At 40.5% G+C, this 144,179-nt stretch overlaps 2 protein-coding genes across 2 annotated transcripts; both read right to left on the minus strand.

The window, feature by feature from the left end:
* Positions 1-3,704: 3,704 nt before the first annotated feature.
* LOC136885576 (protein takeout) lies at positions 3,705-51,294 on the minus strand. Its single transcript, XM_067158227.2, has 6 exons — positions 51,191-51,294; positions 29,032-29,127; positions 19,998-20,145; positions 10,364-10,506; positions 7,874-8,023; positions 3,705-4,041 (listed from the first exon to the last, which is right to left on the minus strand). Exons 1-6 carry the CDS (start codon positions 51,264-51,266, stop codon positions 3,887-3,889), a joined length of 768 nt encoding a protein of 255 aa, XP_067014328.1. The 5' UTR covers positions 51,267-51,294; the 3' UTR covers positions 3,705-3,886.
* Positions 51,295-73,883: 22,589 nt separating this feature from the next.
* On the minus strand, positions 73,884-114,947 carry LOC136885297 (circadian clock-controlled protein daywake). Its single transcript, XM_067157807.2, has 7 exons — positions 114,844-114,947; positions 96,850-96,945; positions 96,196-96,343; positions 87,813-87,952; positions 84,205-84,354; positions 79,927-80,090; positions 73,884-74,115 (listed from the first exon to the last, which is right to left on the minus strand). Exons 1-6 carry the CDS (start codon positions 114,917-114,919, stop codon positions 79,936-79,938), a joined length of 765 nt encoding a protein of 254 aa, XP_067013908.2. The 5' UTR covers positions 114,920-114,947; the 3' UTR covers positions 73,884-74,115; positions 79,927-79,935.
* Between the last annotated feature and the right edge of the window lie 29,232 nt (positions 114,948-144,179).

The raw sequence follows: 144,179 nt of genomic DNA on the forward strand, positions 1-144,179 counted from the left end.
AAATACAACGTCATAAACCACACTAAAGTGACACGCCACCGTACGAGGAAGTGTAGCTTTGATTATAGTGTTGTTATGGTGAGCGTAACTGAAATAGCTTCTGGGAATGGAAGATAAAACTATATTACTGTGTAACCGAATGAGTTGAACGGCCCTTATATATGTAGCTTGCATTCTAGAGATCATACGTTCGAAACGCACCATCGGTAGCCGTGGAGATTGTTTTCTGTAGTTTCCGCTTTTTTACAACAGGCAAAAACTGGGGCTGTTTGTTATTATGGCCACAGCCCTTTCTTACCAGTCCTTGTCTTTCCCTATCTCATAATTTCCGAAAACTTACCTGAATTAGTGCTACGATTATCCGGAAAAAAGAAAAACACACACAAATTACTTTTTAGTGCCACTATTATGTGTGCTTACTTGGCAGTAAATGTAATAACTGAATCCCTCCCGGTTGATGTATGTGACAGCTCTCTGACGATCGGGACAAGTTATTCTGATATGGATGTAGTGGAAGTGAGCTATAATTCCGGGGAAATTATCCCAAATATAATAAAATATATCGATTGCCAAGAACTGTAGTCAAGTTGACAGTTACCGAATTGGCCCTTGCGTCATATTTCATGCTACATAGCATCTAATTGTGATTCACTCCTAAAATTTGAAGTTAAACAGTGTTTCAACATGGCCGGTTGAACATCGGTTTTGGACAGTGTCTAAGTAATAATTAAGTTTTAGCAATGCGGCGGGCATACTTGAACGTTGTTTAACCGTAAACATCGTCTAAATATTGTTTCTGCAATCGGCTCTTTGCTTTCGTAGGAATCGCTGCTTCAAGTAGCCTACCGGTACGTGTTGGGCAGACTACTGTTATTTATGTCTTGACGTATTTTGCTGGTTACTTTTCATAAAACACGTGTTACTGATTAAAAGTTTCATTAATTAGCTAACCTTAGACTACGTTCGCATATTGATGCTATACAAATAGTAGTTACCAAACTATTAATTACATCAGAACCGCAAAAACATGAAATTAAAATCCCTTCAAAACACATGGCAAACTTTTACCGCGCGCTCTGAGAAAATGCTTCGGCTAATTTCGGGGATTCTCGTGTCTATCGCTGATCCACTCGCCAGCGATACCTGAGCTATGTTCTCTTTGATCCTTATAACCCCTCGCCTTGTACACCCTCCTTATGTCCAAAAGCCCCGCGCCAAAAGTCATGAAATTAAATCAATTCGCTGGTTCTGGACAGTAACCGGGTGTTAAAGTCAAACTTATCGCTACGTACGCGAATATACAGAGCTAATTAAAGGAACAGCCTCTTGATAAACCATTTTACTAATGCGTCAACCTCGGTTAAGACTTAACCGTGGTAAAATGGATAGCTTACCAAGGTTAAGTTGAATTTCTGTTGCCTCAAGCCTGGTTCTGAAATTCGTGACGTTTTACCGTGGTTAAGAGTTAACCGGTCATGAGCGAGCTGTTAAGCAGCTAACCAAGGCTTTAAGGCCTACGTAAGCTACATAACCTCACGAGTAAGTTGTATATTACGTACAGCAAAACCCAAAAGTGTCGTGATCCTATTTAAAAGTTTACCGGTCGTGCGTGAGTGATAAAACCTCACATTGCATGCATCCAAAGTGTCATGATGTTATCGTTAAAATGGATTTGGCAGCACATATCGTGTGTCTACAATATCTTGAGGATGAAGAATAGAGAGAAAGTGATTGTGGCGTCCTTGTTACAGGTGACTTCGCCAAGAAGTAATCTAAGTAGGTGAGCATTTTAGTTTCAACTGCACTAAAATGTGGCGTTTTTGTTCGCCCTTCCTTCTCCATACCGGTTGCTGGTGATGGTGGTGGTGGTGGCGGTGATTATTGTTTTAAGAGGAAGTACAACTAGGCAACCAATTTCTATATAACACTAATCAAGGAGAAAAAATGGAAGGGATCAAAAACTTCGAGAAATGAAGCTATCGGCCAAAGGAAGACAAAAGCCACGAAGGGCGTGAAAATAAAAGACTCCCTAGGCCTCGATACCTACTAGCGTCGGGGTCAGAAAAGAACAAGAGCTGACGAAGAGAGGTCGGATAGGATAGATGAAAGTGAGGAGCCTGGCACAAGTAAGTGGAAACAATACCAGGACTCAGCTAAGAGCCACGTGGTCTCCAACCCACGCTCCCAGGTTCAGAGCCCCTGGGGCTTATGACAGTCAGGGGATACCACGAGTGTTATTCTACCGCCCCTACCCACAGGAGAACATATCGGAGAACTAACCTAACGAAACAAAATTAATTCATCTTAGAAATAAAGGGTTGTAATAGAAGATATGATAAAAATGACTACAATGATGCTGACAAGGAGACAAATGATTGTATGTATGTTCAGTCTTCATCCCTAAGGCTGGTTGGATCCTCAACAGCTCCGCCATCAGCTGTCATAGGTGGCCTAGGCATAACTGAAGAGGCATACTAGGGAAATGAGGAGTGAGGTAGTTTCCCGTTGCTTTCCTCACTGAGCCAGAAGTTGCTGTTACATATCAGTCTGCCAAGCCCACTTGAAATGCACGCACCAACCGACCCTATGAGCAACATTTTCACACCATTCATAGCAGGGACTGGCTGCAGAAGGAATGGCATTACTAGCATCGCTCATACCTAAGTCACTTTCATATTGTCACAGCCAAGGATAAGACAGAGACAGATCTATGAAAGTAACAAAATTGCTCTAGCCCATACCGGAAGACATAGTGCATTGTAAACACTAGGTCCCGCCAGTAAAGGCATGACAAATGATTATAAAACTTTTATATACAAGTGTAAAATAACATTTCGTCCTAGGATTAAAGAGACACCTGACGATTCCAGACAAAACATAAACAACTGGAAACTGGATAAATTAGAGACACATGGCTGTCGAAAATATCACTACCTGCTGAATACTCTTAGAATTGACTCTCCATACATGGGTTTCCCCATAAGATATGCGCAAACCAGAAGTTCCACGGGTTTTCCGTGGTTTCCCATTTTCACACCAAGCAAATGCTGGGGCTGTACTTTAATAAAAAGCCACGGCCGCTTCCTTCCCATTCCTAGGCCTTTCCTGTCCCATTCGTCGCCATAAGACCTATCTGTGTCGGTGCGACGTATTGCAACTAGAAGGTCCATGAGCCAGACGAAGATTGTAAGTGCACTTTGTGTGGACAGAAGTGTAGTAGATATCACATCATAACATGCACGAAAAGAAATAGGACAGTTACAGACTATAGCAAAGACTGAAATGTGAAATTTAATTAATGCTCAAACTTGAGTGTACAATTCTCTATTAATTAATTAATTAATTAATTAATTAATTAATTAATTAATTAATAACTTCTGAGGTGAATAATAGCGATAAAAATGAGCGTCAAGAAACCGCAGTTTCAAAACCAATGATTAGTAATGGTGCAATAAGTTAATGCCAATACTACGGTAAGAATTTTACCACGGTGCACCCGGGCATAAGACTTATCTCTTTCTAGGGGATTTACTGAACCACGGAACGTTTAAAATGCGCCGCGTCTGATATTATTCGAGTGGTTTCTCTTTGGGATATGGTATGGAATTCAGTACCAAAGAATGTGGGGAGAAATGAAGACACTCATCTTTAGAGAAGTGGATTCCTGTTGTGGACAGGTTCACTGCTGTATTCTGCGTTACAAATACAAAATATTCAACTTATAATACTTTTAAAAACTGCCTTCTTGCTGAAGAAGATATCATCCGTGTGCTTGTTTTCCAACGCACACACCATTGTCCTTCTTTTGATTGAGATCACTACCGATCTGAAGAGAAGAGAATTGCTACTGCTGTGGATATTTTCCCAACAGTTCTATGGGAAAGAATCAAGCTTCAGGAAAGAGTTCCTTGAAGGGTACCCTGAGGAAGATGAGGTTAAGAGCGTCCTTCATGAAGTTCCCCCACGTGTCGTTGGAGACGGGTAGAAGTTCTTGGTACACAAACCTCCAGTAGCGGTTGAAGAAAGCCACTGCTGCTTGACCTGGAATAAGGAGAATTCAGTGTTAGCTTGATGCAAGTGTAATGGATTAGTATAACTTGGGAACAATTCTCTAACCCATGAGTAAATAATGGAAATATCGAGCTCGATGATTATTATTATTATTATTATTATTATTATTATTATTATTATTATTATTATTATTATTATTATTATTATTATTATTATTATTATGACTTGTGAGGTGTGGCTATGAAGTTGTTTATGTCTATTAGTATTATTTTCGTAGTTATGTGTGGACTTTATTTGGTATAAATCGTGATCGTATTATTTGTGAGGTTATGTCATGATACATATGCTGTATGTACATTAATATGAGTTTACTTAATGTACGAATACGTAATTAATAGTATATAATTTATTATTACCTGTATGTTGTATAAATCCAGCGCAATGTTGTGCAACATACGGTAATAGTCCACAGCAACGTATCTTACCACTGGAATTGTGTAGAAAATTCCTTTCATTGTAAATAGGTTATTGGAGACTTTCGAAATTACGAGAAAACATGTTGTGTCATACTCTTCTAGAAGCCCGACCAGGCAATGTATATAAACAGGCAGTCTTGGGAGTTGAGTTGAGTTGTTTAACGAGACTTGTAGTGGAAGTCGTTAGTCAAGTATGTGAATTTTGTTAGGTTGGTAGTTGGTTGACATGCAATTGTTGTAGTCTTCTTCTTCTTCCTGGTAGCAGTGTTTTGTTCAAGAGGGCAATTATTAGAGAGAGAGAGAGAGAGAGAGGGTATGTGTGTGTGTGTGTGTGTGTGTGTGTAAAATTTGTAAATAAAAGTGTACACAATTGACAGCAATTCGTGTGTGCGTCTTTGTAGTTACAACAAGCTTCAAGATTCAATTACTCTAAAACTAGTTAGTAAAAGTAAAGAAAACTCGAGTCCTCGTACGATTCAAGCAAGTGTGACTCCTTTTAGGCACCCCATCTTTCCCATCCCAATTGAAGAAAGCTGCAAACTTCTTTTAGCATGGATATATTTTTGCGAGCAACATGAAGAGGCTAGCAGAAGATCGTCAGATGTGGCTACAGCGACTAGGCATTGCCTTTAGTAGATGATGATGATGATGATGATGATGTTTGGCGCTGGGGTCTATCTGGAATTTTCATCATCTGTTTCCCAACACCGTTGTAACCATGACAACCAGTTGTCTTTCAAATTTTTCATTCGATTCAATACTTCACAAGAAAAATTGTCAAATATTGTCAAAGATTGTTCAATATTGTTGAATGTTTGACAAGATTTGAAAAGAGTTGGCAAGGTGTGATAGCATTTTGTTTTAACATGGAGGAAAGGCAGGCAGCAATTGTGGTTCTTTGCATAGCAGGGCGATATAGGCTACTGTATTCTTTAAAAAAAGAGAAACGTGCAATAAACCATAATTCATATGGGGAAAATTTAAAGTGAATGAAACTTGTAAACTGGTGAATCAATAAAAATAAGTTGGTGGTTGTACAAGTGTTTGCTTTTGTACACAACACTTGTAAAGTCTTGAATTTGACAAAAAATAATTGGTCGTGTCTGCTTACTAGATGGCAGAGTAAATCTCTCTTGGGAGTCTATGGCTGAGTGTTAATGAACTTCGTCAGGTAAACAACAAATGTGTCACCAGAGATATTTTACATGCCGACATCGTACGACATGGAGTGTCAAATGGACTTTTTCCCCTCCTTAAAAAATCCGGCTACTTCTGCCGGGTTTGATCCCGGATCTTGGGATCTGGAGGCCATCACTTCACCTAGTTAAAAGATGACATGCCATCAAAATCCACGCCCAGGTTATCTTACTATAGCTCATTCCATGTTAAGTAAACAGTATTGCTCCTATGACAACAGGGTTACCATATCGAACGGCTCTGCTTAACACCATCACGGGTAAATTTAGTATTCAAGTATAAAAGACGAAAGAAACTAAGCTGCAAATTATTTTTATGAGTTAAAGAGGACGAGAGGTTTACAGGGGCTATTTTTGGTTAGTACAGAATCAGAGGTAAACTACGGCACATAAAAAATATCAGCATTGAAGTGTAAGGCAAATTGAGGAGAAAATATAAAAATAATATTTTTATGGTCTCGAGGAGTGAGGGATTACATTTAATAAATTTTTCTAGGCAACGCGGGGTACTACTGCGCTGTCGTATTGCTCACAAAAACAATAGTAAAAATTAAATGTGGTCGAAAAAAAATAGTAAAATCAAAATGCGCTTAAGAAAGAACAGCTAAATAACAAAACGAAGGACAAGTAAAACACACGGCAAACATTTGTATCAGTATAAGTTATGCCATGACGTATCGCTGCACACACCAACACCAAAATCTTCAGTAACAACTTCTGTAAAGTAATAGAACACACACAAATACTATGCAATATACAACCAACTCTCACTCAACACAAGGCAAGTACGCACTGATTTAAAGCCTAAAAACACACACGCAACAAATAAATACTGGCTGTTCCTGCCATTGTGCTTCCACCTTTCCAATATATTTATGAAAAAGAAAATGTTATGTAGTTATTTTAATAACTCACGTGCAAAAATGCCTCATCACTTTTACCCGTCTTTCATAATACATTGCAAAGTACAGTATAATATCCATTAATCACGAGGAATTATGAGTGTTTCAGAGGTGGGGGCGGGGGTGTTCACTCCTTGTAGGTCCATAAGAGCAATACTGTTTTCTTAACGTGGAATGAGCTATAGGTCTGAGAACATTCCACAACCAGTCTTGGAAACTTATACCATCAGATAAGTGAGCTTTGACTTTTTCAAAGTGCGCTGATGTTACGAACTCTCTGTAGGAATACTGATTACTGGTTACAATGTTTAGAACAGGCGGCAAAGGAAATCAAAGAGGAGTGTGGAAAGGGAATCATAATCCAAGGAAAGGAAGTCAAAACCCTGAGATTTGTCGATGATATTGTTATTTTATCTGAGACTGCAGAGGATCTGGAGAAACTACTGAATGGTATAGAGAGTCTTGACGAAAATGTATAAGGTGAAAATAAGTCCAAACCAAAAACAATGGAGTGCGGTCGAACGAAGTCAGGTGATGCAGGAAATATTAGATTAGGAAATGAAGTCTTCGAATATTGTTACTTGGGCAGTAAAATAACTAACGATGCCAGAAGTAAGGAGGACATAAAATGCAGACTAGCACAAGTAAGGAAGAGCTTTCTTAAGAAAAGAAATTTGTTCACTTCAAACATTGATATAGGAATTAGAAAGATGCTTTTGAAGACCTTCGTCTGAAGCGTGGAATTGTATGGAACTGAAGCATGGACGAATAGAAGCTTTTGAAATGTGGTGATACAGAAGAATGCTGAAGGTGAGATGGATAGATCGAATCATGAATGAAGAGATACTGAATTGAATTTGGCTAAATTTGACGAGAAGAAGAGACAGAATGTTAGAACACATCTTAAGACACCCAGGACTTGTTCACTTGGTTTTTGAGTGAAATGTAAGTGGTAAGAACGGTACGGGAAGACCAAGGTATGAACATGACATGCAGATAAGAGCGGATGTGGAATGCATTAGTTACATAGAAATGAAAATATTAGCACAGAATAGGGTGGCATGGAGGGCTGCATCAAACCGGCCTATGGACTGATGATTCAGATAACAAAAAACAACAACTTAATGGTTTGTATGTTGCGTCGGTCCTCCTGTTTACTCCTTGACTCAGAAAAGAAATGTAAGCATGAATGAAAACAAAGCTGCCATATTACTGGACGTATACCACGGGAGCAACATCGTGCGATTCTGCCACAAGTTCTTCTGGAATAAGAAAGACGAATACTTACTGAGTTCCTCATTGCCAGGGATGAGATTCGATCCGTACACCTTGAGGTCTCCAACCTCCGGCAGCATGCTGAAGCGAGTCACTCGAACAAAGTCTTCACCTCCCTTGTTGATGTGGACGCCAGTAATGTCCCAGGTTGCGCTTACGTTCGCTTTAAAACAAAAAAAAAATCCATTTTAGATCCAACATCATAACAAAACTGTTTATTTTTCAAAAGGCTTTCAGAGAAATTGAGAAAGAACACATTTGACTTTAAAGGGAGTTGACAAAATGTCAGTCACTAACAAAATATTAATACTAAGTAAATTCATAGTTCCGCCTCTGTGGTGTAGCGGTTAGTGTGATTAGCTGCCACCCCCGGAGGCCCGGGTTCGATTCCCGGCTCTGCCACGAAAATTTGAAAAGTGGTACGAGGGCTGGAACGGGGTCCACTCAGCCTCGGGAGGTCAACTGAGTAGAGGTGGGTTCGATTCCCACCTCACCCATCCTGGAAGTGGTTTTCCGTGGTTTCCCACTTCTCCTCCAGGCAAATACCGGGATGGTACCTAACTTAAGGCCACGGCCGCTTCCTCTTCCTTGTCTATCCCTTCCGATCTCCCCATCCCCCACCAAGGCCCCTGTTCCCCTGTTCAGCGTAGCAGGTGAGGCCGCCTGGGCGAGGTACTGATCATTAACTTAGAAGACAAAATACTGTGTAGTCGACATACTTTGTCCTTGTGGCAGCCTCCGCATGGGGGAAGTAATAATAAATAATAATAATAATAATAACAATAAACTCCCCAGTTGTATCCCCCGATCCGATGTCTGAAGCTCCAGGACACTGCCCTTGAGGCGGTAGAGGTGGGATCCCTCGCTAAGTCGAACCTACTATCTCCCGGATGCAAGCCCACAGAGGCGCGCGGCTGTGGGCTTGCATCCGGGAGATAGTAGGTTCGAATCCCACTACCGGCAGCCCTGAAGATGGTTTTCCGTGGTTTCCCATTTTCACACCAGGCAAATGCTGGGGCTGTACCTTAATTAAGGCCACGGCCGCTTCCTTCCAACTCCTAGACCTTTCCTATCCCATCGTCGCCATAAGACCTATCTGTGTCGGTGCGACGTAAAGCTCCTAGCAAAAAAACCTCGCTAAGTCCGAGGGAAAAAAAGCCAACCCTGGACAATAAACAGATTAAGAAAGAAAGAAAGAAAGAAAGAAATTCATAGTTCATAGTTCAAACTCAAAAAAAATAGTATTGTAAATTTCAGGTAGCCACATGCGAAATTGCTCAATATTAGTACCGGTGAGTTTATAATTAGTGGTAATTGTTATCTAATTTAAAGTTAATCTCGTGTTACTTATAATTAATATCAAATAACAACTGTGGGCAATTACCTATTCAATCAGTCAATCAAACAATCCCACTGATCTGCGTTTAGGGCAGTTGCACAGGGGGCAGATTCCCTATCTGTTGTTTTCCTAGTCTTTTCTTAAATAATTGCAGAGAATATGGAAATGTATTGAACAACTTCCTTTGTAAATTATTGTAATCACTAATTCACCTTCCTGTAAACGAATATTCGCCCCGATCTTTCCTCTCTAGTTTTAAAAACACCACTCAGATTTCTTCGCCTACTGATGTCCTCCCACGCCATCTCTCCACTGACAGCTCGGAACATACCACTTAGTCGAGCAGCTCGTCTTCTTTCACCCAAGTCTTCCCAGGCCAAACTTTGCAACATTTTCGCAACGCTACTCTTTTGTCGGAAATCACCCAGAACAAATCCAGCTGATTTTCTTTGGATTTTTCCAGTTCTCGAGTCAAGTAATCCTGGTGAGGGTCCCATACACTGGAACCATACTCCAGAGACTTACATGCCCTCTCCTTTACATCCTTACTACAACCCCTAAATACCCTCATAACCATGTGCAGAGATATACCCTTAATTAACAATCATATTTGTGTTATTACCCCAATGAATATATTTCCTTATATTTACACCTGGGTACTTACATTGATCCCCAAAAGGAACGTTCACCCCAACAACGCAGTAATTAAAACTGAGAAAACTTTTCCTATTAGTGAAACTCACAACCTGACTTTTAACCCCGTTCATGATCATATCATTGCCTGCTGTCCATCTCTCAACGTTATCGAGGTCTTTTCTAAATTGTTCACAATCTTGTAACTTATTTATTACTCTATACAATATAACATCATCCGTAAATAGCCTTATTCCAGTTCCTTACTAATATCATTTATGATTGTAAGAAAAAATAAATGTCCGATAACACTGCCTTGAGGATTTCCCCTCTTAATGATTACAGGATCAGATAATGTTTCACCTATACTCTAATTCTCTGAGTTATTTTCTAGATATAAAATCACCCATTCAGTCAGTAGTTCATGGATAATCGATTGTTAATACCGTTGGAATAAAAGAAGGGTAAATATATAATTTAAAAGTAATCTGACATTGGAGTGTCGGTTACCAGCTTGATGTGAATACTTACTCATACTGATGTTGAAGAAGCCTTTAGTATTGAGTGGTATTCCGAAGAGCTTGGCGTCCACCTTGTAGTCTCCTTCCACAAGTATGGCTGGCATCGTGAAATCAATCTCTGCATGGAAGTTCTTAGGGTCATCCAACTGAGTCCTGGAAATATTTATTTCCATTAAAACTAAAACACACAATTATCGGCCAAGCAGTGACATTTCAAGACTAATGGTAAAACTAGATTATTATTATTATTATTATTATTATTATTATTATTATTATTATTATTATTATTATTATTATTATTATTATTATTATTATTATTATTATTCGTTTAACTTCCATGGTTGGATTTTTCCCCCGGACTCCGAGGGATCCCACCTCTACCGGCCTCAAGGGCAGTGTCCTGGAGCGTGAGACATTCGGTCGGGGATACAACTTGGGTGGAGGACCAATACCTCGCAATGCTGAACAGGGACCTTGTGGCGGATGGGAAGATTGGAAGAGATAGAAAAGGAAGAAAGAAGGAAGCGGCAGTGGCAGTAAGTTAGGTACCATCCCGGCATGTGTCCTTGCATTTGCCCGGAGGAGAAGCAGGAAACCACGAAAAAATGTTGCTGTTGGTAGTCCTGGATTCATGTTAACCAATTTTTTACATTCTTGGTCAGTAAATACAAATGAAATATTCCTAGAAGTCTGTTTTAGTTGACTCTGAATTTCGAGGGTAGGATCCTTACTAATTAGAGAAAATGTACTGTCCGTGAAGAAGTGTTTAATTTTATTGATATATTCCCCTCTATCCACGATTCTGTGGAATTACCCTTATCTGCTTTTATTATAATACCTCCTTCCCCATGGCGCTACAGCCCCAGACGAACTTGGCCTCCCAAGCGGCCGCTGCTCAACGCGAAGGCCTGCAGATTACGAGGTGTCGTGTGGTCGGCACAAAGAATCCTCTCGGCCGTTATTCTTGGCTTTCTAGATTATCTGCACTACCGGTCAAAAGTTTTCGATCACCTATCACAACTATGGATTTGTGGTTAAAACAGAGATGTAGTTTTAAATAAGCTATCATAGCCCTGTTCTGATAATAAAACAAACATAAACATGTAAAGAGGGAACGACTCTGTTGTGCATTTGACCGGTTCTCCGCATGGAGGGTCGCTGATGAGTAACCACAACAACACTGATGTGTCTTTAACCAAGACGTGTCCACTCGAATAGGCCTCATTCCTTCAGCTGTCTGTGTAGCAAGCAGTACACTGTGTGCAGCTAGCAGTGTGTTTGTGTATCGAATCAGGGGTGCATACCATATTACCTCCAAATGGGACGGAAGCAGGAGATTAGAACTGAAAAACGTGCTATAATTGTAGCTCCGCATCACGAAGGGTATTCTAGTAGGACAGTGTTCTGTTGGAAAGGATCTAAGCTACAGGTCTGGTACTACTACCATAGCTCAATTGGTAGAGCAAACGACGCGAAATCGGGAGGTTGTGGGTTCGGATTCCACTGGTGTCTGGTTGGCCATTTTTGTTCTGTACTTAACATCCCTTCAACACGTACTAAATGAACGTAACACGACCTAATAGGTTAAAAGTCGGTTTCGATTTCAAGTATTATAAACCAAATAGGCAAAACAAGACTGCGACAGACATATCAAGACTAGTTATCTGACGCTGCTCCACAACATTCCTTATAAGTACACTCAACTCTCGATTAACCGGGTTAAGGCTTCCCGGATAAGTAAAATTGCGGTTAACCCGCAAAAAGTTACAACAGGTGTACTGAAAGTACAGTTAAAATGATAATAAATGATACTACTGTATTGTTTTTTATTAACTTACCCAATACGTTCCAGTAAAAGTAGCACTTAGGACAATTAATAAATGAAAAAATAAACAGCACTTTTCGTTGAAACTAATAAGGCAAAGAAAATTATTCAGACTACCTGACTATACTGTTTTCTCTTAGTAGCATGTAAGTTGTCAGGAACGTTCTGCCATCTGTTGGTATATTCAGAAGCTGGGGAAGGTCAGAGAAACAAAAAGTATTTAGCAGAGGATAGTATTCCTCCATCATCAGAGGAAGTATATAATCTCTGTCTTCACAGGTAGTAATCAAACATGGCGGCCTGCAATGCCATCACTAACGATGAAAATGACATGTCAGAATATTAACGAAAGTGTTACTTTTCTGCTTTTGTACCGAGAAACACTTTTTCTTTATTTTGCTTCTCAAATTTCTCAAAACAAGTTTTCGGTGATGAGAGCATCATCCTGGCAATATTATCCCGACCTTTTGTAATTCTATATTACTGTAACTCCTAACACTCGTGCATTTTTAGTGTTCTTGATATCGCGGTTAAGCCGCACCGCGGTTAATTCGATTACGGTAAATCGAGAGTTGAGTGTAGGTCAAATAACGTGTTTTGATATAAAATAGCTCCATGCGCTGCCCAGGTACTATTTTGAACGTTAAATTTTAGGATTTGGTTAACCTGTTAATTATGTGTAAAGGGACCTTTTGTAGATTTCTTCATTGTGATGACTGATATTTTACGATACTTTTTTTTACAATTTGTTTTACGTCGTACCGATACAGATGGGTCTTATGGCGACGATAGGATAGAAAAGGGCTAGGCGTGGAAAGGAAGCGACTGTGACCTTAATTAAGGTACAACGCAAGCATTTGCCTGGTGTGAAAATAGAAAACAATAGAAAACTGAAAAAAACACCTTCAGAGCTGCAAATGAGGTTCAAACCCACTCTCTCCCGAATGCAAGCTGAGAGCTACATGACCTAAACCATGCAGCCACTCGCTTGGTTTTTACGAAATATTTTGTAGCTTTAGAGTTATTGGGCCGATTGCAGAAACGGTGTTCAGATAATGTCTAGGGTTAAACAATGCTTAAGTATGCTGCCGCATTGCAGAGACATTGGGCCGATTGCAGAAACGGTGTTTAGACAATGTCTAGGGTTAAACAATGCCTAAGCATGGCTGCCGCATTGCATAGACATTGGGCCGATTGCAGAAACTGCAGAGACATTATTTATCACTTAGGCACTGTCTAAAACCGATGTTCAAGCGACCATGTTTTAACACTGCTGAGAACACCGTTTAACCTCAAATGAGAGGAGTGAATCACCATCAGAGGTTATGTACCATGAAACATGTAATTTGTATTATCATGGTCAGACGGTTCCGGAAAGAAAGGTTAGTCCGAAGGCCTCTCTGCGGGTCGCACGCTGAGAAACTACAGCCAGCAATTCCTTTGGAATAGTACGGCGAGGTAGAGCTTAAAATAAAATTTCGCTTTTCAAGAGACTTGTTTCTTGAGACTGACAAAGGGACAGTCCGGTAACTGTCAACTTGAATACAATTCTTAACAACCGATATTTTTTATTATACATGGGGTAGTTACATATAAATTATAAACAGAAAAGTTTACCACCTATTCAATACATAGTTATATTTACAATGCGTGTATTTAGATTACTATTTACATTACTAAATATAACTATGTATTGAATAGATGGAAAACTTTTCTATTTATAATTTATATGTAATCTCAGTTCAATACGGACCAACAACATGAAGTTCATAACCCTTGAACATGGGGTAGTTTCCATGAAATTATATGTCACTTCGACTATATATATGTCAGAATTACTTGTCCCAATCGTCGGGGGCTGTCACATACATCAACCGGGAGGTATTCACTTATATTTACTGCCATGTAAGCACACATAATAGCGAAAACTAAAAAGTAGGTTGTATGTGGTTTTTATGTATATAATCGTCGCGCTAATTCAGATAAGTTTTCGGCAACTATGAGATAGGAAAAGGCATGGACTGGGGAAGAAGAGCCGTAGCCATAATAACAGCCCTAGTATTTGCCTGGTGTAAAAATAGGGAAACTACGGAAAGTAGTCTTCAGGGCCGCCGATTGTGTGTTTCGAACTTATGATCTCCTATATTTATGATTTAACCCCCTGTGGGTGGGGGCGGTAGAATAACACCCACGGTATCCCCTGCCTGTCGTAAGAGGTGACTAAAAGGGGCCACAGGGGCTCTGAAATTTGGAGCGTGTGGTGGCGACTACGGGACCCTAAGCTGAGTCCTGGCATTGCTTCCACTTACTTGTTCCAGGCTCCTCACTTTCATCTATCCTATCCGACCTTCCTTGGTCAACTCTTGTTCTTTTCCGACCACGACGGTATTACGTATGGAGGCCTAGGGAGTCTTTCATTTTCATGCCCTTCGTGGCCCTTGTCTTCCTTCAGCCGATATCTTCATTTTTCGAAGATCGGATCCCTTCCATTTTCCCTCTGATTAGTGTTATATAGAGGATGGTTGCCTAGTTGTACTTCCTCTTAAAACAATAAACATCACCACAATCACCATTTATGATCTATATGGCCCGTACAACTCATTCGGTTAAGGCCGGTCTCCACTGATTAACATTTAACATGTTAAATGTTAAAAGTGTTAAATGTTAACTGGTGACACCATCAACATGTTAAATGTTAAATGTTGAATACTGTTTCATTTAACATTGTGTCCACACTTGATAAACATGTTAAACTTGACTTTCTGTGTTTATATATAGGTAGTTCATCATATCAGTTTGTGGTAATACATTTAGGTGGTGTCTGGTATTTTCAAACAAGGACAATGGACTCAGATGAATAGGATTTGGCCTCTGTTATTGCCATTGTTGCTTCTTGTTATGATTTAGAAATGCAGTTCTATTAGACATATTTCCGCCCCTCATCCTGCGCATTGCTTCAAAAGCAAACCACTTTGAAGTATAAATTTTGTCCGCTCCCGCCCCCGACTTTTTCTGATTTTTTGCAATACTCGACTGTAATGGGAGCGGAGGGACGCTAGTTTTTTTCGATTCACTCGCGGGAACAATAGGGAACATGCATGATCCGGGGTTTTAATTAAAAATATGCTAATCTGATACAAAATTACATGCAGAATTCAAAAATGTGATCAGAATGTACAAATAATAACTCCAAACATGATAAAAATCTACGAAAATGTCATGTCACGCAAGTACGCGATCTCATTGGCCTGACGTCATCGTACAGGTTGACTGAATTAGCAGACGAAATAACACGTAGTGTGCTGTGAGAAGCAGGATACACTTCGCGTATTTCTACTTTACGTTAGTGTCTAGTATGGTTAAATTCGAGGTCTATACATTGGATAATAATCTGGTGGTATATTTTAGACTTAAAATGAATCCTGCGCAGACAGTGAGGCAGAAAACTTATAAATGGTGTAGAGTTCCGATGTGCAATAACACATCGCATACCATCCCAAACAAATTGTTTATAAACGTTCCAAAGACGCTAAAACTAGGGAGAAATGGATTTTGGCGAGCTGGAGAAATGCTGGTGATATATCGGAAAAGTCTACAGTTTATTTTTTTGAAGATTTTAACGTAAGATGAATTTGTTTGAATTTTCAAATAACTTTTCCATGTCAGCTGTTCTAGTGGTAAAACTTTAAATTTTAATGTATGATGCTTTATTTAAATGCTTCAATTACATCTTGGAATATGAAAGTAATAAATGGTGCATTAAATAATGCTGATTATTAAAGTATTCTCCAAACCTAACCTATGTTTTGGGTGATCCATGTCAAGATAATAAATCAAAGGGGTTATGAACCATTTTGACAGCTCTAATTCTACCAATATATCTTGGCATGGGACAGTTATGTATGTCTTTATTGAAGAGCTTAATTGGTAAAAACAAAGGGTAAAAATACCGCGCGAGTTGGCCGTGCGGTTAGGAGCGCGCAGCTGCGAGCTCGCATCCGGGAGATAGTGGGTTTTGAACCCCACTGCCGGCAGCCCTGAAGATGGTTTTCCGTGGTTTCCCCATTTTCACACCAGGCAAATGCTGAGGCTGTACCTAAGGCCACGGCCGCTTTGTTCCCATTCCTAGGCCTTTCCTGTCCCATCGTCGCCATTATGTGACGGTGTGACGTAAAGCAAACAGAAAAAAATTAAAGTCACAGCACCCAAAGACATTCCTGTATTGAGCGCCTAAAATGTCACCAGGACACTTTTCTTTCCTGATACGCTCAGCTTGTTAAAAGCCAAATGTAATTAATGTTACTGGCTTCACGCCCCGCTAACTACTTCTACGATTTTCGGAGACGCCGATGTGCAGGAATTTAGTCCTGCAGGAGTTATTTTTACGTGCCAGTAAATCTACCGACACGAGGCTGACGTATTTGAGCACCTTCAACTACCACCGGACTGAACCAGGATCGAACCTGCCAACTTGGGGTCAGAAGGCCAGCACCTCAACAGTCTGAACCACTCAGCCCGACTTGTGAAAACTAGATGAAGTCATATTTACCTTTATCATGTTTAACTTTTTCCCTCCACAAAGATATTTAATTCTCTTTCATGGGCCCCGGTAGTGGGTAGGCCAGTTGTCCCAACCATAAATATATATTTTTTGGGGAATGATAGATTATAGCCCTATAGTACTATGATCTTTCTTTCTTAATCAGTTTATCCTTCAGGGTTGGTTTTCTCTCGGACTCAGCGAGGGATTTCACCTCTACCACTTCAAGGGCAGTGTCCTGGAACGTGAGACTTTGAGTATGGTGATGAAACTGGTGAGGAGGGCCATTACCTCGCCCAGGAGGCCTCACCTGTTATGCTCAACAGGGGCCTTGTTGGAGGATGGGAGGATCGGAAGGGATAGACAAGGAAGAGGGAAGGAAACGGCCGTGGCCTTAGGTGCCTGGAGGAGAAGTAGGAAAATACGAAAAACCACTTCGAGGATGGCTGAGGTGGGATTTGAAACCCTTCTACTCAGTTGACCTCCCGAGGCTGAGTAGACCCCGTTCCAGCCCTCGTACTATTTGTTTTCAACTTTCATGGCAGAGCCGGGAATCGAAACCGGGCCTTCCGGGAGTGGCACACATTAACCACTACACCACAGAAGCGGACTAGTACTACAATGCTACCTATATGTTTATGTTAGTGCTGAAATCCGATTTCTTACTTTACTAATGCTGAAAGCCCGAAAATGTAATGTTATTCTTTAATAGGGGAATCAGTCTAGAAGGAAATGTTGAAAGTGATGTGATATCTATCCAGGTTCAGTTGTTATCCTAATACTATGGGTTACAGTACATTGCACGTATATAAAAGATGCCACTTACAAACTTGTTTTTTATCCGCGAAATTCTGCGGCCACAAAAGTCACTATTTTTCAAGAATGACGACGTCTACACATGATAGATTGTCTGATTGTGCTGTTTTGAACCTTCTTTCTGTCATTTTGAAGTTATTCGCGATCATGAATAATAAACAATCGGCTTTTAGCAACGGCTGATGCATAACGGCTGGTTGAGCTCCATGCGGTACTGGATCGTGACGTCACAGCGCGCCGCTTACGTCAGAGGCCGTTTCACTCGCCTTGCGGAAAGGCACTATTAAATATTTTTTTAATGGTAGAAAACAAGGCAACATACCACAATGTAATACGTTTACATACTATTTCATTGGTGTACTTTTCAAAAAAAATATTTTTGAAAATGATGCATGTTCCCAATTATAGATAATTTAGAGTTCCTGGAAAATGTCGGCTTTCTTCGCTTTATCCCGGCATTCCTTTAATGAGACATCCCACAAACAAGGCCTTTCTATTATATCATTAATTAAGTTCAAAGTAATCTTGCTCCACTCCATTTCTGACTATAAATTTTAGTATAGTGCAGAGAGAACGACACACGTGCGCGCACTGTATTTAACAAAGAGAATGAGTGTTGCGGAGTGTTGTAAATATAATCCTACGTCGTTTGCGTCGTTTGGCTATCTGTTGACATGGAAACGGCAAGGAAGTTGCCGAAGCTGTGCCAACATCTCACGAGCAACGAATTGACTTGACATGTTTTCAACTTGGAGTGGAAAACACGCCAACATGTTAAAAGTGTTAACCTCAACATTCTGAGTTAACATGCAAAGTCAATTGGAAGACACAATCACAATATACAGGTCAATTGTAACATGTTAAATTTAACATGTTGGTGTTAAATGTTAATTAGTGGAGACCGGTCTTTACACAGTACTATTGTTTCATCTTCCCTTCGCCGATGCTAGTTACGAGTAGATTACACTCGCCGTAACAACACTATAATCAAAGCTACATTTCCTCGTCCGGTGGCGTGTCGCTTTAGTGTCGATAATATTATGAGATTTAATTTCCATCGAAAGCGATATTCTTATCTGTCGGTAAGTCATGCTCATGCTTAGCCATATTTCAGTAATGTGTAGCACAGAACACCATCTTGGAACACCACATCATGACTCGACTATAGAGCGTGCTCAGCTGTTGCAATAGCTCTTATCCACGCTAGACACTACAGGTCCAGGATTATACTGGAAGTTGCAGAAATACGTAGAAATCCTAACAATTTCAACAGGGACACTGGCTATCAATTAAGTAATAGCTGGTTGCCAGCCATTAAGGATTTACACAGGTATTTATTTCCCTTCCTTGTCCCTTCACTATTGTCATTTCGTTTCGGTATTTTCCAAATTCGTACGTTCCACATCGCCAGACGTTTCATTCCAGGCTTGGGTCAATGTCATACTTTCATATGTGTGTATACATGTTATGCTATGTGACCCTCTCAGACTGATCACGACCGACTTGTTGCATCGCTCTAGCTAGCTAGCGCAGCGAGGGATCCACTCGGCCGTGGACTAATTCTGATGGTTCCGTCAGCTTCCGCTTCGAACGCTACGCTGTACGGCGTCCGGTGAGCCATCTGGTGACGAAAGAACGTACCATTTCCACGTCTATTATAACGTCTAAATCCAAACCTCGTTGTTTGAGAAACCTTTCTCGTGAACACGGGGCTGCCTGGCGGAGACGGTAAAGGCGTGCTCGGTTCGCCCGGTAAGACGTGGGTTTGAATCACCGTCAGGAAGTCGTAAAATTTAAGAAACGATATTTCCACTTCCGGAGGTGCATATGGCCCTGAGATTCACTCAGCCTATACTAAAAATGAGTACCAGGTTAATTCCTGGGGGCAAAGGCGGTCGGGCGTAGACCTAACCACTCTACCCCATCACGTGCCGAGGTTAACAATGGTGGAAGCCTTTACCTTCCACTCCTCCAAGGGCCTTCATGGCCTGTACGGAGGTGACTTTGCTTTGCTTCGCTTTTTTCTCGTGAACAGTCGAGATTTTCTTCTGAAGACGCAGAATCTGAGGTTCACTCAGCCTACACCAAAAATGAGTACCAGGTAAATTCCTGGGGGCAAAGGCGGCCGGGCGTAGATCTAACCACTCTACCTCATCACGTGCCGAGGTTAACAATGGTGGAAACCTTTACCTTCCACTCCTCCAAGAGCCTTCATGGCCTGTACGGAGGTGACTTTGTTTTGCTTCGCTTTTTCGAGATTTTCTTTTGAAGACGCAGAACAAAGTTCTCTGCGAAACGTAAAGAATATTACCTTATTTTCTTGACACGGCATAAGCCCAAAAGCCTGCATCATGTCTATTGGCGCATATTGTGTTTCATTCTAATTGTACTTGGAGTTGAGAGAGCCGCATCAGAATGATCCAAAGTTTTCTCGTAAAATGAGAGCACTGTATAACAATTTACCTGACTCTGTGGATCTGCACCCCGGAGATGCCGTAGGTCTTGGTGTTTTTGAGAGCCATGTCGGCAGTCCAGTTTCCATTGCGGTACTGCACTAGAAGCTCTTTGATGTAGGCTGGCTCTGAAGGCAGCAGATCCAGTTCAGGAAAACCTGAAGGAAACAATAGAAAACTTGATACCACTAGGGATCGAACTCCCATGTAATATGAAATATGTGCACAACAATTTAGGAATTATCAATGAAATACAGTATATAACAGAATTAATATACTAAATTTAAAAAACCGAGCTCGATAGCTGCAGTCGCTTAAGTGCGGACAGTATCCAGTATTCGAGAGATAGTAGGTTCGAACCCCACTGTCGGCAGCCCTGAAAATGGTTTTCCGTGGTTTCCCATTTTCACACCAGGCAAATGCTGGGGCTGTACCTTAATTAAGACCACGGCCGCTTCCTTCCCAGTCCTAGCCCTTTCCTGTCCCATCGTCGCCATAAGACCTATCTGTGTCGGTGTGACGTAAAGCAACTAGCAAAAAAAAAAATTAAAAAATATTCTCATATTCTTTTAATTACCCTTATGGTCATGATATGAGACAAATTTGGTTTTAAATACCCCCATACTTTATGACAAATTCATCGTTGTTGCTTTGGATCGCAGGTTCTCAAAACTATTATGAGATTGTACCCCTCACTCATGGCTAAAAGTTCAATGTATCCCCACGACAAAACCCTAAATATAGATTTTAAAAATATGACTACCTGGATAATTATTAAGGTATTTTAATTGATTATAAACCATTCTCTCAAATACACAACACAAATAAGACGGGATTGTGAAATTATTATATATATATACACATCGAGTTCAGCCTCTATGGACTGCGTGGTAACAACCAACTTCATTTCAGTGTCTAGGTCTTGTTCTTGTTCCGGCTTTGACTTCCTGCCAGTATCTTCTGGGCCCAGCAACGAGTGCCTGTTTATGCTCTTCAGACAAAGGTCCTCTCCGTCTTCTGGAAGTTGATGCCATTTGGAAACCTTGATAGTTGTTCACTAATCTTCTGAATGCGTTCCTGTCATGAATTTCTTGGTCTTAAATACGAATATGCCTCAGATCTTTTTCGCATTCCTGGAACCATCCCGACCTTGTTGCCTTAGATTGAATAAAATTCCATATTCTTTTTGTTAGTCGATCATCAGTCATCCTCAAGAGATGACCATAAAGTAATAGCCGTCTCTTCTTAATTGACGCTGTGAGAGGTTCTGTCTTGCTGTACAAATCCTCATTTGGTCTCATTCGCCACTGCCCATCAACTCACCTTTTGCCTAGGATTTTTCTTAGTATCCTGCGCTCTCTTTCTTCCAGCCGGTCAGCTTGACCTTTACTACTTAAGGTCAAAGTTTCAGACGCATATAATCCCTCAGGTTTTACAACTGTGTTATAATGTCGGAACTTGGCCCCTATACTCATAGATTTTTTATTATAGATATTCTTTGTCATTTGGTATGCTTGGTCTTACTTCCTCATCCTGACATTAATTGCTTCCTCTTCTAATCCATTCTGCTGGATGACTTCACCAAGATATCTGAAATTCTTGACACGGCCGATTTTTCCAAGATTAGTGGTCATCCATTCATTCCATCACAGATGTTTGTCATGAAATTAAATATATTTTTTTAACACACCACAAGAAATGTACGAGTTTATGTCTGTGCCTTTGCTGGCAGGACCTAGTGTTTACAGTGCACTATGTCTTCTGGTATGGGCTAGAGCAATTTTGTTACTTTCATTGACCTGTCTCAGCTTTATCCTTAGCTTTGACAAAATGAAAGTGACTGAGGTATGAGTAATGCTAGTAATGCCATTCCTTCTGCAGCCAGTCCCTGCTATGAATGGTGTGAAAATATTGCTCATAGGGTCAGTTGGTGCATGCATTTCAGTGGGCTTGGCAGACTGATGTGTAATAGCAACTTGTGGCTCGGTGAGGAAAGCAATGGGAAACTACCTCACTCCTCATTTCCCTAGTACACCTCTTCAGTGATGCCTAGGCCATCTATGACAGCTGATGGCGGAACTGTTGAGGATCCAACCAGCCTTCGGGCTGAGGACTAAACATACACATACATGTCTGTATCAAGCCCATAAATTTAAGGGCATTTTATAGATAATTTTCAGTGATTTTTTTGGGTCATCAACATCCACGCTATAGCTATGACTAGGGTCCGGATGTTTATGACAGATCATATTTTTCTTTATTTTATTTCCATGGAAAATATAGCTTAAGCATTATTTTATCTACGGTGACTAAAATTTTCACGGGCATAATAAAGCCATATTTTGGATTTTTAAATTTTTGTCATTTTCCGGTAATTTTTCATATATTACGGCCATATTTCCCCGTGAATTTTCGTATTTTTGTCATATTTTTATCTTTTTATCCCGTTTTCGCATACCTGCTTGCAATCGTCTCAAACACGGATTTTTCACATCTCCTTATTGTTGTCTGTAATTTCTTAAAATTGTCTTTCTTATAAATATATATTTATGTGAATTAGGAGGGTAAGCTCTATAGAAAGAGTCAGACGCGTATAAAGCGACAGAAAGGTGAGCCTGAATTAAACACTAATGATTTGATATACAACCTGTGACAATAAAGTTCGGTGATGTCAGAACGGTCGACCCGGTAACACTGGCGACACACAACGCTGCACCTCCGTAGCAGCAGGTTTTGACCACTTGCTCCCAACGTTGTGCAGTTGAGCATCGCGTGCGTGCCGTGTAAGACCTGTTTGACACAGTGCGTGTTTAGTGAGTTAGTTCTGAACTGCGAACTGGAACATGAATGATCAAAAGATAAATGTACAGTTTTGTTTTATGCTTGGCAAGACACCGAAATAAACGCATGCGATGCTGGTGCGTGTTTATGAAGACCAAGCACGTCCTTGAAGTGTGTGTACGAGTGGTTCACCCGTTTTCCAGGAGGCCGGGAAAGTGTTTCTGACAACCCCCGTAGCGGAAGACCGGCGACCGCCGTCAGTGACGAAAACATTGAGAAGGTGAGGACATTAATCACGAACGATCGGCGATTAACTATGCGCTTGATAGCGGATGAACTGCAGATTAACCGTGAATCCGTGCGACAAATCGTTACCCAGAAATTAGGGAAGAGAAAAACGTGTTCTCGTCTTGTGCCACATCACTTGACTGACGATCAGAAGCAGGCACGTTTAGAGGCTTCACAGGATTTTGTCGAAGCGGTGGATGCGACACCAAATTTTTTGAACTGTATTGTCACTGAGGATGAAACCTGGTGTCTCAGGTACGACCCTGAAACGAAACGGCAAAGCAACATGAAATGGCGTTCTCCAGGGTCCCCTCGTCGGAAGAAGGTCAGAGCCGAAAAGTCGCGCATCAAACTCGCTTTGAAAGGAAAGAGATTTGACGATATTCCTGACATCCAACGAAACGTGACGAGGCTTTTGAGCACCATCCAAAAGGAAGTCTTCTTGCAAATTTTCCAGGACATGTATCGCCGATCTTAGCAGTGCATAGTTATGGGAGGGGACTATTTCGAAGGACGGTAAGGTCACTGTCGTGCATTGTTCATCTATGTTGATAGTACAGGACTATTCACCGAACTTTATTGTCACAGGTTGTATTTTAAATATGCCCCAATAAGATTGAGTGGTCTTTTCTCCTTTACAAGTGAATGTTGCGTGAAAATAGAAGATCGTTCGTATTTGAAAAATTTAATATATGCAATTTGCTATTGTAATTATTTGTGATCGCCTATCAAAATGTAACATTTATTTCATTCTCTGCAGAGTCGAGAGTTACCTTTGGATTGAGTACCATAATTAAATAAATTCGAAATACCGTATAATAATAAAAATTGATATTAATACGTATTTATTAATATTATTATTAAAATCACAGGAATAGAACCAGATCTGCGGCTGTGAAAGCCTTTTTTGAAATATTATTATTATTGAATGTGCTAGCTTCTAAAAGTATATTTACAATACAATGTTAATTTAAACAGCGGCAAAATTTGAAGAATTTCGAAAATGTTATTTAAAAAATTTTGGTGTCATATTTATTGTCATATTTTAATACTTTTTAGGTCATAAATGCTTACATATTTCTAACATTTTTAGGTCATAAACATTCGGGCCCTAGCTGTGACCCAAGGCAGATTTGGAGAAGTCAGCCTCTTCAGTATCGAATGCCTTTGCATCACAAAAAGTACGCCACAAGTTCCAGTTTCTCTAAAACGTTACTGTACTCACATTTGTTTCTAAAATACAGGAACATTACTCATATACGTTGTATTTCAGTCCCTATAAAATAACTTTCAAAATTATATATAATAAGAGTTTTGTCTGTGCATTGATCCGAATTTTTAAAAAATTGGTATTTCTGTATCGGTCTTGTCCTCAGTAACAAGGAAATGGACTTTTTAATTTTCCGTCATGTCTCTCTGTATGTATGTATGCGCATCACGAGAAAATGCCTGAACAGAATTTAATGAAAATCGGTATCTAAAGTTGGGAAATGAAGCACTACAATCTAGGGTGTAAATAATTTTATTCACACTGAGCGAAATGGTAGATTAGGGGAACGCCTAAAATGATGTAGAATTAAATGCCCGATAATTTATGTCTAATACATTTTACCGCAATGTGATTTTCCTACAATATCGAAAGCTCATAAAACTGATCTACAAATAAAATTACGTTGACCATTGTTGTGGTGTGATTTGTCTGTTCTGCTGCCACTCATCTCCGATAGATGGGATTACTGCTGTGCCCCGAGTAAAACAGCATGCTGGGATATTGACGGGAAATAGCTGAGGAGTTAGATATGCCATATGATTGTCCCGTCAACGACAGGCACTGCAGCTAGTTGATTAATTAATTAATTAGTTTTGTAATTTTATCGGTTACTAGCGAATGTACCCGTGCTTCGCTACGGTATTCTACATTGTATTCGAATATCGAAGTAAATAGTGTACATGCAGTAAATAAGATTGTTTTAAAATTGCATGTCTCTTAGCGTTATCCGAGAAAGAGCATGGGAAGGTCCCCGTACGTTGTTTCCAATGTAAAGTGTTTGTTACGGATTTGTGATATAACGGCAAGCTCACTTGCCTACTGCCATTCACAATCGAGTTGGAAAGTTTACATTATAATTGCAGGCCCCATTGCCTACTACGCGGACAGAATCGATTTGGGGAGTTTTCGTTAAAATGGCAGCCCCCCTTTCCTACTTCCAGACAGATTACAGTTGAGGAGACTTTATTATAATGGGAGGCAATTACCGTACTATCACTCGAAATTGAGTTGTGCAGTTATCATTATAATGCCAGGCCCATTTTCCTACTGCCAGCCAGCTTACTGCCAGTCACACCAAGTTGGTGAGTTTCCATCAAAATAGCAGGCCACTATGCCTAATGCCAGTCACATTTTAGATGAGGATATTTCTTTATAATGGCGGGCACCCTTGCCTACTGCCAAACACAATCGGGTAGGGGAGTTTTACACAAAACTGCATGCTCACTTGCCTGCTGCAAGTCAAATCGAGAAGTGAACTATTCATTACAATTTTAGGCCTTTCTTATTAATGACAATTACACAGGAGTTGGAGAAGGAACCCTTTCCTACTGCCAGCCAAAGTCGGTGTGGGGAGTACTGATTACAATAGCAGACCCACCCTTTCTCGATCGCTACAAATCGACATCAGTGAATATATATAGATCGACATACGAAAGTATATGCATGTTTACAATATTGAAGACCTTCATTTACAGATTAACTGCTACTAAACGTACGTCATGTCGACAAAGGATTATACCATAAGACACGCCGGATTTAGTGGCCTAAATGGCTGGTCTTATGATATGTCGTCTATTCTTGGGTCAGATTGAGTTAGAAACGTGGAACAGGGTAAAGTTTTTGTAAGATTATCTCACATTACATTACTTTTCGGATAATTATTTGACAGCTACGTACATAGCATTTGGCTCATATATGGCTACTGGGTGGGCCAATTTTCGTGAAGAGTTTGATGATTCTGTATTTCATATAAGTAATCAAAAGTACGAATTATGCATGTGAAAATTCCAAATTGACTTAACATCGATTAATAGAGAAAAATCAAACGTAAAAGGGATACAGATACGGCAAAAAGTCATAAGACCAAAGTTGTAGATCATTCCAAATTGAACGGAGATTGTGCAATCCGTTATGTGATAGGAATTTCCGAAGGTGTGCACCATCGTTAAAATTGCCTTCATATTTCGATATTCTTCGGGGATAAAAAGTGAAAAATGTAATGATCTTGTTAGTTTTCCGTTCATTACAGGCTAAAACGTATCATTTTGTCAAATTTCAATTATCTTCCTTTTCTTCTGGCAGATTATGCCGCAATCTGGATTTTGGGCGAGGCGGGTAAAAATTAGGACTTTCAGGAAACTAAACCAAAAAATTATGCAGATGGTCATTATTACCCCTTAAACGGAAAGCTGTACGAAAATTTCGCCAAAATAGTCAGTGTAGAGGCACACTGCCGTTACGATTTGATTTATATAGATAAGGAATCTGCTCCATGTAAAACACCTTTTGGGCTATGTCCGCTGGACTTAACCTGCAAAACTGACCATTCATGATATCTCCCTTATTAATCCTCCTGACGAAAAAATGCACATGAAAAAAAGGTTTAGAGGTGGAATTCCATCACGTTTGTTCGATTTCCAGTCAGGTTGGTCTTTTTCTGTATATATTGTGGAAGAGTAAAATCACCATTTCGGTTCCCTATAAACCGCCAGTCCATTCCGGAACATGAAATGTTATTTACGTTTAAAACCTACCTTTGGACAGGTGGATGCTAAATATAAATTTTGGTTCGAATGTCTTCAGTAGTTTTCAAGTTGTAAGGAATACGCTTTACACGCACCCGCTCGTGAGTTAAGTCCGATGGGACTTGTACAGAAAAACGGTCCGTTAATGAAATCTCCCTTATTAATCCTCGTATCGAAATGATGCACATGAGAAAAAAGGTTTAGAAATTAATTTCTACCAAGGTAGGTAGGTTTCCATTAAGTTTGGTTGTGTATATTTTGTGGAAGTGCAAAATCACTGTTTCGGTTTCGTATAAACCCCCAGTCAGTTCAGGGATTTAGAAACAATATTTGCCCTAAAACCTATCAAGGACAGGTGTATTCTAAATACGAATCTTGGTGGAAATACATCCAGTAGTTTCTAGCACTCGCGTACATACGGCGTAATTAAGGAAGAAAATAATACAGTTAAGAAAGTTGAAACTAATAGAAAATGGATTATAACTGAGGACAGCCGGATAACGACAAATATGTAAATGCCAAGTGAATGTATTGGAAAATCAAGTGCCCCTCAATAAATTATGCTAGTGTGAGTTATGGATATAATAAAGCGGTAACAGAGGAGAAATTTAGGTCCAGTGATTCTTAGGTAAACAAATAATAAGAAGATGACTAATGGTGTTATTAATCTATTCGAGGGCGGTTATAACCTCCAACGATATTCCGCCAATATCCCGCAGATGAGCCGATTGACGCCTCTCTTGCCATCTACCCAAGGAACAACCACGAATTTAAAAGCATGATGAGGAAAATGTCAATACGTTACTTCCCTACTCGCATGCAGTCAGAGACGTTGCCATGGTAACCTGTAGGTTCGTTGTCGGTCTGTCGGTCACTAAATGCAGAGCATGATACCAGCAGAAAATTGTAAATTTCTCCGTCATGTGAAGAGTAAGGTAAATTATGAACATAACGAACGTTGTTTATAATGAAGAGACGTTTCACGTACGGTAAACGAAGTTTACAGAAAATCAATAGTATAAGAGAAAATGGAGGAAAACCATTCTGGTTTTCCTATAAACACCCCGTCTATTCAAAGATTTTAAAATGATATGCATATCGAAACCTTCCCTGGGATGAGTATACTCTAAATATGAAGTTTGGCTGAGATCTATTAAGCCGTTTCGACGTGATGGTGGAAAAACCATTCTGGTTTTCCTATAAACCCCCGTCTATTTAAAGATTTTAAAATGATATGCATATCGAAACCTTCCCCGGGATGAGTATACTCTAAATATGAAGTTTGGTTGAGATCTATCTAGCCGTTTCGACGTGATGGTGAAAAAAACATTCTGGTTTTCCTATAAACCCCCCGTCTATTCAAAGATTTTAAAATGATATGCATATCGAAACCTTCCCCGGGATGAGTATACCCTAAATATGAAGTTTGGTTGAGATCTATCCAGCCGTTTCGACGTGATGGTGGAACAGACAAACAGACAAACAAACAGACACGAAACGTAAAAACCACCGATTCGGTCTTGAGTTGACCTAAAACGGATAAATATCTGAAAAATTGGCAAAACAAAAGAAATTACAGACAGCGGACCCCCTACAATTTTATTTATATAGATATTAAATGGATATAGACTGTATTAAAGTGTCTGCTATAGTTATATTTGTATGTGCTATTGATGGGTTTTATGGTCGGAGGTTGTAGAGTGGGCTTCGGCTGGTCCGACGACTCTGCCTCCGACCAACCAACCGAGCAGCGGAAGGGTCTACCGTGGCTTTACGCCTCTGCATTCGGGAGACGGAGAAGGGCCGGTTCCCACCGTCGGCTGTCCTGAGAGTGGTTTTCCGTGGTTTTCCATTCTCCTGCACTAAGGCGAATTCCGGGACAGTTCCTAGTATACGCCACGACCGACAACGATCTCACCTTCTCCGATAAAAATATCCTGGGCTGAGAGACGGCGTCACCGTCTAGGAGGCCCGCCTCCCCCTTCAGGGAAGGAATAAAAACAATTTAATAGTAGATTTTTATTAAATTTATTTGAGGGGGCTCAATTTATTTTTTATATTACTGCAGCCGGCCACGTATCGCATTCGTTACGCCTGTGGTTCTGTTAACAACGAATTTCTCGTCATTGTTCCATTGAAAATAAAACATGACCCTTGCTCGAGAATGATATAAAGCTCACCATTTTTAATTACATCTGGAATAAGGACTTGGAGTCTGTTCCTGAGACAAGTGTCCAGGTCAGGAGTCTTCCTGCTGCACAGTCCTAGCTTCTTGCCTGGAAGAGAAAAGAAATAAAAAGTAAGTATGTTGAACAACGTCAAATTGATACGTTCATACATAAATACATTCATAAAGATAAAATCCACAGTTCTATCCCTTCAGGGAAGCAACTTAATGTTGAAAACATCCCAGGGATGTGAGCTACTAATTTTAGATACATAAAATATAATAAAAAAGTGTGAGAATAGATTCTTTATTTATTCCTGAAAATTACAATCCATTTCTTAATCATTGTTATCCGGTCGATTATGTCACGGCCGACTGGATCCCTCGCTGCGCTCCTTATACCGTCCTTGACAATCGCTTGTGAGGCCCAGCATAAAGCTGTAATTGGAACGTTTCACCGTTATGCCGCTGGAGCGCTGGCCTACTACCCACTGACAGGAAGCTGTATACCGCAAATTGCCGCATTTCCAGTTTTATTTATATGGTTTTGCTGTCGTTCATGTTGGCAATGTGTTCGCAATGAGGTGCTTGTTGGCTTGATATTGAGATCTGATAGTTATGTGCTAGTGAGTTTCTTTTTTATTGTGTAGTATGGTGATTATATTTTTTAAATTGTGTTTACAAACCTTGGAATTTGTGACATTATTGTGCGCCTTTTTGTACTTCGAGGAGAAATTTTATGAAAACAAAAACAAAGTGATTTCTCGCTGTAACTTCGTCCTGAACAAGGATTTTAATTTATGCGCTAATTAGTTTTTCAATGGTGTGGTGATTTGCTTTTCTTTAACTGTGTGAGGAAATATTCGAATATACTGTATATTGCTGTGTGGCTTTTTTGTATTCCGAAGAAGAAAATAAGAAGAGCAAAGGGACACTATAATTTCACGAGTTCTCTGTAGACCAGGTCAAAACTACGGAGCGGCTAAAAGCAGGTAGCACTCTCATCTTAGTTTTCCATTTCTATTTCGGGTATTTACCTTCGTTCTTTCTTTTTCTTTCTTTCTTACTTGGTTTACGCCTCCAGCGTTGGCTTTTCTCTTGGACTCAGTGAGGGATCCCACCTCTACCACCTCAAGGGTGGTGTCCTGGAGCGTGAGACTGCAGGTCGGGGGATACAACTGGGAAGGATGACCAGTACCTCGCCCAGGTGGCCGCAACTTCTATGCTGAACAGGAGTCTTGTGTTGGGGATGGGAAGATTGGAAGGCATGGACAAGGAAGAGGAAAGGAAGCAGCCGTGGCCTTAAGTTAATTACCAACCCGGCATTTGCTTGGAGGAGAAGTGGGAAACTATGGAAAACCACTTCGAGGATATTTGAGGTGGGAATCGATACCCCCTCTACACAGTTGACCTCCTAAGGCTGAGTGGACGCCGTTCCAGCCTTCGTACCACTTTTGAATTTCGTGGCAGGGCCAGGAATCGAACCGGGGCCTCCGGGAGTGGCAGCTAATTACGCTAATCAGGTATTTTTATCCATGAATCTTCTTTCATAGAATAGTCCTTTAAGAGGTGTCATATTTGCCATATGACAGCAACAGAACATATTTTTATCCATGATAATCTGAACTTTAACATTTAAACATTGACAAGTAAGAATCACTACGGCTATGACGGTAAGGCCAACGTATGAAGTGTTGTTACCTGAACAATGGGGCCGATGACCTAGATGTTAGGCCCCTTTAGACAACAAGCATCATCATCGAGCAGAGAACAATTTACAATTTATTTACTCAAAATACTTTTTCTCTCACTGAATTTTTATTTAAAATTCTTATTATTTTTTTTTCGCTATTTGTTTTACGTCGCACCGACACAGATAGGTCTTATGACGCCGGTGGAATAGGAAAGGGCTGACAGTGGGAAGGAACCGGCCGTGGCCTTAATTAAGGCACAGCCTGATGTGAAAATGGGAAACCACGGAAAACCATCTCCAGGTCTGCCGACAGTGGGGTTCGAACCCACTATCTCCTGGATGCAAGCTGACAGCTCACAGATGCACGCCGCGCGGCCAACTTGTCCGGTATTTAATATTCCAGTTAAAGGTATGGATGAAATGTCATCTAAAACTACATATTTTGACATTAAAATTGTCAACGTGTTTGAGTCAAAATATTTATATTATGCATACAACGAATATGGAAAAAGTAAGACTTTCATGTTTTGTCCAGCCCCCTTCCTGAGAGCAGCGCTTGAAGAATTTTAAAAGTCTAATTGAACAATGACTCTTAACCTCAATATTAACAGCAGAAGACAAAAGTATTGTGGTAAGTTCTGCTATGTATCTAAATGCCATGATAATAAAAACGATTACTATTATTCCTCACAATTAAGGAACGTCAGTTGGACTACTCCATCCTCCGCAGTTTCATTTCACGACGTTGTTTTGGCACATATCAATGAAAGTAGCCTTTACGATTAATAATTTTAACAATATCAGTCAATGTAACATACTATTTTATTCCCTAATTAAGATTCATCGTTAATCAGAGTCAATATCAGAACGTCAGCTGGACTGTCATCTCCCCGCAGTTTCATTTCACGACATCATTTTGGCAAATTTCAACGAAAGTAACCTTTAGGATTAATCATTTTAACAGTATTAACCTATGTAACATTCTCCATAACTCTAAATTACGATAAAACGGTAATGAAAGTCAATATATTTTCCATAAAGAAGTATGCATTTCTACCGCAAATAGGTCGGCCGCCAGCGCCACGTGTCGAGCTGTGTAACTACTCCGATTACAGTGCGTGGACCCGATTGTCAAGGCCGGTAAGGAGCTAGCTAGAGCGACGCATCAAGTCGGCCGTGATTATGTTAACAGTTTGCCTTTTTCTACCACTACGAGCGCTAATGTGAGTCAATGCATTGTTTCACTTGAGCACCACTATACGAGCGCTAATGTGAGTCAATGCACTGTTTCACTTGAGCACCACTATGAGCGCTAATGTGAGCCAATGCACTGTTTCACTTAAGCACACTACGAGCGCTAATGTGAGCCAATGCACTGTTTCACTTGAGCACCACTACGAGCGCTAATGTGAGTCAATGCACTGTTTCACTTGAGCACCACTATGAGCGCTAATGTGAGTTAATGCATTGTTTCACTTGAGCACCACTACGAGCGCTAATGTGAGTCAATGCATTGTTTCACTTGAGCACCACTATGAGCGCTAATGTGAGTCAATGCACTGTTTCACTTGAGCACCATTACGAGCGCTGATGTGAGTCAATGCATTGTTTCACTTGAGCACCACTACGAGCGCTAATGTGAGTCAATGCATTGTTTCACTTAAGCACCACTACAAGCGCTAATGTGAGTCAATGCATTGTTTCACTTGAGCACCACTACGAGCGCTAATGTGAGTCAATGCACTGATTCACTTGAGCACCACTACGAGCGCTAATGTGAGTCAATGCATTGTTTCACTTGAGCACCACTACGAGCGCTAATGTGAGTCAATGCATTGTTTCACTTGAGCACCACTACGAGCCCTAATGTGAGTCAATGCATTGTTTCACTTGAGCAACACTACGGGCGCTAATGTGAGTCAATGCATTGTTTCACTTGAGCAACACTACGAGCGCTAATGTGAGTCAATGCACTGTTTCACTTGAGCACCACTACGAGCGCTAATGTGAGTCAATGCATTGTTTCACTTGAGCACCACTACGAGCGCTAATGTGAGTCAATGCATTGTTTCACTTGAGCACCACTACGAGCGCTAATGTGAGTTAATGCACTGTTTCACTTGAGCACCACTACGAGCGCTAATGTGAGTCAATGCAGAGTTTTGCCCTTATAACTACGTTCGGTGTGGATTTTTTTTAAAAAATCAGAAAATCGCCTGAGGGCATTGAACAAAGGAATACTTTACAGAAAGTATAAAGTAAATAAGTTAATTTGGCAAGGATTTTAATAAAAAAGAAAACGAGTAAAAAACACGCGATTTTAGGCTGTTTTTCCGGAACTGCATTTAGGCCGGATGTGATTTTTTGTTTTTATTTTTTATTTAGATAGACCTTTCTAAGGCTTTCAATTTTAAACTACTCCGGGACCTTTAGCCTTTCAACTTTCGGCATAATTGAGGAAATTGCTTAATTTTACGTTTTTCGTAGTACGAGGACCCCTACTTTGTCTGCTAAGACATGTTTTCAGCATTTAAAATCTATCTTTGTAATACTACCATGGAGCAAGTCGACAGAATAACATATCTGGGGATAATATTTGACTGTAAACTATCTGAAGTGAGTGTGGACAGTTAGAGCCAAATAAATTTCTTTAAAAATCCATGATTCGATGTTTCTCTGTGTAGCTGTATATAAACAATTCGTAACACGAATTTATAAGTATATGTTCCACCTGTTCAACACAAAGTTGTTACCATTTAATAAATGATCTGTCTGAAATATTATATAAAAGGACATGTTTCGACCGTTCTTGGTGTCATTTTCAGCTTGAGAGTACAAGTATATATAACAGGAATACATAAAGAAACTAATGAGATAAATGACATTTATAATGACAGTTATAATAAAAACTGAGTATTTAAAATGTGCATTGTTCTTAAGTCCTGTTGTAGTAAGATGAATACTTAATTAACGTACTTTTTCGTGGCTCATTGTATTAAAGTAAAGTAAGAAATATATGAACTGGATTAAAGCCAGTTATATTTATTTAACAAAGTCGAGCTTTCCGCCAAATTACATTGGCCTTTATCAGGGCACGTGAAGGTCTGCCTCCGACAGTGAGCAAAGAAATTCTTCGAAGGAACGTGGAAGTCATGATCATACTATCCACGGCCTCCCACTAACTGGACTCAGGGATCGTCGCGCTGTGCCATGGTGGTGTGATGCAAGTATTTCTCGAGTACAAGTCTCCGTGTATTTGATAACTTGAAGCCGTCTTCCTTGGCCCCTCAAATATAAGACGGCTTCAAGTTATCAAATACATGGAGACCTGTACTCCAGAAATACATGCATAACACCACCATGGCACAGCGCGACGTTCCCTGATTCCTGAATCCACGGCCGGATAGTTTGGTTGTGACTTCTACGTTCCTTCGAAGAATGTCTTTGCTCACTGTCGGTGACAGACCTTCACATGCCCTTACGAAGGCCAATGTAATTTGGCGGAAAGCTCGGCTTTGTTAAATATATATGAGTGGATTTAATCCAGTTAGCTTATTTCTTTCTATATTTTCTTTCTTTGAACAGATTTGAACGAAAATTAGTTTGGCTGGAAGAGTTCCTTCAAAATTGGGCAATTAATATTATCTAGCTGAGAAAATAATATTTTTAAAAATTTATTTTATTTTTGCTAGAGGTCTGATGTTGCGCTATTAATGTTTTCAGCTGAATTAATGTACAGCCTGGTGCGAAATAGGGAAACCACAGAAAAACCACCTTCAGGGCTGCCAACGGTGGGTCTGAACCGTTGCCTACGTTATAATACAAGGCCTGGAAATAGAGCCCGTAAAACGCTATGGAAGTGGTTACACTGAAGTTCAATGCCGGGCCGCTAGGATCGCTATCTTGCCCCCTGTCTACCAGGCTCGCGCCTTTAAACGTGTTCATTAACTGAGTTGGTTGTGAATGTATTATGTATTTGTCTGATGTTAAGCATTCGCAGTTCCAGTCATGGTTTATTCATGAGAAATTAAAGGTAGTGGAATTTCGTTTCACAGGTTTCCAGTGAATGTTCGAAACATTATACAGAGGAAGTATTACGCATGAGATACGACTTCAAGCTGATGAAATTAGGCCTCTGTTCCTAAGTTTTGATCCGAGTTACGTCATAAGAATCGGACGATCCCAAAATTTGTCACTGGACTTTTTTAAAACTATTCTACCGTGATCGGCGATCATTTGAGAGGCATCTTCAAACTCAGAAATCTTAAATTAGGAAACCAACGAGGAAAATAATTTGCCCAACAAATTTCACGAAAATGAATGTAGCAAGAGCTAAAAATATTGTATTTTCACCTGAAACAATCTCTGGTTTGTAAAGTATGGAGGTGGTTTTGTCCCGAGAGCATAAAACACAGTTTAAAATAAGCCATTTGTTTTATGGAGCATTTTATTAAATTGTTCAATGCGCATAACGTCTGCAACACCTCACATGGGACATATTCAGGAACGAGAACAAACGCGCATCTTTTAACCGGGCGAGTTGGTCGTACGGTTAGGAGCGCGGCTGTGAGCTTGCATCCGGGAGATAGTGGGTTCGAATCCCACTGTCGCCAGCCCTGAAGATGGTTTTCCGCGGTTTCCCATTTTCACACCAGGCAAATGCTGGGGCTGTGCCTTAATTAAGGCCACGGCCGCTTCCTTCCCACTCCTAGCCCTTCCCTGTCCCATCGTCGCCACAAGACCTATCTGTGTCGGTACGACGTAAAGCAAGTAGCAAAAAAAAAAAAAAAAAAAGCTTCCTTCCAACTCCTAGGCCTTTCCTATCCCATCGTCGCCATAATACCTATCTGTGTCGGTGTGATGTAAAGTCACTAGCAAAAAAAGAAAAACCACCTTTTAGTACTGAAGATGAACTCCTCAGTTGGTTAATTAATGATTTCCTGTCATATATTAAGAAACTTAAAAGGCATTCAGAGAAAGTAAAAAGGAATCAAGAGAGAAATATATCAGGCATAGATCTTGACTACCCCGTCCACTGTGGCCTGCGTAAAATACCTCATAAGTATACATTTGCATTATGCATTTTTTTTTTTTTTTTTTTTTTTTTGCTATTTGTTTTACGTCGCACCGACACAGATAGGTCTTATGGCGACGATGGGATAGGATAGGCCTAGGAATGGGCAGGAAGCGGCCGTGGCCTTAATTAATGTACAGCCCCAGTATTTGCCTGGTGTGAAAATGGGAAAACACGGAAAACCATATTCAGGGCTGCCGGGAACCTAACGAGCTATGGCATCGAGCTCTTCTTCAGCTACCTAAGACGCCAAGCGGAATACAGTGACATTATGGTTCATGTGGCAAAAGAAAAAAACAGACTGTAAAGGCTGTTTAGAACATATCTGTTCTCCAGCTACTCAAAGTCCAACATTGTGTCTTATTCGTTTTCAAGATCGAGGAGCCCTCAGATACCGAAAATCGTTTGTGGCACTTCTGCAATGAACGATGGAATTTGTCACTTCCGCTACGCAGTACTTGCCCCGAAGAGAGTTACTAAAAGGTGTACGTTTATTTTTTCGAAAGACATGTTCAACAGTGAAATTAAGTGTGGGAAGTATAAAGGCGACAAACCACCTCTTTTTCTACAATGAAAATTTATGATACCTCTGTTAGACAACATTGCTTTGAGCCACTCAAGTAGAAGAGAGAAAGTTTTGAAACTTGATAAGAAGCCCCTCAGAAGAAAAGTTTTGAAACTTCAGTGACATATCCAAGCCAATGCAGCACCGCTCTATGAATAAATTACTGTCAATACTCGCAAAAACATTCAGCTCTTTTTATTTAGGATGTAATTTACTTATTGACATATACGGCCATGCGAATACAAGGGGGCGAGAACGCGATCCTAGCGGCTGAATGGTGAACTAGGAAGCAACCCGTTTCCACGAGTGCATTTCAAGGCCTTGTATTATAGCGTAGGCAACGGTCGGAACCACCATCACCCCAATGTAAACCCAAATAATCTATATTTGTACAAGAGAAACTTGCGAAGTAAAAGCCAAGTATTATTACGCAAGAACTTACTAATGACTTCACCTGAGGTCCTTCGCTCCATGGCGACAGAACTTGTTTACAAACACGAGGCGCCAGACAAATGACTATCACAACCGGAGGTGATGTTCGACGACAGACATAACACTTTTCATACAAAATCTGTACTTACACCAAAAGAATATTCAAAATTGGATTCTCCGGACAGGAATTTTTGTTAGGACTGGAAACAACTTTTCCCGGCAATGAAAATATCAAGATTATAACTAGGGAAAGGATTTTAAGGTGCCGCTTCTTTCCAAAAGTATAGCTATTTTCACACAGCTAGGTCAATATATGTATTTGAGGGCATGAGACGAAGCGAAATAAACACAATTTTTTGCACCTTTTGCACTTTTTTGTGAGATTACTTTGCAACATTTTCCTTTCTATTTCATGCTTCAGCACCCTTTCCCCACACTTTTATCTGTGTTTTTTAGAAGATTAGACATATTTTTTCTCTTCTTGAAGAGATTTTTAAGATTGTGTTTAATCAGAAGTCAACAATAGTCAAGAAATAAATATTAACATATAATTTACGGAAATCATCAGTAATTCATATCCCAGCAGCAATGCCCAACCTTGGCAAGAATGGCCAATCTGCAGCTGCAACAGTTTATACTAACTTCAGTTACTACTGGCATGTATCTAACAGTTCGACCCATCTACTGTGTACTCTCTTGTTGGCCGTGTTAGTGTTTTACCAGTGCGAACCAGAACGTATATTTCCCAACAAAAATCATACCGAAGGTATACACTTTCAGAAGACTTCAAGATGCAATGTATTTATAGAAACTGATAACATCGTTCTTCCACGTGCCGTCTGCAAAGTAAATATTGCAATCGATAACAAGCATCAAAGAAACGGAACAAACCACTATATCCAGTACAGCAGACATGTAAAGAACATTTAAATTCGCAACCTAAAATGGCCTAACTATTCTGATACACGCCTTCGTTTCAGGATCTAAAAAGCAGCGGTAATTGCTTGAGTTCAGTGCGGTTCTTGCCATGTCATTAATCATGTCGGAATTCCGGTCCACAAGGTAAACGCATGAAGGATTTGATTTGCAAGAAAACTATGGAAGGTGAAGCGCAGCCACTTCTTGGAACAAAACCCACCAACTTCAATAAAGTCATTCCATCAACACCTTTTTTGCACTTTTTGTATGAATTTTCAGAAGTCTGTTAGGAATTTAAGGGTTTTTCGGGGATTTTTTGATGATACAAAGCACTATCTGATCTGTAGTGAACTAAGTACCTCAAATCTGTCTCCAAACGAATAAGGGTAGATAATCTCCAGGACGAGGAAATTAGACAGAGGTACACGGATATGAGTAGTGAGAAGTTTCGAACAATGGACAGTAACCAGGTTCAGGATATAGAAAGAGAATGGGTGGCATACAGGGATGCTGAAGGAGAAACAGCAAGGGAATGCGTAGGAACGTGTGTGTGTAAAGACGGGAAAAAGCGAACATGTTGGCGAAATGATGAAGTGAGAGCAGCTTGTAAACGTAAAAAGAAGGCTTATCAGAAATGGCCCCAAACAAGGGCCGATGCTGACAGGGAATTGTACGTAGATTAAGGAAACAGAGCGAAGCAGATAGTTGTTGAACCCAAAAGAAGTCGTGGTAAGATTTTGTAAATAACCTGGAAAGGCTAGATTAAGCAGCAGGGAAACCTTTCTGGACAGTAATAAAGGATCTTAGGAATGGAGGGAAAAAGGAAATGAACAGTGTTTTGAGTAATTCAGATGAACTCATAATAGATTCCAGGGAATCACTGGAGAGGTGGAGGGAATTATATTGGGGAAATTAAGCTTGAGGAAATGGAAAAGGATGGTAAATAAACTCCAATGTCATTAAGCAGCAGCGATAGAACAAAAGACCTAAAATTGTGAAGTATTCAAGTATCGTGGGAAAGCAGGGATGAAATGGCTTCATAGAGTAATAAATTTACCATGGAGTGTTGGTAAGGTACCTTCAGATCGGACAAAAGCAGTAATTGCACCTATCTATAAGCAAGGGAACAGGAAGGATTGCAACAACTATCGAGGTACCTCACTGATTAGTAGACCAGGCAAAGTATTCACTGGCATTTTGGAAGGGAGGGTGCGATGAATGGTTTGAGAGAAGTTGCATGAAACCAGTGTGGTTTCAGACCACAGAGGGGCTGTCAGGATCAGATTTTCAGTATGCGAAAGGTAACTGAAAACTGCTACGAGAGGAATAGACAGTTGTGTTTATATTTCGCAGATCTAGAGAAAGCATATCACAGGGTACAAAGGGAAAAAATGCTCGCCATACTGTGGGACTATGGGATTAAGGGTAGATTATTAAAATCAATCAAAGGCATTTATGCTGACAATTGGACTGCAGTGAGAATTGATGGTAGAATGAGTTCTTGGTTCGGGGTACTTACAGGGGTTGTTGTTCGCAGTTTACATGGATCATGTGCTGGAAGGTATAACGTAGCAGGGAGGGATTCACTTCACTAGCCTATGCTGACGACTTGGTCTTAATGGCAGATTGTGACAAAAACTGCAGTCTAATATCTTGCAATAAGTGCAATGAGTATGGTATGAAAATTAGCCTTTCGAAGACTGAATAGATGTCAGTAGGTAAGAAATTCAACAGAATTGAATGTCAGATTGGTGATACAAAGCTGGAACAGGTAGATAATTTCAAGTATTTAGGTTGTGTGTTCTCGTAGGATGGTAATATAGTAAGTGAGATTGAATCGAAGTGCAGTAAAGCTAATGCAGTGAGCTCGCAGTTGCGATCAGCAGTATTCTGTAAGAAGGAAGTCAGCTCCCGGGTGAAACTATTTTTACATCGTTTTTTTTTCATACCAACTTTGCTTTACGGGAGTGAAAGCTGGGTGGACTCAGGATAGCTGTTAGAAGTAACAGACATGAAAGTAGCGAGAATGATTGCTGGTACAAACAGGTGGAAACAATGGCAGGAGGTTACTCCGAATGAGGAGATAAAGGCTAAGTTAGGAATTAACTCGATGGATGAAGCTGAACCCGTAAACCGGCTTCGGTGATGTGAGGCGAATGGAAGAGGATAGGTTACCTAGGATAATAATGGATTCTGTTATAGAGGTTAAGGGAAGTAGAGGGAGACCAAGACGACGATGGTTAGACTCAGCTTATAACGATTTAAAGATAAGAGGTATAGAACTAAATGAGGCCACAGCACTAGTTGCAAATAGAGGATTGTGGCGACGTTTAGTAAATTCACAGAGGCTTCCAGACTGAACGCTGAAAGACATAACGGTCTATAATGATGTATGTATGTATGTATGTATGTATGTATTGAACCCATGACCTTTGTGCCCTAAGAACCTTATGCATAAATCGACAATCATTTAAAAGTTGGATTCTTGATAGCATGGATTTGACACGTGACGAGGGGGTGATTACCTTCGGTCCCACGCTCTGGGGTACGTGACGTCAGCCACACGTGTCAACGGCGGAAGAATCTCAAGTCATTTTTGTGAACTATTTCAAAGCGCGTGTACATGGCGACCCAAGCCAAGTCAAACTGCTATAAATACGAAGGGACGCCATGACGAAGTCTCCTTCTCCGGCATTTGTGATACAAAGCGGACGAAAAATTGTTGAGCTGCTCTGCGAAATCAAACAACGAAAGTAGACTGAGTTCAACTGCAGATTTCAGCCAGTGTGGCTAGGTCTTGACTCCGTGAGGAGGTAGTTTTCTTGAGTGAAATAATTGTACCAGATAGGACGGTCAAAGTACTGAATAAATTCTAATGTGATTAAGTAATTCGTGTGCCGAAATAATTATAATCTATCGTGTGCACTCAGCAAACAAGTGAAGGGTATTTTCTTTTTTATGCTTTATTCCAGGAAACCTGAAGATATTAAAAATGGTTTGTAAAGCCATGAATGTAAAAATGGCTAAATAAAATGCCAGGGTCGCAGGTGAGCCCTATGACGAACACTGGCGTGACGACATGAGGTAGGTGACTTTCCATCTTACTACCTCTTATATCTTGTCTCATGATCTCAAAAAGTGTATTTGAATGGGGATATACGACGCAGTGGTCATCCCTACTAAGTTTTGTAAATGTGAGAATACGACTAAAAGGGTCATTTGTTTTATTTCCCACTTGGATAAATTTTTGAAGTCTTGCGAGTGCCGTATAATGTTGTAAAAAGTTATTGAATAGGGTTTCGAAGTGATATCACGTCCAATGTAGATCGTCATCCGTGTGAGTGTACTGCCTATATTTTGTGATGCCAAATTAAGATGTTCATTCGACGTAAAATTTTTCTGTCTGCAATTTGACGTTAATAATAATAATCCATGGTTATTCATTTTCAATCGAGTGGAAGCGCGCTGTCGGGTGAGAACCTAGGGTGATGAATTTGGTCACGGGGAGAAACGTTTTTCTATGCCCATTTTAAACTGTGTCTTACTGACAATAAAAAGATCTAGTAGAATGTTTCAGTCATTTCTCGTAAAAATCAAGTTATTAAATACGATATCATTTATGCGAAGTTATTCATGAGTAATGCATTGTGCCATATTAGACGTCGAGATTTCTAGTGAGGATTTTATTCCAGTTCTTTGTCGACGATAATTGTGGAGCTGGGAAACAGGTGTTAGTTTTGTTGTTATGAGATTTGTGAATCAGGTTAGAGTCCTGTCATTGAAGCCGGGACATGGAAGCCCGAGGAATGTTTTATATGAGTTGAGATGAGATGTGCGAATCAGGTTAGTGTCCTGTCATTGAAGCCGGGACATGATAGCCCGAGGAATATTTTATAATGTTGAGAATGGAAAGAAATTCATAGAAATCCATAGCGGTATTAATTGGCGACGCGTATAATTAGTGTGGGCATCTTGAAGCATAATCTGTGCATTTTGTTGGTTAGAATATCGTATTTAATTATGTCGGCAGAGTTTAAAGGGAGCATTTTGAGAAGTCAGTCAGGTAGAACGAACCGGGTGTTTCATGTAACTGCCAAGCGAACTTGGGGTGTGAGAGGCCTCAACTGTGATAACGGGACAGGCGTGGAATTGAGATTGTACTGTATTCTCGGCCAGGGAAACGTTAAAATGCTGGATTTAGTTCAAATTCATAGCCGGTAATGATCTGAGTATTGTGAAATACTGTAATTGGGGACGTAATGAACATTTGAAATCACGAACTTTGAGTATAAGGAACAGAGTAACCAAATTCAGGGTTGTCCAAAATATAGAGCGATAGTTGTGATGATCGGTTTGTCTGTGAGGGGTGTGCAAAATTCATAAATGGTAATGACGAGATATGACATCGTAATTATATGGCGAGTTGTTTGGTTTGTACGTAGATTATTAGGATATCCAAGTGTTAATAACGGTTAGGACTAGATTAGATTTTTAAAGTGTGAGATCACGAGACAAGATATATAACTGGACATGAATTATGTAACAATTCCTTTCCAGCCAGATAAACATCGCAATATTGAATTCACATCACAGCTGCGTAGAAATTTGTGAAGAAACCAGAGTCCGCGGAGATAAAATTTGTTGTTCGTTAACATTTCGTCAAATCATTTAAATTTATTTAATTATTAAATTCAGTGAAACCGCATTTTGAAATAACTTTAATCAAGCGAATAACTTGGAGATGCATTCTGGAAATTTTAGTTTGTTTTCTGGGGAATAAAAAAATAAAGTAACGATTAAAGGGACATATCCGAAGGAAATGGATTTTACTGCCACAAAGTTTGTGAGCATTGCTATTGTTGTAATTATTGAACTTTGACTGATTGAGCAGTGAATGTGCTGGGATAGTAAAGTGGAAACTTTGGTCTTCAACCGATGTAACTTAATTGTGTTTAGCCTTCAGCCTAGAAACTTGGATGGTCAGTGGGTCATCAACCTCGGTGACTTAGATTAGGGCCATATGCCATTGTAGCATCATTTCCTTGCGGTCATCATCCACAATGATTTTAAAGTAACTTAGAAGATTAGATGTCGGTCCATGACATAGACGCAGGTCACATCGATTCAATTAAGGGTCCATGCCGTAGAACCACTGTGTGGCACACACCGATTGGACGGCCTTAATTATACCCAGAGTCCAGAGTTCGTGTTACGAGGGCTGGACCATAACGAATCACTATGATGGTACATGTGGTCTCACATGGAAGCCGAATTTAAGGATTTCCAGACTTTCCTTTCTTAAATGATTAATGATTGAGACAATGGTTTCTAGTATGAATGCCCGTCAGGCAGTTACGTTAAAGTCTCACACCAGTGTTCTGACGTTTATGTAAAAATGATTGTGGTGTCCAGTGGACACAATTGACTTCTATGATAGTGTTGACATACCAGAATGCTTCAGAATTTTCCTGAATAAATAGGAATCTTTTAAATAGACCTTTCATTCCAGTAGATAAATTAGAATTACTGAACCCTACCTTTACCTCAGCAAGTGACGAAGAACCCGATACGACCCAAGAGACAGATCTCATGAACTTTGCTGATAGGTAAGAAAGGTAGGTATCCCTCAATATGGACCTAAAGGGTTCAGTATGTATGTATGTATGTATGTATGTATGTATGTATGTATGTATGTATGTATGTATGTATGTATGTATGTATGTATGTATGTATGTATGTATGTATGTATGTATGTATGTATGTATGTATGTATGTATGTATGTATGTATGTATGTATGTATATTAGATTATGTAAAGTTTAGACACCGTCAGACTTATCCATGACCAAACATAACCTCTGGAATTCTCAACGCATAGGTAGGCCTAAGATGAATTATCGATTATAGCTTATATCTTGTACGGTACACGACTGGGTATGATTTTTTAATGAACATCTAAGGAATATTGCTCTATTTTTTGGATGAAATATACTATGTGTACTATAATTTTACTTCTTAATCTCTGTTATGTTAATGCATCCTGTCACAAAATTCAATAACAATTCCTTGTCATGGAAAGTCATATTAGGCTTCATTCTTTGTTTCTGATTAATAGCGGACATAATTTATGACACAATGTCTGCAAACACCGCTAGATGCGTGTTTTATTCATTCTATTCCTGACCCGGTCGCGAATTATCAGAATCATTTGAGTGATTCTCAAGATTATCCCCCATATACGAATTAACAAACATTCTAGTTATTGTTGTTGTTGAGATGAAGAACGTTTCTGCATCAGGCTCTTTTGAAATGTCATACTAGCAGGTTGACTGCCTTCTCATGACGTAATCATTCCAGTATGTTGTTTTTGTTTTGTTTTGCTAGTTTATTTATTAACGTGGGTTGATAGCGTAACATAACCTGTCTTCCCAAACCAGTCACTTTCTCCCCAAATGGCAGAGCCATCAGCTTGAATGTAATGCCGCATCTGGAACGAAATGGATTTCCCTTGACTAAAAAGTACATAAAAAAGGCTTCTCTTTGTTCCGACAGGAAGGATAATAGCAGGAAGTTGTCCGACTCGTTGGCTGAACAGTCAGCGTACTGGCCTTCGGTTCAGAGGGTCCCGGGTTCGATTCCCGGCCGGGTCGGGGATTTTAACCTTAATTGGTTAATTTCAACGGCACGGGGGCTGGATGTATGTGTTGTCTTCATCATTATTTCATCCTCATCACGACGCGGAGGTCGCCTACGGGCGTCAAATAGAAAGACCTGCACCTGGCGAGCCGAACCCGTCCTGGGATATCCCGGCACTAAAAGCCATACGACATTTCATTTTTCATAGCAAGAAGTTTAAGACAAATTATGTCATTTCCGAGAAGCTACCTTTGTTTCCATTAATAATGTCATTTCTTATTCTCATGCTCGGAGCATACCACTTAGTCGAGCATCTCGTCTCCTTACTCCCAAGTCTTCCCAACCCAAACAACGCAACATTTTCGTAACACTACTTTTCTTGTCGGAAATCACCCAGAATAAATTGTGCTGCTTTCCTTCAGATCTTTTCCATTTTTCGTATCAAATGATCCTGGCGAGAGTCCCGTACGCCCTTTTACGCCCTCTCCTTTACAACCCCTAAATACCCTCATAACCATGTGAAGAAATCCGTAACCTTTCTTAACAACCTCGTTAATATGATTACCCCAATGAAGATATTTCCTTATATTAACACATAGGTAATTACAGTGATCCTCATGAGGTACTATCACTCCATGAACATAGTAATTAAAACTAATAGAACTTTCCCTCTTGGCAAAATTTAAAATATGACTTTTTAGGCCGTTCATCATCATACCATTGTCTGCTGTCCATCTCACAACATTGTGGAGATATTTTAAATCAATCAATCAAACAATCAATCAATCAATCAATCAATCAATCAATCAATCAATCAATCAATCAACCAATCAATCAATGAGTCACCACTAATCTGCATTCAAGGCAATCAATCAATACTAATCTGCATTTAGGGCACTCGCCCAGGTGGCAGATTCCCTATCTGTTGTTTTCCTAGACTTTTCGTAAATGATTTCAAAGAAATTGGAAATGTATTGAACGTCTCCTTTGGTAAGTTATTCCAATCCCTAACTCCCCTTCCTATAAATGAATATTTGCCCGAGTTTGTCCTCTTGAATTCCAACTTTATCTTCATATTGTGATCTTTCCTACTTTTATAAACGCCACTCAAATTCGTCTACTAATGTCATTCCACGCCATCTCTCCGCTGACAGCTCGGAACATACCACATACCACTTCAAGGCATTCGCCCAGGCAGCAGATTCCCTATCTGTTCTTTACTTAATATTTCCTTAAATGATAGTCAAGAATTTGGAAATGAATTGAACATCTCCCTTGGTAAATTATATGCAGGAATGGTAGTCGAGAAAAACTCGAAGGAAATCTTCATTGGAATAAAAATGTTAGATATTAATGGCTCGGTATTCCCAGCAGAACTATTGGGCATCTTCATGGCAGTGGAATGGATAAAAACTGTACTTCAACTTATGCTATCCATGTTGACTCAAAATCTGCAATTTTTGCCATAGCTATTAAGAAAACTAACCATCCTCTCGCCACTCAAATCAGAGACAAACTTATTACTCTCAAGAAAACGAACAAGATTACTCTTCACTGGATTAAAGGACACACAGGACTTCGGGGGAAAGAGGGAGCTGACTATCTTGCCAAGATTGCTGCCAGCTATAAATCTACAATAAACTACAAATCACCGCCTCTAATTCATGCCAAACAAGTATTAACTGAATACTATACAACAATTTGGAACTCCATATATACCAGCTCCGAAGACTCCTTCCATACAAAATTATTCATTCCTAATATACCACACAGACTGTCCTCATCTATCTGGCCCAACTTCATAACCACCCAGTTTTTTTACAAATCATGGCCGCTTTAAATCCTATCTCCATAAAATGAACATGGATTCACCACTCTGCAGCTGCCCGGAAAAATCTTCACAGACTGCTCGACACCTGTTGACTGAATGCACCACGTACTCAAGAGAACGACCAGCTGTGCTACGATCAATCCCCCTGCCAAAGATTGTGAAATACCACTGGAACACTGTCGAAGTAACAGAATTACTCAAGAAAATCTTCCATTCACTTCAATAATTTATCTATATGTTGTTATCATAACTGTAAATATCCCGTGATATACCTGTAGGTGTAACACGGGTTGTAAATATATTAGCTAAATAAAAAATAAAAATAAGAAAACTCCCCTTCCTATAAACGAATATTTCCCCCCAATTTGTCCAGGCCGAGACCTTCATTTCTCGAAGTGTCGGGCCCTTCCACTTCTTTCCTCTCTGAGTAGTGTTATATAGAAGATGGTTGCCTAGTTGTACTTCCTCTTGAAACAATAATCACCAACATCGCCACTCTTATCATGGTTGGTATGGTAAAAATGAATAAGATAAAAATGATCGAAAATTATATTGTATTGTTAGGTAGTACGTTTCGATAGGACCAGTAACATAGCCTAGGTGAAAATGAAAACCTACAACCTGTTTTCCAGTCAATCACCGGATCAGGGATGGAATGAATCAAACCCCCATCTTTCGGCGAGGATAGGAATTGTGCCGGCTGCCGAGGCCTGTCACACTCCTCTGGGGCAATGATTAATGAGTGACAGATGAAATGAAATGATAGTAGAGAGTGTTGCTGGAATGAAAGATGACAGGGAAAACCGGAGTACCCGGAGAAAAACCTGTCCCGCCTCCGCTTTGTCCAGCACAAATCTCACATGGAGTGATCGGGATTTGAACCACGGATCCGAGCGGTGAGGGCCGACGCGCTGCCGTCTCAGCCACAGAGGCTTTCCATAACATGGGTATCGGCATTTTAAAGTTACATTTTAGGCGCCTTCCCCTAAACTAGCATATCATCCAGACTGTAGTTCCATATTCCCCGACTTAACATACCGATTTCCATTACATTCTGTGTGCCCATTTTCTCGTAGCTCGGCGTTGATATGGACTTAGCAACAAAAATTCAAATTCATGAATATCTCTATTATCTTAACCGGTAGGGTAAAAATGTATCAGACATAACATAACTGATCAAAAATGTAATTTTCTGTGACTTTCGTAATGCAGTAGGACCACTAATAACATAGATGTTTGATCATTTAATTTTAGGTCTTCTCCTAAACTACCATTTAACTCAGCGTAAATAAAATTGTTTATAGCCTAGATTGTAGTGCCTCATTCCCCGAATTTACATAACGATTTTCATAAAATTATCTTCAGCAATTTTCTCGTGATACATACATAGACAGAAATGACGAGATATTAAGAAGTGTATTTTCATGTTTCTGTGGATATGATCGATACAGAAATACCATTTTTTTTTTTAATTCTGAGCAATGTGCAGACAGAACTCTTACTGTATAGATGTTGTATGGAAAATGCTCTGCCAAAATACTCATGTACATAAGTAAAACTCTGTGTTTTGCAATCTGGTGTAAACTATTGGTGTTATAATATTTTCAGTGTTTCATTGTCCATTCAATAGGTAAAAATCTAGTTTCGTGCTGTTTCACGCGTAAAAAATGAAAACAATATTCGACTGATAAAAAATACAGGATTACATTTAATTCCTGTACATACTGAAACATTATTAGAAAATTTAAGGGGTATCCGATAAGAACTCCATTGCAAGGAGCATTTTATGTATGGCAAGGAGCTGAAAAAGTTTTTGTTTTGCTAGTGGCTTTACGTCGCACCGACACAGATAGGTCTTATGCCTAGGAGTTGGAAGGAAGCAGTCGTGGCCTTAATTTAGGTACTTTAGGTAATTTAACTGGTGTGAAAATGGGAAACCACGGAAAACCATCTGCAGGGCTGTCGACAGTGGTATTCGATCCCACTATCTCACGGATGCAAGCTCACAGCCGCGCGCCCCTAACCGCTCGGCCAACTCGCCCGTGAAAAAGTTTTAAGGTGTATAAAAGCAATTGAAAGTTTTGAGAAACATACTTGTTTTAAAACTGCCCTGGACTGTAAATTACTCCCTCAGATGTCTTTCTCCTCTTGGTTGGTAGATGCAGAGTGGGTTTCGGCCCATAAGTGGCCACGGCTGGTCCGTGGTCCAACAACTTTGCACTCTAACCGGTCAACCGAGCAGAGGAGAGGTGGCTCTACATCTCTGTATTCGGAAGTCGGGACAGGTTGGCCCCAACCGTCGGCTGTCCTGAGAATGGTTTTCCGTGGTTTTCCATTCTCCTGCATTAAGGCGAATGCCGGGACAGTTCCTAGTATAGGCCACGGCCGCCAACCCCCTCACCTTGTCAGTGCATCTCATTCACTGTAACAAATTTCCCGTCCTGAAAGACGGCGTCACCATCTAAGAGGCCCGCCTCCCCCTTCAGGGGAGAAGTGAAACTATTTTAGTAGTAGTAGTTCTCCTCTTGCACCCAGCGAAGGCCTACTACAAGGTAGGCATTATTGAAATGGTGGTCCGAAAGAACTTTGAAGCTAATTTTGACCGACAGTGTGAGAGAATAGGGACGTGGGCTTACTCTATATACGCCGAACCGCTACCCTTTAAATTCAGAATTTAGAGATTTAGAAAGGGCGTTAGGGAAAACTGATAACGAGATTTGAAAGAGGAAGAATTTACGGATTTTTAAGATTAAAACTGAAAATTCTATTTTTTTACGTCAAATATCGCAACATTTTAGCCATAATTCCCCTTAAGAAAAAATATAAATAAATTTCCTTCTCAGAAAATCAAATGATCATAAATATGTCTTTAATTAAAATGTGTAACACGATGTTATCCAGCAAATGTGCAGGCTCTCTTGTGAAGTATTGATGGATGGCCATGACATACATATCTATGCTTTTTCTAGGCTTTTTCTTCCACGTTTTATATTAATTGTTGTTAGAGATTAATTCCAAAACATTTTACAAAACACCGAGCTCGATAGCTGCAGTCGCTTAAGTGCGGCCAGTATCCAGTATTCGGGAGATAGTAGGTTCGAACCCCACTGTCGGCAATGGGTTTCCGTGGTTTCCCATTTTCACACCAGGCAAATGCTGGGGCTGTACCTTAATTAAGGCCACGGCCACTTCCTTCCCATTCCTAGCCCTTTCCTGTCCCATCGTCGCCGTAAGACCTATCTGTGTCGGTGCGACGTAAAACAACTAGCAAAAAAAAAAAAATTACAAAACAATGAATTCCATTATACTATATCGACTATTTAAAATAAAGATTCAAAACGTAACGGCACTGTTTGTAGGTTGGTCAAATTGTTAAGTACGTTGCCATGCTTTGAAATATGAGCAAGGAGAGAGAAATTCGGGAGTGCACTGTTTATTTGCTTTATGAATGTTCTTATTATCACTTGTGATTGTGATCAGTGAAACAGTACAGAGCCATAACAGTCGGGATTGCATTAGCTGTTAGCCTGTTAATGGGTGTGCATAAATGGCATTGTCGTGTAGTTAATTACCGTAATTAATTAATTGATTAATTAATGTATCAGTACAAGCAGATTTCTATTCAGCCATTGTCATCGGATTATTATGTCCGACTCGTTGGCTGAATGGTCAGCGTACTGGCATTCGGTACAGAGGGTCCCGGGTTCGATTCCCGGCAGGGTCGGGGATTTTAACCTTGATTGGTTTATTCCAGTGGCCCGGGGGCTGGGTGTTTGTGCTGTCCCCAACATCCCTGCAACTCATACACCACACATAACACTATCCTCCAGCACAATAACACGCAGTTACCTACACATGGCAGATGCCGCCCACCCTATCGGAGGGTCTGCCTTACAAGGGCTGTACTCGGCTAGAAATAGCCACACGAAATTATTATATTATCGGATTATTATTATTATTATTATTATTATTATTATTATTATTATTATTATTATTATTATTATTATTATTATTATTATTAATGGTATCGTGGTGCTTGTCAGTGAAAACTGGACCGATTGGGGAGTGGAAAAAGATGGCGGCACAGCCCTGCCAGAGTAAAATGTCACGAACCACCACTGAATATGAGATGTAATTATCGGTTATAGTTTATATCTTGTATGGTGTACGACTTGGTATAATTTTGTAATTAAGAGCTAAGGAATATTGCCCTCTTTTTTAAAAAAAGAAATATACTATGTGTAGGCTATAATTTGTTTGATTATTCTCTATTATGTTCATGCATTCTGCCCTCAAATTCAATAACAATTCCTTCTCTTGGAACGTCATATTAGGCTTAATTCTTTGTTTCTGGTTAATATGGGACATGATTTATGATAATACAGAAGTGCTGAATGACCTTAAAAGCAGACCTATATTGCATTACATCTACGAATACCAGAGAAATTGGCTAGAACACCTGAACAGGATGGACAGAAGCAGGATCCCCAAAGTAGTCATAAACTACTGCCCCGGTGGGAAGAGATCTCTGGGACGCCCCAGGAAGAAATGGCGTGAAAATACAAATATTTTGTATAGACCGTAATAGTTCTTCTATAGGACTAATGCATGAAAGGATGATGATGATGATGATGATGATTTATGATAAATGATTTTCGAACACCGAAAACTTGCTTACATTTCGATAGTGACGGCAGCACGTAGTCATTTGTTTTCCGTGCGTCAGTATGAAAAATTTAAGGTTCAAGTTCAGATTGAAACGAAAACTTAGTTTTGGTAAACCGAAATAATAAATTTTGTGGTGAATACGGAAGTGGGCACGAGATTTTGATATCTAAAATAACAGCAAAAGTAACTAACATTGGTGAATAGGGTCTAAATAATAAATAAATAAATAAATAAATAAATAAATAAATAAATAAATAAATAAATAAATAAATACTTCATATAATGGAACAGAAGTACGGACAAAGATGTGTTAAAGATCTAAATGGTAAACTCCAAATAGCAAACAGATGTCTTACCAATAGCTGAAGGAGAGGGTGCGGCTTTGCAAGCCGCCACCAGAACCACTAAGCAAAGAACAACGTAACGCGACATGTCTATGCCGTACAGGAGACCAAGAGAAACTGAACAGTCTGCTTACGAAAACATTGATTATATAGACAAGAGAAATGCCTTGAGCTGCCTGCGAAAGTGAGTGTGTATCCTGCGGCTTGGAAGGAGACGTAGAAAGGGGTCGGGGATAAGTAGGGCAATGACCCAATGAAGGACTTGTGCAAGATAAATAAGGATTCCCTATAATTACGGAGAATTTCTTCAATAATTCTTGTAAATATAATAGCTTTTTCTTGTCTGACGAAACTTCTCTCTGAACAACGACATATAAATAAGTAGTTCTTGTGCTTGCATACCTGTTATTATTTAAAGGTCCGCCTTGTCAATAAATTCAACAACTAGTATATTTACTAATACATCAAATACACAAATATATATAAGTACATGTTTCCAGAATTAATATCGTCTTCTTCAGCTTACAGATTAAAATCACACGCATGTAAAGACTTTATTTAATTTTGTTTATGCCCTAATATAAAACTGGTTAAAAACAACAATACAATAAAACACATTAAAAGTTCAAACATGAATACCATTAATGTAATGTCCATTGTCCTGAAAAGAGTTCATATATGGTACTACAACAACATTAGATTAACCAGCTCAATTTTAGTACCATATGTTTTTATAGTATGGTTGTTTTTAACCAGTTTTATGTTAGGACATTTTTAAATAAGGTCTTTTACATGCGTGCGATTTTAATCTGTAAGGTGAAGAAGACAATATCAGTTCTCGAAACATGTACATGTCCGCCTCTGTAGTGTAATGGTTAGCGTGATTAGCTGCCACCCACAGAGGCCCGGGATCCATTCCCGGCTCTGCCACGAAATTTTTGAAAAGTGGTACGACGGCTGGAACGGGGTCTGTTCAACCTCGGGAGGTCAACTGAGTAGAGGAGGGTTCGATTCCCACCTCATCCATCCTCGAAGTGGTTTTCCGTGGTTTCCCGCTTCTCCTCCAGGACATTGCCAACATTCACGACAGCAAAACAATACAAATAAAACTCGAAATGGGGTAATGTGTGGTATACAGCTTCCTGTCATTGACTTAGGAGGCCAGCGCTCTAGCGGCATTATGGTGAAACTTTCCAATTGCAACGTTATCATAGCGTCATAAATGACAACACAGAAACCAACCCTCGGATACAGCGGTGCTGCCCCCAACCGAACGATTCATCGGAGTCCCTATACTAGCCAACAGGGAACAACTTACGAGCTCTCACACTTTCTCTTCCAGTCGTTATGGCTTTCTGTTGGGCTTCAAAAGTGATTTTCAAGGCGAACGACATTAAAGCCGTTCAACCTTAAAACCATAAGGACAACAGCCATCACCTTGTTCGGTATCATGACGAATAAACAAATCTCCACAGCACGGAATCTCGTCGTTGAGGGACAGGGCAATAACACTGTAAATTCACGAATATCTCCATTATTGTGTTCATTGGGTGATAGTACCTCACGGGAACACTGAAAGTAGGCTATTTCGGTGTTATCATAAGGAAAAATCTTCATTGGGGTAATCGCATTAAGGAAGTTGTAAGGAAGGTTACGGATCTCTTCAGGTGGTTATGAGGCTATTTAAGGGAAGTAGTAAGGACGTAAAGGAGAGGGCGTACAAGTCTCTGGTAAGACTCCAATTAGAGTATGGTTCTAGTGTATGTGACCCTCACCAGGAGGTGTTGGTGGTGATTATTGTTTTAAGAGGAAGTACAACTGGCCAACCATCCTCTATTAACAGTACTAGGAGGAGAAAAAAATGGAAGGGGTCAGACACTTCGAAAAAGTTAATATATCGCCCAAAGAACTACAAGAATCATGAAGGGCACGAAAATGAAAGACTCCCTAGGACTCGGAAAAGAACAAGAGTTGACCAAGGGATTCGGTTAGATGAAAGTGAGGAGGCTAACACAAGTAAGAGGAAGCAATACCAGTACTCAACTAATGGACCCATGGTAGCCAAACCACTCTCCTTGATTAAGAGCCGCTGGGGCCTTTTTTAGTCGCTTTCTACGACAGGCAGAGGCTAGTATGGATGTTATTCCGCCCCCACCCACACAAGGACTACTTGATACAAGAAATGGAAAAGATCCAAAGGAAAGCAGCTCGATTTGTTCTGGGTGACTTCCGATAAAAGAGTTACGAAAATGTTGCAAATTTGGGCTGTAAAGACTTGGGAGTAAGAAGAAGAGCTGCTCATCTAAGTGGTATGTTCCGAACTGTCAGTAGAGAAATGGTGCGAAATAAGGTCGAGTGGAGCTTTTAAATGTAGGAAAAATCACAATATGAAGATAAAGTTGGAATTCAAGAGAACAAATTGAACCGAGCTCGATAGCTGCAGTCGCTTAAGTGCGGCCAGTATCCAGTAATCGGGAGATAGTGGGTTCGAACCCCACTGTCGGCAGCCCTGAAGATGATTTTCCGTGGTTTCCCATTTTCACACCAGGCAAATGCTGGGGCTGTGCCTTAATTAAGGCCACGGCCGCTTCCTTCCCATTCCTAGGCCTTTCCTATCCCATCGTCGCCATAAGACCTATCTGTGTCGGTGCGACGTAAAAAAAATGGAGTAAATATTCAGTTATAGACGAGCAACGCGGTGCAGAGGTAGCGTAACCGAAGGCCCGGGATCGATGGCCAGCCAGGTCAGGTATTTTTACCTGGATCTGAAGGCTGGTTCGAGGTTGCAGCTGAGGAGCTAACTGACAGTGGGATAGCGGTCCCGGTCTAGAAAGCCAAGAATAACGACCGAGAGGATTCTTCGTGCTGACCACACGACACCTCGTAATCTCCAGGCTTTTGGACTGAGCAGCGGTCGCTTAGTAGGCTTTTTTTAAATAAATAAAAAATAAACACAAAGAAAACGAAAATGATGGTCGTTCAAAAGAAGAAGACTGAATTGAAAACAGACATTAAATTAGGCTGTGAAAAAATAGATCAGGTTAAAGAATTTTGTTATCTGGGTAGTGTTATTACCAATGATAATCAGTGCCTGGCAGAAGTCAAAAGGGGCTGCCTGGCCGAGGCGGTAAAGGCGTGCTCGGTTCGCCCGGAAGGGCGTGGGTTCGAATCCCCGTCAGGAAGTCGTAAAATTTAAGAAACGTATTTCCATTCCCGGAGGTGCATATGGCCCTGAGGTTCACTCAGCCTACACCAAAAATGAGTACCAGGTTAATTCCTGGGGGCAAACGGGGCCGGGCGTAGAGCTAACCACTCTACCCCATCACGTGCCGAGGTTAACAATGGTGCAAGCCTTTACTTCTACTCCTCCAAGGGCCTCCATGGCCTGTACGGAGGTGACTTTATTTCAAACAGGGAAAATCTATTGTTAAATAAGTACATAGGAATTGAAACCAGGAAGAAATTTGTTAAAACCTTTGTTTGGAGTGTGCTAGCTTACGGTTGTGAAACCTGGACTTTGGGAAAACAAGCACAATCAAGACTAGAAGCTGCTGAAATGTGGTTCTGGAGAAGACTGACAGGGACGAGTTGGACAGAAAAAAAAGACTAATATCCAAATCTTGAATGAAGTTAATGAGAAAAGACCTTAATTTATTCAACAGAGCAGAGGAAAGCTAAATTTCTTGGACACGTCCTACGACATGACACCTTTCTCGAGAATGTCTTCGAAGGAAAGGTCCTAGGGAAGAAGTCGAGAGGAAGACAACGTCTCTCATACCTTAGGAACATCATCACTCAGCTGGGTTTTTCTTCCTATGTCACGATGAAAAGGACTGCTGAAGACCGCGGGATGTGGCTACAGCGACAAGGCTTAGCCTTTAGCTAATGGATGGATGGAAGACCTAATCTACTTCGCAGTGCTGAGGACTGACAGAAAGTTCGGCATTGATTCCTCTTATTTGTGCCCGGCTCCTCATTTTCATCTATCTTATTCGACTTCCCTTGGTCTACTCTTGTTCTTTTCCGACCCCGACGGTATTAGATTGCGAGGCGTAGGGAGTCTTTCACCTTCACTTCGTAACCCTTGTCTTTGTTTGGCCAATACTTTCATTTTTCGAAGTGTCGGATCCCTTCCATATTTTCTCTCTGATTAGTGTTATATAGAGAACTAGCTGCAGTAGCCTTCATTGATGGGAAAACTCTCCAGCTACTTTCCGCCAATATTCAGGCATGCAATAACCCCATGCATCGGAGATGAGTGGCAGCAGAAGAGACAAGTCATATCACAACAATCATCAATCTACTGTGATTGTTGATCAATTTTATGAGCTTTCAATATTGCATACCTTCACATTTAATTTTCTTCCGACCGGGTGAGTTGGCCGTGCGCTTAGGGGCACACAGCTGTGAGCTTGCATCCGGGAGATAGTGGGTTTGAACCCCACTGCCAGCAGATGTATGAAGATGGTTTTCCGTGGTTTCCCATTTTCACACCAGGTAAATGCTGGGGCTGTACTGAGCCGTATCCTGCCGGCCCATAAGAGATACTCAGGTCATTATTTGACATAATATGTAAATTTCATTGATATGAATTGCGGTCATATATGGTAAAGTAACGAATCGTAGAATAGTTGAGAGCGGAAGTCTATGGAGCCATCAAGTCGCTGGATATTGCCCAATACTTCCTCGAGACCGTGAGAATGGCTTAGCGTCACTAGGAGTTGGCACATCTCGGCACGTGTGCAAGGTGCTGACCAAGCGAAATATTCAGCCAATGAGAACGTGAGGATATGGCAAATATGGAGTCTACATCGCGTGAAGTGATAATACCAGGTTGACCAACATGTGCAGTTGCTTGAGATAATTTCTGTTATTTGACGGATTTCCACAGGTTTATAAGTGAAATAATAATCAGGAGTACGATATAAAAATTATAGGAAGAGATTTGACATTATTTGAACTGTGTTTTATTGATATGTTATAATTAATATTGTGTCATTGTAAATGGTAAGCATTCTGATTGGTGGTTTGCCTAGACATGCGGGAATCCCATAGTTGCAATGGCGTTACCCCCGCATCCTTAGCACCCCAAGTTCTGGAGAGTGTCACTCTGATCGCGCAGTTTGGATAGTGAAGAAGGGCGTCACTCTGATCGCGGATACTGACGTGATGTGAACGTTGTTCGGCGTGCTCCGAGAATTGTACTTGAAAGTTGCCACGTGAACATATCAGTACCAGAATATGGTTTTTAAGACCTATAAACAGTGTTTCAGTCGTGCAGTGGAATAAATTAACTGATGCAGAGTAAATTGCAGATAATATTATAGCGTAAAGCTCTCTACCAATATATAGACGGTGATAATTAGCCGCAGTGTAGAAAGTGCAGCAGAGACGTTCCGTTGTCTCATATCTTTCATGTAGGTCGCGTTTCGCGAGGAACTTTCGATACGTACCGCGTGCCGCTCTCAATAAATGTGTACATAAACCCTCAAGCGTAAAATTTACAGTGTATTTATATGTCAGTGTGTTGGCTGAGTTTTAGCCAAAAAAGGGTCGTTCGGCACGTGCAGAATTGAGCGGTGAAGAGATATTCATCCAAAGCCTTCTGTGTTGCAGTGTTCAATAACTTTCAGCAAGAAGATGGCTTCGCCTATGGAAGAAGGAAGTGTATTTCTGTGTGTTGAAGCTGTGATCAACATGGAGTAGACACCCAACGAGGCAGGGATGTGAGCCGCTGCCATGTATCCAGAGAGTCGTCCAAGATAAGGCGCATGTGTTAATTATGGAATGTTATATGGGTTATGGTAAAATGCTAGTGCAGTTTAGAATAGGGATTTTATTTAACGTAAAGTAAGCCTGACGGCATATGTTTATTTCACTTTTATATTGTTGTATATACGGATAAGAGAGAAATGCATGTTCTCTTTCTTTTTATTTTGATTTATAACTAGTTAGTTGGGATAATGAGGGATTTGTTAGGATTATTTTGTTGTTCATTCATGCATGATAATTTAGTTTAGTATTATTCCGATTTTTCCTTGTATATTAGTGCTAGGAGGATTAGATTGACAAGTTCCTCTAATTTCCAAGTTAAACACTTGCTACGCTATTTTATTTTGGTCATTTAGAGAATTAGTAACAGTTGAATTGCATGACGAATGGTATTTCAGAAGCTGTACGTAAGGGGCTGCATAACAACGTTGAAAGAATAGGATCTTCGAATTTAGGTTGGAATCTGCTTTTTTGCCCAAGGATTTGCACAGGAATTGAACCCGGTTTCATAATGTAGAAGGCTGATGTGATTTGTAAGAGATATGAGAAGTTATAATGCATGCGGAGTCATAAAGTGATTATGCAGGCCGTTGGCATGCCTGATAAGTGAAAGAATTATGTGCAGTGGATATGTACCTGCTATTGTCTTCTGAGAGAATATTAATTATCAGAATTGACGGAATTGATTCCAGACCAATGAGTCTGATGTGTGTTAAATTGTCGAAGCATGCTAGAAAGGAATACGATTGTACGTGAGTTTCCGTATAGACGAAGCAAAATGATATCTCATTGCAAGCTGGTATATTGGCCGTGTTTATTTAGACGACGTGAATGAGATGGTGTTTCCGTGTTACAATCTTGGCGGACAGAATCCAAGCCTTAGTACAGTGTTGAGTTCCAACATTTCCTTTTAGCTCACAGCATAGCAGGAAATACGTGACGGATGATCACGCTGTTGAGTGCGCAAATGCAGCAGAAGAAGGCAATGTTGCCATTGCTTTCTACATGATATTGATAGATAATTATATGTTTTTCTCTTACAGGATGGTGTTTTATGATGTTTCACGTTGTTTGAATATGTTGTCTTGTTGTTTAATGGGGAACAGCCCGAGTGCTGAGTATTATTGATGGTCAATCTAGTTCTCACTAGATCCTTTGTGGTGAACCGCGATTCACATAGAATCAGTGTAGCGTGTAAGACTGTTTCTCTTTATACGATGTAAATCAACACCTCCTAGATAATAAGGCCTCACAACAGCGCTGTGACGTCACGCTACGGAGGCGATCGCAATCCAAAGAAACGTAAAGCATGGTCACACACAAACATGATTTTAATACTTTTAGCTTGTGGAATAACTTATTTACCAACAAATAAAGTTTAAATTTTAAGGGACATTGAATTATATTGCCGTTATTACCGTATCTTAGAGACTCTGTCATTAAAGATAAACAACACACTGTTTTAAATCAGGGCAGCATTTACAATGTTCACTTACTCCAGGCTGACACAGAACTGAAATTCACAAACATATTTCAATTGAAATAGGCACTGAATAGACAGTGAATGATTTTAAAATAAAAAGAGAACGCATAAAATTAGTTTAGGCCTAACATGTAGACTGTACTACAAAAATATGATACACTAACTTCACATTTATTTACAAACTTCCATTTTGCGAAAATTTAAAAAGACATTGAGTTAATAATATTAAGGAAGAGGAGCATAACATTCACCTGGTCTGTAGGTAGGCCTAGGTCCAAATTATAACACATTGGCATTAAAGTTAATAAGATATACATCATTATATATCAAGCATGCTAGTAATGCACAACGACTTCGATACTTTTGCCTATTACATGAGTACTGTACACAACTATTTTGAGAAAATTACAGACTTTCTTGAATTTGTACAATGTTTTATGGATTCATTAGTTTTGTTCCTGCAGTAGTTATTTATTAGAATAGTTGTACACTTCCAAATAATGTTGTAATACAAATATTCTGAAGTGTGCTCCCTACATTCATTCCTGTAGTCTATACATTCATCAGCTGAGAGAACAATTTGCAGGGTCACATCACTTACATACTTCTTATGGTTATTTAAGCTAAGAAATTTTCTCTCACTTTCTGGCCTCAACATCTTTTTAATGATGACATATGTGTATGTAACTAAGTGTAGCCTACAGCTGTTTCTGCAGGATATTTCAAATTGCCCCCATTGAGGCTTCAATAACATTATGATGACTATTTCTAACAGTAACATCTTTCAAAATTAAGAAATCTGCACAGTAATTAAAATTTAATTTCTTGAGAAGAGAATGACAACAATAACCTGCTATGTATGTTAAAATACTTGCAACACCAGATGTGCTGTCAAGATCTGAGTCTGTTACATTGAGCTCGCCTGTAAATGTATGAAATGAGGAAACTGCACAATAATCATGATCTAACAGTATATCTTCATCAACAATATCATTTACAACAATTTTCCTACCATTAGAAATGGGCAGTTCAATTGAATTCAAGATTCTTATTTTTTTCTCAATTTCAAACACCTGTCTAACAGAAACATGGTAATGGCCACCTGCAAGTTGCCTGTAATCACCAAATCGTGCCTCTAATGCATCTGTCTGAAACTTTCCAGGACGAAAATATGACCATTTCAGTACTTCAGAACAAAACTCTGTTAGCTGTTTAAGGCAGCGAGTTGTTTGAGTAAGAGCCCAATGCGTTTGACTAGACAATTTGCCACATTTCAGACCTAGATTATCCCAGTGATCTAACCCCTGAACAAACTTCATTAAAAAACCCTTCCGTTCATCACCAGGTTTGTTGGTGAGAGGCTGTTGAAATTTATCATTAAGTCTTACACCTTTGAAAGGGGTCTTTACGTTAACAGTATACCACCAGGTAGTGATTACTTTTACAAATTCAGCTGTGCCCTCATATGATGTTAAATCGTGCTTTTCTCCTACAACTAGTAAAGCATTTACTATATGGTCATTAAACAACTGACACATATATTTCACATTTTGTCTTTCAAAACTTGAAGTGCATAGAGTTTTGACAGTCAAACCATACCCATGCTTCACAAGGTCATTCCCTTCAGCCTCAAACAAGTCCCTTATAGCTTTGAAAGATGCAACATTAACTTCAGAAAAATCATCAAAGTCAGGATACACAAATTCCAAACTATTAGTTTTCTGGTTGAGCCCATTATTTCTGATGCATTTAAATAAATGCACAGTGTCAATGAGATAAAAAAAAAAGACTTGTTAGGATTTCCAGGATTGCAATACTCAGTTTTAAGTTGAGGTGGATTTGAAAATTTTGACATTACTTTGGTGTTGAGAGCATTATTATCAGTCACAACAGCCAGAACATTAAATCCCATAGATTCCAAACCAACAATAACCTTTGACATGATACTGTGTAAATCATCACCTGTTAATTTGGACACAGGGAGAATATGAACTACCCTTCCTTCTTTGATGATAAAATGCTCTGGATCATAAATACATGTGCTGATGTAGCAACATTGGTAGTGTTAGCACATGAGCCTACAATGTTCCCTCCCTTGAAGTCCATGTATGGTTTAATGTGAATTTCATCTACCATCAATGTTACAAATTTGTAATTCTGTTGAAAACCTTGAACTTTCTGTTTTATATATTCCAGAAAATATATAGGGTTCTGTTCTAATATTGAGCTACCATTCAGACTGGAACATACTCTTTTCAAAAAGTATTAACATGTGGCAAAATTAAATTACTTCTATGTCCCATAAATTTGTAAGCATGAGGAGAAATCAGTTGGAAGATTGAACAAATAACAAGAAAATCATTATCATACTCCCTTTTGTGTTTAGGAACTAAGGAAAGTTTTAACTGTGATTTTATTAAATTAAACGTGGGGTCATCTTCCTCAGTGATCATTTCACCCACTAGGCCTAGAATTAACTTATTCGTTGTATCTTTCTGCACACTGTTACACTCATTCCCTGTAATGTAGCTATGAAATTTTGTAACTAAAGAATGTACTTCATTTGTGTTGGTAATTTTGTCTACATTAGAAAATTTACACTGCAATAAAACCCCTTTAGAATACACTTTTGAGGTCATGTCCTCTTCAATTATTATATATGCTATGCAATGTGGTTGCTTTAATGTATCCATGTACAGAAAAATTACTTGCATTTCCTTCACAACAGTACACCCACATATGTAGGCTTGTAGTTTAATGAGTATAATAAATCTAATTCTGGTAATAATAATAATGTATCCCTTGATTGTAAGCTACGAGAGTAAACATACCTACATATCACCAGTTGCTGCGTGTAGTTTAATAACTAATAGGCCTATGTGCATTATGATTGTGTGAGAATGTAAAAGTAACAGTTACTCACCACCGAGTAATTAGTAACTCTGTAATCTTGTCTTGGAATTGCACGTAACCATCTCTGCTGCATAACCTCATCTTTCGGGAACTTAAACACATGGACTTTGTTATCATTATCGTAATTTCCCTTGCAGTTGGGCACACAACATTTTAGCACCATTCTATACAACGATTCGCAACTGGTATAATTAAAATAATTAAAACACTTCTACATAATTGCACCGACACATGGCCACACTCATTGCTTACTTAACACTGAGAAGGTTCAAGCTTGCCTCCGCGTAGTGACGTCACGGTAGACATGCGGAACAGTTGTGAGGCCTTATTATCTAGGAGGTGTTGTGTAAATAGATGTGATATTTTTGCTCATTTTTGTTCATTGTAAATATAGCGTACGGAAATGCCACTAGTATTTTTCATAATTCATATCATGTCCCATTGCGTCTTAGTTTTTCTTTTCATCGTAACTTTCTTTTATTGTAATTTTCCTTTAACGTTTAATCTTGCAACGACTCTAATCTAAAATAAATTCGTAACCCGTATCGATGTGATATTTTCAAGGTGACTCCATTCGAAATAAATACGTATCAGTATATGCGTACCTATGTTATCATCTAACATGAACAATGGACAATAAGAAGAAGAAGATTATTCCTAAAAGCATTCAAGTATCCAATGTTGTGCTTGATACTTTATTCCATATTTGATTCTTTGATCAATTAACGTTTTTCATGTCCATTTCTTTCTTCAATTTTGAGATTTGTGTAATGACATTTTATGATTTGATTTGTTTGATTTTCGAGTAGTATGGTTCGGGGATATTTATGAATAAACTCATCCTACGCCATATTATTGTTTCTCATTCGAGTTATATCTCCATTTTCCTGTCATTTATTTATATTCATGTGTAGAGCTTCGACTTTTAGCCTGACCCAATGACGACCAACCCACTCTCTGCCCAACCCTGAGTTAGTCGGATGTTCATACAGGAATGGAGGCATCGCCCTAGTGGGTATTTACCCCTGGGTACGGTACAGTACCTTAGTTAAGTGCATGGCCACTTCTTTCCCACTCCTAGGCCTTTCATGTCCCACCGTCGCCATAAGACCTATTTCTGTCGGTGCGAAGTAAAACAAATAGAAAAAAATCTTCCGACTCTGTGATATTAGAGCGTCGAATGTGAACGCAGTCCTTCCTTCTTCTATGTCTCCCTCTTGAACTCTTCAAGCGACCGCTCCTTCATGATTTTTCTCATTTTTATAATCATCTTCATAATTTTCCTTGTCGATACGGACCGATGACCATGCGGTTTTACACCTTAAGGCAATCATGACAAAAGCCATCGCAAGTGCTGTGGTTATTATTTCTGATTATGGCTATTAGTGCCAGGAGTGTGCAAGGACATGTTCGGCTCGCCAGGTGCAGGTCTTTTGACTTGAAGCCTGTAAGTGACCTGCGCGTCGTGATAAGAATAAAATAAAAATGAAGATGACACATACACCCAACCCTCAATTATGGTTAAAATTCCCGACCTTGCCCGGAATCGAACTCAGGTCCCCTGTGACTAAAGCCCACCACGCTAACCATTTAGCCATGAAGTCAGACAATGGTATGGTAAAACTGTATGACAAATGATTGGAACTTGTATTCTGTATAACATTTATTATGTAATACTTTTCGGTAGGACCAACAACATAGGTATTGCAAAAAAAAAAATTAGGCACCTTTCCCTAAAAGTTATTTATATCCTATATAGTAAGTTATTCCCAGACTTTCTTCTTCTTCTTCTTCTTCTTCTTCTTCTTCTCAATCTGTTTACCCTCCAGGGTTGGTTTTTCCCTCTGACTCAGCTAGGGATCCCACGTCTACCGCCTTAAGGGCAGTGTTCTGGAGCTTCAGACTCTGGGTCGGGGGATACAACCGGGGAGGATGACCAGTACCTCGCTCAGGCGGCCTCACCTGCTATGGTGAACAGGGGCTTTGGAAGGGATAGACAAGGAAGAGGGAAGGAAGCGGCCGTGGCCTTAAGTTAGGTACCACCCCGGCATTTGACTGGAAGAGAAGTGGGAAACCACGGAAAACCACTTCCAGGACGGCTGAGGTGGGAATCAAACCCACCTCTACTCATGTGACCTCCGTAGGCTAAAAGATTTTATTTACAGCCTAGATTGTAGAACCTCATCCCCCGACTTTAAATACCGATTTTCATTAAATTCACTTCAACCATTTTCTCGTGATACCCGTACATATAGACATAAAACGTGTATTTTCCTGTTACTCTGGGCACGATCGATACAAAAATGCCTTTTTTTTTTTTTACATTCTGAGCAATGTACAGACAAAACTCTTATTTTATGTATGGAGACACGGTTGCCCAGTTGTAGTTCCTCTTAAAACAGTAATCACCACCACCACTACAACCACCAGTTAATACTACTAATAAATACATTGGTTTCAGTTACACATACTCCCGTGCGAGACATTACTCAGATCATACACTACCCACGTATTGGCAGCTCAACCTCAACTTCATGCCAGGTCAAATGATACTGGTGACGAATACCAATGGGTGAAGAAGAAAGTGTGCCAGTTCTGAAACTCGAAGCGTGACTAACTAGATTATTATTATTATTATTATTATTATTATTATTATTATTATTATTATTATTACATTATTATTATTATTATTATTATTATTATTATTATTATTATTACATCTCTGAGGTGTGATAGAACTTATTTAACTAATGGTTATTTTTTCTTGCCCCAAAATCTCTTCACCTGATCACTAAAACTTTTTCTCCCTTCTTCAGTCCATGATTTTATTGGCCCTGGTATTCATTTTCTCAGCAAAATAATGCTTGTTGACTGTTTTTTTTTAATTGGAGTCGATTTGAACAATTTCCTTTGGGATGCCAATTTCCTTACTGTCTTTTTCTATTTCACTAAGCCAGTTGTTCTTGACTTTCATTGAGAGAGCAAGGTTGAGAATCCTTTTGCTTGAGCCTGTCATTATTCATTCTGATAATGTGGCCATAGAATTTAATTACCTTTTCCTTATGGTGTGGGTGATCTTTTCAGAATGATGATAAAGTTCCCGAGACTTTAGTTTCATCCAGATTCCTTCTGAGCAGACTGGACCAAACATTTTCCTCCATGTCTTTGAGAGCTCCGTGTCTCAGGCGACAGCGCGCCACCCTGTCACCGCTGGGTTCCATGGTTCAAATCCCGATCACGCCATGTGAGATTTGTGCTGGAAAAAGCGGAGGAGGGATAGGTTTTTCTCCGGGTACTCCGGTTTTCCCTGTCATATTTCATTCCAGCAACACTCTCCAGTATCATTCCATTTCATCTGGCATTCATTAATCATTGCCCCAGAGGAGTGCGACAAGCTTCGGCAGCCGGCACAATTCTATCCTCGCCGCTAGATAGGGGCTTCATTCATTCCATTCCTGACCCGGTCGAATGACAGGAAACAGGTTGTGGATTTTCATTTCATTTTTCTATGTCTTTAATAAGTGATCTACCTCCAATGATCAACGTATAGGCGTATAGTGCTTCAGGTTTGACAACTGAGTTGTAATATCTTAATTTTGCGTTCCAGGATATTGATTTTTTGTTATATCTGTTCCAAGTGAGTCTGTAGGTCTTCTGTAATTTTGAGATTCTCTCCTTATTTGCTTCACAATTCAATCCTGATGCCTGAATTACTCGTCATAAAAGCTTGAACTTATTCACTTGATGAATTTTGCCGAATGTAGTATTTAGAGGTTTCCTATCTAGTTATTATTATTATTATTATTATTATTATTATTATTATTATTATTATTATTATTATTATTATTATTATTATTATTGTACCCGACCAGTTAAACTGCGCGCCTTCTCTAAGGCCATCTATGTAAACATACCAGAACCGGTGTACTACAAGATACTTTAGTCCTCAACTGTTAGATGTCTCCTCAACAGGTTTAATTGCTCCCTCAAGCGGGATAAATGATGATGAATGCCCTAATGACGATTTATAATCTCTTCTTTCTTTCTTTCTTTCTTTCTTTCTTTCTTTCTTTCTTTCTTTCTTTCTTTCTTTCTTTCTTATTCTGCTTACCCTCCAGGGTTAGTTTTTCCCTCGGACTCAGCGAGGGATCCCAGCTCTAGCGCCTCAAGGGCGGCCTTAAATTAGGTAACATCCCGGCATTCGAGTGTAGAAGAAGTGGGAAACTACGGAAAACCACTTCAAGAATGGCTGAGGTGGGAGTCGAACCTCCTTCTACTCAGTTGACCTCCCAAGGCTGAGTGGACACCGTTCCGGTCCTCGTACCACTTTTCAAATTCCGTAGCAGACAGAGGTGGACTCTAATCTCTTCATACCGGAAGAAGTTCATTAGGCGCTATTCTTGTACAAGAGTAAAGTACAGTAACATTATTAGGCCAACAATGACAAAATTATTTTAATTCTTCATCTCATTAGGTGTCATTGTCTTCGGGAGTTCCACCTTGACATCACTCACCCACCGCGCCAGTGAAAGGCGGAGAATTGAACAGGTTCTACCGGTCTCATCTTCAACTCAGAACTACTTTATACTGTCTGATACGAACTGTTGTAATAGGCATTGTAAAAAATCATTCATTTCACAACAGCCCTTACAGACTTTAATTGGCCGTAAGATTATTTACGAGTAATATATCGGGCATTCATCTCCAACCACTCTCCACGATCAGCCTTCATCTTCTGCAGCCATCTCCTCAAAGAAGGTTGGCGACGATGTGTTGTTGTTACATATGGAGTAAAATGTTGCAAAATTTGGGCTGGAAAGAATTGGGAGAAAGAAGACGAGCTGCTCGACTCAGTAGTATGTTCCGAGCTGTCAGTGGAGAGATGGCGTGGTATGACATTAGTAGACGAATAAGTTTGAGTGGCGTCTTTAATAGTAGGAAAGATCACAATATGAAGATAAAGTTGGAATTCAAGAGGACAAATTGGGGCAAATATTCATTTATAGGAAGGGGAGTTAGGGATTGGAATAACTTACCAAGGGAGATGTTCAATAAATTTCCAATTTATTTGAAATCATTTAAGAAAAGGCTAGGAAAACAACAGATAGGGAATCTGCCACCTGGGCGACTGCCCTAAATACAGATCAGTATTGATTGATTGATTGAGATTGTAAGAATGTATCGGCGCTTGCCATTGTCTGCGGCAGGCACACCGGCGAGTGGACGAAACTGTGGCGTGGTGGTCTCTAGCTGATTTACTTGCTAATGCAGTACCTCGTATAGCGCGCAAAACTCAGTTTATTTTTAACTTTCTTTGATCTGTGAATATTCATGTGATGAGATTCCCTTGATTGAAAATAATGCTACAAACCTCCGCCTTTCGCCAACACTATTCACAATATACAAAAAACCAAACCAAACCCCTTGTCACTACAGCCCTTGAAGGGCCTTGGACTACCAAGTGACCGCTGCTCAGCCGGAAAGCCTACAGATTACGAGGTGTTGTGTGGTCAGCACGACGAATCCTCTCAGCCGTTATTCTTGGCTTTCTAGACCGGGGCCGCTATCTCACCGTCAAATAGCTCCTCAATTCTAATCACGTAGGCTGAGTGGACCTCGAACAAGCCCTCGGGTCCAAGTAAAAATCCCCGACCTAGCCGGGAATCGAACCCATGGCTTCCGGGTAAGAGACAGGCACGCTACCCCTACACTATGAGGGTGGTATTCACAATATACAGGTTGACCCAAAAGTCCGTTAATATTTGACGAGGCAATACTTCACGGAATATGAGAGGTAGAGAGGTAATAATTGACACACATGATTGACATGACATGGGGTTAAATTGACACCAAAATAAAATACACAAAATGAACAGCAGATGGCGCTTGATACGATACACAAGCAATAATTAGCATAACAATCGAATTTTAGCAAAGACGATGTTATTTATAGCACACGCCCAACATGTCGGCCGTCATTCATCAACAATACCTGTAGTCAAAGGACAAGGTTTTGAACAGCTCTGTACAGCATATCCGTAGGTACGGTGAGAAATTGTCGTCGGATGTTGTCGTTTATCATCTCTAATGAGGTCGGACGATCGCGCAAGACTTCAGGTAACCGCACAACCAATAATCACACGGATTGAGGTTGGGGGACCGCAGAGGCCAAGCTTGACATGCCACGATTGCAGGCGCATCAGACACCCTCTGTCACGACAGCTCCTTTTATACAGTACACGAGTCTCATACGGCATCACTGACGTGTTGCTGTCCAGCGCCATCTGTTGGCCTGTTTATGCACTTTCTTGGTTTCAATAAAACCCCATGTCATGCCAATCATGTGTGTCAATTATTACCTCTCTACCTCCAATATTCCGTGAAATACTGCCTCGTCAAATGTTAACGGACTTCCGGGTCACCATGTATTTTGAAGACCTGATAAGGAAGACTTCAGAAGAGGGGGAGAAGGAACAATGAGCTAGAATAACATAGAGGAGCTGCATGCCTGACATCAGCGCTCCTTGCCGAGGCAAGTTCAGAAAGGGCAGCCATGTTTCGAGTTGTCAAAACAAAGCGAGATGGCGCGAGAACACATGATAAAGTGACATTGAGATTGTGCGTGGCGACTGAACATCGTGGACCGATTGCAGAAATGATGACTAGTTTTAAGCCTTAAATCGAACACGATCGTCCATTGCATAAACAATGTTCAGCCGACTAAACATCGCTTAAAGTTTCAATATTGGTTTGAAAATGGAGATAGAAGTATCGTTCATGCAACTCTTTGCCTGTCGCAACCAATGAAATTCGACGGTGTGCGCGCCAAACTTCAGTCAGCTGTTTGTTTTCCTACACATTACTCAAATATGGCTAAGCATGAGCATGACTTACCCACCGTAGACATCGCCTAAACACCGTTTCTGCAATCAACCTCGTGAGTTTTAAGAAGTGAAAAGTTAGATTCTCGCCTTCTCGGTGCACTAATCGGAGTTCTCTTTTTTCAGACTTATCATGAGTGATGATTTCTTGGTTCCTGTGTATCTTTGCCCTTGGAAGTTCATGTTTGTTCCCATTTGGTGTTTGGTGTATGATTCATTGAAGTTTTATATTAGGGTTTTCTTTTTTTCTCTCCATAATGGTCCAGAAGACTTATCTTGTGCATTGGTTTGATGTAGGCCTGTTTCAATCAAACGTACACCAAGCATAGTAAATACAGTATTTTTCTGGTGTTCGTAAGTTTATCGTTTTCCATTTTCACACCTTTCCTGTCCTTCGATGAGTTCGTGCAACGTTAAACACGTAGCAAAAATAAATAAATAAATAAATAAATAAGTAAAAAATAACCTAAATAAATCAATAAATAGATAAATAAATAAATAAAAATAATTGTATTAAAGAATTATAGCGGTACTCATGGGGATGCAATACATTTAAAAATATGAACAGAATGAGGTTGAACCTATCATAGGTCCCTTTCGTTTTAAGGATTTTCGTCATTTATATCCACGGTTTTTATTTTAATTTACGCTTAACCACAACAGCCAAGCAGGGCAATGCTCTTGTTCCGATTTCGCTGCTTGTTCGTATGTCACTGCATAACGATTCTCCTAATGACCTTTTCGAACTGCCCTACAATCAGCTGATCGTGATGTTCGCCTCGCGCCGCAACATGGATGAAGTTGCGCTGTTTGCGCTCTATGATTTATAATGCTCTAAACTTTCGGCTGATGGTCTTTAATTTTGCACCAGTGATTCTATAATTCATATTTTCATTATATTTCGTCATTCGACAGCCACGCCACCTTGCTTATGTGACCACCTATAACATGGCGATCGTTCGTTCAATAAGCTTCAGCCAGGCAGCGCTTCCGTCTCTTTATGTTATTCTAGCTCATTGAGAAGGAAGGAGTGAGCATAACGGTTTGCTGACGATATGGCACTGCTTGTAGAAGAAATCATATTCCCTCAAAGAACACACTAGAAAGAGGAATGCAAGAATATGGAATGAAAATAAACACAAAGAAATCTAAGGTGATGGGAATATATGACAAAGAAGATATGGAGGTAAAAATCAACAGAAGGTCTATAAATAAATACAAATGTTATTTGATTTACGTCCCACTAGCTACTTTTACGATTTTCGGAGACGCCGTGGTGACGGAATTTTGTCTTTTACGTGCCAGTAAATCTACCAACTAGAGTCGGCTACTGTGTACGCTTCGAAACATTGAGCCGACGCAATCAGCTGTCTCGATGCCTCAACACAACAACACTTCACTGTCTTTGCTCACTAAAGTTGTTTGCATTAATTAGGTGTCGTTTTCTTCATGTTGCTCATTTGTTTTGTGCCCTAATTCATTCATTAAATGATGTATTTATTGGTCCAGGGATCATACTATTTTGCTGTTTGAACTGCCCACGCTAGTCATATGAACAAAGATAATGAGAATTCACAGACATAACACTCCCATTCGTCGCTGCTAGCCCTGGACCTCAAGAAAGAAACAAAAGACGGCACGAGCAGCGGAATACAACATAAGGGAGTCCTGTCTACAGCCCGTAAATACATGTGCATATTTCTCTATATATTTCTCTAGTAACGACGGTACTTCTTAATTTACCGCATATTTTTCACTTCATTTGTGTAAAAGGAATTATATGTTCCATTTGGGACAAATATTACAGTAACATTTCGTAGATGTCCCATTCTCCATGCATGACATTCTCTGCTGTGTATTTAAGTGTTACCAACTCGAGAAGAAATAAGTGGCAATTTGTACCACATTTTGTAATGAGCAGGCGAACAGTACAATGAACATTGTGAAACTGACGACCAAAGCAAGTGATAGTCTACAACGGCACATAGTTTGATTGATACGTATTATTATTATTATTATTATTATTATTATTATTATTATTATTATTATTATTATTATTATTATTATTATTATTATTAAATCAGTTGGTGTCTCCTCCTGGACTCGGCGAAGGATACCACCTCTAACGCCTCAAGGGCAGTGCCCTGGAGCGTGAGACATTTGATCGAGAATGAAAATGAGGTAGAGGAACAGTGGCTCCCCCAGACCTCCTTCCGGCCCTTTAGTTACGCCCTTGCATAGAATTGTGGATATAGGCTAAACTCGCTCTCTTGTTTTCTAAGCCCAAAAAATTCCCTCATTCTACGTTTTCCTGTGTAGCGGAGTGCGATTTCTTTATGGAGAAATAAACTCTCCTAAGGTAAGTTCCTACTGACCTTAAAGATATTCGCTATCGGGGAGAAATCGTATCCGGTCATGTATAAAATAAATGATTGGAATGAAAAACGCCCACTTCAATCGCATCAGGTTTATCTTCTTTGCATTAGCCACAGTCCTCGGGTATTACGCCTAATGGGAAATTTTGACATTTAGAAAAGCCTCCTTGTCATGTTGATGCCACAATCTTCAGAATTAACTCATAACCAGACGCGCAGGTCATCTATGGGAGTCAAATAGAAATATTTGTACCAGGCAAGCCGAAAATATCCTCGGACATTCCTAGCACTAGAGTCTATAAAATGAATAAATAAAAGATTGCTTTCTTCTTCTACCGCTTTTCTCACATCTGTTGGATCGCGAATGCGAACTGTGTCGCTCTGTTTTCCGGCTGGATCCTCTTCCTGACCCCAATCCTATATGGAGGGATGTAATAACTACTGCGTGTTTCTGTGGTTGTTGGTGGTGTAGTGTGTTGTCTAAATATGAAGAGGAAAGTGTTGGGACAAACACAAAAACCCAGTTCCCAGGACAGAAGAATTAATCAGACGCGATTAAAATCACGACCCAGCGTGGAATCGAATCCCAGACCCTCTGAACCGAAGGTTTCAACACTGTCCATTCAGTCAATGAGTCGGACGAATAATAACATGCTTTATTTTTCTGCTAAACGTGACTATTTATGGACACCCATAATATGCCCCCTATCAAACTCTGCGTAATGCATGTGTGTTCTAATGGCCAGGAGCACACAGAGATTCAGAAATATTCGACCAGTGGGGGGCTCGGTCCACCATCAGTAGCGACGATTGAGAATTAGAAGTCGGCGAGGGGGAAGGCGATAAAAATGTACAGATAATAAAATGTTCCCGGGTTTGTGGGATATAGCTGGGGATAGGGGGTGGTATATACATCAAAACAGGAAAAGAAAGCTACAAAATGGCAAGAATTGTATGCTCTCTGATAGAATTTCGAATAAGAAAATCAAAAATATTTCTGGAATAACATTACATAGCTAAGATTATAAGTGTGGCTTATAATATTGTATTAGCTCCATTGTTATTGTGCTAGTATTTCGGAGTCCCAAAAACATCGTCCACACTTCGTAGGAATTGTTTGGTTAGACTTACTTACCACCTCTGAAATATGTATTCCGTTGTGGGTGGTGGCGGTAGAAAAAACTCACGGTAGGCTATCCCCTAACAGTCGTAAGAGGAGACTAAGAGGGGCCCAACGGCCTCTTAACTTGGGAGTGCGAGTGAGCGACCACAGGGCCCTTAGCTGAGTCCTGCATTGCTTCCACTTTTGTCAAGCTCCTCAATTTCATGTTTCCTATCCAACCTCCCTTACTCAACTCTTGTTCTTTTCCAACTCCGACGGCATTACGTGTGGAGGCCTAGGGATTCTTATTATCGTGCCCTTCGTGGTCCTTGTCTTTCTTTGGCAATACCTTCATTTTTCGAGATGATGGATCCCTCCGATTTTTTCCCTCTGATTGGTGTTAATAGATGTTTTACTTGATGCTTGTACTTCCTATTAAAACAATAATCACCACCACCAGTCTAAAATATGTAGTAGCGAGCTCGATAGCTGCAGTCGCTTAAGTGCGGCCAGTATCCAGTAATCGGAAGACAGTGGGTTCGAACCCCACTGTCGGCAGCCCTGAAAATGGTTTTCCGTGGTTTCCCATTTTCACACCAGGCAAATGCTGGGGCTGTACCTTAATTAAGGACACGGCCGCTTCCTTCCCATTCATAGGACTTTCCCATCGCATCGTCGCCATAAGACCTATCTATGTCGGTGCGACAAAAAGCAAATAGCAAAAATATACAGTATATATAGATGTAGTAAACAGTGTTGCTAAGCCCAGTTTGGTGATTCATTCCACATTCCCCTCAAGTATTCAGATTGCGGTATGCCGTTATTAATAGCCCACTTCTTGTCTTTACCGATATCTGGTGAAGATTTACATCTAGTCAAGTAGCGAGAGAGTGGATTTACGCTTGCGAGTCGTGAGAAATGCTTCTGTAGAGCTTAGTAATAAATCGTTAATAGGTCTGTTGGCTAGAGAATTTTGTTACAGTTAATCGCCGTGTTATTTTGAAAACGATTATACATCATTGTGAGATTCGATGTTTCCCTAGCCCCGAGAAAATGTCCGAGTTTGTATATCAACAACGTAAGAACTGCCAAGTTTGGCCGTTGGCCTCAAGCGATAGCAATAGAGTGGTGTGGCGGACAGCTCGCTGTATTCTTTACTCCCTGATGGCGGCTGGTGCAGAAATTGAGTCGTGTGCTGTAACCCACCCCCCTCCAAAAAATAAAAATATTTAGAAACATATGCGGTTTTCAAGAGGCTCTCCATTGAGCTTTCCATACTGAACAAATATGCAAAGGACCCCAACACATATACACATTCCTCATAGAAAACTAAATAAACACACAATAACATTTGCAACAACATAACATTCTCGAACTCAGAAACACTTGGTATGAGCGCGCAAAAATGGAACTTCTCAATGTTACCAAAATTATCTAAATTAAACCAGCAACGTCGTAATGGAAAATTACATGTTATGTTGTTATAGTGAAATTTATAAACTAGATACTTTGTAATTAAAGGAAATCACAATATCATGTTCTTATTTTGACAACGTAAAAAGTACAATTTGTATAGTTCATCAATTTACAAATATAGTTATGGAATAGGCAAGTTGGGAGTATTAAAAGACCTGGCGGGAACAGCTGATGGCTTCCTCTACAGTTTTCCCGTTTGCTTTGAGGGATCTCCTCGTAAATACTACCACTGAGTCAAGAGGGTGCCACCTGCCACGTTCTCAAGTGTGACTCGTGCTGCCTCTCTGTGGTCGAACGAAGACTCGCTGTGAAGTGATGTATTGGCTGTTGTTCCCACAGCACATCGGGAAAGTTGGGCACGCGTGCGCAGAAGACAAAGTTCCTGCTTTCTGGCAAAAAGCTTAGAAATTCTCGCTGACCTGTGATCTGCACAGCACCCGGCGTGGAGCGCACGACTAGTTACCTGGTTGTGAGGGGAGTTGAATGAATGATTTCCTGTTCGTTAGCTGACGTCTTTTTTCAATGCACTGTATTTGATTGTAGATAATATTGTTAAAGTAATTTATTTTTCAAATAGACAATGTGCTGCAGCACTTCAGCACATAAGGTACGGCCGCCCCTGTTGACAGTGTCTTCTAAAGGTCATGTTTACAACTAAACCACGTGGTGCATCGGTGATGAGATCGAAAAGAAACGTCATATGAATAATACTACAAAAGAAATTATATTTAACAGAAATAGAGCGTACAGTCTTATTCACACAAATATTTTCAGGTTCCATAGAGTAGGTAAAATCACAAAACTACAAGGAAGGTAAAGCTTGTACACATCTCTCCAGCATGTACAAAATATCCTTGGGAGGTGGTGAATGTTCTTATAACTGCATTTGCTGTTTTAGAACTGGTTAGCCAATTAGTTCAAGGAAGGTGCTACGCCTGTAAGAAACAAGCAGTTTAATGTTAATAATCACAGCATCAATATCTCTTCACATAATAATAATAATAATAATAATAATAATAATAATAATAATAATAATAATAATAATAATAATAATAATAATAATAATAATCATGTATGGACTCCAGAGAGACCTGGTGCAGGTCTTTCGACTTGACGCCTATAGGCTGTGAGGATGGGGCCCTACCCATGATGAATTCCAATGTTGAAGACGGCGCACACACCCAGCCCCCTAGCCATCGGTATTAACTATTGAAGGTTAAAAAGCCTGATCCCGCCTGGAATCGATCCCCGAATTCCTTGGACCAAGAACAAGCACATAAATCGTTTAACCACGGAGGCAAATGGTAATGAATGTACAGTATGTTAAACAAGGTAAAGCTTGATTCAGTATCATTTCTAGTTTCTGAGTTATAATATAATTGAATTTTACTACACTTAAGCTAGCGAAAGTAGTACCCTCCCCCCCCCCCCAGAAAGAATTATTTGCATTACAGTGTTAAATTACAACCAAACACAAGGCAAAAATGGACAGTTCTAGTCCTTAGGGCAAGCAACTCAATGCTGAAAACATCCTAGGGATATGAGCTACGATTTTTAGGTAAATAAAATATAATACGTATAAGTATGTCCGACTCATTGGCTGAATGGTCAGCGTTGAGGCGTTCGGTTCAGAGGGACTCTGGTTCGATTCCCGGCCGGGTCCGGAATTTTAATCGTGTTTGATTAATTCTTCTGGCTCGGGGACTGAGTGTTTGGGTTTTTTCCAACACTTTCCTCTTCATCTTCAGACAACACTACCAACCAACACAGAAACATGCAATAGTGATTACATCCTTCCATGTAAGGTTGGCGTCGGAAAGGGCATCCGGCCGTAAAACAGGGCCAGGTCCACATGTAGGGTCACAGTCGCACCTCCGACCCCACAGGTGTAGGTAAAGCGATGGAAGTAACAGTAGTAGTAGTAGAAAATGTAATAAAGTATGACCGTCTTACTAATTAAAAATTCCTTATATAGTTGTTTAATACTTGTATAGTTATACAGTGAATAAACGCTGTATAAGCGTTTTATATTTTTCTTACTAATAAACGTGGTATACGCATTGTATTACTATACAGCACGTATACACTCGTTCCAAGGCGTAGGAATCTCTTCCTGCAGTTCACTGGCGTTTTTCGCACGTTCACCGCCTTTATGATCGCTTCTGCTGGTTATCTACAGGCAAAACTTTCCGAAAAGTCGCGCAGTAGCACGGCATATCGAAAAGGCAGTGGCAACACAAAGTGAGACAGCTGGAAATTGGCTTAAACTGATATCAACATTTCTTCAGCTTGCTTGTGTAATGAACGCCAAAAAATAAATGGAAACGCTTCAGAGAAGATCAAAAGCTCCTAACTGGGATAGTACGGAAAACGTCGACAATTGTAATTGAATCGGCGAGTTGAAAAGTGTACACATTCCAAAATCCTTACTTTTCAGGAGAAAGGAAAACCTGTTTTGTAGCTAAAATAAAGGTTTCATCAAAAAAGTTTCTATCAGGCATTTATACATTATATTTCTGCGTATTCAGGTACAAAGTATGGAAATCATATTACGTACGGTTTTTAAGTTATACCATTTTTTATGTCGAGGAATATGTCCTTTTATAGGGTACTCAATTTGATAAAGATCTTTGTAGAGGCAGATAATGTATAATAAACTCGCAATTTCAAAAGTCTATTAAGCAGTAACACATTATTACACAAAATACGCCCAATCATCATTTCTTTTATCGTTATTCATTGTCATTCCGTCTCTTTAAAGTGTTTTACTTTACGAAGATATCTAGCCACCATAACCTCTGAATGGTGTATGTCTTCTATGTTTAAAATACCGTGAAGATCACCAACGTTATCGTCCATTCTTTCAATGTGTGTTCAATGTTATATGGATAAGCCGAATATTTCACCACGATTATATTACTGTAGAGCGGTGGTTCCCCCACTGTATGCCTAATTTCAATTTGAAGTAAAGTGTAAATAATAAAGCAGTTTTATTATTTTAAACAATTTTATTACCGTATATAAAAACAACCAAACGAGTTTTATCCGGTCGCTCTTAAATAAAATAGAAAAAATAAAATGTACATTTTTACAGATTTTTTAAGAACAAATATGTGAAATAATGAACTAAGATCATTGACGTACTTTTAAAAACAGGAGTACATGTTTTCATTGTTAAACTGGAATCTGGAAAAATTGAGAAAGTTGGCGGTGAAAATTTGAATAAATAAATGAAAGTTTGAAAACTTTGTTACTGTTTGATTTCACCTTTTCAATGGCTGCCTTGTGTTTGGTGGATTTCATTTAAAGTTTGAATATCCGTCTTTATGTTCGTCAAGTTCAGGCGCAAGTCTCCTTTGAGGCGTATGTCCAACTTATTTCTTTGTATTGTGAGGAGCTGGACAACAGAACTAAATCCTTTTTCAACTAAATATGCTAATATGCTAAATATCCACACAGTTGTGGATAAGTGTACATAAACTTCACCCAGGCTAACTCGTAACCGCTCTGCTTGAAAATGATGTTCGCCTCACAGTCATACTTCAGATTTAGAAACTCCGCCTGCAAAGATTTATCAAGCTTATCCACAGCTTCAAACGCGAATGGATCTAGATCCAATCCGGAATTTGTAACTTGGTCAAATCTTCAAATCTTGATTCCATATCAGTTTTTAACTGGTGAAGGTGATCAGTAAAAATTAGGAATTTGACTTCTGGGAGTTCAGTTGTCTTCTTATCTGACATTGAACACTTTTTCAGGGTCGGAAACTGAATCAGCTCTTTACGGCCAATATTTACCTTGTGAATATTAAACTTGGCGATGAATGATGAAATAATTCCTTTGGCCTTTATAAGGTTCATCTGGTTTCCTTGAAGCCTTATACTATATTGTCTTCGTTCATTTTTTCAAAAATATTTGTAAGGTACGCAAGTTCCAATTTGCGTTGCTTCAAATTCTCACTTAAAATAGGATCAGGCGTGTCGAGAAACTCAGTAACCGTGTCAAATAATTTGAAGAAACGGCGCAAAAGTTTCTTTTGGAAAGCCTCCTCACGGCCGTATGTAGAAGCAAGCGTTCGAATTCCTCATCCTTTTCATGGCAAAGTTGTCGAAACAGACGGTCATTGAGGGAATTAGCTTTGATATCGGTGACACCTGTAATAACCAGTTGTAGGGTTTGATGCAGGACACCACTCAATTTTTTCGCAGCTAAGTGTTGACGATGAATGACGCAGTGAATAGTGATGACCTCTAGCACTTCTTTCTTAAGGTGGGTTAGAAACCCAGCATGACGACCTGACATGGAAGGAGCACCGTCTGTTGCGCAAGCGCTCACGTTTTTTTAGGGGAATCTCTTTTTCCTCAAAATATTGCACCACTTTAAATATCGACGAACAACAAACAACATTTCCTCAGTAATTTCCTTTTGTTCACTGATAAACCTCATAAAAGCTAATAAAATTCCTTTGTTGGCAATCACAGTTTTTTCATCAGTCTGCAAAGCAAATTTACTTTTTTCAACAAATTGGTGAGTTTGGATTCAACGTCCGTGGCCATTTCGTCAATTCGCCTGGAAACAGTATTGTTGCTCAAAGAAACTGACTGATCTTATTACTAGGGCCGTCGCCTAGCATGATTTCAATAATTCTTTTGGTAGCCGGTAAAACAAGAGTTTCGCCAATTGTGTGAGGTTTAGCACATTTAGAGATCAATAAAGACACCACGTATGAAACAAGAAGACCTCTGTCAAGATCGGTTGCTCGTTTTTTAAATAATTCAGCTTTAGCTTTGAGGTGTTGAAAATAACTAAGTTCTTTACTCACTTTATCACTGTGTACTCCCGATAAATGATCTTTCATTCGCGAAGGCTTCATGGCTTCATTAGTAGTAAATGCTTCGTCGCACAATAGACAGTGTGGAAACTGCACATTTTGCGGTGACGCGATAAAACCGAATTTTAAATACTCAGCTGAGTATTGACGACACTTTTCTTTTTCGAATCCATTATGCATGAACTTCTACACTTCAAAACAAACGCACAAAAACAGAAAAAAGACATGCACAAAAACTGATGATGAGGCACACAATGGCTAGTTAAGACTGAAGAAGTATTTAGGTTAATGACAAGTATGTTGTGATGGCAGGAGTGGGAGGGGTTGAGTCAACAGTCGGCCGCGCTGAGCATCAACAGTTGGGAACTGTGGAGACGGGTGAGTGCAGTGAAATCGCCGGCTGAGAATAGCCAGTGACTCGTGCTACCCGGCAACTTCTACTGTACATTGCTATTTTACTTTTCCCCCTTTGAATACTCATCGCCCCCAAATCGCCCCCAACTTATTTATTGCCCCCCTGATAACCCAAATCGCCCACTTGGGGGCGATCGCCCCCAGGTTGGGAACCTCTGCTGTAGACAATAAATACCACGAAAATAAACTGCTCACTCGTTTCTTTTTTCTTTCTTTTCTTTCTTTTTCCGCTACTCGCTGGTATACAGCGCTTATACAAAGGTCCTGGCCTGCATAAGCAATTCAATGAATAACTATAACAGATGTATACACAGGAGGCTTATACGCGGTTTATTAGTAAGGAATTTCACATAAACGGTGTATAAACCTTGTATAAATGTTATACACTGTTTATTAGTAAGACGGTGAGAATATGTTATTTATTTCTAAAAGTTGCAATCCTTTCCTTAATCATCGTTATCCGGTCGATTAGATTAGCAGTTTGCCTTTTTCTACCAATGCAGAATTTCATTCAAAACCTTATAATTACATTCGGTGTGGATATTTTTCATCCGCCTCTGTAGTTACCCTGGAGGGTAAACAGATGAAGAAGAAGAAGAAGAAGAAGTGGACATTTAAAAAAAACGAACGCCTGAGGGTACTGAGCCAACGAACACATTACAGAAAGAATTTGAATGAAAAAGAAAACGAGTAATGAAACAAGAGATTTTAGGCCGTTTTTCTGGATTAGTGTGATTAGCTGCCACCCCCGGAGGCCCGGGTTCGATTCCCGGTTCTGCCACGAAATTTGAAAAGTGGTACGAGGGCTGGAACGGGGTCCACTCAGCCTCGGGAGGTCAACTGAGTAGAGGTGAGTTCGATTCCCACCTCATCCATCCTGGAAGTGGTTTTCCGTCGTTTCCCACTTCTCCTCCAGGCAAATGCCGGGATGGTACCTAACTTAAGGCCATGGCCGCTTCCTTCCCTCATCTTTGTCTATCCCTTCCAATCTTCCCATCCTCCCGCAACGCCCCTGTTCAGCATAGCAGGTGAGGCCGCCTGGGCGAGGTACTGGTCATCCTCCCCAGTTGTATCCCCGACCCAGAGTCTGAGCTCCCAGGACACTGCCCTAGAGGCGGTAGAGGTGGGATCCCTCGCTGAGTCCGACCCTGGACAGTAAACAGATAACGAAGAAGAAGAATAAGTGGACATGTTTCAAAAAAGGAACGCCTGAGGATACTCAACCAACGAACACATTACAGAAAGAATTTGAATCAAAAAGAACACGAGTAATGAAACAAGTGATTTTTGGCCGCTTTTCCGGAACTGCCGTTAGGCCGAAAGTGATTTTTGAAATTTATTTCTTTAGTTTGATAGCACTATCCAGGACTCACACTTTGAAACCTTTCTCGGCCCTTCAATTTTCGGCACAATTGAGGAAACGCAGTACGGCGACACCTACGTTATCTGCTAAGAAATGTTTTCAAACATTAAAAGAATAGATTTATTACATCATACTTACATTGGCTATCTAAGCCTCAGGGAAGAGTTCATTGAAAGGCACTTCAGTGAACACTTTGTTCAGAGTGTCTATCGCCTGCCCGGCCCACTGGTCGTTGGTAAATGGCAGGAGCTCCTTGTAGATGAGACGCCAGTACCGGTTGCCGAAATCCAAAGCCGCCTGGCCTGAAATAGAAAGCAGAGTACTTCAAGTGTATCACCACATCTCAGAAAATACTCCTACTTGTAGCATTCGAACATAATATGGCAAAGTATGATAATTAGGGATCGGATGTTGATAACCGTAAAATGTCACTGAAAATGATCAATAAAATAAATATCCTTAAATAATAAAATGTCCACCTCTGTGGTGTAGTGGTTAGTGTGATTAGCTGCCACCACCGGAGGCCCCGGTTCGATTCCCGACTCTGCCACGAAATTTGAAAAGTGGTACGAGGGCTGGAACGGGGTCCACTCAGCATCGGGAGGTCAACTGAGTAGAGGTGGGTTAGATTCCCACCTCAGCCATCCTGGGAGTGGTTTTCCATGGTTTCCCACTTCTCCTCCAGGCAAATGCCGGGATGGTACCTAACTTAAGGCCACGGCCGCTCCCTTCCCTCTTCCTTGTCTATCCCTTCCAATCTTCCCATCCTCCCGCAACGCCCCTGTTCAGCATAGCAGGTGAGACCACCTGGGCGAGGTACTGTTCCTCCTCCCCAGTTGTATCCCCGACCCAATGTCTCACGCTCTAAGACACTGCCCTTGAGGCGGTGGAGGTGGGATCCTTCGCTGAATCCGAGGGAAAAACCAACCCTGGAGGGTAAGAAGATTAAGAAAGAAAGAAAGAAAGAGAGAAAGAAAGAAAATAATAAAATAAATATCCTTAAATTTATGAAGAAAAGTGCCATAAAATAACTTTAAAATATTTGACCAAACTGAATTCTGGTGACTATAACAGAGGTGTCACAAGTAATATAATTTTTAGATGACGTAGCCCCACTGATCGCAAGTAACGTCGACCCATGGCGTTCCTCACGTAATGGTACTAATCACAAGTAGTCTCATGGTTCTAATTTCATCATCCCGTCGTCGCCCCTTTTAGTCGCCTCTTACGAAAGGCAGAGGATATCGTGGGTGTATTCTTCGTCTCCGTACTCCATCGGCATACGGTAAGAAAGAAAGAAAGAAATTCCGATACCAATAAATTGAGTAAAAGGGCCAAGAAAAAGATAGGTATTACTCGCATACTTTTTAGTGATAGATGGACCAAGACCGACTACAATATATCAGACCTTAATGTTACTATCGATTGGGAGGAAAATGGCGACTTCGTGGGCGAGCTTTTGAGACATGTGGTTGGTTCATATCTGTGTTTACATTCTGTTAAAGAGTGTTATTTTGATCGAGTTATTGAAGTATAAAGTATATGTTTAGTAAAATAGTAATCTATAACGGTTTATCAGTATGGTGTTTTGTTAGAAGTTTATTTGATTGTATTTTTAATGTATAATAGTGTTTATATTGCCGTGCTGTAACATAGCACAAAATGGGTCGTTCCTGCTGCGTTCGTGGTTGAAGATCTAATTATACCGTTGATGAAGCTTTTAAAATTTCCTGAAGATAGATCTCTACAGGAGAAATGGATAAGGAATATTCACCGGGAAAATTTGGAAGTCAAAGACCAAACTATCGTAGGCTATGTGTGTAACCAAAATTTGTGGTTAGGGAAGATCTCTTTCCAACCGATAATGGTGAGCCTATTCGTTTTTGTTTTCTTATTCAGTCGGAGTAATTTCATGTAAGTTGACGATAAGTGATTAGTTTCTATGTAGAGTGTATTTATATGGGTCAGTGGTCACTAAGATCTGTAATTATATGCAGTCATGTGAGAATATGTTTGTTTTGATCGTGTTGTGAACCGGATTTAAATCGAACTATGGCAGTGCCTCTCATACATCTATTCTTCAGTTCGCTAAGGAATGAAACATTAAGAGAGAAGTGGATCAGGAACATCGTGAATATTTCTACAAAACAGTAGTGTGCATATGTCATCTGACAGTAAGTCTGAGATTAGGGAAAACTATTTTTCTAATTCTAAATGGTGAACCTATTCGTATTATTCTACAAAAAAAAACAATTAGATAGTGATAATTGATATGGTGTCTATGTGCTTCAAAGTGTCGTGTGATTTAGATGAAATTGTATTTTGAAAGAATCTGTGCTTGCCTGCGGGAACATTTGGCTAGATCTTGGTGTAAAACAAAACTTATAGTGTGACAGATGGAGCAATCTGTACACTGTTACACAGAAGAAATAGTGACTTGCAGGGATGGTGGTGGTGGTGGTGATTATTGTTTTAAGAGGAAGTACAACTAGGCAACCATCAGTTTATATAACACTAATCACAGAGAAAGAATGGAAGGGGTCCGACACTTCGAAAAATGAAGGTATCGGCCGAAGGAAGACAAGGGGCACGAAGGGCATGAAAATGAAAGACTCCCTAGGAATCCATATGTAATACCGTTGGGATCTGAAAAGAACAAGTGTTAACCAAGGGAGGTCGGATAGGATAGATGAAAGTGAGGAGCCTGGCACAAGTGGAAGCAATGCCAGGACTCAGCTGAGGGCCCCGTGGTCGCCAACCCACGCTCAAAAGTTCAGAGCCCCTGGGGCCCCTTTTAGTCGGCTCTTACAACAGGCATGGGATACCGTGGGTGTTATTCTACCACCCCCACCCACAGGGGGGACTTGCAGGGATTAGCTTTGTTTGTAACTCAGGGGTTTTATTGTACCAATACCTTCCGATTCATGCTGTGGATATCTGCTATCAAGCAGTCTACACCAAATTGTAGCTCGTCCATGTAGGTTAAAGACATCATTGTTTAGAGTCAATAGAGTTGTTTTACTCATGTTCTTCAATGGGGAAAATCCTATTATATCTTTAGTGTTTGAACGCTTCATTTTTAAGTTTACCATCATGGTTGGAAGTGCTACTATATCATATGTCAACATACGATTTAAGAGTTTCCAGTAAGAAAGGCTTAACATCACCGGGGCTGTTCATTGGGTTGGCATAATCATTTCGGGTGTACATTTTCATCGAGTGCTGAACATTAGAAATTGTCCACCACTTCGAAACTAAGGCAACACGTTATGTTTCATAGTTCTTGTGAGAGTGAATAAATTGAGGAATTTCGAACCTTAAATTATTTTTAAACATTCCAAATGATGTTATAAATATCATTTTAACAGTTTTATAATGTATTTTCATCTATCCAGCGAAGTGTAATCTAAGAGAAAACGTTATTTGACAAAGTGAAATTTCGAAATAATCAGCTTGTTGTTCTCTTTTGCTGTGGGGTTGTCCATCTATTATATCACACTATGTGTGATGCTAGTTGTTTATATGTGATGAGTACTTGTTCGCGAAGCGTTTTCATCGGTGCAACAGTGATTTTCCCTATGATGTTACATTTATCATGTTAAATTACCTACCACCATTTGCAAAATATGTACGTGATCTTTTCGTAATTTCTGGCTGATTGAACCAGATATTGTGTAGCTCTTTCAGTGGTATCAACACAATAATTTAATGTGACGCCGGGCTGAGAGGCTCAGACGGTTGAAGCTCTGACCTTCTGACCCCAACTTGGCGGGTTTGATTCCGGCTCAATCCGGTAGTGTCAAATACGTCAGCCTCGTGTCGGTAAATTTACTGGCAGGTAAAACAACCCCTGCGGCACTAAATTCCGACATCAATCGTGAGTTGGTTTATCGTCGAAATGAAGTTATTGCGTGCTACCCTAACCTTCATCAGTCGGCAGCTACTGCGCCCACGACGTCCACCATCTTGATTTTGATATTACGGTCTGATATATTGTAGTCGGTCTTGGATGGACACCCTAGTGCTGAATCGGTCGACTTCGGCAATCTTCGAGATTCATATCGACAACCTTTGGAACACAAACTATGAATCGCTTATGCATCGCTGTGCGACATCAGGCGTACACTTTACGTACTTGTACTGTTGTTGTTGACACAGCAAAGCCAAACATGCTAGGAACAAGATTCACATCGAGAAATGTTATATAATGTGTGTGTGACACAGTTGTCGGTTTAAGATAATAAAAGGTTTAGAAAATTCATATCGATCGATCATATTATCGATTCAATTCAGATTACATTTCCATTTAGTTGGCAGTATTACCGGAACCGGGAGAGCTCCCTCCTTATTCCTCATCCCCCGTTCACAAATCTATCACTAATACATGTTACAAATAACGTAAAACAGGTTACTTACTCAGTTCGTCGTTGCCAGGGAACAGGTTCGACACGTACACCTTCATATCTCCCACATCGGGCATCATGTTGAAATCCTTGATCTTCACGTAGTCGACGCCATCTTTCTCGAAATGATCCCCAGATATCTCAGCAGTAGCCTTGATGTCACCTAAACAAACAAAAACACAGGGAGCTTGTAGACATCACAGCTAATAAAAACTACAGTATAATATGGCCGCCTGGTCAGTTTTACGAAATTTTAGCACACTTTCCGAAGAAGTAAATAAATATTTCAATCACATCACCTGTACAGAATTATGATAACAAACGCTTATAAGAATATGATATATTAAATAAGTAATACTTAGTAGAGAAAGTCCTTTTACTTATCCAAAGGCCATCTTGGCCTAGAACAAGGAAGGCAAACCTTTTCCGACTAGTGAATACCAGTTAAAGTCTGGTTTATTGTTTCCAATCGTCTAGTGCACCGTGCCACCTGTATTTTCTTTCAAAAAAAAAAAAGTAGGAAAAAACTCTTTGGATTTCCTCTTCGAATTTATATCTAAACCTAATCATATGATATTTTTAATCGTATATGTATTAAACCTCAGTGGTGTAGTGGTTAGTGTGATTAGCTGCCACCCCCGGAGGCACGGGTTCGATTCCCGGCTCTGCCACGAAATTCGAAAAGTGGTACGAGGGCTGGAACGGGGTCCATTCAGCCTCGGGAGGTCAACTGAGTAGAGGTTGGTTCGATTCCCACCTCAGCCATCCTGGAAGTGGTTTTCCGTGGATTTCCACTTCTCCTCCAGGAAAATGCCGGAATGGTACCACGGCCGCTTCCTTCCCTCTTCCTTGACTATCCCGTACAATATTCCCATCCCCCACCAAGGCCCCTGTTCAGCATAGCAGGTGAGGCCGCCTGGGCTAGGTACTGGTCATCCTCCGCAGTTGTATCCCCAGACCCAGAGTCTGAAGCTCCAGGACACCGCCCTTGAGGTGGTAGAGGTGGGATCCCTCGCTGAGTCCGAGGGAAAAACCGACCCTGGAGGGTAAGCAGATTAAGAAGAAGATATGTTTTTTTTGTTTTTTTTTTTGCTAGGGGCTTTACGTCGCACCGACACAGATAGGTCTTATGGCGACGATGGGATAGGAAAGGCCTAGGAGTTGGAAGGAAGCGGCCGTGGCCTTAATTAAGGTACAGCCCCAGCATTTGCCTGGTGTGAAAATGGGAAACCAGGGAAAACCATTTTCAGGGCTGCCGATAGTGGGATTCGAACCTACTATCTCCCGGATGCAAGATATGTATTAAATAATATCCATTTCACAGAATGGTACATGTTTTAAGAAAGATAGATCTTAGGAATAAGGTATGTTCTGCTTTAACCTAACACTATTTTGAAAAATATAATACATTTCAATAATTTTAACATGTATTTTAATCATTTTAAAACATATTATTTACAGGGAAATGGAAAGACAAGTTGAAGATAAGTTTGAGAAGAAATGTAGGAAGACGTGAACCAATCCTGACTTGACATCTGATCTTGGAGGATTGAATTAAGGACAAACTCACGTAGATGGCATTCTTAGATCTAGAAAAGGCATTCGATAACATGGATTAGACCAAGTTGAGACTCTGCCGGTGAGGATATCGAGAAAGAAGAATTAGCTATAATCTGTACAAAAATCGGTCTGCAGTGATAAGAACCGAAGGCTTTGAGACAAAAGCAGCAATCCAGAAAGGAGTGAGGTAAGGATACAGTATATACCCCACCCCCTCCTTTTCAATATTTATGTAGAACAGGTGGTAAAAGAAATCAAAGAAAATACTGGAAAGGTAATCAAAATTCAAGGAGAGGAAATCAAACCTCTCAGATTTGTCCGTGATAGTGTTATTTTATCTGATTCTACAGAAGGTCTGGAGAAATTACTGTTTAGTATCCACACTGCCTTCAACACAGAGTATAAGATAAAAGTAAATATATTAATCCAAACCAAAGTAACGGAGTGCAGTCAAACGAAGGCAGGAGATGCAGGAAATATTATATTAGGAAATGACGTTTTAAAAGAAGTAGATGAATATTGTTATTTAAACCAACCCCTAGGGCGCAACAGCCCCGAAGGGCCATAGCCTACCAAGCGACCGCTGCTCAGCCTGAAGGCCTGCAGATTACGAGGTGTCGAGAGGTCAGCAAGACGAATCCTCTCGGCCATCATTCTTGGCTTTCTCGACTGGCGCCATCATCTCACCGTCAGATGGCTCCTCAATTGTAATCACGTAGGCTGAGCCCTCGCATCCAGGTAAAAATCCCTGACCTGGTCAGGAATCGAACCCGGGACCTCCGGGTAAGAGGCAGGCACGCTACCCCTACACCACGGGGCCGGCAATATTGTCATTTGGATACTAAAATAACTAACGATGGCAGAAGTAAGTAAGTAAGGGTAAGGGTGTACTCTGCCCGAAGGTAGGTCCGAACCACCGCGGAGGTGTACCCGAGCCGAAGTTTACGAACAGTAGGGTGGCCAGTTCCTTTCCGCTCCACCATTCCCTTATTCCCCCCACCAACAGCGCGTGGGAACCCATCCAAATCTTGACCACGCCCAATGTTTCTTAACTTCGGAGATCTCACGGGATCCGGTGTTTCAACACGGCTACGGCCGTTGGAGTACATAAAAAAAAGCCGACTAGCACAAGCAAGGAAGGCCTTCCTGAAGAAAAGAAATTTGCCCACTTCGAACATTAATATAGGAATTAGAAAGGTGTTCTTGAAAACTTTCGTGTGGAGAGTGGCATTTCACGGTGTCTGACCATAATGATGCCTTAACGATTAAGGACACCAGGCGGGAATAATAATATTAATAATAAGAAAAAGAAGAAGAAGTCCGCCTGCTGGCCATAATCATCACGGCGTCAAGTGTCTTTGCCCTGACACAGTGGTTAGCCGGTTCGAGTCCCGTTGGTCGAAACATTTTCAACATCAGAATGTTGGCCGGCAGGGTAGGGGAGGTGGTGGTATACAATTTCTTACGTCCGGCTCCATGGCTAAATGGTTATCGTGCTGGTCTTTGGTCAAAGAGGTCCCGGATTCGATATCCGTCAGGGTCGGGAATTTTAACCATCATTGGTTAATTTTGCTGGCACGAGGGCTTGGTGAATGTGTCGTCATCATCATTGCATCATTGCACGACGCGCAGGTCTCCTACGGGAGTCAAATCAAAAGACCTGGCTAGCCTCGGACACTCCCGGCACAAAAAGCTATACGGCATTTCATTTACAGTCACTAGAGCGTGCCAGAAGTGTTCATATGGAGTGAAGGCATATGCCGCTTTTGATGGTGATTCGTCCGTCGGATGGGGACGTTAAGCCTTAAGCTGAACTCTTGGTACTATTCGGCAGGAGTAGGCTATGTGCCGGCACTGGGTATTTACCCTTTTTCCCTCCTATTATCATGTATCACATCATTCATTTCATCTCGTTAACTTCTCTGATGAGGTTGATGTCGGAAAGGGCATCCGGTCATAAAACTTCACTACGAAGATTCACATCGCTTCATACCCAACCCCGTAGAGAAACGGGACAAGGATTGGAGCACATAATATACTAAGAAGAAGAAGATAACTTACTCATGGTGATGTTGTAGTAGCCTTTGGTTCGAATAGGAATCAACAATCTAGCATCAACTTTGTAATTTCCTTCCGTGTACAGCGTAGGCATGAAGAAGTTGACTCCCATCTTGAAACGTTTGGGATCGTTGATGTCGGCTCTGTGAACAAGTAAAAAATACTCAATAACCCGCAATAAGTTCTACACAAACAAACGATTGACTGAAAAAACATTAAAAAATTAAAGTAGGAAGGAGGCATTGATATAAAGTGTCGACTCTTAAGATATACTTGTATTCGGCTCTTAGTTAATCGCACTGGAGGTTACTCTGACACAAAGTACGCCTAACTATACTAGATTCTATGAATTTAGACAGCGATTCGCCACTCAGGGCCGTTTTGTTGGTTATTTTTTTTAAAAACATGTTTACGTATCCTTGCCCACGTTGCTTTCAACCTCTTAAACGTGAGCATTTCTCCTGTCAGCCACTTCTTGATGCGATCAACGCACATGCCGTGGGATTGGGGTCGCGCAGCTGTGAGCCTGCATTCGGAAAATAGTGGGCTCGAACACCACTGTCGACAGCCCTGAAGATGGTTTTCCATGGTTTCCTATTTTCACACCAGAAAAATGGCGGGGTACCTTAATGAAGGCCACGCTCGCTCCTAGCTCTTTCCTATCCCCTCATCGCCATAAGACCTATCTGTGTCGGTGCGCCGTAAAGAACAAGAAAAGGTGTCCTACTCCGTAGCGTAACGGTTAGCGTTATTTGCTTCCGTCCTTAGGAGACCTGGGCTCGATTACCGATAATGCCACAGATTTAAGAATGACAGGAAGGCTGTAATAGAATGGTTCATGCAGCTCACCTCCATTGAGGGTGTGCCTGAAAAGAGTTGCACCACCTCGGGACGAGGACGCTATAGTTGAACCCACGAGAGTTGAAGTCTGACGTTTAGCGCCACCGGCGAGAAAAAGTTGACTAACGCTGCTCGAAAATGGTCTGTTGCTATGGCAACGATAACAGCGATGCCACATTTAAGGAAGCTATCGCCACGTGGGTCGGCTTGTTCTCAGTCGCGTTTGTGATATTATTCGGAGTAGTACCGGTACTATGTTAGCTGTGTTAGTTGTTGCTGGTTTATGTAATAATTTAAGTGTTGGTTTCCTGTATATTATTTTCGTTGTTAGTTTATTTTTTGTAAGTTAATAAGTGGCTAGTTGTACCGTCATATTCTCTATTTAACATATGCATTTGTTGAGGTTATTGTCAGTTTAGTGAATATGAAATCTCATGTTTATCGGCAATGGCGTGTTCTGTCTTAAATGCCGGAATTATTAGCACGAGCTTAGGAACGGGTCAAAGTTTATTGAATTGCATTTGGTCAACATAGCTGATCAAATTTTCAGCCTGTATGAAAGGGTGATAAACCGCAGATTGAGGTAACTATGACAACGCAGCGTACTTCGTAGTTTCTGCTTTCGCCGCTCAAATGTCAGACTTCAGCTCTCCTGGGCCCAACTGTAGCTTACTATTCATTATGAGAAAAGTTGACGGGAAATGTTTTTCAATACCTCATAAAGCCATTTGCTTCAATGTTGATTCCAGCTAATTATTAAATACCAGAGGAACGTTTTAAGCATACGGCGAAGCAAATGCCATTGTACATGCAACTGCAATCAGTAGACTCAACTTGGAGCGTGGCGCGGTGTCTGACACTATAGCAGCAACGTCGCAAGGTCTTCCCAGCACAAGCCAGCTACACATCCATGTCGTCCTAGCCACTACAAATACAAACCGATATTTTTTTAAAAAGTGAAATCATTTACGTATTTTACAGTCACACAGCATAGCTATTGGATACATAAAGATTACAACGCGACCAAGAACGCAATTTTTCAATCAGCCCGAGCCGAGAAAATGTTACCTTAGAAAATTCATAACAACATTTTTAGTTGGAAACGCAAAATTCTGAAATGTATAGACTATATTCAGAACATCCCAATATATATTGTGTTAAAATTTGGATTCGATCAGATGACGAGTTTTGGAGAAACTATGTCTTAAAGTTGACGCATGGTTGAAACACGCTTAAAACCGGGCACTTTTTGCATTCCACTTGCGATAAAAATTATTACAATATAAAGAAAAAATTGAAACCTACATGACCTAACGTGAAATGAAACGAGAAAAGTGGTAGTCTTATTGGATTTTCAGTGGTCCTATTGCTTATTTCATACCGAGCTCGATAGCTGCGGCCGGTATCCAGTATTCGGGAGATAGTAGGTTCGAACCCCACTGTCGGCAGCCCTGAAGATGGTTTTCCGTGGTTTCCCATTTTCACACCAGGCAAATTCTGTACCTTAATTAAGGTCACGGCCGCTTCCCTCCCTCTCCTATCCCTTCCCTATCCCATCGTCGCCATAAGACCTGTCTGTGTCGGTGCGACGTAAAGCAACTAGCAAAAAAAAAAAATGTTATTTCATAAACAATCTCCAAACTCGAGTGCACATAATATTTTGGTCGACAGTAGGTTTACCTTTGAGATTCGAAGCTTGTGTTAGGATCTGTTTCGTCAGACGTACGGAGCACATGAACGAAGGAATTCAGCGTCCTGTTCCTGATGACGTCCGTTACTCCCCCCCCCCCCCCCCCCTTGCTATGCACTTCCTCATTTTTTCTCAGCTTCCATATTCCTTCCTTTTTAATGGGTCCTAGGATTTTTCTCCCTATCCCTCGTTCTAGTTTCTCCAGTCCTCGTTTTGAGGTTTTATTTCTCAATGTTTCTTATACAATTTCTAGTCCTACAACTGTCTGTTAGTGTCAGACCTTAGCGCCCAATGATTGTGCTCTCTTACTGTATGTCTCAAGAGTCTTCATGTAAACTGATTTTATCTCAATAAATCTCGCCTTCACATCTTGTTTCTCATTATTCCTCATATCTAGCCACTCTCCTAAGTATGTGAAACTTTCGACCTTTTGAACACCGCCTTGCGTTCTTAAATCTTAAGTGGGCTCTCCTTAAAATGGGACATGCACACCAGCTCTATGCATAAATTTTTTCCTATTTTTGTGATAAGGAAAACACGTAATTTTCAAGGGAAATTCATTTTTTGTTTATTCAAAATATTGGCCATCGGCTCCTACACACTTACCCATCTCTAAGGTAAGTTATGGATACCACGTCATAAAAACTGCTTGTCTTTTGCGGCAAACCAATCGTCGAGCCATTTTCCAACTTCCTCGAAATTTCTGAAGTGATGCACTGCGTGCCCCATTGATGCGAAGAGGTGATAGTCAGATGGCGCCAGGCAGGTGCGAAAGGTTGTCCCATCCGAGGGATTTCAAGATGTCCTTCACTGGTTTTGCTGTATGAGACGACGCATTGTCGTGTAACAGAATCACTTTGCCATGTCTTCTGGCCCATTCCGGTCGTCTTTCCATCAATGCGGGCTTTAAATTAAACATTTGTTGGCGAAAGCGTTGTGCATTAACGGTTTCGCTGGGCTTCAAGAGTTCACAATACACAATACCCTCCTGATCCTACCCCTCTGAAATCATCACGTTTAAATTAAAGAATCCATTTCTCACATGTTCTAATCGGTGGAGCGTGTTCACCATATGTTTCTACCAGCAAACGATGACTTTCCACAGCCTTTTACTTTTGATTAAATAAGAATAGCAATGCATGCCGCAAATGTTCTTTTTTTTTTTTTTTTTTTTTTTTTACGAACAAACGTCGACATGTTCACTGAACGATAAAACACCGACGCTAGTGTTTGGCGGACTCAACTTGTGTGTGCTGGAAGGTTAATATCAGACGAACAAACTGACGTACGTGTCAAATTCATACGCTACGTGCTTTTCGCTCGCGCCATCTCTCAGTGAAAAGGGAAAATACTTAGGCCTATGCATACACCATGTATTTGTTTTTTCAATTGAGACACTAAGACCTATTTTTCCAGCCTGATGATAAAGTTCCTCAATCTGTTACTCAGCTGCTTTAATTGATTGATTTCTTCCAAAAATCATTATCATGCATTACCTTTTCTAATACAAGTAAGGACAAACAGACTATAATCACGTCGAACAGTGTCATCTCAAAATATCCGAATTCCAGAGGACGGCTTAACAAGCCAGTTTACCACCTGGATGACGAGTCTGACAATATTCGAATTTCCAATGCTGGTACTGTTCTACAACAACGCTCTGCAAGTATACAGTACTGTTATAATAAAGACAAAGTAATACAGAAAGGTGCTAAAAGGTTCATTGTTACCACCAGCCGGCACTGCGTGTCCACTTCCAAAATTGGTACCTCAATCTTAAGGTGTCTACGGTATAGCCTCACACAAACATACGTACGTTAGTCAATAGTATCTGCAATTTTGCTCTAATTGTCTTTAGGTTGGCTCTGTGGCGTTGTGTGCTCACCGGCCGCCAGATGGCACGCACGAGCGTGAAGGATGAGGAAAGATCCGAGCGTCCATCTGTAGCCGTAACTGAATAAGTATGATCCTCAATAACAGGCGAGTGACTTTTGATTGACGTGGCAAACCATATGTATATTAGCCATGGTTCTGCATTTGAAATCATGCAAAACAGGCATGACAATCTGTCAGCACCTACTGGACCGTCATGCTAACGAAGGTGAAACGGATCATCACTGGAGTTGAAACATGGGTTCACCATTTCGATCCAGAAAGCAAACGTCGGAACATGGAATGGAAGCACCCGCCCTCGTATATTACAGGTCAGTCCAAATGTTTGCGATTTTTACATCTTGGTACTGAAGGAAACGTTGTGGGAAACTGCAAGGAGTGCATTTCTATTCCTTGTCCAAATCGGTGGCGAAATTCATATTAATTCGCAAAATTAAAAAATGCCATATCCACGTGCTTTGTTCCTAAGCGCACATAAATGCTGAGTCCCAGCCTCTTCAATTCTCTGAGATTTCAAGTGCGCAATTGTGCCATGTCCGGACTTGGAATCGATGTGCACTTCCTCTTGATTGTGTAGTTTTGTTTTTCTTGTTGCTTAAATCACCTTATGGATTTCTATAGGTATGTTAAATAGAGCATAAGACTTCATTTGGAACGCACAAGGGTCATGATGGTAGAATAGGACGATCAGCATCCAATTGCACTCCAGAATCAGTTGCTTATCATGTGGGTGCCTTCAGTTCGTCGTTACCCAAAGTTTCTGCACACTACTGCAGAAAGAAGAGTACTGCGGTCGCCTTTCCTTGGCCCCTGATCTCAATATACCTACATTGCACCGGTTGTACGGACCCCCCAAAGGTATCATATGTGTGTTTAGATATATTTTCAACAAATTTGAACCACAGTTAGCAAATTTTATTCCTAAAAAAGGACCAGTGCTCTAAGAGTAAAGAGGCAGAATGCACTAAAACCACTACAGCCAATCAGGATTATATAGAAAACATCACTTGTAAACTTGAAATTCGGGAAATGAAAGATGAAGACTCTAAAAGTGCAGTTGATGACCCAAAATTAGTATATGGAAGTTTTTATTTTTAGGCCATATATCAAATCTCTTTCGCAGGTGATTGCCAAATTTATTATAAAATAAGCTCTCTATTTATAATTTCACAGTGTAAGACTCATTGAAAAATGGAACTTGCTTTTTTATGGGATGAGACCAACGAAAAAAATATAAAATAAGCTCTCTATTTATAATTTCACAGTGTATGACTCATTAAAAATGGAACTTGCTTTTTATGGGATGAAATCAACGAAAAAGAAAAGGCAGTGCTAAATCGGTAGTTGTCTACTTAATTACGTAGCACATCTGATTCTAGAAGTTGAGCATCTAATCCTGTATGCAGACACGTGTGGTGGACAGAACAGGAACCTAAACATAGTATCTGGTCTACTATGTGCCATGAATATATAGTTACATTCCAACCTGAAAACGCTGGACCTAAAATTTATGGAAAGTGGCTATAGTTACCTAGAGGCCGATTCCATTTATGCCACAATTGAAAGGATGAGAAAGCATTTATACTCCTCATGAGTACGAAATTGTCATGGAAATGGCCAGAAAGATTTAGATTCATTGACAAAATGCGTATTGCACAACAGAAGAAAAAATGACAACAACGAAAAAATCAATTAGTTACGCATAAAATGGTTTCGCTTTACACAAGGTAGCAGCTTGGTGAAGTTTAAGTATTCTGTGAAGGACGAATTCCGTGAGATGCAGGTTCATCCTAAGAGCATTAAATGGGATGGAATCTCTCCTCGACCAAAATACAGACAGCTGCTACCTATATCACTTCGAAAGAAGGAAGATTTATTGACTATGTTGAAAACTGGAGTGATCCCAGCTGAATATAACGAATGTTCGGCAAAGGGAGTTTGTGACAAAGCTGTATGGGCAACCGTAAGGATGGATGAAGAGGACTAGATGTCAGTAAATACCCTTTGGATCAAAAATCGGTGCAAAATTCAATTTATCTTGCAAGCAAAGCATGAAAATAACACCTCATGCAATAATCTTTACTTCACATGAAAATGGTTCGATAACACAGTCGTTTTTAAAGTAGGAGAAATTTGATTTTGATTTTATATTAGTATAAAATTCAATTCAGTAATAATCCTACGTTCCATAACGTACATATTTCTTAAATTTAGATGAATAAATGTACCTTCTCTTGAATTTATGACTTATTTTATAATTTTACAAGATAAGGCAATAATATCCTATGTCCAATAAAACTGCGTTGACTAGTGCTCAGTTGTTCCATGTCCTGACATCAGCACAAATAATCAAATTTGGAAAGAATGTATGCAAATTTTTAACAGAAATTGATTAGGGAAACACGTCTGAAAGACCATTATACCTAAAAAGTCAGCACCACCAAAGAATAGTACATCACGTGGTATCAAACACGAGTTTGAAACTTTGTTTTTGCATTTCCCACGATTTATGAAATTTGGACTTGGCACTATTGTGCATTAAGGTATCGATATGCAATCTTGATTCTTTTCAATTTTTTCGTCAGAAGGTTGCCACGGGTTTCAGTCCAGTCTGATGATGTAAGAGATTGTTCTGAAACAAGTCCTTGTCTCCATTTTCCTTATAATCATTAAGCTCTAGACGTTTGGATACTTTCGTCCAAAATGCAACATTTCTTTCTTCTCTAGGAACCTTCGAGATTTATATCCATCCTGGCTATTTGAAAATCAGATGTTTCAGCTTCATTTTTAAAACAAGATACCAACTCCTTGAAGCAGGGATGAAGTCTTATTATTGAACTTAGAATTCCATCTTTCAACGACATTGTCAGTTTGGTATCGTTTCCCAAGACAGATGCAGCTCAGGTGGCATTTATGGATTGTCCAGCCACTGGTCGTCGAAGTAGTCCAAACAAATATTTCAAATAAAATTAATAAAATTAAACATTCGTCCTCACCATAGCAAAATACGGGCATCCAGCTAGTTAACTTAAAAATGCTTTGTTTTTCAACTACCTTTCACCTATGCAGCTACCTACACATCTCGGATATTGAGACTGCACCACGTCGAACTTCTCTCTCTCTCTCTCGTCGGGCTGAGTGGCTCAGACGGTTAAGGCGCTGGCCTTCTGACCCCAACTTGGCAGGTTCGATCCTGGCTCAGTCCGGTGGTATTTGAAGGTGCTCAAATACGTCAGCCTCGCGCCGGTAGATTTATTGACACGTAAAAGAACTTCTGCGGGACTAAATTCCGGCACCTTGGCGTCTCCGAAAACCGTAAAAGTAGTTAGAGGGACGTAAAGCAAATAGCATTATATATATATATATCTCCCTTGATCGACCGAGTTGGCCTGCGGTTAGGGTCACGCAGCTGTGAGTTTGTGCCTGAGAGATAGTGGGTTCGAACCCCATTGTCTGCAGCCCTAAAGGCGATTTTCCACGATTTCCCATTTTGATAGCAGGCAAATGCTGGAAACTGTACCTCAATTTAGGCCACGGCCACTTCCTTCCCACTCCTAGCCCTTTCCTATCCCATCGTCGCCATAAAACCTACTTGTGTCGATGCGACATAAATTGTAAATAATAATAATAATAATAATAATAATAATAATAATAATAATAATAATAATAATAATAATAATAATAATAATAATAATATTTATTTTTCTTAATCCGTTTACCCTCCAGGGTTGGTTTTTCCCTCGGAGTCAGCGAGGGATCCCACCTCTACCGCCTCAAGGCCAGTGTCCTGGATAGTGACACTTTTGGGTCAAGGGATACAACTGGGGTGGAGGATCAGTACCGAGAGGGAAAGGAACGATTTCATACGAAATATAAATGTGTCCAAACACACAGAACTCTCTGCAGAAACCAATAAAACTTCTGCTCACTGTCTTTGAGAGATATCAAGCAGGGAACACGTACCTGAGGTCTGTGATCTTCGTCTCATCACTAACCCACGTCTTGGAGTTGGTGATCTTGAGATCCGCGCTCCAGTTGCCATTGCGGTACTGGACCAGCAGTTCAGGGATCTCAAACGGGTCTGTAGACTCGATACCAACCTCGGGAACACCTGTGATGTGATCAGGGCAGAGTATGAGATTGCTTCGTAACTACCATAAGACTGGTCGTCAGAATTATACCATAAATTGCTCATGTGAGATAATTACAGCATACAACATGAGACTCAGAAATAGCGGTCAATCACTTGATGTAAAACTTTAATTTAATGATTGAGAGGCTAGCGTTTGGTCAGCATTCATTTGCGGCGAAACCAGGTTGATAACAAAATTCCGAACAAAAAAACTAATAAAGTTTATGCCTTTAAATACCAGACGGAGCAATTGTCTAAAAAAAAATCAAATTTGGCGTTTGATCCATTAGTTTAGGTTTATTTCTGGTCTACATTTTGTGTAATGATAAACAGGTTCTAACCAAAATTGGTCCAGCCACACGTTACATTTTATCATCTGTTTAAGGAAATGTCCACCAAACGCTTAAAGTATTCTTTCATAGTCACATGGCATGAAGTAAAGTATGTCTCTCTATGAACTCGGTAAAGAATAAGGTTGAACTTACCTGTTTTACCTATTTCAGGCAACAGAGCCTCTAGTTTACCCCTGAGACAAGTTTCGAAGTCAGGACGATTCCTGTGACATGAAGATATTTCTTGTACTGAAACAACGAAAAACATTAATTCATAGAATGTAAAAGAAAATAAATATTTAAAGTTGTGGAAGAATTAAAAAGCATTCTATAAGATAACAGTTCTTTATCAATCAATCATTCAATACTGATCTGCATTTAGAAAAGTCGCCCAGGTGGCAGATTCCCTATCTGCTGTTTTCCTAGCCTTTTCTTAAATGATTTCAAAGAAATTGTAAATTTACTGAACATCTCCTTTGGTAAGTTATTCCAATCCCTAACTCCCGTTCCTATAAATGAATATTTGCCCCAATTTGTCCTCTTGAATTCCAACTTTATCTTCATATTTTGATCTTTCCTACTTTTAAAGACGACACTCAAACTTATTCGTCTACTAATGTCATTCCACGCCATCTCTCCGCCGATAACTCGGAACATAACACTTAGTCGAGCAGCTCGTCTTCTTTCTCCCAATTCTTCCCAACCCAAACTATGAAACATTTTTGTAACGCTACTCTTTTGTCGGAAATCACCCAGAACAAATAGAGCTGCTTTTCTTTGGATTTTTTCCAATTCTTGAATAAAGTAATCCTCGTGAGGGTCCCATACACTGGAACCATACTCTAGTTTGGGTCTTACCAGAGACTTATATGCCCTCTCCTTTACATCCTTACTACAACCCCTAAACACCCTCATAACCATGTGTACCCTTAATTTACAATCATATTTATGTAATTACCCCAATGAAGATGTTTCCTTATATTAACACCTAGATACTTACAATGATCCCCAAAAGCAACTTTCACCCCATCAACGCAGTAATTAAAACTGAGAGGGCTTTTCCTATTTGTGAAACTCACAACCTGATTTTTAACCCCGTTTATCATTATACCATTGCCAACTGTCCATCTCACAACATTATCGAGGTCATGTTGCAGTTGGTCACAATCTTGTAACTTATTCATTACTCTATACAGAATAACATCATCCACAAAAAGTCTTATCTCTGATTCCACTTCTTTACTCATATCATTGATGTATATAAGAAAACATAAAGGTCCAATAATACTGCCTTGAGTAATTTTCCTCTCAGTTATTACAGGGACAGATAAAGCTTCGCCTACTCTAATTCTCTGAGATCTATTTTCTTGAAATATAGCCACCCATTCAGTCACTCTTTTGTCTAGTCCAATTGCACTCACGTTTGCCAGTAATCTCCCATGATCCACCCTATCAAATGCTTTCGACAGGTCAATCGCGATACAGTCCATTTGACCTCCTGAATCCAAGATATCTGCTATATCTTGCTGGAATCCTACAAGTTGAGCTTCGGTGGAATAACCTTTCCTAAAGCGGAACTGCCTTCTATCGAACCAGTTATTAATTTCACAAACATGTCTAATATAATTAGAAAGAATGTCTTCCCAAAGCTTACATGCAACTGCTACGGAAAGAAATCGTTTACGTTACGAGTGAATTGTTTATAGTAACGTAATTAGTTGTTGTTGCGTACAATATTTTAGTTCATACTATGGTGAGTTTACTTATTTTAAATTCAATATTTAATTATGAATAGTTTTGACAGGGCACCACGCAAATCATCCATGTTTGACTGAGGCATTCACTTCTTTCTTAGTTTCGTTGTGAGTATGTTGCTAAGAGAGGTGTGTTAATCAAGCCAAGAAAAGGGAACACAAAAGTACGTTTACAGGAATAGTAATAAGAAAGAACAAAGACAGCGTCTTCTACAACATTAGTTTCTTGCAGAACTACTGTACATGGGATCTCGAGTTGTTTTCATTTTTTCCTAATGAAGAGAATGTTGAAGAACGTATTCATCTAGAATAAATTAAAAGGGTCCTGAAATCCCTGTCGGAATTCAGGAGTAGATACATTTTCATTCTGTGAAATATATGTTTAATTTATTTCTTAATGGCTTTTCGCTCCTTTAAATTTGTTTGAAAAGCTTACATTGTCAACAACAAATCATTTTTGAAAGCGAATATCCCCTGCCTGTCGTGAGAGGCGACTATAAGCGGCCCCAGGAGCTCTCAAGTTGGGAGCATGGGTTACGACCACGGAGCCTTTAACTGAGTCCTGGCATTACTTCCACTTAATTGCGCCAGGCTCCTCACTTTCATCTATCCCAGAGGTGCTCAGTTGGTCGCCCGCTGAGGCTAGCCCAGTGTGGCCGGGCTGGCCTGACGTAAATGCAGGCAGCTTACGAAGCAAGCTTACGTCACAGTGAAGTGAGAGAGCGAACGCACTTTGCAGAGAAGTGGAGAGGTGACGCTCTCCTCCAATACTCAACGCAAAGTTGATTGCGGTACCACACACTATTTTTAAAAAGTAACATTATAATGGCCAGAAAACCGACCTTTTCAACATATTCCGGTTTGATTTATACTGAGCTCTATATAAACAGTCAGTTTTATTTTCTTATATTTATACATTAAAAAAGAAAACAGACACGTCATAATTTTTGTGTTACATTTTACAAAGATACGGGGTTTAAGCGCACAAGCTGCGATTTACAATTTCTTGGATGAAAATGACAGTATTTTCATTTTAAAATGTATAATTCCTGTTATTCATTCAGCGAAACGTAATTTATTTACGTAATTCAACACGCTTACTGCTTCATTTTGCACAGTGCTGTGTGACTTTCCCCGTTCGCAGAATTTCTGAAATAGTATTTAAATCTTATCAGGCGTCCGATGATAATACTAGCCTCTAAATGGCCAGGCAGTTTCATCACGAGTGAGGACATAGATATTTACTCTACAAGATTAAAGTACAACAACAACACGGAGTTAATTCGTATTAGAGATGTTTTTAAAAGTACCTCTTAAAATTTAATACCCATAAACTGCTATAGTAAGGTAAGGGTGTATTCTGCCCGAAGGCAGGTCCGAACTTCCGCAGACCGGATACGTAAAGATGAACTCAGGGTCGAAATCGAAACCGGAATAATGGAGTATAGGTCTCAGATCTGGAATAACAAACTGAGTACGTTTGACACTAATACCAGACCGGTTTGGAACTTAGCGAGATATTTCACGCGAGAACCACACGTGATCCCAACAATTAAGGGACCTAACGGACCAGTATACGAAAACCAAGATAAAGCCGAGGTGATAGCCGACTCACTGGAAGAGGCCTTTTCGCCCAATGACGAACCGTCAGACCCCGCCTTCATTAGGCAAACAGAGGCCAAGGTAGCGGAATTCCTAGCAAACGCACCTAAGCCCGAGGTTAAGAATACTAATATCCACGAAATTAAGTGGATAATAGACCACCTTAACCCGAAGAAGGCACCCGGCCCAGACGAGATACAGAACATAATATTAAAAAAGCTTACTCCAAAAGCCCTCGCACTACTCACTAAAATATACAACGCAATGTTCCAATTGCAGTATTATCCAGAACAGTGGAAAAAGGCGAGAATCCTTGTATTTGGCAAACCAGGCAAGGACAAATCTAACCCTAATAACTACAGGCCCATCAGTCTCCTGGACGCCCTCAGCAAAGTATTCGAGAAAATACTGCTGAAAAGGCTAATAGCACATATCAAGGAAAGAGGAATCATTCGAAACGAACAATTCGGTTTCAGGAACGGCCACTCCGCCCCGCAACTGCTTACCCGGGTCCTAGAACAAGCGACCATCGGACTAAACAAGCGGAGGGACACAGGCACGGTATTCCTTGATATCCAGAAGGCATTCGATAAAGTCTGGCACGAAGGCCTATTAGCGAAATTAATAGACCTCGAATTCCACCCAGGGTAATAAGATTAATTAAATCATACCTGGAAGGCCGAGAGTTCCAAGTAGACGTTCATAACACACTGTCAAGCACGCGACCGATCAGGGCGGGCGTAGCCCAAGGGTCACTAATAGGACCAATCCTGTTCATTCTACTTACGAATGACATGCCGACAGCGGAACTCACTACCACGCACCTCTACGCGGATGACACTGCTATCACAGTACAACACTTTCAACTAGCATGCACCCGACAGAGACTACAAGTAGCACTAAGAACTCTCGAGCCCTGGCTAACCAAATGGCGTATCAAGGTCAATGTTGACAAATGCCAAGCTATAATGTTCACCAGGAAGAACAGACGCACATACAGGCCAGCCAATATAAAACCGCTCAAACTATTCAATCGAGATATAGTATGGCACGACAAGGTCAAATATCTAGGAGTAGTCCTAGATAGAAAACTAACCATGCTATATCACATTAAAGAGATCCAGCGGAAAACACACGCACGACTGTCACAGCTCTATTCCATACTGAACAAAAGATCCAGTATTAACAAGAGAGTAGCAATCAACATGTAAAGGCCCTAATTAGGCCAATAATAACGTACGCAGCCCCCGCCTGGGGTTACACTGCTAAGACAAATCTGGATAAGCTGGAGCTAATACAAAACAAATGCATTCGAGCAGCAGCTAGACTCCCGTACGACACGCCAATACGCCAACTACGCTCTATTGCGAAAGTCAGCTCGATAAGGCAACACATTCGAAAGCAAACACTCCGAATGTACAAGAAGTCATGGGGTAGTAAGGTCAACCCACTTGTCAGTGGAATCGGACGCTATGACGTCGACCTATACACAAAATACCCCACGCCGAAACACATTCTGTTCAGCCACAGGGTTGGGAGGCCGGGAGGTCAAAGCCGCCCTCGCTCCTAAGCTGACACCTACCCACTACACCGCTCCACTTAACATTACGCCCACACACCACACTGCAGCACCTGTATATATGTACATACCTGATCACCTATATCCTAGATTAAGCTATACTAATATTATTATGCTATGTTATGTTTTTGTTATGTTATGTTACAGACCTAGCCACCACCGGTAATCAAGCGAGGGAGGATTGAGATAAGAAATATATCAAGACGAAGGCAACTCAGCCTTAATAAGGGACGACCCAATCCACCCCCGCCCCCTGCCAGCGACAAGGGAGTGGACAGATAACTCACCCCTGATAATATAATTTAATTATACGATGTACTTGTTTCACAGGACACGAGAGCGGAAGAGAGCGGCCCGCACTCTAAAGTTTTAAATTTTAAATGTATATATGTACAAATTGTTGCAGAGACAAGTGTGTTCCAACAACACCGCATAGAGGGACATCGACAGGCGGAAGAAGATTGCCCCTTGCATTACGTAAGGCTTGGCTTTAATTCCCCCTCTCCAAAAGGAGACTTGGCACCAGGGACTGCTGGCTGCTGGGCAATGGGACGAACCTGTGGCCCAGAGCCCAGACGCTACCAGACCCGAGCCGCACCAGGCAGTGACAAGAAGGACTGATCCCCTCAATGACAGAAAATGGCAAGGAAATGGTTATGTTTGCATGACACATAATCCTAACTAACACAACCTCTGGTCTATCTCCAGCCCACATCCTTGCATGTGCTATCAAAAGAAGTCAGGTTTTACATGTAGGCTCTTTCTTCTTTCTGCCTATGTGGTTTTTTCCCTGACCCTTCAATACCATACTTCAACACCATATACCTAACACAATCTCGCCTGGTAACGTGTCTGACATGGAAACAGGCAGATACTCCGTGTATCACTTCCCACTCTACCCAGCTATCTCTTTTCTACTTAGAAATTAATAGCATGTCGGAGGCCATGTAGATTGAGTCGATGGTCACGGCGGGGGAGCGGGCTACGGGGGCCCCCCGTAAAAAAGCAACCCATCCACATCTTGACCACGCCCAGTGTTGCTTAACTTCGGAGATCTCACGGATCCGGTGTTTCAACACGGCTACGGCCGCTGACAACTGCAATAAACATACAGTAAATAAGTTATTCCTTACAACGTAAACTGAAAATGACGTGGATTTCCACCCTCTTTCTTTCGTTATTTTTGCCTCCATTTCAAACTCGGGTATCGCCACAGTGATCGAGAGTGACTGGGAGAACTTTGGCCAACCTTCACGGCTTGTGACGTAACCACAACGTCACTGTGACTGAATAGCATACGCCCGTCCGCTTACAGTGCTGTGTGCCCGCCCATATGAGTACCGCTGATCGATCCTATCCGACCTCCCTTGAACAACTCTTGTTCTTTTCCGATCCCAACAATATCAGATCATTCGAGGCCTAGGGATTCTTTCATTTTCACGCCGTTCGTGGCCCTTGTCTTTCTTTAGCCAATACCTTCATTTTTCGAAGTGTCGGATCCCTTCCATTTTTTCTCTCTGATTAGTGTTATATAGAGGATGGTTGCCTAGTTGCATTTCCTCTTCAAAAAATAATCACCACCACCAACTCAGAAAACGTGAAAATATATACATAAATGATTTAATGTGGCTGACGTTATCTTACTAACTTACGCTACTGGCCCATAACAGTTATTGTTTTCGTTAGGTGATTTCTGACTTTGGTTTTGTGTAAGGAGTCCCTGAATGTTTTAATGTTGAAAACATGTCTTATCAGACAACGTAGTCCGGCTCCATGGCTAAATGGTTAGCGTGCTGGCCTTTGATCACGGGGGTGCCGTTTTCGATTCCCGGCAGGGTCGAGAATTTTAACCATATTGGTTAATTCCTCTGGCACGGGGGCTGGTTGTATGTGTCGTCTTCATCATCATTTCATCCTCATCACGACGCGCAGGTCGCCTACGGGAGTCAAATCAAAAGACCTGCACCTGGCGAGCCGAAGTCCTCGGACACATCCCGGCACTAAAAGCCATACGCCATTTCATTTCATTTCATTTCATTTCATCAGACAACGTAGAAGTCCCCACACTAAGAAAAACGTAAAATTAAGCGATGTCCTCATTTGTGCCGAGAGTTGAAGGGCTAAAAGGCCCGAAAGGTTTCAAATTGTGAGTCTTGGATACCTCTATCAAACTTTTTAAAATATGCAGTTCCGGAAAAACAGCCTAAAATCGCTTGTTTCATTACTCGTTTTCTTTTTTATTCGAATCCAAGCCAAAATTAACTTAATTACATAATTCTTTCTGTAATGTGTTCCTAGGTTCAGTACCCTCAGACATTTTTGATTTTTGGAAAAATGTTCACAGCCGAATGTAGCTATAAGGGCTTAAGTGCAACTCTGCATTGACTCACATTAGCGCTCGTTGTGATAGAAAAGTCAAACTGTTAATCTGTTCGACCGGATAACGATGATTAAGAAAAGGGTTGTAATTTGTAGATAAGTTATAAATAAAGAATATATTCTCACACTTTATTATATTTTATGTACTTAAAATTCGTAGCTCATATCCCTAGGATATTTTCAACATTGAGTTGCTTGCATGAAGAGCTAGGACTGTGGATTTTTGAATGATGATGTAATTTCACTGTGAAATATTTCTTACGCAAGGTTTCATGAGCAAGATTACATGATTTTGTTCTGGCTCATATTCCAAATAGTGTTCTTCTCGAAATGCGTAGATCAGTTCGCACCTGCGAACCCAATAGGGTGTTGGGGAGAAAACCAGTGGAAGGAAAAGAAGAAGATAGCTCATACTTATAGCGTCAAACAGCAGACTTGTTTTGTAACCGATTCACTTATCTCCATTGTCGATATATTTTATTGACCTACTCCATTTTGAATACGTGCGTACATACTTCCAGGCGCCATTATTTTTATGCTTCTTCCTATTAGAAGAGATAATTATTGCTCTCTTGACCCGCTAAAGTTCCGCTTCACAACCAGGTGGCCTTGAATGAAAACAAGCAACTCATAGTCAAACAACTTCAAGCTAATGGGTACTCCAGGAGGCCATGGCTTGGTTACTTTTTCTGTAAATTAACTTGTACTTTTCCATCACTGATTATGCAGTATGTTTTGCTTCTGCTGGCTAGAACTTGCCTAACAGCCAGGTGATACAAAATGATATTACTATCACCTCGTGGTTATGTAATACATCTGAGAGGAATCGGCAGAAATAATAGAATGGCATCGCTATGTATTTTACATAAATACCACTAATAGGACATTTGCTAAATAAATAAATAATTTTCAACCTTAAATCATTCTTCAAATCAAAAACACAGACAAACAGTAGTCACATTTATTGACTTCAAAAAGGCACACGACTCCGTAGACCGACAAACAGTGTTTAACGTACTACAGGAATTCCAAGTTGACAAGAAAATAAGAGAACTGATCAAGCAAACATTTACTGACACAACATCAAAAGGAAATTTTTTAGGAGAAATTTTTGAACCATTTGAAAAACACAGGAGTCAGACAAGGCGATGGTCTATCTTCCTCACTATTTAATTTAGTTCTGGAGAAAGTGATTAGGATATGACAAAATGAAACTAAAGCTATAAATATTGGTAAATGTGTCCAAAACAAAATTCACTTTTATTGCCTAACATTTTCTGACGACATTGCTATTCTGTCTAACAACAGACAGGTAGCAATCCAGTCTGTAGAAAAACTCCATGAAATAGCAGCCGAAACTGGACTCCAAATTTCTTATGAAAAGACAAACCATATGAAAGAGAGTAGATCATGTTTCAACAGTCAACTTTCAATCACCAAATATGGAAATATCGCTCAAGTAGACAAATTTAAGTATCCAGGTGAAATTATTGAACCAGCAGGGTTAAATCAGCAACCTAACAAAGAAAGAATTGAAAAACTTCAAATAACATGCAAATTACTTGAAACAAGATACAATAAAGGAACTATATCAAAATGGCAAAATTACGACATTATAACACAGCACTTTACACATCTGGAACTGTTATAAACGGTGGCAGATCTCGAATAAAAATGATAGAAAAACAAGAAAGAAAATTCCTCAGGAAAATCTTAGGACCAAAATGCGAAAATGAAATTTGGATGAAAAATTAATCACATGAAATCACAGACACAATCAGGAAACGTCGATTACAATTGTGTGGTCACTTATAAAGAAATGGATAATAACAGGTTCACAAAGAAAATTTGAAAAATCACAATGATTGGCGAAAAGAAATCAGTGAAGATCTAAATGAAATTGACATTAATGAAGAAACCATTCAAGATAGAATAACATTCAAAGCCTTAATTCACAAATATAAATTTTCTGTAAAGGCCGCCTAAATACAGGATGGGCTGAACAACGTAAAAAGTAACACAGCGAGAGGATGAAGAGATATTGGGAAGAAAAGAAGAAAAACCAAAAGAAGAAGTGCTAAAAATTCAAACGCCCTCCTTAGTTGTGCATACCGAATCAATAATAATAATAAATGGAATGAACTGTAAAGAGGGAACATTCAGAAGGTGGAGAGATTTAAATACCTAGGAGAATGGATAGAAACTGGGCTAACAAAAAAAAAGAAGTGATGGGAGCTCAAATTAAAACAAAATGAATTTAGCGTACAAACTAACTATGAACGTCTACAATAAGAAGAATATTTCGATTAAGGCAAAACTGAGACATTACCAGACAGTTTTTTTTTAATTTTTCGTGTGGCTATTTCTAGCCGAGTGCAGCCCTTGTAAGGCAGACTCTCCGATGAGGGTGGGCGGCATCTGCCATGTGTAGGTAACTGCGTGTTATTGTGGTGGAGGATAGTGTTGTGTGTGGTGTGTGAGTTGCAGGGATGTTGGGGACAGCACAAACACCCAGCCTCCGGGCCATTGGAATTAACCAATCAAGGTTAAAATCCCCGACCCGACCGGGAATCGAACCCGGGACCCTCTGAACCGAAGGCCAGTACGCTGACCATTCAGCCAACGAGATTACCAGACAGTGATCCGCCATGAAGACTCATACAGCAGAAACTCTTAACCTAACAAGAACAGGAGTGCTTAAGAGATTAGAAATGGTGGAACGAAAGATTCTCAGGAAGATATTGGGACCGCGAATAACAGAGGACGGTCAATTTAGAAGACGAGCGAACAAAGAACTGTATACCAAGATAAAGAAAATCTCGGACATCGTACGGAAAAGAAGGAACGTGTTCTTCGGACACGTCCTGAGAATGGACCAGGAGAGGTTAACACTGCAAATAATACAGTTTCCTGTGAACAAGAGAATCAAAGTACGCTGGATCCAAGAGGTACAAAGGAATCTAGAAGAAATGGGAATACAAGAACCAGAGATTTAAAACAGTAATTTTTAAATCAAAAATTCAGGCTTGCAGAGGTTACAAAGTATAAGAATGAAGGAATATTGGAGGACAAGGAGAAAGACCAGAAGAAACGAAGCTGAAACGAATTAACGAATTAACGAGAAGAATGAAAAGAAAAGGAATGAAATGGAATGGCTTCGCAGAGTAATAAAATCAGCAGTAATTTCACCGATCTATAAGCAAGGGAACAGGAAGGATTGCAACAACTATCGAGGTATTTCATTGATCAGTATACCAGGCAAGGTGTTCACTGGCATTTTGGAAGGGAGGGTTAGATCTGTGGTTGAAACAAAGTTGGTTGGAAACCAGTGTGATTTCAGACCACAAAGGGGCTGTCAGGATCAGATTTTCAGTATGCGCCAGGTAATTGGAAAATGCTACGAGAAGAACAGACAGTTATATTTAAGTTTCGTAAATCTAGAGAAGGCATATGAAAAAGTACTAAGGAATTAAGAGGAGATTCTTAAAAGCAATCAAAGGCATTTCTTTTGAATTCGGCTGCAAAGAGATTTTTTTTTTTTTTTACAATTTGTTTTACGTTGCACTGACACAGATAGGTGTTATGGCGACGATGGGATATGAAAGGCCTAGGAGCTGGAAGGAAGCGGCCGTGGCCTAAATTAAAGTACAGCCCCAGCATTTGCCTGGTGGGAAAATGGGAAACCACGGTAAACCGTCTTCAGGGCTACCGACAGTGGGATTCGAACCCACTATCTCCCGGATGCAAGCTCACAGACGCGCACCCCTAACCGCATGGCCAACTCGCCCGGTACAATGAGAATTAATGGTAGAATGAGTTTTTGGTTCAAGGTACTTACAGGGGTTAGACAAGGCTGCAATCTTTCTCCTCGGTTGTTCATAGTTTAAATGGATCATACAATGGAAGATATAAAGTGGCATGGAGGAATTCAGTTAGATGGAAATGTAGCAAGCGGTTTGGTCTATGCTGACGACTTGGTCTAAAAGGCAGTCTGTGGTGAAAGCATACAGTATATCTTGAAATTTAAAAAACAAGTGCAGTGAGTATTGTATGAAAATTAGCCTTTTCAAGCCTAAAGTAAATAATAATTTCGTGTGGCTATGTCTAGCCGAGTGCAGCCCTTGTAAGGCAGACCCTCCGATGAGTGTGGGCGGCATCTGCCAGGTGTAGGTAACTGCGTGTTATTGTGGTGGAGGATAGTGTTATGTGTGGTGTGTGAGTTGCAGGGATGTTGGGGACAGCACAAACACCCAGCCCCCCGGGCCATTGGAATTAACCAATTAAGGTTAAAATCCCCGACCCGGCCGGTAATCGAACCCGGGACCCTCTGAACCGAAGGCCAGTAAGCTGACCATTCAGCCAACGAGTCGGACAAGCCTAAAGTGATATCAGTAGGTAAGAAATCCAAGATAATTGAATGTTAGATTGGGGATACAAAGGTGGAACTGGTAGATAATTTCAAGTATTTAGGATGTGTGTTCTCCCAGGATGGTATTAATATATGTGAGACTGAATCAAGGTGTAGTTAAGCTAATGCAGTGAGCTCGCAGTTGCGATCAACAGTATTCTGTAAGAAACTATCTTTAGATCGGTCTGTTTTCAGACCAACTTTGCTTCACGGGAGTGAACGCTGGGTGGACACAGGATATCTTATTAATAAGTTAGAAGTAACAGACATGAAAGTAGGGAGAATGATCGCTGGTTAAAACGGGTGGGAACAATGGCAGGAGGGTATTCGGAATTAGGAGATAAAGGCTAAGTTAGGAATGAAATCGATGGATGAAGCTTCAGTGTTGGAGTCGCGTGTGGCGACTAGGAAAATAATGGACTAGGTCATAAAGGGTAAGAGACGTAGAGGTTAGGCTCAAGCTAAAGAGGTGGTTACAAATAGAGAATTGTGGAGGCGTTCAGTAAATATAATCCAGACACCGAAGTGTCATTTAAATTTAGATGAATTTTGAATGTAACGTGCATTATTCAAGTGGTGGTCAGCAAAACAGCGGCGAAATACAGCTGACCAGGAAGACGTCTGACTGCGCATGCGTGGCACTATCACGGTACAGGCGAGCGCATTCACCAATCAGAATGATACATTTTTCTTTAATAATTTAAAAATATATGGCAAGAAATATTTATGCTTTCAAAAGACACTCTGCAAATCTACAGGACAACAGCTTTCGTCAGAATACTTTATGATGTCAATCCGTTGAACCCTTCTCTCAAACTCGCAGTAACAAAAATTATAATGTTATTTTGCTTTACGTCCCACTAACTACTTTTACGGTTTTCGGAGGCGCCGAGGTGCCGGAATTTAGTCCTGCAGGAGTTCTTTTACGAGCCAGTAAATCTAGCAACACGAGGCTGACGTATTTGAGAACCTTCAAATACCACCGTACTGACCTAGGATCGAACCTGCCGAGTTGGAGTCAAATGGCCCGCGCCTCAACCGTCTGAGCCACTCAGCCCGGCATTATTATTTACAAATTTGCTTTACGTCGCGAACCGACACAGATAAGTCTTATGGCAACGATGGGATAGGAAAGGGCTAGGAGTGGGAAGGAAGCGGCCGTGGCCTTAATTAATGTACACCCTGGCATGAAAATGGGAAAACACGGAATACCATTTCAGGGCTACCGACAATGGGGGTTGGAACCCAATATCTCCCTATTGCAAACTGACAGCTAAGTGACCCAAACCACTCGGTGATTGATTGATTGATTGATTGATTGATTGATTGATTGATTGATTGATTGATTGATTGATTGATTGATTGATTGATTGATTGATTGATTGATTGATTGATTGACTGATTGATTGATTGATTGATTGATTGATTGATTGATTGATTGATTGATTGATTGATTGATTGATTGATTGATTGATTGATTGATTGATTGATTCATCTTCATGTTATATTTCCTACTTTTAAAGCTCCAGTCATTCTTATTAGTAACATACCACTTAGTCGAGCAGCTCATCTCCTTTCTCCCAAGTCCTCCCAGCCCAAACGTTGCAACATTTTCGTAACACTACGCTTTTGTCGCAAATTACGCAGAACGAATCAAGCTGCTTTCCTTTGAATTTTTTTTCAATTCTAGTATCAAGCAGTCTTCGTGTGGGTCCGTTACACTGGGACTGTACCCTAGTCGGGGTCTTACTAGAGAGTTAATACGCACTCTCCTTTACATCCTTAATACAACCCGTAAATATCCTAATAACAAGGGCCCAAAATTTGACGACCTAATAAATGCCGATAAATGAACTCTAAATGTCCGAAAAATTCTCAAAATGATTTAAAATATCGAAAAAAAAATACCCTAAAAGGTAAAGGAAAGTACGTGTTTCAACAAAATAATTATCTGCATTGTCCACGTTACTTGTAGCTCGTAAAGGAGTGAATACAATTAATAATAATAATAATAATAATAATAATAATAATAATAATAATAATAATAATAGCCAGGTTGAGTAACTTAGACGGTTGAAGCGCTGGCCTTCTGGCCCTAACTTGACAGGTTCGATCCTGGCTCAGTCCGGTGGTATTTGAATGTGCTCAAATACGTCAGCCTCGTATCGGTATATTTATTGGCACGTAAAAGAACTCCTGCGGGACTAAATTTCCATAAACCGTAAAAGTAATTAGTGGGTCGTAACACCACTAATAATATTAATGTCCGCCTCTGTCGTGTAGTGATTAGTGTGATTAGCTGCCACCCACGGAAACCCGGGTTCGATTCCTGGCTCTGTCACGAAATTTGAAAAGTGGTACGAGGGCTGGAATAGGGTCCACTCAGCCTCGGAAGATCACCTGAGTATAAGGGGGGGGGTCGATTCCCGCCTCAGCCATCCTCGAAGTGGTTTTCAGTGGTTTCCAACTTCTCCTCCAGGCAAATGCTGGGATGGTGCCTAACTTAAAGCTTTCTTCCATCTTCCTTGCATATCTCTTCCAACCTTCCCATCACCCCACAAGGCTCCTGATCAGCATAGCAGATGAGACCGCCTGGGTGAGGTACTAGTCCTCTACCCCTGTTTTATCCCCTATCAAATGTCTCACGCTCCTGGACATTGGCCTTGAGGCGGAGGATATGCGATCCCTCGCTGAGTCCGGGGAGAAAACGAACCCTGGGCTGTAAACGAATTAGGAAAAAAAGAAAAAGAAAGAAAGATATCAAAATCATGATATTATAGGAAATAATGAAGCTATTGTGATAAATCTTTACGTGAGACGGGGAAATGGAAAGCAGATTTCAACTCAGCACACGTAAGTTAGGTAAGATCACCTATTAAACATTTTACCGTAGGAAAAACATATTATTTTGCAGGCAAGTATTATTATTATTGTGTTCAGTCTAACCAAATACAGTAGAGACAATACGCGACACTCAGCGAGATATCGAGGGACAGCTATTAGAACTCTCTCTAGCGGATTGACCTGAGAACTACTGATTCTGTCATAAGAGCACGTGTATTTGTGTGTGAAGTTTATGGTGTTATGTATGCGTTTTCAGTGAGCTGACATAATTAAATAGTAGTGTGTGTCATTCCTTCAAATCTCCTCTCAACATGAGGGGAAAGGTATGTGCTATGTTTGGCTGCAGTAACTATGAAGTAGAGAAGAACGCGCGGTCTTTCTTCCGTTTGCCTCGTGACAAGAAAATATAAGTAATATTGTGTTTGCGTATATATTCTTCCAGTGACAAAGAGATTTTTATAGTACTTCATAATCTTCTGATCTGCTCGACCCATATTTTAACTGGCTTAAAATATAATACGCATATTTTACTGTACTGTATAGTGCAGCAGTTAACCTTCAATACCGATGTGTTGTTGTAGGTGTAATATGTGGGTTTGATTTAATTCAGGAAAATACATATGCATATGAGTGTGGCTGGTTATGTTCCAAGTTACCCCATTTGGAATGCCGTAATGCGTTGTCAAGCACTGAAGAAAATATGGGTGATTTAAGACAAAATATGTACATTTCTTAACATGTTCCAAGTTACCCCATTTGGAATGCCGTAATGCGTTGTCAAGCACTGAAGAAAATATGGGTGATTTAAGAAATGTACACATTTTGTTGAAACAATATGACGATGCAAATTTACTTTACCCTAATGTAATGGCATTTTGGCAAGTATTGCTTATAGGGAAAATTTGAATGTTTTTGGGGCTAAATTTATAGATTTTCTTTCTGTTAGTAGGCTTCAAGTTAAAAGGAAAATTGTCCAGCTCTTATATGTAAATTCTTTGAATCATGTGTGTAAGGAATGTGCCGATATTTTTGTTGACAAGTGTTTTAATATGATGATACAATGCTTTCAAATGAGAAAAAAGAAAAATCTAGCCGTGAACGTTCAGACAGGAATTCTAAAGCTAAAAAAGTAATGCATAAATGAAAGATCTAGCCCCTTCACAGCAGTCTATTTCACATCTTGATTATATGTATAATTTCAGTCTTTAAATAATAACCTGTTAAATAATTCTTCATTCATTTATCCAGAATTGCTTTAGCAACTTTGAAGTTAATATCTTAGTAACACTTTCTTTCTAGACATCTTTTATTTATCCATTTCCGTATATAAATTTCCACTGATATTTGAATTTAGGGAGCCTCCGTGGCTCAGACGGCAGCGCGTCGGCCTCTCACCGCTGGATACCGTGGTTCAAATCCCGGTCACTCCACGTGAGATTTGTGCTGGACAAAGCGGAGGCGGGACAGGTTTTTCTCCGGGTACTCCGGTTTTCCCTGTCATCTTTCATTCCAGCAACACTCTCCATTCTCATTTCATTGCATCTATCATTCATTAATAAATCACTTTGGGAGTGGCGACTCCATCGTACTAACAGCCTATATCTGCTTCATTCATTACATCCCTGACCCGGTCAATGACTGGAAAACAGGTTGTAGGTTTTCATTTGAATTTAGCGCGAATTTTCAGGTCAAGCCACTAGGAGCGCCACTTGCGACTTGTCTCCCATTTTAACAAGGCTAAATGCGGAAGTGTCGCGTATTGTCTCTACTGTATTTGGTCTCTCGTAACATAAACGGCACGCCCTCTCACAAATTGTTATTAAAGAAACAGTGAAAATTGGTATAAAATTTTAGACCTAAATATTCCTGTCGCTGTTTCGTCCACAAAACGACCATTAACGATACAGAAACTTATAAAGAACAACCTACAAAAAATGTTATGACCCAAGATAGGCTCTGTGTTAACTCAGCCTCCTCGGTATCGAATGCGTCATCCGTGGATATCATTGAAATCGGCAAAGCCATTGCATCCCAGAAAGTTCACTACATGATCCAGTTTCTTTAGAATCAAATATGAGTACAGTGAAGTTTTAAAAAATTAAGAGAAAAGATAGAAACATATGCATTAAGTTGTATTTTAATCCCGATAAATAAGTTCTTCCTTTCTTAATCTGTTTACCCTCAAGGGTTGTTTGTTCCCTCGGACTCAGCGAGGGATCCCACCTCTACCGCCTCAAGGGCAGTGTCCTGGAGCGTGTGACTTTGGGTCGGAGATACAACTGGGAAGGAGGACAAGTACCTCGCCCAGGCGGCCTCACCGCCTATGCTGAACAGGGGCCTTGTCTGAGGGGGGGTGGGAAGATTGGAAGGGATAGACAAGGAAGGAGGAGGAAGCGGCCCTGGCCTTAAGTTAGGTACTGTCCCGGCATTTGGCTGGGGGAGAATTGGAAATCGAATCCCACTCCCCCCTCTCTCCTCAGTTGACCTCCCGAGGCTGAGCGTACCCCATTCCAGCCCTCGTATCACTCTTCAAAGTTCGTAGCAAAGCCGGAAATCCAACTCGACCCTCCGGGCTTGGCAGCTAATCACACTAACCACTACACCACAAAGGCGTACAAATACCGGTATAGACTCAGCTGTGTGCTTGCATCCGGGAGATAGTTGGTTCGAACCCCACTGTCGACAGCTCTGAAGATAGTTTTCCGTGGTGTCCCAGCATAGCAGGTGAGGCCGCCTGGGCAAGGTACTTGTCCTCCTTCCTAGGCATATGCTCGGGCTGTACCTTAATTACGGCCACGGCCGCTTCCTTTCCCACTCCTAGCCCTTTCCTGTCCCATCCTGGGACCTAACAGTAAAGCCAATTGTAAAAATAAAAAAATAAAAAGTTTAGGTACCATTTCGGTGTCTGCCTGGAGGAGAATTGGGAATCGAACCCTCCTCTACTCAGTTGACCTCCCGAGTCTGAGTGGACCCCGTTCCAACCCTCGTATCACTTTTCAAATTTTGTGGCAGAACCGGGAATCGAACTCCGTCCTCTATACCACAGAGGTGGGCAAATATTAACTCAGCTGTCAGCTTGCATCCGGGAGATAGTGGGTTCGAACCCCACTGTCGACAGCCCTGAAGATGGTTTTCCGCGGTTTCCTATTTTCACACCAGGCAAATATACCATACACTGGAACTATACCCTGTACCTTTATTAAGCCACGGCCGCTTCCTTCCCACACCTAGCCTTTTCCTCTCCCATCGTCGCCATAAGACCTATCTGTGTCGGTGCGACGTAAAGCAAATTTATATATATATATATATATATATATATATATATATATATATATATATATATATATATATATATATATATATTACCTTACGGGTATTAATTAATTAATTTCTTCGGAGACGTCTAATTTCCCTTCCTGCAGGCGGACCCGCCAAAATCATATCCGGTTATCCCTCTGGATGCAGATGAATAATTACAGTAAGAGCGAAACAAAGAATTAGCTCAGGACAATATAACTGTTTCGGCATTACCCAGACGTTTACGAACATTTCTAGATTATATAAGAAGGTTTGTAACTCACCGATACTCTTAGTTGTCACCCCATAACAAACCGCCAAAGCGGCCAAGAAACAAATGACTGACGAGAACCGCAGCATGATAATGTTACGCAATGAAACCAGTCGGGGAAACAACTGAAGCTGGTAACGTCTGTGGTCACGGTTTATATACATGTTGAGAAGGCCTTGAAAGACAAACGACTTGCAGGATGACTGCAGGGAGGATTTTATTTTTAATGTGGGTCACAAAGTCATCAAAGAAGTTCTTTCGCTATGATGACATAATCATAATCTAAAATGTTATTTAGATTAATTTACTATGCAGTAGATGATATACCTTGTCTTACCTTATCATTTACGTAGATTTTGATGTACTTGTCTACACTGCTTAAGCAAAGCAGTCACGTACAGAAGGAGGAAATATGATCTGGTAGGTAACAAGGAATACGTATTATATATCTTCCTTACAGACTGTTATGCCTTCAGCGTTCAGTCTGCAAGCCACTGTGAACTGAATACACGCCTCAACAACCCTCCATATGCAAATACCGCCGTGGTCTCGTTTAGTCGCCTACCTCTATTAACATGGATATGTTTTGGGACATATTTTTCTTGTTATTTCAGTCATCAATTCATAGATTGGTTTGAAGCAGCTCTTCATGCCACCCTACCCTGTGATAATCTTTTCATTTCTACGTAACCACCACATCCTACATGTATTATAATCCAATCCAAACCAAACCACATAGCACTACAGCCCTTGAAGGGTCTTGGCCTACCAAGCGACCGCTGCTCAGCCCGAAGGCTGGCAGATTACGAGGTGTCGTGTGGTCAGCAAGACGGATCCTCTCGGCCGTTATTTTCGCTTTCTAGACCGGGGCCGCTATCTCACCGTCAGATAGCTCCTCAATTCTAATTACGTACGCTGAGGTCCGACTCGTTGGCTGAACGGTCAGCGTACTGGCCTTCGGTTTAGAGGGTCCTGGGTTCAATTCCCGGCCGGGTCGGGGATTTTAACCTTAATTGGTTAATTCCAATGGCACGGGGGCTGGGTGTATGTGTTGTCTTCATCATCATTTCATCCTCATCACGACGCGCAGGTCGCCTACATGCGAAAATAGAAAGACCTGCATCTGGCGAGCCGAACCCGTCCTGGGATATCCCGGCACTAAAAGCCATACGACATTTCATTACGTAGGCTGAGTGGACCTCGAACCAGCCCTCAGGTCCAGGTAAAAATCCCTGGCCTGGCCGGGAATCGAACCCGGGGCCTCCGGGTAAGAGGCAGGCACGTTAGCCCTACACCACGGGGCCGGCTTCTAATATAATCTGCTTGTCATATTCATACCTTGGTCTACCGCTACCGTTCTTACCGCCTACAATTCCCTTAAAAACTAACTGAACAAGTCCTGGGAGATTCAAGATTTGTCATATCATTCTATCTCTTCTTCTCGTCAAATCTGGCCAAATCGATCTCCTTTCACAAATTTCTATTAGTTAGTATCTCTTAATTCGTGATATGATTTACCCATCACACCTCAGCCTTCTTCTGTAACAACACTTTCTTTCTTTCTTTCTTTCTTTCTTTCTTTCCATGTTCAGTCCATGTTTCACTCCCATACAATACCACGCTCCAAAAGAAAGTATTCAAAAACATCTAATTCCTATATCAATGTTCAAAGTGAGCAAATTTCTTTTCTTCAAAAAGGCCTTCCTTGCTTGTGCTAGTCTGCATTTTATGTCGTCCTTACGTCTGCCATGGTCAGTTACTCTGCTATTCAGTTAACAATATTTATCTACTTCCTTTAATACAGTTCCTATTCTAATATTTCCTGCATCACTTGACTTCGACTGTACTCCATTGCTTTCACTTTGGACGTTTTTATTTTAATTTTGTACTCCTTCACCAAGACTCGGTCCATACCATTCAGCAATTCCTCCAGATCGTATGCAGTCTCAGAGAAAATAACAATACTATCGCCAAATCTCAGGGGTTTGATTTCCTCTGCTTGGATTGTGATTTCCTTTCCAAATTCCTCTTCGATTTCTATACAAACATCTACTAATTACAGCCTTGCCTCACTACTTTCTGGATTGCTGCTTCTTCTTCAAAGCCTTCGATTCTTGTCACTGTAGACTGACTTTTATACAAACTGTATTCTTCTTTCTACGGTAGGTATGTTATCCCGATCATCTTCAGAATCTCAAGTAGCTTGGTCCAATCAACATTGTCGAATGCCTTTTCTAACGCTACGAACGCCATGTATGTGGGCTTGCCTTTCTTAATTCGAAACTCTAATTGTAAGATCAGACGTCAAGTTAGGATTGCTTCACGTGTTCCTACATTTCTTATGAAACCAAATTGATCTTCTCCCAACTCAGTTTCGATTTGTCTTTCCATTCTGTACATAATACGTGTTAGAATTTTTCACGCGTGAGTCATTAAACTAATGGTGCGGTAATTTTCACACTTGTCACACCGGCATATCTTAGATTTTCCGTGTTCTCTCCTGTTCGAAAAAAAAATATATATAGTTGCCATGACTTATGACTCGACCCTCGTATTCTTTAATTAGTTGTGAGTATGACCAACCCTGTAACGCTCGTATGCTCAGTTCACGTTCTTTGTGACCATTCTGTACATGCCGCGGCTTCCAGGGACACGTCCGTTCGATACAATGGCCCAGTTGAACTAAACGGAAAAAAGTCGAACGCTGTACCGAACATATCCGCAACTTCGGTCCCAGTACCCTGTTTTGTACGCTGCTGTGTACGCGGCTTAAAAAATCAGTAAAGGAAACACAGATCAGCCGCCTGTTACCTAATATGACACATTCATCGCCCTTAATACGGCAGCGTACAGTGATTTCTAGGTTGGCGAATGCAGAGTGGGTCTCGGATTACAAGTGGCCACGGCTGGTCAGTGGTCCGACAGCTCTGCACTCCGACCGGCCAACTGAGCAGAGGAGGGGTGATACTGTGGCTCTACGCCTCTGTATTCGGGAGACGGAGAGGGGCCGGTTCCCACCATCGTCTGTCCTGAGAATGCTTTTCCGCGGTTTTCCATACTTCTTTCTTTCTTTTCTTTTACAAATTGGCTTTACGTAGCACCGACACAGACATGTCTTATGGCGACGATGGGGGGAGGAAACGCCTGGGAGTTGGAAGGAGGTGGCCGTGGCCTTAATTAAGATTTAGTCCCAGCATTTGCCTGGTGTGAAAATGGGAAACCACGGAAAACCATCTTCATGACTGCCGACAGTGGGGTTCAAATCCACTATCTCCCCGATGCAAGCTCACAGCGACGCAGCCCTAACCGCACGACCAACTCGCCCGGTTTTCGATACTTCTGCACTAAAGCGAATGCCGGGACAGTTCTAGTATAGGCCACGGACGCCAACCCCCTCACCTTTTCCGCACAACTCCTTCGATACAAATCAAATCTTCTGGCCTAAGACCGTCTATAGCTTATTCCACGTTAAGAAAACATTATTGGTCTTGTGGACCTACAAGAAGTGAACACACACCCTCTGAGGCACCCATAATTGCTCGTGATTAAGGGATATTTGTAATGTATTATTAAATAAAGAGGATGAGGCACTTTTTCCCGTCAGTTACTAAAATTACTACATAACATTTTCTTTTTCATAAATACGTTTGTAGGGAGGAAGCACAATGGCGGGAACAGCCATCGCTTCGTTGCCTTCCTTCATTTTCCTTCTGTGTTGCTCTGGTACAAGCCTCGTGTAGTCCCTCACTCTGTGAACCGCCGGCAGCTCACTTCTGAAGTGAAGTCATCTACAGTATGTATTTGTTGCGTGTGTGTTTTCAGGCATCAAATCAGTACATAATTGTCTTGTGTTGAGTGAGAGTTATGCGGTAAGCCTACGTGTGTGATTTCTTTCTTTAACAGTAATACTGTGATGTTTTGTACAGTCATCTACAGTATTTCTTTGTTGCGTCTGTTTTCTAGCCTTTATTGTCTGGAGAAATTTATCAAATGCAATTAAATGCATCCCTCACCCCTCGAGCCTACAAAAATTATTTGTCTATTTTCTCCCCCAATTTGCCTTACACTTCAACGCCGAGGCCTTTCATCTGCCGTAGTTTACCTCTGATTCTGTACAAACCAAAAATAGCACCTGTAAACCACCGCGTCCCCTTTAGTTCATAAAAATAATTTGTAGCTTAGTTTCTTCCGCTTTTTGTCTCACTCAGATTCTGAATTTCACAGATTAATATGCCACCATTTTCCCGTGATGGTGTTGAGCAGAGCCATTCGATATGGCAACCCTGTTGTCATAAGAGTAATACTGTTTTCTTAACATGGAATGAGCTATAGGAGGCCCCTTCAGGAATTAAAACATGTAGTAGCAGTAGTACCGAAGTCGGTAGCTCCAGTCGCGTAAGCGCGGCCAATATCCAGTATTCGGAAGATAGTGGGTTCAAACCTCACTGTCGGCAGCCGTGAAGATGGTTTCCCGTAGTTTCCTATTTTCACACCTGGCACTTTAATTAAGGCCACGGCCGCTTCCTTCCCACTCCTAGCCTTTTCCTCTCCGATCGTCGCCATAAGACCTACGGTGCGACGTAAAATCAATTGAAAAAAATAACCATGCAAGTTGTGCATTCATTCAGTATCATAGCTCTCATTCTGCTTTCATAAAAATGCATTAGCATGCTTTTTTGGTAGCGGTATCTGTCGGCGTACGTTCGTACAGCATCTCTTGCTCGGAATCATGTCTTCTAAAGCTGCCACCTATCTGTTTCGGGAAAAGAAAGAAAATACATCTAATACAGTATTTTGAAATCCTGTGTTTGAAACTCGACACAAATAACATGCACTTTCTTAAAAACGGCGGTTCAATTTCAAACAAAAATGCTCAACATACAACTAAATTATGACCTTATATCATTAAAATGAGCAAAACATGAATAAAGTAATAAAAATGACCGAAATATATGCAACATAAAATTGCTTCAAACGGGCTCAGAGACCCATCATACACTGTTATTTTTCAGAATTCGGGTAAAATGGCCCCAGGAATGAAATGACTTTTCCTTAACATCCAAACCGTGTGCATAAATCAACTGAACAAGTCCTGGGCGTCTTAAGATGTGTCCTATCTTTCTGTCTCTTCTTCTGGTCAAATTTCGCCAAAGCGTTCTTCTATCACCAATTCGATTTCAGTATATCTTCTTTTGTGATTCGATCCACTGACATTAGCATTTAATTTATTATTAAGACAAAATATACACATAAAAACCACAGAACAATGCCACCCCGTGGTGTAGCGGTAGCGGACCTGCCTCTTACCCAGAGGCCCCGGGTTCGATTCCCAGCCAGGTCAGGGTTTTTTACCTGGATCTGAGGGCTGGTTCGAGGTCCACTCAGCCTACGTGATTACAATTGAGGAGCTACCTGACGGTGAGATAGCAGCCCCGGTCTACAAAGCCACGAATAACGTGCTGACCACACGACACCTCGTAATCTGCAGGCCTTCGGGCTGAGCAGTGATCGCTTGGTAGGCCAAGGCCTCTCGAGGCTCTTGCGCCATGGGAGGGGGGGGGGTGAACCACAGAACAAACCAATATCAAATATACTCTGTTTCGTGCAATAGCAATGGGGTAGTCGCAGATGTTAGAAGAAAGAAAGAAATGGCAAATAAAACTGGCTCAGATCTTCCTGTTCGAGCACTCTGTACAAAGAAGGACCAACTCAAAAAACGCCCAACTTCACATAGCTCTAATCCAAATTCATAATACAAATCATAACATCTAAGTCTGCTTCTGTGGTGTAGTGGTTAGAGTGATAACAGCCACACCCGGAGGCCCGGGTTCGATTCCCGGCTCTGTCACGAAATTTGAAAAGTGGTACGACGGCCTCTCAGCCTCGGGAGGTCAACTGAGTAGAGGGGGTTCGATTCCCACCTCAGCCATCCTCGAAGTGGTTTTCCGTGGTTTTCCACTTATCCTGCAGGAAAATGCCGGGATGGTGTACTTAACTTAAGGCCACGGCCGCTTCCTTCCCTCTTCGTAGCCTATCCCTTCCGATCTTACCATCCCCAACAAGGCCCCTGTTCAGCATAGCAGGTGAGGCTGCCTGGGTGGGGTACTGGTCCTCCTCCCACTTGTATCCCATGACTAAAAGTCTCACGCTCCAGGACACTGCCCTTGAGGCGGTAGAGGTGGGATCCTCCGCTGAATCCGAGGGAAAAACGAACCCTGGAGGGCAAACGGATTAAGAAAGGAAGAAAGAAAGAAAGAAACAAGGAAGGAAGAAAAAATAAAATACTAAAATAATGTTTCATTTGTAAATTATAGGTAAAAATGCGCTGAATCTGTACGTGCTATAGTCACAAGCTTGCTTGCGTTTTGTGTTATAATTAGGGAGTGGATTATTATATAAATACATATTTTTAATCATATGTACATAGTTATTTTTTTTCTAATTCTACATTTTAAATCGAATTCTAACGTTAGCCCGGTAAATGTATCGATATGAGACTGGCTCATTTGAGCCCCTTCAGCAATATCGGACAGTACCAGCCTACTTGGGTTCAGAAGGCCAGCGCCCTACGATTTGAGCCATTCAGTCCCGATCGAATTGAGCAGGTTTGCCTTGTTCTAGGTGAGATGGAGTGACGAGTGGTTTTTCGGGGTGCCGTGAGGCTCCAACCCCGCCTCACAGCCCGTGGTGACCTACCTGTTTGACGAATGACCGACAAGCGAGTACTAACGCAGGAACATAGCTCAGTACAAGAGTAGAGAATAACTTGAGGTGCAAAGGCTAGTCTTCTGCCAGCTACTTCCACCCCTCCGTAAAGGAGAAGTTATGGGAAACCTTCCTAAACACACCAGACAATCCCATATCTCCTTTCGGCACTGGTTACCCTGTCCCCGGCGCTAGACCACTGCCGCTCAAGCGCCACTGTCACCCCCGGTTCATGGCCGCCTGCAAGGCTTTCAAGGAGGACATTGGAAAAGTTGCCAGTAGGTAGGTAGCCAATGAACAAAAATGTTGGCGCGCGGTCAAAAGAGAAGTAGGCTAAGTAAAATGTAGTCTTGCAAATGACCATGTGGATGGCCAGTCATACAAAAGCTCTTCCCTACGGAGCTACTTCGCATACCCCCTTCAAATTAGGGTAATATTGCAGCCACCTCTTATAACATTAAGGACGGACCACATAGAGAATGCGGTGCCACACCATTATTATCATACAAGGCAAATTAAGAAATGTATTAATACCTAATGGCCAGAGTGTTGTTTATTAAAGCTTTCCACGCCATCTTCAAATCAGGCAGAGGGAAGAAATGAATGATGTGGCGAGCATCACACCTCGACCAGCCTTCAGCTCTGGAAAGAAATCCTCTTCTGAAAGTAATTTCCTGTAATATTCACATTCTTATTACTAGATATTTGATCATAAGCTTCCGAATGATACAAGATAAAATGACGATAGTGATGATGATAATAAACAGGATATGGCTGAGCTGGATATCACAAGAAACGCGATAATAGTCAAAGCATTTTTCAAGAAAAGGATTAAGGAGTTTGGAGTGGGGGGGGGGGAGGTCCAGGAGAAAGAGAAGAGGCGTACATTATACATTATTATTTTGTTGTTTGAGATTATACACATTTTTATTAATATATAAATACTAGCTGATGTACCCGTGCTTCGCTACGGGATTCTCAGAAAGACTGACTTTGTGGTTTTCCTAACTGAAATCAACATAGGTCATTACAAAAACGTAAGTATGAATGTAGCGATTAAAAGCAATGCTATCATATAAAATACTCGATCAAATGGAAAGCCGCACGTTTTATCACTTTTAACGAACAGTGCTGCGGTTAGATTGCGGTGCCAATCTATAGTCCAAAGTTCCGGAGCTGGGATGACCAGGCCTCAGATTGCCATGAACACTCCTCTGCCATTATTCCGTTAAATATGCACACTGTTCATTCCAATCAGTGCCTCAGAGTAGGGATTGAATAGCCCGAATGCTATGATGATCCAGTGTGTTACGTACCAGTAGTATCAGAAAATGTATAAACCAGGGGAATGGCACGCTAAAGAAGAAAGTTATCGAATTCCCCAACTAATTCCCATCAATATTCAGGCAGACTGTTACACTCTGTACGACTGGACGAGTTGACCGTGTGGTTAGCGGTGCACAGCTGTGAGCTTGCATCCGAGAGATAGTGGATTCGAACCCCATTGTCGGCAGTGCTGAAGATGGTATTCTGTGGTTTCCTACTTTCACACCAGTCAAATGCTGGGCCTGTACCTTAATTAAGGCCTAAGACCCTCCTAGCCCTTTCCTATCCCATCGTCGCCATAAAACCTATCTATGTCGGTGCGACTTAAATCAAATAAAAATACTGTGTACGCAGCAGTAATCCTATCTACCGGAGATGAGGGGCAACAGAAGACACAAAGCACATCACGGCAAACAATGGTCAATGTAATGGTATTGTTGATCAATGTTATGAGCTTTCTATATTGTAGGCCTTCACATTTAGTTTTCTTTCAACTCTGTGATTTGTAAAATATCTTATACCCTAAACTGTAGTTTCTTATTCTCCGACTTTACACACCGATTTTCATTAAATACTGTCTACCCATTTTCTCGTTACTCGGTGCTGATATGGACTTAGTAACAAAAATCCAAATTCATGAATATCTTTGTGATCATAGCCAGTACGGTAACAATGTATAAGACGTGAATAATAGGAAATTTAATATTATATAACCTTAGTTATGTAGCATTCATCGATTACACCTCTAATAAGAAATATTTGAGAATTACATTTTAGGCCTTCCCCTAAACTACCATTTCACTCAGCATGAATAAAATAATTTACAGCCTAGACTATAGCGACTTATTTCTTGACTTTACATACCGATTTTCATCAGGATAGGACTACTAATAACAATATTTGAGAATTAAATTTTAGGCCTTCCCCTAAACTACCATTTTTCTCAGCGTGAATACAATTATTGATAGTCTAGATTGTAGCAGCTTATTCCCCAACTTTTAATACCCATTTTCTTTAAAATACGACCACTAATAACATAATTGTTGAGAATTCAATTTTAGGCCTTCCCCTAAACTACCATTTCACTCAGCGTGAGTAAAATGATTTAAAGCCTAGATTGTAAAGGCTCATTCCCCGACTTCACATACCGATTTTCATTAGACCACTAATAACATAAATAGTTGAGAATTCAATTTTAGGCCTTCCCCTAAACTACCATTTCACTCAGCGTGAGTAAAATGATTTATAGCTTAGATTGTAGAGGCTCATCCCCCGACTTCACATACCGATTTTCATTAAATTCTCTTCAACCGTTTTCTCGTGATGCGTGTACATCACTGATCTCTATACCTGGATGGCTGGTAGCTTGGGTAGCAGTAAGCCGAATAGAAGATGACCGGCGTAGTAAGATGGCAGCGAGCACACGGTGCAGTAGACCACGAGGAGCGCGCTTGCTTTGTTTATGCTTAGTTCAGTGACGCCAGGCCTCTTGATTGTAGTTCCTCGAGTGTTCTGTGCTGTGTTATTGCAAAGTAGCCTAAATAGTAGTGTATTTTACGAATTTAGGTTCGTTGCATTGTAGTATACTTGTGGATTACAAGATTCAATTTAAATATGTATGTGTTTATCTGAAATATGAATGAAGAAACATTCAACGGGGTATTAACTTACCGCAGTGTTCAGCTTATAGATGTACAAACAGAACGGATCAGCAGAAGGAGAAATCATTTCATCGGGGAGTTTTATACTGTACATAAGAGTCTTCGTAGGGTAGTGTTTTGAGTTTTAGGTTTATTGTATCTTATTTCGCATATTCCGGAAGCAAAATGGCAATTAATTTTTGTAGGTTTCCTTTCTCGAGATCCGAACATCTAAGATCATCGATTAGGAGTATCAGGCGGGAGAATTGGGAGCCTTCTAAAACAGCTGTTCTCTGCTCGGATCACTTAGAGGAAGACTGTTTTGATAGAAATGGACAAAGTGTACACCTTAGAAGTGATGTACAGCCAACTGTTTTCAATTTTACTGAACATTAACTGCAAGTAAAGATTTACTTATATTTTTTCTCATAATTAAACTGACGGTTTCGATGAAATAATTGACGTGACCTTATAACAATCTTAGAAAATGAAGTCTGGAGGAATTCTAGATCTTATTTACATCAGTAATAATTATGGGTTTTAGACACTGGAGTGGTGGGAGAAGGGAAAGTGTGGTGGGTGTTTGGGGCTATCCCATTATACTATTCGTGGTATTTGGGACTCTTTTAACTGGTGTTACATATTTCTGATGATGACTATCAATATCGCTTTGCTAGCTGAAATTAATTAAAGAGGTCTGTAATAGTAAATTAAGCTGCAGGTAATGTGATATATTGACAAGTTTTGAATATTTGCTGGTTTTATAAATGTGTACATTTGCTTCAGTGATATTTTAATTTAATAATATGCGCGTTATTTCATGGAAACAGGAAACAGAAATTCATTATCAAGCACCGATTACGATATGTCGAATATAGGCCTGTATAGTGAGCTACGTTTATAGGTACATCATTTTAAGAATGCATAATTTCGTGGCATACATGTATACAATTTACAGCAATGTTTCCAGAAACTGGTTTTCACTCGTATTGTGTTACCGATCGCTAATTGCATGTATTCAGCACCTAAGTTAATATTTGTCGGCCGTTATTATACACTCATGTTTATTGCTATCCCGGAGATTTACTGACCTCGGAATGACGTGTCAGTGATCCCAATGTCCTTATGTTTTGAGTGAACATGTCTCTATATTTTTAATTATTCCAATGCGCCATTAATTGCGACTTAAAATTGACTATATTATCATTGCTTCCCCATAAGGAGAGCTCTAGGATGGGTACGCCAACATGGCGAACCGCGCGCTCAACTTGGCGTACTTTCTCCTGCAGCGGAGACCTGCCATCAGCGATCCATGTATAGAGATCAGTGGTGTACATACATACATACATACATACATACATACAGACAGACAGACAGACAGACAGACAGACAGACAGACAGACAGACAGACAGAAATTACGGAAAAGCAAAAAGTGCATTTTCTTGGTACTATGGACATGACCGATACAGAAATACCATTATTTTCAAATTCTGAGCAATGTACAGACACAACTCTTATTTTATATATATAGATTTTCAATCAATCAATCAATCAGTCACTACTGATCTGCATTTAGGGCAGTCGCCCAGGTGGCAGATTCCCTATCTGTTGTTTTCCTAGCCTTTTCTTGAATGATTGCAAAGAAATTGGAAATTTATTGAACATCTCCCTTGGGAAGTTATTCCAATACCTAACTCCCCTTCCTATAAATTAATATCCTCAGTCTAGCTCGAGCGGTCGAGGAGAGAGGTTGCGTAGTGAAGTGCGTGCTGTAAACATGGTCGGCATTGAACAGTACCGGGCCGCTATTGGGAAATGGCAGGCAAGGCAGAAGAAGGAGACCAGGAGTGGATTGGTGATAAGTACGGACGGATTGAAAATGAGTGAAGCGGTGCTGGTGGTGACAGTGATAGCAGTGCTACTGGTTATTGGGGGGGTGGAAGTAAACCCAGGCCCAAATACCAGTGGAAAATATAGTACGGAGGATTTGGCCGCACTCAGGGTGGTTGTAAGTGAAGTTATGCAGGAAAAGTGTCAATGGGATAAGGTGCAGGAAATAAAGGACATGATGGAGGAGCAGAGAAAGGAGATAGGGAACATGAAGAAATGGCTTGAAACGAAGACAGAGGAATCGAGCAGGAGAGTGGTCAATAACGAGAAAGAAATCGAGTTATTGAGAGGGGATGTGAAACATCTGAAAGAGGAGGTGATGAAGATGAAGAAAGAAGCGGAGGGGTACAGGCAGGAGAGATTGAAAAAAGCCATATTTATATATGGAGTTGAGGAAGGGGCGAGAGAGAGCAAGATTGAGCTGATATATAAGGTGGTGGAAGTTATACGGGATGCAATGAAGATAAACTTTAGTGAGATAGACATAGATGATGTAGAGAGAGTTGGTAAAATCAAAGGTCGGAGGCCAATTAGGGTTAAATTGTTCTCAACCTTAATGGCAGAAACTGTGTTAGGTAACAGCAAGAATTTACAAGGGATGAAAATAGGGGTGAAAGGAGACATGGGAAGAGAAGGAAGTGAAAATATGAAGATCTTGAATAGGCACCTATGGAGAGCGAGGAACCAGGGGCTAAAGGCCCGAATAAGAGGTCTGAGGTTGGAGGTGACAAACGGGCGATGGGTTAGAGTACATTCAGTGACGAAGCTAAAGGAAATGGACGAAAACGAGAGGGTTGAGGGTGGTGAGAGGACAAGGCAAGATGGGAAGAAGAAAGAAGAAAATAAGAGGAGGAGGGACGTGGCAGGAGAGCAGAGCATCTCGGAAGAGAATGGGCAGTGCAGCCGGGAGACAGAAGATCAAGATAGTGAAGTGGACGGTGAGAGTGAGCAGCAAGAAATTGGGAGAGTAGAGTGTAGAGGTGCAGTGAGCAAGAAAGGACAAAGGAAGGTGGATTCAGAAGTCCAAAATAGTGAGGGGGTGAGTGGGGGTGAGCAGCAAGAAGGGGTGAGAACAGGGTGCAGTGGTGTAGTGAACAAGAAAGGTCAAGAGGAGACAGATCGACAAGAAGGTAAAAAAATTATGAGTAAAGTCAGAAGTAAGAGCTTAAAAGACATATGGGGAAAAGTACGTAAAGGGATGGAGGATACAGAGGAAGAGAGGTCGATAAATACTAGAAGTAAGAATAGAGGGGGAGACCTAGAAGGGAGGGAGGGAAAGTTATAACTATATTGGAAGATAGGATGTGTGAATATTGAGGGACTAAGGAACAAATTAGGAAACAAGAAAGTTCGGGAAGTAATTGAAAGTTTTGATGTTGTGGCACTCTTGGAGACGTGGTTGGAAACAGGGAGGGAGATTTCATGGAAGGGGTTTGAGATAAAATATAAATATAGAAGAAAAGAGAGGAATAAGGGACGAGCACCAGGAGGGATGATAGTTCTAATTAGGGAAGAAATTAGTGAAAGAGTAGAGGATATAGAGACCGATATGATGGAAACCATATGGCTGAGATTGAATTTGGGAGGGAGTGAGGGAAGGAGGAAGAAAATAAATCTAGCTTTTGTTTACTGCCACCCTAGTAATTCAGCATATGCAAATAAATATTTTTTTGAAGAGTTATTGGTGGATATTGGTAGGATAAGGGGAATGTATCCAGGTGAGGAGGATATGTTGTTATTTGGGGATTGGAACGCGAGAATAGGAGAACAGAGCCCAGTTTATAGTAGGGAGGATGGAATGTGTTTGTTGGAAAGTAGAAGGAGTGAGGACAAAATTACAAATAGTTATGGAGAGAAGCTCCTAGAGATGTGTGCTGTGGGAAATTTGTATATTCTGAATGGGTGGATAGAGGGTGACAGGACGGGGAAATTGACATATGTTACGGAGAAGGGGGGTAGTGTGATAGATATGGTTTTAAGTTCGGAAGGGATGATTGAGGAAGTTGTAAGTATGGAAATAGGAGATTGGATTGAATCACACCATTTCCCGGTGAGGGTTATGCTGAAAAGGGAGGAAGAGAAGTGTACAATGAAGGAAGATGAGACAAAGGATAAACGAGGGAGTGGTTATAATAAGTATAAATGGACAGAGAAGGTGGGCCGGGATTGGAATAGGGTAGTAAAGGAGGAGCTACATCTTCTGAAATATGGGTGGGAAGGGGCGTTAGAAGAGAATAATACTGATAAAGCCTTGGAATTGTTGCTACATCCAATAAAGATGATAGCGCAGAAGGTGAAAGCTAGAAAAGGAAATAAGAAAGAGGGAGAAGAATGGTTTAATAGGGAGTGTGAAGGATTGCGGAGGAAGGTGATGGACGCGTTAGGAGAATATAGAAGGAAAGGTGGGAGCCAAGAAAGGGAGTTTTTCTGTAGATTGAGGAAGGAGTATAAAAAGAAAATCTCTGAGACAAAAAAGACGTGGTTAGAGGAACAAATGGAAGCCATAAATAATGACTGCAAGACAAACAATTTTGAGAGAGTTTGGGATAAGATTAATAGAATTATTAAGGGTGGAAGGAATATAGAGAGAACGAGTATTGAGGAAGTGCAATGGGTCAGGCACTTTGATGAATTACTAGGAAAAAAGGGGGGTGATAGATGGAGAGGTTCGGGAGAAGAAGTAATTTGGAGGAATAGGGGAGTGGCAATTTATGACCTGGATAAAGAAATCACAAGAGAGGAAATCCGGAGAGTGATAAGCAGAGCCAGAGCGAAGTCGGCCGGGGGGTGTAATGGTATAAATAACAAGTTTTGGAAGGAAATTAGTAAAAATGAGATAATGATAGAGGGCATGGTTAAACTATTCAATAGGATATTTGAGGGAGGAAATTACCCTAAGGAATGGGAAACAGGAATTATATGCCCTATATACAAGGGGAAGGGTAGTAGGAACAATGTGAACAGTTATAGAGGTTGGATTCTTTGAGTAAAATATATACTGGGGTGCTAGCGAACAGAATAAGCGGGTGGGCGGAAGAAAATGAAATTTTGACAGATTACCAAGGGGGATTTAGAAAAAAGAAACGAACAGTGGATAATATAATGATAGTAAAGACTATTTTAGAAAAGTATAAGAATATGGCTAGAAGTACGGTTTATGTAGCAGCAATAGATTTTGAGAAAGCTTTTGACAAGGTGAATAGAGAGGCCCTACTAGAGAAATTAGGTAGGTTAGGGATTTCGGAGAAGATGTTGAGGGCAGTGGAAGGAATATATAGGGACGTCAGGTTTTGTGTAAAATTGGGAGAAGGGAGAATGAGTGGACCATTAGAGTCCAAGGTGGGTTTAAAACAAGGATGCAAGTTATCGCCAATACTGTTTATTTTATTTATCAACGATATTTTAGAGGGGTTTGGGGCTGAAAATTGGGCTGTACCAGTAATTAATGGTTTGGAAGTACCAGGACTGATATTTGCGGATGATGTGTTATTGATGACGCTAACTTCAGGGGCGATGAATAGGGCCTTAGAGTCAGTGATGCTATTTGCGAGGAAATGGGGATTGAAAATTAATGGAAATAAGTCTAAAATATTGGTAGTACAGGTGGACAAAAGAAGAAAGATAGAAGAGAATTGGGTAATTCAGGGAGAAAGATTGGAACAGGTAAGGAAGTTGGAATATCTAGGAGTTATTTTTAATGATAAAGGAACTTGGAGTGACCAGATCAAAAGAGTGAAATATAGAGGATTGGCAGCCTTAGCCTCAGTCAGAAATTTGCTACTCAAGTACCCGGGGATCAGTTATAAAACACTGAGACTCGTGTTCAGGTCGGTAATCGTTGGGAGGGTATTATACGGAGCAGAAGTTTGGGGGCTGGATGAGAAAAGAGAGGAACTAAGAAGGATTGTTAGTAGTTTTGCTAAGTTAGTGATGGGCTTACCGAGGTGTACAGCAAATGTAGGGGCGGAATTAATGTGTGGGGAGGATTTGGAATCAGAGGGTGTGAAAAGAATAGTTAGATACTGGATGAATTTAAAAAGACAGGAAGGTGGGAGAGTATTACAGGCAGCATATGTACAGCAATTTAAGAGCATGTATAAGGGTGGATGGTTAGAAAAAATAAAGGGATATTTGGAGGGGATAGGATTAGGACACCTGTGGGGGGAGGTTTGGTCAAAGACAGAAGTGAGAGGGATGAATATACTGGAAAGGAGAATTAGAGATATCCATAGGCAGAAATTATTGGGGGAAAGCAGACTAAGAAATTCGCTGACTGTTTTGACGAAAATAGAGGAGATAGCAGGGTTGAATATTAGATACGTCGATAGGTCAAAACGATATGGGATGATGTGGTGGCTTTTAGGTTTGCCAAGGAATACAGGCTGGTTACAGGGGAGGGATAAGACAAGGTGTGTACTTTGTGGAGATGTGAATGATGAGTTTCACTTGCTAAGAGACTGTGAGGTAACGAGGGGGTTAAGACATGGATTATTGAGTGCCGAGCATCGGGAAATATTGGGGAGAGGGGATGAGAACGCAATACTGAGATGGATTATTAAACAATGGGAAAAAGGGGGTGAATTGAACAGGTATTTTTGTGCGACAAAAAAGGCCTGCGAGAGTAAAATGAAGGAGAGTGAGTAAGAGGGTGGGCAGGGGAATAGGGGGGTGGAATAGTTATCTGTATAAGGGAAGGGGATAGTATGTTAAAATTCTAATGGATTAGGGAATATAGGGACTGAGTACTTAGTTAGGTAGAGTTGGGTAAGAGGACAGGATTGCATGGTCTGTTTGTTTTAAAGTTAGCTGGAATGCAAGTGCTGAAATGCTGAGTGTTGTTGTTTGATTATTGATCAGGTGTAGGTCAGTAACAAGAATGTGACGCAAGTACAGAGCATAATAAGGACACTGGATGAACACCGAGTGAGTGAACTGCTTCAGCTAATGACTGCTAATTATTTTTATTATTATTATCCTTATTATTATTATTATTATCCATTTTATTATTATTATTATTTATTATTCATTTTATCGTTATTATTATTATTATTATTATTATTATTATTATTATTATTATTATTATTATTATTATTATTATTATTATTATTATTATTATTATTATTATTATTATTATTATTATTATTGCGTGTGAACATGTATAGGGGCGAAGTCGCCTGTTATGTTCAATAAATGTATGTATGTATATATATATATATAAATTAATATTTGCCCCAATTTGTCCTCTTGAATTCCAACTATATCTTCATATTGTGATATTTCCTACTTTTAAAGACGCCTCTCAAACTTATTCATCTACTAATGTCATTCGCTCGAAACATACCACTTAGTCGAGGAGCTCATCTCTTTTCTCCCAAGTCTTCCCAGTCCAAACAGTTTTGTAACGCTACTCTTATGTCGGAAATCACACAGAACAAATCGAGCTGCTTTTCTTTGGATTTTTTTCCTTTTCTTGAATCAAGTAATCCTGGCGAGGATCCCATACACTGGGACCATACTTTAGTTGGGGTCTTACCAGAGACGTATATGCCCTTTCTTTTACATCCTTGCTACAACCCACACATACCCTCATAACCATGTGCACAGATCTGTACCTATTATTTACAATCATATTTATGTGATTACCCAAAGAAGATCTTTCCTTGTATTAACACCAAGGTGTTTACAATGATCCCCAAAAGGAACTTGCAGCCCTTCAACGCAGTAAGTAAAACTGAGAGGACTTTTCCTATTTGTGAAACTTACAACTTGACTTCTAATCCTATCATCATACCATTGCTATTGTCCATCTCACAACATTATCGAGGTCATTTTGCGGTTGCTCACAATCTTGTAACTTATTTATTACTCTGTACAGAATAGCATCATCCGCAAAAAGCCTTGCCTCTGATTCCACTTCTTTACTGTTGGTAGATGCAGAGTGGGTCTCGGCCCTCAAGTGGCCACGGCTGGTCCGTGGTCCTACAGCTCTGCACTCTGTCCGGCCAATCGAGCAGAGGAGGGGTGGCCACGGCTCTGCCGTGGTTCTACGCCTCTGCATTCGGGAGGCGGGACAGGGCTGGACCTCACGATTGGTCCCAACCGTCGGCTGCCCTGAGAATGGTTTTCCATGGTTTTCCATCTCCTGCACTAAGGCGAATGCCGGGACAGTTCCTTGTATAGGCCACGGCCGCCAACCTTCTCACCTTCCCCGAGCATCTCCTTCACCGCAACAAATCTTCCGGCCTGAGAGACGGCGTCACCGTCTAAGAGGCCCGCCTCCCCCTTCAGGGGAGGAATGAAAACGTTTTTAGTAGTAGTACTTCTTTAGTCATATCATTTATATATGAGAAAACATAAAGGTCGAATAATACTGCATTTTATTTACATTTATTCACTTTGTGATAATAATTTGTAAAGCTTATAGTATTGCAAGCTGTCCACTTCATGACTGTATCGATGAGTTCAATCAAAACATTAATTTAAAATCCACCTAATCGATACTTTATTTCTTGCCTTTTGGCAGAATTATAAAAACATTAACATATACAAGACATGTTTCGACCACTTAGTGGTCATCTTCAGCTGTCTCTAAATAGCTTAGATCAAACCATTTGAATAGTAAGTACATTAAAATCTTAAACTATTTCCCCATGGGAACTTAAAACTATTACTTAAGGTGCTGGAAAGTGAGGGGTTGGGGGGTTGGTGAGGTGGTGTGTAAAACGGATACTTAAATTACAATTCGCGTCTACGGTGATATAAAAAAGTATGCGAAATGTTACTGAGAGTGGAAGAAAAAATTACAAATATTCGATGCTTTTATCAAACAATTGATCATTACAATACTTTGCAATTGGATATTGTATAATCATATTTACGATGTATTTTCTTTTCCGTTTTCTCCTCTCTGTGAGCAGTATGTGAAGTCATTGACAGAGCTCACTGATGCGTTGATATATCAAATTAAGTATGTTGTGAATTACTAAGTAGCCTTATTTATTGGCTATGAACTATTGTGCGGATGCTTTTAGGAATTGTTAAACCATATTTAGTAACTAGCTGTAGAGCTCGTCATCGGCGGGACAATCATATAGCATATCTAACTCTCCAGCTATTTCGCGCCAATATTCAAGCATGCTATTTTAGTCGAGACGCAGCAGTAATCTCATCTATCGGAGATGAGTGGCAGCAGAACAGACAAATCACATCACAATAAAGGTCAATATAATGTTATTGCTGATCAGTTTTATGAACTTTCGATATTATTGGCTTTCATATTTAGTTTTCTTCCTACTCAGTGGTATTAGCACATGTAATGTAAAGGAGTCCTTCTTTCTTTCATGACTCCGTCTTGTCGTATTCTTCACGACTTTTTCCTCATTTTTTATAATCATCTTCACAATTTTTCTTGTCGATATGGACTGATGACCCCGCATTTTACACTTTAAGACAATCATGACAAAACCATTGACTGAACAATATCTCTATGTTAGCAATGCTTGGCGTTGCTATGGACTAAGCAACAGAAGTCTAAAATCATGAATTCTATTACCACAATCGGTACGAAAAAACTGTATAAGACACAGATGTTCGGAAATTGTATTTCTATAACTTTTATTGCGTAGTACTTTTCGTTAGGATCAATAAGATATATGTTTAAAAATCAATTTTAGGCTTCTACCCTAAATTACCATTACATCCAGCGTGAACAAAATTATTTATAGCCTATATTGTAGTGCCTCATTCCCCGACTTTAGATACCGATTTTTATCAAATTCTATTCTGCCATTTTCTTGTGATAGGTACGCACACATACATATAGTTGGGCCCACGAGAGTTTAGAGTCTGGTCTGACGTTTAGCGCCACCGCACCGGCGAGAAAAAGTTTACTCTCAGTCGCTTTTGTGATGCTATTCGGAGTAGTATTGTGTTAGCTGTCTTAGTTGTTGCTGATTTATACAATAATTTAGGCGTTTGTTTCCTGAATATTCTTTTCGTTGTTAGTTTATTTTTTGTAAGTTAATCAGTTGTACAGTTCTATTCTCTAACTAACATGTGCATTTGTTGAGGTTATTGTCAGTTTAGTGAATGTGAAATCTCATATTTATCGGTAATGCTGTGTTCTGTCTTAAATGCCGGAATTATTAGCACGAGCTTAGGAAAGGGTCAAAGTTTATTGAGGTTCATTAGGCCAACATAGTTGATTAAATATTTAGCCTGTATAAAAGGGTGATATGCCGCAGATGTTGGTAACTATGACAACGCAGCGTACTTCGTAGTTACTGCTTTCACCGCTCAAATGTCAGACTTCAACTCTCGTGGGCCCAACCATACATACATACATACATACATACATACATACATACATACATACATACACACATACATACATACATAGATACATACATACAGGGTGACCCAAAAGTTCGTTAACATGTGACGAGGCAATACTTCACGGAATATTGGAGGTTGAGAGGTAATAATCCATTAACACACATGATTGGCATGACATGGGGTTTTATTGACACAAAAATAGAGTACACAAAATGACCAACAGATGGCGCTTCGTACTATACACATACAATAATTAGCATAACAATCGATGTTATTTATAACACATGCTCAACATGTCGGCCATCATTCATTAACAATACCTGTAGTCGAGGGGCAATGTTGTGAACAGCACTGTACATCATATTCGTAGCTATGGTGAGAAATTGCCGTCGGATGTTGTCTTTTAGCTTCCCAAATGCGGTCGCGCGGTGGACTTGAGACTTCAGGTAACCCCACAACCAATAATCACACGGATTGAGATCAGGGGATCGGGGAAGCCAAGCATGGCATGCCGCGATTGCAGGCGCATCAGACTCCCTCTCTCACGACAGTTCTTTTTATACAGTACATACGAGGCTCATACGGCATCACTGACATGTTGCTGTACAGCGCCATCTGTTGGCCTGTTTGTGCACTCGTTGTTGGTGTTAATAAAATCCCATGTCAAGTCAAGCATGTGCGGCTATTTTTACCACACGTGTTGTTATCCAAAGCCATCTGTTGGTCATTTTGTGTACTTTATTTTGGTGTCAATAAAACCTCATGTCATGCCAATCATATGTGTCAATTATTACCTCTCCATCCCCAATATTCCGTGAATTGTTGCCTCGGCAAATGTTAACGGACTTTTGGCTCATTCTGTACATACTTTTCTTTTTTTTTGCTTTACGTCGCACCAACACAGATAGATCTTATGGCGACAATGGGATATGAAAGGCCTAGGACTGGGAAGGAAGCGGCCGTGGCCTTGATTAAGGTACAGTCCCAGCATTTGCCTGGCGGAAATGGCAAACCACGGAAAACCATCTTCAGGGCTGCCGACATTGGGGTTCGAACCCACTATCTCCTGGATGCAAACTCAGAGCTGCGCGCCCCTAACCGCACGGCCAACTCGCTTGGTGTACATACTTACATACATACAGACAGACAGAGGTATGGAAAATCAAAAAGTGCATTTCCTTGTTACTGTGGACACGACCGATACAGAAATACCATTATTTTTAAATTCTGAGCAGTATACAGACAAAACTCTTGTTTTACATACATATATATTAGATAGATAGAGAGATAGATAGATGAACATGCTTACAATATTATGTGTGATAGGTCATACATTGTAACGTATGGAATATAGGATTGATTCATTTCATCGACATGTCATGAATGGTAAAGAAGACAATCCAGGTCAAAAAATTGAGAGGTAAACAAATGGCTGTACTTCATTAGAACTGTCAGTCATGAATCAAAAGCAACCGCAATGACGTAGAAAACCCTAATTTCAGAGGAGGTTTTAACTGCTTCCTGGTAGTAAACATCAGATATTACTGTCAGACACTGGCTTTATTCCTTGACCTCTTTTTACGGACATAGACACAGAGTCTTGGTGATGGAGTGAAAATGAAAATCCACAGCCTGTTTCTAGTCATTTGACCGGGTCAGGAATGGAATGAATTAAGCCCCATCTAGCGGCGAGGATAGGAACTGTGCCGGCTGCCGAAGCCTGTCACACTCCTCCGGGGCAATGATTAAAGACTGACAGATGAAAAAAATAATATCGCAGTGTGTTGCTGGAATGAGAGATGACACGGAAAACCGGAGTACCCGGAGAAAAACCTGTCCCGCCTCCGCTTTGTCCAACACAAATCTCACATGGAGTGACCGGGATTTGAAATACGGAACCTAGCGATGAGAGGCTAACGCGCTGCCGCCTGAGCCATGGAAGCTCTTTGGTGAAGGAGTACAAGATGAAAATTAATAAGTCCAAAATGAAGGCAATGGAGTGTAGTCAAACGAAGTCAGGTGACGCAGGAAGAACTTTCATAGGAAGTAGATGAATATTGTTACTTGGGTAGTAAAATAACTAATGATGCAGAAGCAGGACGAAATAAAATGCAGACTAGCACAACCAAGGAAGGCCTTTCTTAAGAAAAGAAATTTGCTCACTTCGAAAAAATTACAATTACAAAGACGATTTTGAAGATTTTCATCTGGAGTTTTGCGTGTTGCGTTGTTTGGAAGTGAAACATGGACGATAACTAGCTCAGAAAGAAAGAGGATTGAAGCTTTTGAATTGTGGCTTTACAGAAGAATGCTGAAGGTGAGATTGATAGATCCAAGGACGAATTTAACTCCTGCAACGCCTCTGGGCCCAAATAATTGGGGTTGGAACACTTGCACGGAGTGACACTTGCACGGAGTGACATTTGCACGGAGCCTTTCACTCAACTTGATGAGTCTGAAGTAGGATGGTCATACTGACATAAATTTTGGATACCTAATCTAATTTGATAGGTACTTTGACGAAGATGCACATAAATACTGGCCTCTCCTGGAAATCCAATACCACACGCGTAAATGCTTCAACATGTAAGAAAATGACTCAAAAAGTATAAAATAGTCTTCGGCTCGCCAGGTCTTTTTGATTTGACTCTCGTAGGCGGCCTGCGGGTCATACACCCAGCCCCCGTGCCAGCGGAATGAACCCAGAACCCATTATGGTTAAACTTCCCGACCCTGCCGGGAATCGAACCCGGGACCCCTGTGACCAGAGGCCAGCACGCTAACCATTTAGCCATGGAGCCGGACAATAAATTCCACAAAATGACCGCATAATGACTTACAACTTTATAAAATGATCTATATAATACTAAATGGGAAAAAATGACAAAAATGACCTAATAAATTAGCATTTTTTGCTATTTGTTTGACATCGCACTAACACATCGAAGGTTTTCGGCGACGGAAGGGTGGGAGATTGGGAAGGTAGCGGCCGTGGCCTTCATTAAGGTAGAGTCCCAGCATTTGCCTGGTGTGAAAATGGGAAACCACGGAAAACCATCTTCAGGGCTGCCGACAGTAGGGTTTGAACCCACTATCTCCCGAATGCAAGCTCACAGCTGCGTGACCCTAACCGCACGGCCATTTACTCGGTAATTAGCATTTCTACAATGTGGGAACTATGATAAGGATTTCGATGCAAGTTAGCAATGTCTATTTAGAACCAATTAAAAGATTACACGACATCAAAAAATCCTAGCTCTGGAAATCACGTTAGTGAATTTAGATGCAATTTATAAATAACTGTTAATTTTATAAATGCCGGCCCCATTATGTAGGAGTAGCATGCCTGCCTCTTACCCGGAAGCCCCGGGTTCGATTCCCGGCCAGGTCAGGAATTTTTACCCGAATCTGAGGGGTGGTTCAAGGTGATTAGATTAGAGTTGAGGAGCTATCTGATGGCGAGATAGCGGCGCTGGTGTAGAGAGCCAAGAATAACTGCCGTGAAGATTCGTCGTGCTGACCACACGTCACCTCGTAATCTGCAGGCCTTCGAGCTGAGCAGCGGTCACTTGGTAGACCAAGGCCCTTCAAGGGCTGTTGCGCCATGGGGTTTGTTTTTCTGATTAATTTTATATATTGTAAGAGACATTTAGCCGACTTAGGGCCGTTTCCAGGGAACACCACTGGGAGGTAGTCTCTTTGCGTTCTTCATAGATATATTTTTTCACTTTATGCAAGTTCGTCAGGTTTTTTTTTTATTTTTTAAGTGCTTATTCAAGATATTTGCATGGCTATGCAGTGATATTCCACTGTCACGTTTTCTCTTTATTAATTATGATTCAGAATATTTACATGATTTACAAATCCTGTGATATTCCAGAGAAGTTTCACTGCAGTTTCTGAGCGTAAGCAACACAAACTAGGGATGATCTTAGTTTGCCATCAACTTACTTTTAAGACCTTTGAAATATACTCGCCGATCTTCACTGCTGATTTCTTTCTTCTCTTCCCATCGATATTCAAAATCCTGTCAAAATGGTGACCGTAGTACTCTGCGTCATCTCGAAGAGTCTTGATCAGCGAATATACATTCGGGTGCCCTCTCGAAATTAAACTGTTTATTATTTGGTTCCAGCCTTCAGAAACGTTATTGGTCCTATGCCGCCTTCCACAAATTCCTTGGCATGTGCTCGTTATCCAGCCACTGATCGACGACATAGTCGTAAAACACCTGTGGATTCTGATTTTCAGGCGAGGTTACATAGCCAACCATCATCAATCATTTCTATAGAAATGTGCGCTAGTGCTGAACACATTCGAATATGAAGTCTAATTTCTTCATTTTTCCTGTACGCAGCAACAAGGCCACAATCTAGTACTTTACTCCATAGACATTGATTAAAATGATAGTTGCAACCGAAAATCTCAGCTTGAGGAAACAGCGTTTTACAGGGTGTCATAAGGTTCCATCCTAGTACGTTGTTTTTAACAGCTTCGAAGAAACGAGCATAACGTTTCCCGTTTCTTGTTTGGTAACAGCGCGTAGACAGCTGGTATCGTGTTGGTTTCTTCCCAAGAACTTCCAAGATCGGCGTGGATGTTAAATAACTGCCCAAACTGCTTGCTTGAACTTTTGAAGGTCTCGTCGGCAAAGAAGGAAGAACAACTGATAAACCAGATTTTCCTTTCTCGCTGGCAAACACTAATATCCTCTCTTTAAGCCCCCTGTTGTCGTCTTCAAGTAGGAATTTTCTACCGTCGTTCATTTCTATGTGTCTCTCCTGTATTATTACACCTCCAGAATCGATCGGGTCTTTTGTAGGTCCCATTCTTTTCCATCGGATGCGATGTAATGATTGTTTGGCACTTCTATGTGATGGCAGCGATGTCACAAGGTCATAGCCTCTATTGAAGAGCTGGCCTACTTCTCCGGTGTGTTTCCCTTACACTTTTTTTTTTCACCGCCAATAAGTCATTTGATCTTTATTGGTATAGTCCACAATATACTGATGTCCGTCGTAAATCAATAAAGGTGGTTTCAGTGAACTCCATAGCTGTAGAGCAATTATCACCAGTTCAACACGGAACACAAGTTGTCACACAGGTATCAACTGTAGCAATGAATTCCACTTACCGGGTGGGCCTTCCGCTCTCCTGTTTCAGATTTTCCAACCCTCCTTGGGCCTCCGTGCAAGTGTCACTGTTTGAAATAGCCATGCTTAGTAATTTCCCGAAATTTTTTGGCTTTCCGTGCAAGTGTCACAACTTCCAAATAATTTTGGGCCGCCCGCCCCCTCCTTAAAATTGATAAGACAAAATTGCAGTTACTATTATTTTATATAACGAATGAATTAATACAGTAGAATGCCTCCAGGGTAAAATTAAATAATGAAATGAAATTAATGGCGTATGGCTTTTATTGCCGGGAGTATCCGAGGACAAATTCGACTCGCCAGGTGCAGGTCTTTTGATATGACGCCCGTAGGCGACCCGCACGTCGTGATGAGGATGGAATGATGATGAAGACGACACACACACCCAACTCCCGTGCCAGAGAAATTAACCAATGATGGTTAAAATTCCCGACCCTACCGGGAATCGAACCCAGGATCCCTGTGACAAAGGCCAGGACGCTAACCATTTAGCCATGGAGCCGAATACCATTAAATAATAATAATAATAATAATAATAATAACCGAGAGAGCGGACGGCTGTCAACTCCGCACAATTCACTAGCCCGTCTTTTAAACATTACCACGTAATCACGACGAGACTGGAAATTCTCACGTTCCGTTAACCGCTGATTTCCGTGCTTCCATTCATTGAAGTCAATTGTTCCAAATTGGGATGTCCCTCCAAAAAGTTCACAAGGAGCACGAAAACAGATCGTTGGCTGCAGGAATAAACCAGATACTCACGTTTCATAATGTCTCCATTTAAAAGTTTTCGAGACGAAAAATTAGGGCAAACATTGGTTTGCAGGAAGAGGAATTAGGGACTGAACTAAATTACAAAGGAGGACGTTGAATAAATTCCCAATTATTTTGAAACCATATAATTGTAGACTGATAAGCAGGACTAGGACTTTGATGACATGTCATCTTTTAACTGGTTCACAATAGACATTGCTAACTTGTACAGAAATCATGATCATAGTTTCTACATTGTAGAAATGTTCATTTATTAGGTCATTTTGTGTCACTTTATATTTCAGGTCATTTTCTAAAATTATACGTCATTATTTGGACATTTTATGGAATTTATTAGAACCTCCAGTTCCTTGCCTACATTCTAAGACGAGACGGAGAGAACTTGGAAAAGGTCATTTTGCAAGGCAAAATCGAAGGCAGTAGGCCACGAGGAAGAACAGCAAGTAGATGGATAGATCAGGCAAAGAAGATCACTGGTCTACCATTTCAGATCATATTCAAGAAATGTGAAAACCACTCGAGATGGAGACATCTTGTCAAGGTTGCAACACGGAAATGATAGAGTTATGAGGTCTCGACGCTCAGTAATGAGCACAACGACTAATGGTGATGATTAGAACTTTTATACTCTTTGAGTCATTTTCCTACATGTTTGAGGATTTCGAAGCATTTACGCGTGTGGTATTGGATATTATGACAACTTTACGTGAGGAGGAATACGGAGACTTGAGAAACTTCACAACGCTTTGTCAATCTGGGGACTAAAGAAATTTTGTTCATCGCTTACTTCTTAGAATGTCCACATTCCAGGTGAGACCTCCAATGGGAGAAGTCTTCCTCGTGAACAGACGAGACGCGGAGGAAAGTTCTCTGCGAAACGTAAAGAAACGCATCTTGTTTCCTTGACATGATAATTATAATGTCTATAACATATTATAACCTTCCAATGACTGTGGATTAAAGTTAGAGCATTGGAAGCTTACGATACCGGTAACGCAAAATTAATGAAATCATACGTCCGTCAGTAAATGGAATAACTCGCACAGCTGAACAAATAACAGATAGCAAATTGAAGGTATCGGTGAATTCAAGCTCAGAACCCCGTCGTATTTTATTACGTAACGGTCGGTAATAAAATGTCATAGAGCGACGAGATAATATTGAATATAAATTGTGTTTTCTTCGGCGGAAGGTAAACAGATGTCAATAGATAGCATGGAACCTTAATGACGGAAATGTGTAACGGAGGCCATGGAATGTGTTGAATCAAACGGGCCAAACTAAATTCATATACGGTAGTCATACATTGCCTATCTATTACGATATAATTCGAGAATCGATACCTATGTTGAGATAGTCGTGAAGGCGACGGATTGTTAAACATATTCCTTTGCCAAGATCAACGATTTCAAGAGCGTCATGTATCAAGAAAGTTATGCAGTAAATGTCAAATCATCTGGAAGGGAGATTGCAGACCGAAGCATTCGAAAGATGTACTAAATGCAAACCAACTTTTATTATTGTGTCGTAGAGGTGTATTTTGTTTTGAAAAAACAATAGGGACAATAAATTCTTCTAAAAGGGTCATCAGACGTATCGCACACGACTAGAAAGAAGCAAGATCGTAGACGATTATTATTATTATTATTATTATTATTATTATTATTATTATTATTATTATTATTAAGGAAAAGCGCACAAACGTGCATAAAATTAGTATACACTGATCAAATAGATACAAAATACATTATTCTTTGCTGTATTCCTTTAGAGTCTTGTGTCTCTGTGTACAAATGATAACGCTCACACACTCTGTTGCATAGTTTGCTTAAGCAGTCTTCATCTGGGTCATGGAAGTATGTTTTCATGCACAATTTATGATGAAATCTATGTACAGATAGTCTAGTAATGGCACTACGCAAAACCTGGTTTGGTCCACACCATCTTCGGTCTAGCATGGCTTCTGTTGTGAAAAATTCCACGAAAATTATAATATTTCGTCTGTTATATATTTAAGCTCATGCGGTTAATTGTAGACATTATGCAGGAGATTTTTAGTCATGATTGCTGCATTTTCTTGCTAATATGAGGTCATTATAAGCAAATTTCGGTGTGTGAATCATTATGTTGATATGTCTAATTTAAAGGTGACCATAAGATAAGTGGGTTACGTAAACGATGTTGATCCACGAAATATCACTGTAATATTTGTCACAAACGAAAGGTAATAATTGATTTACTCAAATAAAGTCTCAAATCCCAGGTTGATTAAGAAATACTGTCGTTACTAGCAAGAAATATGTATACGTATTTACTGCTTGTAAATAGGAGTCCATGATGTTGCATTCCGCTGCTTGCGCCGTCTTTTGTTACTTTCTTGAGGTCCAGGGCTGGCACCGAAGAATGGGAGTGCTATGTCTGCGATTTTTGTTATCTTTCGCCATATGTCTTGCATTCCGCTGCTCGCGCCGTCGTTTTTTTTAATTTTTTTAAATTTTTTTTTAGGTCCAGGGCTGGCACCAACGAGCTCTCTTTCTAGCGAATGGGAGTGCGGGTATTTTCTTGAAAAATAGCATGATCCCTGGACCAATACATTTTTTTTTTAAGGAAAATAGCATGATCCCTGGACCAATAAATCGTTTAGTGAATCAGGTAATGCACATGAAGTGACAGCCATCAAATTACATCGAATGAGAAAAATCAATAAAACGACACCAAAGAACTTCAGTGAGCAAAGACATCACAGACGACAGTGTTGGACAAACAAAACACTTACGGAAGCGCTGCGACGTAGCAGAAATAGTTGTAAGGCAGTAAAGTATGTATTCTCTAAAATAAAATATTTCGCATTATTTCTTAATAATAATACGTTTATTGCAGCCAATGGCCATAGAGAAACTTATATACTGTACAAGGTAGATGATCATAAATTACAATTTCATCAAATAATTCTCAGTCTGCACAGTATTAACTCTCTTCCGAGCAGAGTTTCTTAAGCGACATACGCCGGTTCTCACAAAATTGCACGTGGTATCGATCGCATAGCTTGCCACACAATGAACAACTACAGTCTTCACATGGCTCATGGAATCGATCCGTGCAACAGACTTTGAAGTGAAAGCCGTGTATCGCGAACCTTGTCACGAGGTGCTTCAGCTCGTAGTTCGCTTCCTTCCAGTCATTTGTCGTCATCGCGTCTGTGCTGTAGAAGTCAATCCAAATGTCTTTCTTTTTCCTCTGGTGTTCGGAGACTATTTCTTCATAAGCTGGCGTGGATGGCAGTCCAAGCTGTAGGCGGAGATCTTCCAAAAGCATCGTTTCGCTGCACAACTCGTAGATCAATCTGGATGGGGAAAATTTTGAGACGCCGAGGACTCGCTTCATATACGTGGCCTTAACATTTTCGATGTCCTTCAAGTTCGCTTTTGTAAGGCATTCCCAGATTAACTGTAACCCATACGTAGCTACGGGTATGATCTTAAATTTAAATAGTTCCATCGCTGTTCGGAGTGAAACCTTCCTG

The sequence above is a fragment of the Anabrus simplex genome, chromosome 14 (assembly GCF_040414725.1).
Source record: "Anabrus simplex isolate iqAnaSimp1 chromosome 14, ASM4041472v1, whole genome shotgun sequence".
NCBI lineage: Eukaryota > Metazoa > Arthropoda > Insecta > Orthoptera > Tettigoniidae > Anabrus > Anabrus simplex.

Coding starts and splice junctions, on each gene's coding strand:
- LOC136885576 (XM_067158227.2), bottom strand. CDS start 51,266: ATGTCGCGTTACGTTGTTCTTTGCTTAGTGGTTCTGGTGGCGGCTTGC. Junction 29,128..51,190: donor ACCCTCTCCTTCAGCTATTG/GTAAGACATCTG, acceptor TTTCTCTTCCAG/GCAAGAAGCTAGGACTGTGC. Junction 10,507..19,997: donor GTGCAGATCCACAGAGTCAG/GTAAATTGTTAT, acceptor AAATATTTCCAG/GACTCAGTTGGATGACCCTA.
- LOC136885297 (XM_067157807.2), bottom strand. CDS start 114,919: ATGCTGCGGTTCTCGTCAGTCATTTGTTTCTTGGCCGCTTTGGCGGTT. Junction 96,344..96,849: donor GCCTGAAATAGGTAAAACAG/GTAAGTTCAACC, acceptor ATCACATCACAG/GTGTTCCCGAGGTTGGTATC. Junction 87,953..96,195: donor ACGAAGATCACAGACCTCAG/GTACGTGTTCCC, acceptor ACTTGTTCACAG/AGCCGACATCAACGATCCCA.